General features: G+C 42.6%; 1 protein-coding gene across 2 annotated transcripts; it reads right to left on the minus strand.

The window, feature by feature from the left end:
- Window positions 1–19,746: 19,746 nt before the first annotated feature.
- Window positions 19,747–106,477, minus strand: zeb2b (zinc finger E-box binding homeobox 2b). Of its 2 annotated transcripts, none has more exons than XM_026362622.1 (10): window positions 103,714–106,477; window positions 102,300–102,438; window positions 41,064–41,315; window positions 35,284–35,352; window positions 32,694–32,882; window positions 31,452–31,666; window positions 28,334–28,442; window positions 25,793–27,804; window positions 23,754–23,856; window positions 19,747–21,843 (listed from the first exon to the last, which is right to left on the minus strand). In XM_026362622.1, the coding sequence occupies exons 2-10, from the start codon at window positions 102,370–102,372 to the stop codon at window positions 21,272–21,274; spliced, it is 3,594 nt and encodes a 1,197-aa protein (XP_026218407.1). In that variant the 5' UTR covers window positions 102,373–102,438; window positions 103,714–106,477; the 3' UTR covers window positions 19,747–21,271. The 2 variants fall into 2 exon arrangements, with proteins under 2 accessions (XP_026218407.1, XP_026218406.1); XM_026362621.1 differs by having other exon boundaries at window positions 23,676–23,856.
- Window positions 106,478–144,179: the final 37,702 nt, after the last annotated feature.

A 144,179-nucleotide genomic window follows, 5' to 3' on the forward strand; every position in this document is an offset into this window, starting at 1 on the left:
GTTCAAATATATATGATTCAGTGTCATTTGCAGAGGAAATCTGGGTTTTGGAGGAAGTTAATTCTGCCTTTTGCAACTGTAGCAGTGACAGATGTAGTCTGTGGTCCAAGTTTTTTTTTAAACTGTACTATAGAAGTTCATATTGAACCTGGAAAATGTCAGTGTGTCAGTTATTTTAGTTATGGTCATATGTGTTTTGGAAGCTGCATCCAAATGCTGACAACATGCCAATAAGGCTTTAGAACATTGTCTTTAAAGCAATGAGAAGCAACTTACTTTGTCTCTTTTATTTGGAGGACTTGTTGACTATTGCAGTGTCATTTTTTTCCACAGTAAAACCACTCTGCAAATTTATGTCCTGTTTTTCTTACAAACAACTGGCAAACATCCATCTGTGACCAAACTTTACTTGCAAAAAAGGCCATAAATTGTATTTCTTGGAAAACCAAAAGGGTGTGTTTCCAATCCATATTTGCAGAGGTGTGTTGCAGAGTGTTCAAATCTGGTGCTTAAGTAAAAATAGAACGATAGAAGAATGATAATATTGTCAATTTTATGGACCTTTTGGTGCATTATTTTGGTTTTATAGCCTGTAACTTTCACCCACGTTGTTTCCAGCAGCTGCCAGCTGTTTTTAGAAAAAGCCATTATATATTATCACTACATCTATATGTTTTATATGTAAACTACATAACTAAACAGTACAAGTTGCCCTTAAATAGTAGTGCAGTGCAAGTATAATTTAATTATATATTATAATTAAATTATATATTATTATTAAATGGAAAAATGCTCAAGTAAAGCATACTGTAAGTACTTAAGAACTGGTCTTTTCTGTCACTGGCACCTTATCGGACAGACCTAGAAACAGCGTTGAACTACTGTAAACTCCACCCATCTGGCACCTGGAGAAATTTAACACAAATGCTATGAATTATTTGCAGCTCCTATTTGTCCCTTCTCTGGTATACATACCCAATGTGTTTATTTGAAGTGAAAGGGTGTGGCAAAAGCTGGGTAATGAAACCCAGCTGCGGGCCGCAAAGACACTGGATGGCTTCCCTCACAACACAGGCTGGAGAGACTCGGAGACTCGGAGCAAAACACAACAGGAAAATCGAAAAAATACAAACAAAACGAGTGATTTGCTCACAAAAGAAAACTGAATCAAGCGCTGTCCGTACACGAGAGAGAGGTTCTTGTAAACAAGTGGCTGTGCTAAAACAATACAGCTGGATTTCCTCTTGGTGAGCATTGATAATCATCATTCACTGTTTACCACAGTGGAGAGGGGTTCCAGCCCCAAACAGCCTCAGGTTTCCCAATAACACAAACGAAGCTGGATTCACTAACACTATCTCTACGAGTAAGCTTTTCTACATGAATATTTGGCACTGTGTGTCTTGCTACTGTCCAAACAGATCAGGAGAAATGTGAATTGTGTTTGCTTTTTGTGCTCGGAAAGAAAGTTTAGCTTTAGTACGTTGTTATCAAAAAACCTGAGTTTAAACATAATTTTGGCATAACTTAACGCCTAACTATGACAAAATTTCCCTCTTTTTTTAATGTATTCTAAATGTCCTTAATATCCGAGAGCCTGAAACACTTTTTCCCCAGCAACATTTCCTAACCATTCCAAAACTAATCATTTCTCTTTATGGAAAAAGAGCTTATCATATGCAAAGTGCTCAGCATCAATGTCTTCATATTCTCGTTTGAGAAATTCATTGCGCGGTGAATTCCCCCAGGAATGCTGCAGCCAAGTTTCTGCCTTGCAAAAGTTTTTTTTTTTTTTTTATTCTCTCACTTTAATTCAACTTGGCACGTTATTTCTCAGAAATACCATCGGGCTCGGGGGAGAAACATAGACGTGGTCTCACTTGTTAGTGCGGGTTTTAGTGCTGAATAAGGATCAGACAATGGCTGAGGGGAGAGGGGCTGCAGTCTAGCGAGGTATTGACACAGGAGATATTGCCTGAACAAAGTGGATCCGTGAGAAAAGGGAGCGAGCGAGCGTGAAGGAAGAAAAAAAAAAAAGAAAGATTATCTTAATTATCATTCAGGAGCTGCTTAGTGCAGCACCTGTGCATGAATAATGTCATTTATAGGCACATTGAGATGTGCATAATTCCCCCTTAAATCATACACATTAGCGGCATAACAAGGGATGAACAAGTCGGCCTCTCACAGGCTCAACTATGAGCAAGGGGGTTCATTGTCAGCCCCTCACCTCCTCAATAAGAATGTATTTCTTTATTCAAAGACTCCACTCTTCTCTCATTTAACACTTGCTATTCGGACCAGAAGAGTTGTGAGGTTACATATGCTGCTTCATATTACTGCGCTGGGTTTCATTTGTGCACCGCATGACTTCAAAATAGAATAGAATCAGTGCTCCAACAGGCTCGACTGTTGCTCTATATCATATACACTAAACACGTTTCAATCAGAAGCCAAACACTGCTCACAAAAAAGTCACAGTCACAACAGTTTAAATTAAATTAAGTGAATATGCAATGGTCACAGAAAGCAATGGTAGGGCAAGGAGCAGTAGTAAACAAGAGAGGTAGTACAAGTGTTAGTATTACCGACGCGTTAGTACTATTGTAGAGTTTGAAGTGGTGAGACTCATCTTACCTGTTTTAGTCTGACGCTACATGTTGTAGTAAAATACATGTTGATCAACAGCTGGGAGTTTCTCTCTACTGAATAGAAACGAAATTAAATTAGTAAGTGATGTAGTGGTCTACCAGTAGCATTACGTGTATTTACTAATTTGACAACAAAATACAGACAAACAATTATAAATATCCACGGCTGGCTGTTTCTTTGTTTGGTAAAGTTGAATTAGAAATAATACAGTATGTATTGGCCGAAATATTAAATTGGCAACACAAAATTCATTTGCAGAACAAAAGAGACTTAGAGTAAATATATATAAATAAATCAGTAACATTATGACTGGGTTTCTCCTATAAAAGAACATCTTTAGAGAGGAATAAGAATAAGAAACCATATTAGAAATATGCTAAATAAATGCTGAAACCAGCTACTTGACAGGAGCAGCTACTCACAGCTAATATGCAACAGGCTTAAAGATCACCTAACAAAACAAACTTACACATACCATACATTAATATAGATATGCAAAATACCAACATTAAAAAGTACACATAAAAAAATAATAATAAATAATACAACAGTGTTCTCCATGCAACACCTTTTTAATTAACTTTAGAAGATTTCAGCAACTGGTTTCTGTTCTGCTGTATTTTTTAAGATCCAACAGTGTCTACTTTTTCCATAACCAATAAAGGCCAAAATATTATTTTTTTTATGGACAAATAGATTATTATAATTTGTGAAATCATAAAAATAGCTTTGAAGATGGAGTTGCTGCTTCGACAATAAACAGTGGAAGCTACCTGCTGAAGTACTTTAGCTACTTTAGCTAACTGTCAGTCAGGAAAGAGTTCAATTTTAATGCATTTATTTCTACTGTGATTAATTAATCACTATTTTAAACGTTTTACAAACTTATAAAAGACATATTTAGTGGTACTGAAAGCATCATTTGCTGCATCTCATTTCTTTTGCAGATACCACATGGTACAATGAACCAATTCACACTGACCCCATGTTAACCCTGCATCACAGTCTACAACACTGAATGTTCACTGTCGGCTCCAAAATGTCATCCATTAAAATAACCGTCTTCACATTCCTAAGAGAAATTAAAGGGTTTGAAATCACCAAATCTAGAGTGAGGTATTCAGATGATAACTGTGATATGTTTAGTTACATATGTTTATTCCCATTGTTCTGGCACCACAAAAGTGCTTCAGATACTTTATCCTAAGCATGTTTACCATGTCCCTAAAGAATAAATCCACGCCTTGCACGCGTCAGATAGTCCTTAGAAAATAACTTCTGAGGTCTCAGTCTGAGTACAAGCGATGTGGAGTTTCTCAAAACAGTACACACACCAGAGCCGGAAAGTATTTGTCATCCAAATGGGATTGTGTGATACCACGAAAGATGTGGGTCCACACAGAAAGGATGCATACAGTACAAAATCAGAGTAGTAACAAAGCTGTCATCACGGAGAAATGTCAAATATTCCGCCCGCTGCCGACTCCTCAGCGCAGCCTGCCGCTGTTGAGACCCGGCCCACGCAGTCAAAAGTTCATGACAACAACAGAGGGCATTGTGGGTTTTGTCTAATCAGAAGGGCCTTCCCGTTAGAGCCGAGCACTCTTGAATTCTAACTATGCCAAAACAGATATGGAGTAGGATTAAACATGTAGTGAGCGGACCTCCTCTCTGCTGGGGTCAAACTGAAAATTTAAAGCGCTTTGAGTGATCGTTTGTAGTCTGGGTGGGGGGCCTGGTGGGCAGGCTTCGTCATTTTCGGAAAATGTCAGTCGGTCACTGAAAGAGATGCGATTGGATCTCAGACTGGACTCATGGGGAACAATCGCACGTTTTCTCTCATGTTATTCCCCAAGCGATAGCTGCATCACTCCCTTTTTTAAGATGAACTTTCTTTCTCTAAATCCAAAACCACAGAAATCGAAGTTTTAAAAAGGTGCTTTATCTGTCATCCTGACCCCAACAAATCATCACCATATTCATTTTTTAAATCTGTGGCAAAGACGTGCAGCCCACAGCAGCCTGCTCGTCACTTCAGAGAGGAAAGAAGACGGTGTTAAAATCTGGGAAAGTCTAAACAATATCAGTCAAAGCTCCAATGTCAAAAACTGTTTTTTCAGATTTAGGAACATTTTCTATCAAAGACTATATTTTATGCTTTTATTTAGAGCTATTTTCATTTTAGTTTTTACATCTAACCTACAACCTAACCATCAATATATTGTAAGTTTTTGTCCCTACCCTCCGATATGTTTTCTGATGGAGTTGCTCACCTAAAGTGGAAAGCATACTGGACCTTCATCATGGCTATAATAATAAAAACCAGAGCATGGTGATGGTTAAGATAATGATACGTGGAGTGTTCTGGCAGTGGCGTAATGGACCTTTGTGATCATGGTTACAATAGTAAACTTGTAGTTAAGGTTGTGGTACAGCTGTGGTCAGGTTAGGTTTAGAGAAAAGGTCATGGTTTGGGTTAAAATTAGTGTTTTGTTGTCATGGCTACAATAATAAACACACAGTTATGGTAATAATAAGGGTAGTGGTTAAAAACATAATTCAAGATTGGCTGTTGTTTTGTTGATGTACCCATCCACCCTCACCTCCTACCTACGCAGACTCTTAACTGTATCTAACTTCCTGCTCTGCTCTTGTCATATTTACTACAGATGACAGATGCCACCTAACAATACAATGTGAGTAAATGACTTAGAAGGGAGGACAGCAAATGCCTTTCTGAATCATCTTTCTGGCAATATTCTTACTTTATGAAAAGGCCCAGGACATAAACACTGTGAAATAACACATCCCTGGTAAACGAATGTAAATAAACTGTGTCAGACCTCCATTCGGCACCAGAATTATTGTACAGTATACCTGATGACATCAGAGTGTGATTCATTTCTCTGCTGATGCTCTACTCCCCCTTCTAAATAAAAACTGACTTTACCATCCCGAACTGCTCGAGCAACATAATAATTCATATTCAGATCATTATTCTTAATACCTCTGAGTATTCTGGTAATATTTGATAATTGCAGTGAAGTGACCTTAGGACAAATGCCATTATGAGTTTAAAGGATGACGACTAATCTGAAAAATGTAATTCCCTCTGAATATTCGGAAGACCCTGTTGACGCTCGATATCATGTTTGAACTCAAGTTTTATTTATCCACCGCTATTTGATATCTTTAAGATACTGCAATACAAATAAATTATTCATGTCAATTAGCTTTTCATCTTCCAAGATACGAACTTGTGTGATCCCTTTAACAACTATTTATTTCATGCTAAAAAAGAGCTCTCCCTGGAAGCCCACTGCTATTGCCTGAGGACATGTCTTTTAAATAAAAGCATCAGAGCTTTGCATACCTACAATTTGCATATTAAAGGCACTGGGAGACAGATGATAGAAGAATTGGGTGAAGCAATCTAATCATCGCTCAACTCTGACTAGAATCTCAAACTCTTTTGGGTTTGGCCTTCAGAGACGCAGCAGCAGCGAAGAAACGTACACAAATTAGCAAAAATCCTTTTCAAGTTGTTATTGTTGGGTTTTGTCGGAGCTGCTTGGTTGTTCCTGGGAGTGATGGGCCTCAGTTGTCTCGTGTTTCCTTGTGTTTGACAGCATTTCTGACAACTCTGTTCCTTCAGCTGCACATCCTTACAAGTTGAAAGCACACATTGGAGGGTGGATGAAAAGAGATGACATGCCTTGAGTTTCAAATCAAACCCACTTAGAACATCTTAAAAGTTTATTCCACTTTATTACAACTTATTTTCTTAGTTTCTCAGTCAGATATAATGTACAGTGTAGTAGATACTTTCCAAAGTAATTGAGAAACACAGTGATATTGGTACAGAATCACACAAAAGGACTTTCTACCTCACTGGACATCCCCACACTGCATCTGTGCACAGATCATTTCACCCTGTATAGACAATTTTAATATGCATTTGCTTAAAATTATATTAATAATAATAACAGAAAATGTCATTTGATCTGTCGTCTTCTCAGAAAGAACTTGGTTTGTACAATGTATTTACTATTGTTGATGCTCAACAAGACCCACGAGTTATCCTCTAAGGTAACAACTACAAATTTGTCAAAATTGGCATGCTGCGAGGCAAAAAAGTGTTACAAGCTGTTGCTGAGACTGTGCAACACAATTTGCACAACAAATCTATCAGCACAGAGGTGCGAGGATGAATTCTACTACAACACGATGAGGAAACGTGCTAGAGAAGACAGTAGATATTTTGACTTGCAGGACAGGCACAATTAACAACATTAACAATGGCTCCATTCTTTTTAAGTATAGTAAGTTCTGCAAGCAAACATGCATACATGGCACTGGAGTCCTGAAGCTAAACCCAGTTTGAATGCAGCCTTAATTATATTATCCAATATTCAATCAGGGTAAAAGTTGCATTTTGAGTGAAAACTGTTGTTGGAAATGTTGGAAGCTGTAGATGAAGACAGGTTGGTGGAAGGTGCCCTAACTTACAGAGAAAATGATATAATCAGTCCTCATGAAATAAACTCTGCCTAAGTGAATAAATCACACCAGAATGTGAGAAATTAGATCTAAAAATGTCAAACCTGACAGAGGATAAAATTACACCTGATTTGTTTTCTAATGAGCTCAAATATATAAAAGCACCATTTTGTGTAAAATCAGCTCCGTTTCTTTTATTCTCAACATGTGCTGTTCACCGTTTCCTGAGGTTGTAGATTTTTGTAGGAATTCTAACGGGATTCGACTCCAACTCCGTAACAAATACAAAGCGGAGCAGTGTGTGTGTGTGTGTGTGTGTGTGTGTGTGTGTCCTCTCAGTTTGCATCATGCTGATCACCTCTGATATGTTGCTGCCCCGTGGCTACACATGCCCTGTTTAGGCAAAGACAAGAAGACTCCAGTTAATATCATGGTCAAAGACTTCCAGCTCTGCAGTTTTGCAGTAAATCCACAACACTTTCTGGCTGGATGTAGAATAAAATGATCCTGACACTAATGTAAGTTTATGTTTTCTGTGTTCTGTTTTATAAATGTACGGGTAGCTGATGTGAAATTGGATGCAACGAAACTCTACATCCTGGTGCTACAAGGGAAAATACCAAGTATTAGAATATATGATCTAATTTATCTGATTTGATAAAAGGATTAAAAAAAAACAATGAAACAAAACAGGAAGCCAGATAGAAATAGAGTATGAAGTAAAACAAAGATAGTGAAATATGAGTGAAAAGGTAAGTGAACCATAAATTTATATTGTTGTGTCAGATAAGATCTAAATGTTAGAAGATTGGACATCAAGGAAAGGTGGATGGAAGAAAGAACCATCTGGGAAGAGAAGGAATAGAAAAAGAATACTCTCCAGTACGTCACATTTTTAGGAGAAACTACTGCAACTATGTGAAGAACCTAAAGTCGAGCTGCAGCTCCACACTTTCTGAGAGTTGACTTGAAGTGCAGAGCAGAGCAGTAAACTTCTCAGCCAGCGTCACTCTGACTTCCTGTGATTTATTTGCCCCGTGGCGACCAGCGTCCTGCATTGGCTGAGACAGACATGAGAGCTACCCTGAGTCCATCCAGCCCACCGCTAACGGGTCACATCACACGGCCGCGTCACTCGCGTGTCCACTCACTTCGGACCTGACCCACTTCACCCAGTCCAACCACCACTACTACACCACCAACAACACCATCATCATCATCATCATCATCATTATCCTCTCTGCCTCAGCCAATAGACCCTGACACCGAGCAATCTGAGCTATGCAGCTAATTAAAGCCTTCATGCACAATCAGTGGCAGAGGCCATTCCACTGACATCGTCACCGACAGCAGATTGATGCTCGGTGAGATCACACAAATGAGGGCGGCGGGGTGTTTATGACAAACAGATCGCTGTAATAAAGAAAACTTCTCTGACAAACTTCAGGGAGAATGTCAATGTGTTGGGATAAGGATTGAGGATCCAGAATACACGTTTGTTAAAAGAACCATACACTACACATTTGTTGGGTTGGTTCAGTTATGAATAAACACGATTTCTTTGATTCTATGATGAGTTTGTTAAAATAAAAAAGAGCAAAACAATGAGAGGTAAGTAGGTAAAGACGCCATGAAGTTGAAAGAAAGAAAGAAAACTGTACTCGTCAGGCTGCTCCAAATGAAGTGAAGTCATCCTCCATCTCATTGTCATGCCTCGTGTGACACGTTGGCCACACGTCCTGGCTTGAGCGAGGTCCGAGTGGCGTGCACACTTCCTCAGCACACATGGCGACAGGCTGTGCCACCTCTCACCCCTCGCCGGCGCCCTCCGTGGATCCATTTAGAGGCCTTTTTCCTGGAAGGTTCCATCTCACTTCGCTCAGGGGACAAATGTGAAGCGTTACAGTCAGACTGGCTTTGTTGCAAACACTACGCTCTCACTGCTAGCACGCCGGCTGGGCCCTGCTGATAGCTAGTGCCACTGCCAAGGTGGGCCCAAACACACTCACACACACATACTAGCACACACCTACTCAGAGTGCAACAAAATCCTCCACACGAGGACTGAATGGAGATGTGCAGGCGGAAGCCAAGTACACGCCGACCCTAACAAGAACGTCGCTTTTAAAATCTGACGATGATGTCATAGCCAAATGTTGTATTTAAATACAAACCGGAAACTCGTGTTTTGATTATATAGAAGCATGTGGGTAGCAAATTTTTTTTCATGTAGGTTTTTAAGTAATTTTTCTAATAATAAGTCTGAATGATCAGTTCAGGTCTATGTTTTACAGTAATGGCTAACAAGTTGGTGCAGAGGACTCCTACACCTTCAAATGATGACTCCAATATATCAGAAAAAATAACATTTACCTAGAAGACTGTAGGTAAACAGCCACTACTAGTTTTATTCCTGTGTATTTCTATGCTTTGTGACTTCTGTTTTGTAGAAGATGTTCAACTTGTTTACCAATTACCTTTGAGACTTTCTACCAGTGAGGACTTCACTCTGCATTCTTACATTTCCATTTCTTGTACTTGTTACTTTAGCAGATAGTGTTTCTCATTCCTCGAGCCAATCTTCACTTTTTACTCAAAAAAGGACGGAGAGGAAGATGTTTTGAGCTCAAAAGGCTTTAGAAGGTGATTTGGAGCTTGGGCGTTGGAGATCGGTGGTAATCAGAAGTGCGTTTTGTTAGGAAAAAAAACAAGAACAGAAAACACCCACACAAGTTCACATGGCTCTCCCCTTCCCCCTGCCTTCCTGTGCAAATTTGGACATGACTACAAGTGAGAAAAGCCGAGGGGGGTCTGGCTTCACGGCGGAGATAGAAGATACCATGAGTGTGTGTTCTTGTGTGTGCATAGTTTTGCATGCAAGTGTGTGTGTGAGAGGGAAAAAGACCCTAGCACACGCATACACATGCACTTCAGCCACAGAGAACATACAGTCCCACTGACATGGAATTCCAAGTAGATTTAATATGCACAGTTGCACAAATGGCATGACTCGGAAAGCCTCCAAACCTCTCTTTCTGAGGTGAAAAACCTCCTGTAAGTACTTTAACAATGGCATTTTGCTGGTTTAACATACCAGTTATGATTGAATAATACGTTCTCGTGAGTCTTTGATCTCAAAAAAGCAAGGCAAACCTAAATTTTGTACAGATTAAGGGTCGTTCAAAGCCGCAAAATGACGGCAGTTTCTTTTTTCATCCCCCTCTTTCCCTGCACCTTTTAAGTCGCCTGAGTGGAGAATCATTACACTTCAAAAGTACTGGCCCTCGCTGTAAAAGCCAATCATTAAATAAAAACTCAGGGAAGAAATACACCTAATTACGGGCAGACAAATGCACATAATTCTCCCGTTTCTTTCCCTCCTTCCCGTAGAGCTCAGAAATGCTTAAAAAATGCATGTCGTCAACTGTTCGGGGGATTAAAACGTACAACAGCTCAAGCACTTTTCACTTTACGTGTCGAGGTTTCACCGGCTTGAAGAGGAGAGAAAAAAATTGCAAGAACTAATTCCACGGAGGACAGGAGTTGTAGTCAGGCACGTGGAGGCATTTGGAAAAGTAGCACAACCCGAGTTTTTGCAACGTAGACGGTGAAGCTCGCCACAGTGCGGCATGGCCGACTCATCTCCTCATGAATGTATGAAGTAGCATGTCAAATGCTGTCACAGAGAATTACAACAATAGAGTCAACAGACATGAGGTGGTCCCCAGAAATGGGCAGATACTTCCATTAGCAACCTTCTTCCCCAAAAAGTTTACTTATGTCTACTTCTTTGTAAGCATCAAATACCCAAACGGTGAAATTAAAAGCTAACAATTAGCTTAGCATTAATTCAAATTTTCTCTGTTGTGACAGTTTATTTTATTGAAAAGCAGTTAATCGCAGTAAATGTAAACTTATTTGTCTCCTCTCTGTCCACTGGGACACACAAAAACCCAGGAGCTGCAGTATTGTAAGAGTACTCTTTACTCACCTGTGTGACTTTTTAATTAAATGTTGGCTAAACATGTCCTCAATTCTTGAAAAAACACAATTTGCATATCACAATATTGATTTCATCCTTCATGCACCATTAACCTTTGAACTCCTAAAAGTTCACTTAACCCATTACTCCTCCACCACATGTTCATTTTCTTAAGATATTAGGCAATTTAATTACAGTTAAGAGCATTAAGGAGCAATTTTAAGTATAATTTGCAGTTCATGAACTGTTTTTGAAAATTACTCTTAATATAATTAACTTCTGTCATTAGGCCTAATCCCTGCAGGCTACAGAGGGAATGCTTCCTTTAAGAAATTACATACGTGTAACGCTGCATTCATTCCTTTTCAACAGGAAGGTTGGACTGCAAAGGTTCGCCTCCTCAATGGAGTAATTATCTATTTCTAGTGAGAGAGTGCAAAACAGTGCTAAGTCCATTAACGGCTGGGAGTCTCTCTAGCATGAATAATCATAAACCAACCAAAAAAAGTAATTGGCCTGTTGAGAAGACAAAAATACACAGGGAGAAAGGACACATTTGAAGTCCATTTGTTTGAGAATTTAGGGGAAAGAAAATGCCAAAAAAGGAGGGCAAAGGGCAAGAAATCATGGATTTTTTATGACCACATTAACCCTGCATTGAATTGCACTGTCTGTTCATCCTCTGGTGAAGTATACCGCTTAATTAGAGCAGATATTTCCTTGTCGAAAATAGTGGGGGCCTACATCTAATTAAATCAAGAGGACAGTGGCGTATTAGTGATGGGAACGCCCAGGCAGCCATCCACCATCCGCCATGATGCCTTCATAAAAAATGCATGCAGCCCCACTAGAAGAAAGAAAGAAAGAAAGAAAGAAAGAAAGAAAGAAAGAAAGCTCTAATTTTCTTAAAAAAAAAAAAAAAAAGAGGAGAGAAAGAGGTTGAAAATTCATTCAAGGTCTGAGGGTTTCAGTGGGTGAACCTCGTACCTTGACCGGTAAGTGATGGTTTGCTTAACGTCTCCACTGATGAGGTTAAGGATGTGTCACTTTGTCTTTGGTCGAGCTTTAATCAGGCTCCAGCTGACCCTCTGGCACGAGCCGAGGCTTCGCCAGCACGTAACTGACCGGTGATTTAGAATGATATGATTACACCTACACCGGCATGCTGCACAGCGGTGTGAATTAGCCCCCCCTCCCCTCTAGAAAATGTGTAATGAGCGATGTTCCCTGCGCCCAGCTGGGGCCCTGTGGATTCAGCCATGAGCTGGCATCCTAATCAGCCGTCAGCCAAAAAAGCTGCTGTTGCCGGCGCATTAGAATCTGTGTTTGTGCATATCAAAAGATTTCCACAAACGCATTGGCAAAACACATAATCACTTACCCCTCAGAGGGAGAGAAGGGGGAAGCTGGCTGAACGACGGACAAACTGACAGAGATCATTTCCTTTGAGTGTTGAAGGAAATCACTGCTGTCACGTGACAAGCCTGCAAGTAGCATTGGTAGTATACAGTAATTGAAGGATGCAGTGGTGATTCAGTGGAGGGCTGAGAAGGAGGAAAGTCAGAGTCGACACAAAAACGGCACTGAAATGATCAAAATGATACTGAAAGCATGACGTTTTGGCAGTGAAAATGGCAACAAATAATCAGTCATCTGATGAAAGCTATATTATAAGTTTCACTTCACCTGAAGCAAAGTATAAAAGGCTTCATTACCGCAAAGGTGTTGTTTGTATCAGGCCAAATTTCAGACTTCTGTCCTCTGACCAGTTCTCTTTTATGTGTCCACGAATGCATTTACCTTGTGTGTCAGCTAAAGTTCGATCTGGCTGGGACTTGATGTCTCCACATTGCTCCTCTAGTTCCTTCTGAGATCCTCTGACAAATGATGTCTCATCAGTGTTGATGCACTCAAACATCTGGATAAAGAAAGATGACAACGACAAGGAAGAACTGACACAAAAAGAGATTCTCATAAAATGAGAGGTGAAGTAAATTCAGTTTGGTTCAGTTCAAACATTTACTTTTGTACAGGTTAAGGGTCAAATGTTACTCTTACCAAACCTTTCTGGCCTTCAACAGGTGAAACACCTTAAAACACATAAGTTGTAGCCACTGATGTGAATGTGACCAGTGTTCACTGTGAGCTGCACCATGACCACCAATACAGTCTGTGTACACTCTGTTCTGAATGCTAACCGTGTAAAAACTGGTTTTGTGTTCTTTGTACTCACCGTGTTAGCGTTTCCCACTAGATTCAAGAACAAGGCTGTGAGCATGTGTCAGGCCGGACTGGAAAAAACTTTATTTAGACGATCAATTGCTGAGAAGTGTCAGCCAGCAGGGGGCTCATCAACAGGAACAGGAACATCAAATGCATTCTTGACAACATCTTTGTTTTGCTTTGCTTTGTTTGTATCACTATGTGACTTTGACCCGAGTCATTTTAAAAAGAATGAATGAATAAAGTTTTATTTGAGTTGATTTTCACAGCAGCAGAGCAGCACTTCTTCTTTTTATGTCCCTTTCACAGATCTCTGCAGATGCCTGGTTTACCACTGCCATACCATGACTCTGCTGTGCCAAACCTGGTGTTTCGGTGGGAGCAAGGGCACAAAACCATAAATGCAAATTAATAAAATTCCACACGGGGGTCTTTGCAGAGCTGTCCAACATCACCACAGTGCACCGAACCCCCTCCGATGGTGGGAGCATTGTTGTCTTTGTGACGCTCTGCAGCTGCTGTATTCACTGAAAGACGCAGCGATGGCACTCTGTCCCCTCAGACTCACACTGTCCCCTCAGACTCACACTGTCACCTCTAGTTCACATGCCGAGTCTACACAAACTACAGTACATCTTTAACACATCAAAACATTAAGACTCTGCATTTAAAACAAATTAAGATGAAGATTTTTTTCTCATTCTCACCAGATATGGCACATTACATATTTTCATTACTAAATAACTATTTAAGAAAGGAATTGTGTTATAATAATCAGACTTTTATAATTAGCTTTAGTGTAATGACCTTTAATGTCATTTTTCACCTTCTGTGTCAAAGCTCCTTTGCTTTTATCTCTTCTACCTTTTACTAACTTCTTTTTTTTCCTCATGCTCTGCAAAGCATGTCGGGTCTGTCTTGGAAACTGGCATAAAATTAGAGAGTTTCTTTCAGGGGCTGGGTTGCTCATTTTAGAGAAAACATAATAATGCTGTGCAAAGCAATAAGTGTCAGGCACAAAAAGTAACGTCCCCAAATTAGGCAAGGGTGAGTTGTTTTTTATCGTCATCTTCTTCTTCCTCTTCCTTTTTTTCCCTCCTCTGTAGCACCACTGGCACCGATCTGCACCACCTGCTCTGGGGCTCTTTTCGCTCTGGCCAGAATGAACAGCTGGCTGCTCTTCTGACGCTCTGATTGGCTAATCCCTGCTGGTCACTTGCGCTTTTCCTCCCTGCATGTCATTGAACTTTCTCTCGCTGAGTGCCAGGTCCGAGGAGCGCTCTCTCTCCCACTCTCGTCTTTGCCCAGGCCTGTCCTTCATGTGCCCTGCGAATGGTCCGGGTGGCATATGGGGATATGTAAATAATTTAATGAGGTCAAAAGTGTGAGAGTCTCCTCTACATTTTCCTCGTCCAAACCCTGCTTGCATGGTGTCAATAGATAAATGAAGAATGTTCTGACTAAAAATATTCAGGCCCAGTGTTGACCTTTAGGGTCAACATTAGGTAAAACAGAACTGAATTCAAGATGCGGTTCGCCTAGCTTAGCATAACGACCTAAAATTGGCTCCACAAATACACCTCACAACATATCCACAGGTGATTTATTTGCATGCAGCAGCATGTTACCTATAAATAAAGAGAATCGTATTTTGTGTGTTGTGATATCTGATCCTTGCTAAGTCTGGGGCTGACTGACTGCTTCTACAAACTGTGTTAAATCTAATCACTGCACAGAGCTGCTGGGCAGAGAAATATTTATCAAATTATTTGATATTTAAATTAGGAGGAACAAATAAATAAATAAATTTACAGTAGTGAAACATCTGGCTAGAATGTGTCTCAAAATGCCACCTCAGTTAGTGAGCGCCTAATCAGTTCCTAATGGTTCCCAGTGAAACTAAGAAAAAGTTGTTTACAGCAAAGTGCGATGTGTGTATGAGGTTTACAAACACATTGGTATTTAAAATCTGGGGTTATTTACAGCTTCGTTTAATGCTAGCAGTCTTCTTCTTCACTGCCTTTTAGGTTGCATGCCTACACCTGCACAGTTGCATGTGCATGCAACAGAACAGGAGCCCATATGTGAGAGCACCTCTTCACGGTGCTTGTAGTGATTACAAATTCCATGTTCTACCCTGAATATGTTGTGGATCTCATTAAACAAGCAGCTGTGAGTTGGGCAGCTGATGTTTGACCTAAACATTCAGAAATTCAATACAGGCGCATGCAGGACAGAAATATTGGAGTTCTGGCCTAAATTTCAAACCCTGGTTTGGTCAATCATAGAAATATTGTGATGTGCAGAGAACACATAAATGCTTAATGAAACTGGCCAATACCACTGGGCAGCAAAACTTAGCAACCATGAAAATAAACGGAAAATAGGGAATAAAACGATGGAAAAGTGATTGTCCACTTAATGAGTTTTCCCCAACTTTCAGTTGCATGTAATGGTCCTCCTCAGCAGGTCGTGTTACCTCTAGAACTCGGGTGCTGTCACGTGACCTGAACATGGCGCCTAGGTCACATGGTAACAGGTGCTCATACGTTTCCATGACGACAGAGCAAACCCCATCTGTTGAGGAAAACCATAACAAGCATTCTGTGTGCTGGAAAGGTCATATTCTTGTCAAATGAAAAACACATTGGCACTGGAGTCCAGTGACGACATGGAGTCTGGACAGGTCCTGGATCAGCACACTGGCTGGAAATGTTGAAATATTTTTTGGGTTTTCTTTTCCATTTTTTGCTCTTGGCTATCATGGATTATGTCAAAAACGAAGCCTCTGAGATGCACCTGCCAACTTATAGTTTGTGAAGCTGGTAACTGCATGTGGGGATCCAAATTATATAAGCTCCAAATGCAGAGAGAACTAACTTTAACTCCCATCAGTCGATGACCTGATTTGTCCAATTTATTGTTTTGTACTTTTTGGATTTAAATTTTGAACTGCTTGGATTTTAGCATGAGTGGAGAGAATAATAGAAAAAGATCCTAACCTGTAAAGCTGGAGGCTTCACTCAGAGTGCACTGGCTGGATTGTGTTAGAATCACTTGTGAGTAGCTTCTTCCCTTCAACATATGCAAAGCTACCACTGAGTCACTGTTATGTATATATATACATATGTATATATATGTATATATGTGTATTTCAGGCACTGATGTGTTCTCCAGTGCAACTCAGACTGACTTCAACATGGAAAAAATACTCTTCAAATACTCCGTTGCAACCAAACCTCAGACCTATTTTCATTCACTGGCCTCCGATGTGTTCTGTCATGCTCTATCGCTCTTATTTTGTGCATTAAAGCGTGCTCTTTTTTTCCCTTACGTCTTCATTTTAGCTGCTGATGTTCCATGCTCTGCTTCCCTTTTTCCATATTGTAACCCTCCAGTTTGGTACAGCACATTTATGCTGTTTTTAGCTGTATATACATAAAGTTGACTTGACAACCACGAGCCATTGCTGTTTAACCACAAAAACTATGTGACGAATGAAGTTTTTTGCCGCGAGTATGATGATAAATGCAGGTAAAGGAAAAAGACTGAAGAAGATGAATAAAACATGACAGAGGTGTGTTTTCAATGCAAATGAGTCGATTTTACTACTAAGAGTATCTGTGGAGGCAGCAGAGTAGCCTGAGGCAAAATGTACACTTAGCTTTGGTCTATACAAGGCCCAGCAGTGAATCATCAGAGCTCAGCTGTCCAAAATACACCACCAATCTGGCCCAGGCATATGGCTGCATGACACTCGTATGAATTACTATTACACGCTCGTGTTGTTGTTTTTCCTCCCTTTTAAATGTTCTATGAGCCGGGCAAGATTCGCAACACTGTTTTACATCAGAGCAGATCAAAATCACGGCACTGATTCCTCAGAACATAGAGCGAACAGGTGTTTTAACTTTTTAACACAGGAAAAAGGTTTTATCTGATCTGTCAGAAAATGAAATATTAATGCTTCATACGAAGATTGTTTCAACGTCTAAATTACATTTTTGTACAAGGATTCACTAACTCCAAACACGAAATCATATTAATCTAGAGATCAGTTGTTTTTCATCTACAGATGTCTTGAACTTTGAAACCTGAATTTAACTCACATTCACACATATTATTCTATGCTTTTCATTTAAACTGCAGATGTTACCAGATATGTGGAGTGAAGCAGTACTTGTCAAAACCTATTTATGTAAAAATTAAATTAAATACACAAAGAATCAATACAGGGGTGTCATCATGCAGCTTGTTTGGAATTAAAAGCTGCACTCCACCAAACCCAGGCTAATAGAGCTAGACAGTATTGATCAGTCAATGTACGTTTATATTGGATCAACATCAGCATCAGCCAATATTCAAAGTGTGACAACTGGAATTCATACAGACAACAGACAAGTGGCGGTGCAGTCACTCTGTCTCATCCTAAGCTGAAACACTTTGGTGTCGTGTAGGTTTCTGTATGGAAATGACGGTTCATCAGCATAAAAACCAGGTTTGTCATCATACTCTCATAGTTTCATCTAGTTCTCTGCTCTTTACATGAGCTAATGTGTCATTTCCCCCTTTCTCTTTTCTTATCTCTTTCCTAATTCAGCAATTCCCCCTATTACTCAAGGGTTGCAGGAATATTTCATCACATCCATCTTGACCTTTGACCTTCCCATTAGTTGCCTGTGAAGCTGGAAACCGGTGAATTCAAGCTTTTATGCAAGTCTAATAGATGTAAAATGTAAAAGCAGGGGAAGGTGGAAATTTCTCTCCTAATGATAGCCATATACTCCAGAGGATTCCCTCTTTGCCTGTCTTGACAGACATGCTCATTTTTCGCATGTGTATTTGTCCAGGCGGTTCACAGCACATTATCAAATTCATCAGCTAATCATTTAAGACCCCCTCTTTTATCTGCGAGATGGTCTTCGAATGATCCGATGGCACGGCGATCGATAGGAAAATTGGAATATGCAAAGCGCGTTCTGATGTTTGGCATCGCTCAACCTTTGCCGCTTTCATCTCGGCCTTTTGATGTTGCTTTTAATCTGCATAACGCAGGGTGAGTGACTGATGAAGCTGAGCGTCTCCTTCAGCGGAGAACTCCGCTGCTGGAGTCCACCTGTCAGGGCTGAGCAAAGTTTTGAGATGAGATTTGAGAAGGAAAAGTGCTGTTAATGGTCAAAGCAATGAACAGAGGCCTGCGTCGTTCAGTGAGGGAGGTGAATATTTCATGGCCTGAAACTAGCAGTTATTATCACTACTGATTCATCTGTTGTATGATTCTGGTAGATGATTATTTATTTATCCATAAAATGTGAGAACTTTGTGAGAAGTGTCACATTAAATTATGTATTTAAAACTCCCCAAATCCTCAGTTTAACTGTTTTGCAGCTAATCTTCACATTTGTATTGTTGATATTTGGCCTGTTTCTTTTATAAATGACTTATACAATAACTTAAATTGTTGTCAGGCCATTACCTGCCAGCTGATTAAACAATTCCTATTAAATTGCAGCATTAATTCCCACACTGATAAACTCAGTAAAATAATCAAAGCAACATGTCGTCATAATTGAGATCAAATTGTGTTCACTTCAAAATAAAGACAACTCCAAAGCAGCCATGACAAAAATATCTGAAAAAGATATTTTTATATCAAGCAATTAAGTTTTAAACTCCCTTAAATACAGCTTTTCTTATTTTCTGGTGCCTTCTGGTGAATATTTAAAGGTTAATTCTAGTGAGATTCTACTATCCTGAAAAGATAGAAATGTAAATTATATTAAAGAATCTATAGTTTTATGAATGAATTTATTTTAAAGATAAGCTCACTCATTTCTAAGTAAACTGGTTTACACTCATTTAAGAGTTTATATCTATAAACTACTTAAACACAATGATCATATGTTGGGAACTATTTTCAGTGGTGGAGTAATACTCGTTTGTTGATGCTTTTTCAAAATCAATTCACTGGTGGTGTGCTGTTTTGGTCTTTTAATGAATTTCGTTCATCGTAAAACAAATCTAGAAATATCAACAGTTGTGTCCTTTAAATACGTGTGTGTGTGTGTGTGTGGGTGTGTGTCCGTGTGATGAAGATGTTGAATTCACCTAAATCACCTAAATAAGACATAATAAGCAACCGAGATGGGGTCAGTTCTCTTTGATCCATTTGAAAATGTGAATTTGAACTGTATGTAATTAACATAATAATGTGAAGCAGAGACCTCATCCTCTGTGGTTTCTGCAGAAACTGGATATGAGAAGAGAAAAATGTCCAGTTTCTCTTATTTTGGAGAAAATTGAAAGTGACTGGAGCCTGATGCTGCCAAGCAAACCTCACAGTTTGTTCTCTGTGAATAAACATGAAGCGCTGAGAGTTTGGTACTCTGTAATTTGGCTACTTTTATTCGAGCAGGGTCATTTTCAAGAGAAATTACAAATTAAGAATTCAATAATACTTTTACAAAGACATTTCAGGAAAGATTCTTCTTCAGTCATGATATCATACATAGTATTTAACAGTCCCTCTTCATTTTTTTTAGCTTAAAAAAAGAAACAAAGATGAAGAAAGTGGAATTTTTCAGTCGAAAATACAGTGTTTTCACAATTGTATAAAAGTTCCCAAATTTGGAATTTTCCAGTAACTGGAAAATAAAGGAAATAAAATAAAATAAGATTAAACTTCGCATTTCACAATGTTTCAAAACACAATAAATGTTCTCTTTACGTAAAATTTGCCCCTATGATTGACACCATGTTCCTTTTTACTAAAATATATCTATATATTGAAGAACTATAGTACTGTACACAACAGTATGAAATAAATAAAATTAGGAAATATAAAATGGGCCACATAAATAATGTTTTTTCCAACCTACAAATAAAATGAATGCAATTGGTTGTTTTCAAAAAAAATGGTTTGGTGTAATACTGACAAAGTAAAAAGAGAAGAAACTGAGAAAACATTGCACAACATAATGTAAACTAAGGAACTGCTGCCTATAAGTCTTAATACTGACACGGGTGCTTCAAAGAACAACGGTGAACCATTTTATAATACTGAAGCTGGTGAAAAAAGTAACCTTCCTTTTACACAATACGAGGGTGGCACTTGCAGAAAACACACAGGTTAAAAGGTTTGCATATAAGGCTTCTTTTTTCTTATCAAAAACACCTTACAAAGGCTTTGTCCTTCATTTTTTTTCCCCCATACCATTTGTCCATAAACTGTATTTTCCCTTAAAACGGAGGTCTCTTTAAAACCTCTGAGCTCCTTCATACGATCTTCTGTTTAAATTCCTTCATTTGAAGTTGATTCAAGAGGCCTAAAACAGTGTGGCTGGAGATGTTTGTGTCCGGGCAACATGGCAAAACTAAAGACTGTAGGTAGGTAGGTGATAACAAAGGTAATATCGAAGGACTGTAGTGCAGACACAACTGCTCTTTTTCCAACACTGTATAAATATATACATAGGCAATACTTTTTATTATTTTTGTTCATGACTATAGAAGCGGAGTGCAATTTGTACAAGTCACTAGTTGTGCTATAAATACTATGGAACACAGGGGGTTTATTTGAGGAGGTTAGCACCACACATATTTTTAGGCCTTAGTACTGTACATTTTTTGAAATGTATTCATTTATTAATTGTTCGGTTTGCATAATGCAGCTTATTTCACAAACCCATGCCTCCCTTCCCTCAACGCCTCCTCCAGATTGATTTTTGAGTCCATGTCTTGTTCGGCAGACATCGCCCCCCTTACCCCCCCGAGGAGTCTGTCGAAGTAAGCTTCCCGGAAGCTTCAGGCACGTGCACGTATAGCTTAAAACACGGCGTTTTAAACCGAGTAGGTAAGAATACTGAACTGAAAGAGAGAAACTTAAAACGTTTAAGATGGGAAGCTTGTCACCGATTACATGCCATCCTCCATCGTGTCCTCGTGATCCGATTTGGTTTCCGTTTTGCCGTCCAGCGAGCTATCGTCCATCGAGTGCTCTCCATTCTCCTCGTCGTCCCTCAACGTGTCCGGGTCTGTGTCCATGCTCTTGCTTTCCTCCTCCTCCTCCTCAAACTCATCCTCCCTCCGTCCGATCTTCGCATACGTTCCGTCCACTTCCTTCCGTCCCTCTCTGATCCCTCCGTTCACGGCATCATGCCTCAGGATGGCCTCGCGCTCCGCCAGCTCTGGGTAGCCCTGAGGAGTCATGCCCTGCAAGTACGCCCGGCTCATCAGCAGCTCTGTGGGCTCCAGGTGGCCCTTCTCGCGGGCTTCCCTCTCAGCCGCCTCCCGCTCCTCTGCCTCCCGCTTGCAGTAGGAGTAGCGGTGGTTCATATGCTGCGAGTAGGAGCCAGAGTGGGAGAACCTCTTCCCACACTTGTCGCACTGGTAAGGCTTCTCCCCCGAGTGCAGTCTAGAGTGCTCGATGAGATGGTGTTTGTGTTTGAAGGCTTTCTTGCAGATCTGGCACTGGTGCGGCCTCTTGCCTGTGGAGACACAAAACACAGAGCGGGGATGTGAGTCGCCTGCCCCACTTGTCCTGCTGCTACAACAAATCACACAAGTCAGAAGAAAGCAAAACGTTGAGGAAAAACTCTAATGAATTTGATGGCATGGAGTAAAATGACATCACGAGTATTAAGTCCAACTTTGACTTACGACTTAGGGCTATTTGTTTATTCAAATTGTGAGCACGATATGAAAGTGCGCTTGCATTCATGGGCCTACATTATGGAAATTCCCTCCCGTGGTTAAAGCATGGAGAAACTCAACCACAACTCCTTATTTTAGGTCTGCGTGCCACACTGATGAATGCAACATAAATAAACTACTGCAAAGCAAACAAACAGAGAAGGCGCGACAAAGGAGTAAACAAATCTGAAATGGGTTAGAGGGAACGGGGAGGCTCCGAGGGGTTACCCTGCTTATCTCTGAACACAATTCAAGTTCATGGTGACGCCTGGCTTTCCATTATGTTTTGGGCTGGGGCTGCTCCGTCTACCAAATGTGACGGGACGCTTCGGATGCCAAGGCAGAAATGAGAAACCCAAGCTGGCCACAAGGACAGGGTGAGATAGTTTTATGACACGGGGCCATAAACTGTCTGACTAAATAAATGTCCTCCGGCTTGTAATGTGGCCACGCGGCTGCTGTTATACTTACAGTTTATTCCAAAACACTTACTGCTCCACAACCTTAACTCCTTCACTAGAGAGTTGTTCTAAGACCTAAAGTTACCTGCACTTTTTAAAAGCTTCCACTACTAACAAGTCTCCAAACATCTAAATTTGGCTTCTTTTTCTCATTCACTGCTGCTCACCACGTGTGGAAATATGGCCGCCTGCCTCACACAAATCACATGACTCCCCTCTGACACTTGTGTCCACCAGCCAACAGGCTTTTATGCTGCACTTCTGTGAAACATCTGGCAAGTTCAACTGCACTTCACCGCAATTCTAAGCCGCGCAATATTGGTAGAAACAACACACAGCGACACAAACATGAAAGCATCACATCCTGAGCGAGATGCAGAACCGCTCTGGAGATAACACACCCTTTTTTTTTTTTTTTAAAGAGTTCACCACACTGTTCAGACAGTGCGCCCTCCCTCCCTTTTATGTCCGACCAGATAACATGAAGGCTGCATAAAGCGCTGAGCGCTCTGCTACAGATAGCGAATAAAATAAATGATGCAACCTAGTGAAAGAGGATCTCTGTATAATAACTATAATGAAAGACTTGTTATCAGTGCTCTGAAGCTTCTGAGCGCTACTCTGCTGATGTGATCTATCGTCAATAATGGGGCCGATAACGGCATTAGGGGCCTTTAGCTGGCTTTATATATCTAGGTGAATTGATACTGTCTTTTAAGATAACAAAATGGTTAATAAAGCATGATATGATTGAAAAATAAGGAGTATATTCACTTTTAAAGACAGTTGTCTCCCTCTGTTTGCCTACCTGCATTAATTACGGATTACACTTTTCCAAAAGAGCTGCTACAAGTTTTTAAACTATTAAATCTCTTAATATTGTAGAAAAGAACACACAACGCTTTAAACATATCAAAAGACAAAACACAAAGTCAACCTTTAAATCTGAACACTACTCATTCGCTGGCATCTCAACCCTGTCAATGAAGAAGCAAGTTAGGTGTTGGTGCACATATACAACTTAAGGGTTGAACAGAGAAAGAAAGAGAAAAAGGGGTAACATAATATATATATATATATATTCATACTGATAGGATTTGGCAACACAAACATTTAAAACATAAAAAAGCATGGGGTTTAAAATAAGGGTCTAGAACAGTATATACCTGTGTGTTCATATTTGTGTCTTAGAAGGGAACTGCTCTTCTGGAATGTTTTGTCGCACAAGTCACACGCGTACATACCACTTTCGGTCTTCTTAATCTTCTTCCGCGACAGACAGGAGTCGGGGTCTGTCATGTCGTCCAGCCCTGACATGTAATCTGGTGTACCATCGAGCAGGTCCCCCTTAAAATACAGAAGAAACAAATAAGAAAAGAAGAGAACAATGTTAATGAATTTGGTGCAAAATAGAGGGTTAATATTTAAAGTAGTGTGTACTATATATGTGTAAGTATATTTATGTAAATGTGAAGAGCTGCTGCTAGCAGAAGTAACGGTAGCTGGGTTATCACAGATGAGAAACAGATTTGACTTCATATTTTCATAAGCTTATTTAAAATATTTTTCACATTTAGCTTTAAAAAATTAATACATTTTATTTTATAAGATTTAAAAATGCAAAGTCAATTTCACTTTTTTTTTAATCAAGAAAATTACTGCTAATATGACGTCCGTGTTCACATGCTAAAGCTATAAATGTAGCATCCGCTAACATAAATGAACGCGTAATACAATGAACTGAATGACTACAACTCTTTAAAAATAGAATTTCTTTTTTGCGATTATATCATATATGAATGCATATATACTGTATATTGTTTTTATTTAAATAAAAACTACTCAGTGTGAAAAGAAACAACGTTATGTCCCAAACAAACACACTGTTCAACATGTTCTCATGGAGTTTTGATTACCAGCACATATCAGCATTGATTTCTTCTAAAACTTTAAGCTCTGGAGTAATATCACCCATCTATAACTGACATGCTCGCCATTATAGAGCTCAGCCATAATGGTGTATTCAGTGTGGTCTAATTTTGTACAGGAGCGTTAATTCTGCACATTCCTTTAAAATTCTCTTTTATGATGAAGATTAGTCTTAAACATGAATTGATGGAGAACAATATTACAACATTAGAGGAGGCACAGTGAGCCATTCTTGAAATTGCGAACTCATATAATGATTAAAATCAGAAGGTGCATCTTAATGGCCAATATTCAGCCACCAAAGCTTTCTTTAATGAATATGTGTGTGATAATGTGAGGACAGCTTTGCACTGTGTTTTAAGAAGGGACCACTATCACTCTGCAATCAATTTGAACTAAACGCCTGTAGCTGTATTTTTAAAATCTAATTTAATAACTTAGAATAGGAAACATTATTAATACTTTTTTTTCATCAAAATGGTTCCCTCTATGTTAAACAGCCTTCAGCACTCACTGGTAATGAACATGGAGACTGTGCATTATTAATCCACATGTAGAAGCTCATTTTGGATTTGGCTGTCTTTAAAATGCTGCAAAGTTGCAATGGGAAATTTCAGAGAAGTGCACAGCTCCGGGGCTCACCTTTGTCATTTTTACAAAGGCCTTTCACCCATCTTTAATAACAAAATATCTGAGTTCAGGCCAACACTGGAAGAGGACAGGAGCGTTAATATATTCCACACATAACAGCGGGCGAAATTTACAGTGGAGAGTGGTAACAATTAGATCTGTTTTGAAAGGAGATTTCAGTGCCAATATCGTCCTTGTTCTTTATTTGAACCTGATGCTGTGTGATTGTTTGTGCCAGTGCTTTTTTGTGCTTAAATTGGACCGACAATTGACAAATAAATCTCTGTAAGAAGGGCATGAGATAATAAATAAAATAAGTTGAACAACTGATTAAATCCTTGCACCAGCAAATATTTGGCATTCTTTCTTGCGAAATGACGCACATTTATCAGAACGTTTGATTCTTTTTGATGCTATTGAGTACAACCAGCTCACTTCTCCATCATTTATTGATATCAGTGTAGATATAATTACTAATCATTATAACACTGTAAAATGTCCTACATCCGTCCTGACACCACTAATGACGCCTCCCTTTTAATGCCTTCAGGCCGTGTCACAGCTGTTTATCGGCATTGTCTTTGCTAGTTCAGTCTACCTCAGGTGAGCATGTCTCTCTCCTGACTCTGATGTCGTTTTTAATTAGTACAGAAATGAGTTCAGATCATTTTAGGGAATCTGAATGAGCCTGGGGCTTTCACAAAACCGCAGGTGGCTTATTTACCTGGAAACCTGGTTTCCGCTGGTACTTTCTTCTCTGCTGCATTTCGGCAAAGGTAGCTGCCCCTGCTGCGTAAGTGTAGGCCATGTGCGGTAGGAAGCCCATTTGATCCATGCCCGGATAGGGCCTAAGACCTGGTATGCTGGCCTGCATCGGGGGCATGAATGTGGCAGGTGGAAAAGCGCTTTGAGGTGGAAGTGATGTGTATAGGGGTTTGGCAGCAAATGGGTTAATGCCAAAGATGGGGCTAGTGCTTTTTTCAAGGTTTCCATTGTTGGTAGAGCCTGAGAAATCTTTCTTGAGATATGCCAAGTTCAAAGGCTCTTCGAAGTGCTCTCGTGGAGAGGGGATGCTGTTATGGTCAATGGTAATGCTGTTGACTTTAGGTCTACTTTTGACAGTCAGTGCATGCTTGGGTTCCTTCATGAGTCTCGGCAGAGAAAGGTCCAGCGGCTCAGCCTGCAGGTCTTCCGAAGTCAAGCTGTTTGGAGTGTAGGAGCTGCTGTGAGAGTTTTTGGAAGATGTGGAGGACAAATTTAGTGGGGAAGGAGTGTTGCTGCGAGAGTGGTCCAACTTTTCACCTGTGGGTTTGGCATTGCCGCCGAACTGGTGGTTTTTCAAATGTCGAAGAGAGTTGTCACAGTTGTTAACATTGTTATGGAGCTCTGCTATGGAGGGGGATGTGATACGGTCAGTAGGTTTCATTAGAGAGACAGGTGACCTAGCTGCCATAGAGTCTTTTGGTGGCATGTGGTGATTATTTGTTCCGACAACCATATCCGTGTTGTTCCTGTGCTCTAGTGGTGGGGTTCTGGTAGTGCCATACTGGTACATCTTTCGCTGCTCAAACCACTCCTTGACAAATTCCTGAGGAAGGCCGACTGCTATGGAAATCTTGAGTAGCTCCTCTGAGTTGGGCTCCATGTTCATGGCGAAATACGCCTTCAGCACAGACATGTGGTCCCTGTAAGGGTTAAGAGGCCCAGTAAGTGCTTTCTCAGACAACATGGAGGAGGACAAGTGGGTGTTCTTCTCCATGAATATCGCTGGTTTATTGGGCATCAAATTCTCACTGGGCTGCAGCACGGCTTTGATCTCCTCATTCATTTTACACAGGTAGCGTTCATGCTGATGCAAAGGTATTGGCCCGGGGAAGGTTTCTTTGCAATATTGGCAAGCATAAGGTGTAAACATGTTTTCCTGCACCTTCTCATCCACACCTCCTTCAAGCATGTGGTTGGATTTCTCTCGTTTGATATTGCTAATCTGTCTCTTTGAGTCTGTTGTCAAGCTCTGGAGGCAGGCTTTGGCTTCGTTTACTTTTTCTAATGTGTAGTCAATGATGCTTTTGGTGGCGCCATTGTGATTGACAAGTGGAAGACCAATCTGAGTCCCCCCTGGCGATGTCAGCGCCTGTTTCTGCTCTTCAACTTGGGACCCCAGCTCCTTCATGTAGGTCTTAAGCTTCGAGAGTTCCTCTGGTTTACAGTCCATTTTCTGCCTGCACACAGTGTTGTCCACAATCTGAAGAACCTTCTGTACCTCGCTCAGGTTGTTCGCCAGTGGCCCTGGGTAGCCTAGAAGCTGTGACTCAAGCCCAGCCATCCCAAGGTGCTGCAAGGGGCTCTGGGCCATCGAGTTGTGGTGGACCCCCAGTGGACTGTTCCCTCCCATGCCTCCGTTCAAGAACGGTCCAGGTCCACCAAATCCATGGGATGCCATCATCAGCTTATAGTCGTTGAAGTCCAGTGGCTCCGTCTTGATGTTCAGGTGGTTGTTGTGTTCAGGTAGGCCCAGTGGTTTGCCGTTCTCAAGCTTCTGCCGCAGCTGGGTGATGGCAGTGTTGGTGGGTGAGGAGGAGGCTGAGGTGGGGGAGGAACCATTTTTCATGTTGCTGCGCATCCTGCCATTGACGGCGATCAGGCCGATGCACTTCTTGCTGCTTATGTGGGAGCTGTATGAGCCAGAGTGAGAGAAACGCTTCTTGCAGTTGGGGCACTCATATGGTTTTTCACCTGAGAAAATAATAAAAATAAAAAATAAAAATGTATATATAATATACAAATATATATATTTATATATATATATATATATATGTAGCATAAAATTGTAGGAAATGACTGTATTTGTCTGTTTTTGTATAGCACATTTTGTATTGAAAATGAAAATATAAGGATTGTTTGTATAATGTACTTCTACAGTATTTATAGTTTTATGGAAAGTTGTATTCCTTCATACATGTAAACTTTATGCCAAAACATCTTTTTGTGTAGCAATACCTCATTTAGTTTTTCTGTTGATCAGTAGAAATTGTGACAAACTAATAAATGAAATGTAATTTCTAATATGCTTCACACATTTCTACAGAAATATTTTACTTGGCAACAAGATTGATTCTTAACATAGCAGAGTTCAGTGTCCATTAACAAGGATCAACAGGGAGGGTCCAAAATAAACTGAAAGGAATTTCTTCAGATTCACAGTGATCTTAAATCATAGTGATGAATATTCCAAGAGCGGCGCAGCATTCCTCTTGCTACTCACCACTATGAATCCGGAGGTGTTCCTTCAGATGGTGCTTGTATTTGAAGGCCTTGCCACACTCGGTGCATTTGAACTTGCGGTTCCCGGCCGCTTGGTTGAGCAGTTGGTGCTGCGAAAGAGAGAGGGAAAAAGAGATTCACGGTGAAAAAAATGCACAAACATCGTGGGGTGAGAGTTCAGTAAATAATCACAATCGGTCGGCATGACAACAAGCAACAAGCCCAACGGCTCCTGTCGCCAACGAAGCATCTTGTCTTTCTACTCCCACCTCCGTTGAGCGACTACAGGCAGCGGAGGTGATAACAGAGAGAATCACATACCTTTTAATTTCCTGGCTCCTCGGCCAAAGGAGGCATGCCTTTAGAATTTGGCAGCCCAGAAAATCGAATAAATGAAAGTCTTTTCCCCTTCATTAGAATCAACAATCTGATCTACTTTTCATTAATTTGAGCCTAATCAGTCTAAAAAGTATTCATAATCATCTGTGAGCTCTTTCAGCCTGCATACCTGTATTCACACCATTTGAAATACACTTTGTACTTTTCTTTTCCATAACAGTTTCAAATGTCGTACAGTAATTGGGACCTTTGTGAAACCTCAAATGTCTCTTTAATAATCTTAGGATACAGAACAGAGCACATAAGACCGTCCTTGATTTGCTGTTCAAAGGTAAACATCAGTTGCAATCCATGAAATTTGCAATTCAAACAAGGACTGTTCTCTAAAACAAAACAAAAAAATTATCAAAAAATATTACGCAGCAACATCATCATCATTGGGTGTGTAAACCTGGCTCGTCACTTATGAAAGATTTAATTCCAAGTGGGAGGTGAGGATGTTAAACGGTTAGTAAATAATAATAATAAAAAAAAAAGACATTTTCTCTGAGCTCACTAGGGGGAAAAACACAACTACTCCCTCCTCCTGGTTCAGCCTTGACAAATGCTGGGGTGTGTGCTGACTCTACCCACATTCCTGGGGAGACAGATGGTGGCGCGCAGGACACTGGGAGGACTGGGAGGAATTGTTCAAACAGCCCCAACCTTCAAAGATCAAGCAGGGACAGTCAGGGGCCCCGCCAAGCGCCAGAGAGGGACCCCACCGCTCGTATGTTGCTGAGTTGCATAAACAAACAGCAACAGCTGCTTCGGTGCCTCCGCCCCCACCTTCACCACCATCCTCTTACTTCCCCCCTGAGAACCCCTGCCCAGTAAAGTTTAGTCTCGCCACCACTGCTAATAAGACACAATCGCTCTGTGCTCTTAATTGTGAATGGCACTAGCAAAATGCTCCATCTCTCCTTCATGGCTCATTGTCGGTGTGAACGCCACCACCGCTGATTGTGGGCGGGGACCCGTCTACATGTTTGCATATGTATAACCTCTAATTAGTCATATTTGTCTAATTGGTTAAGAGGAGGAGGAGAATTAAAGCCTGTAAACATACAAGACAGTACAGCACTACACATGTTTACCTATCAGCACATTATTCTTCATGTTAATCTGATTACTCCAGAGTCTTCTTGAGTTAGTTGTTAATAGCCAAATGTATATTTGCACATGACTACACAGACAGTGATATATTTTATGTTTGTGCTTTGTCTTGAATAAACAGAAAAAGAGGAGCTGGTAGCTCTTGACTAGAAAGTCAAAGAAAATAATGCCACCCAGGGAAAGTCCACTCGCATCCATTTAAAAAAAAGGAGTGAGACATCAACTCGATCTCATCTTGGGGATTACCACTTACACAATCCAGCTAATTTACAAATCAACATAACCAGCTTTGTGGAAGGACCTGCAGCACTTGAATAGGAGTCTTTGGCCATTGGCTCGACTCTGGAGGGGAGCAGCAACAGCATTGTAATATGAGGATTGGGACAGCGGCTCACTCGGCCGGCCCATCTGCTCACGTTTACACCCAGCTGGTAGATCAGGTGAAAGTGCTGGCTGCTGTCATCTGATCAAATCAGCCACAGTCTGAGCCTGTCATCCCTGCTTCAGAGAGCACAACACAACACCCACGACCTGGGACTGAACACCGCAGAAGCATCAGAGTAGGTGATATCATCTGTGATTGGCTCAGTTCAGTAACACATATAAATCTATGAGAAAAATTGATATCAAAGAAGTGATGCTTCTTCATAATTTTTCTACTGTACTGAATAGCATATAAGCAAAATTTTAATATGTAGTTTTTGATCTTAGTCCTAGACACTTTTCAATTAATTGAAAAGTAGCCTTTTCCAAACAAGAGCACATCAGCATTAAGAGGGCAGTAACTCACCATCATATTTCAGTGTATGTCCTAATCATAAAAGTAGGTTAACTTAAGGCCTTTGATAAAACTGTTGCATTTTTTCAAACAAATTTCTTACTTATAATCATCCTTCGAAGCCAAAATACACACTCCATCTACTTTAAAATTTACTGCTCCAATTTTAGTTCACTGAGAAGTTATAATTATCCCCCAATGTGCAAAAACTCTGAAAGCGTGCAATTTTTTTTTGCCACAATCTATCTCACCCCACATCTTCAACTTAAAGCTGACAAGCGGGTTAAACACCCGTGACTGCTGGATGTGTTTTCACCTCACAGGACTTTAAGGTGATTCATGCTAAGTGCCAGCAGATTCACATTATATTTCAGACATATAGGATATAAATCGCTCGAGAAAATTCAAGTATACACAGATGTTTATGCAGTGCATGAAATTAGAAGTGGGTGGGGAGGTGTCGGGTTTGATGGAGTACTACGACTGCAGGCTGCACCAGAAGAACATTAAAGGCCAGGAGTGAAGTGAAGTTAAGGAGCTGATAAAAATTTCCAAATTGGAAATTAACACAATCATTCGATCGTGAACACGAGACTGGAAAATCATATCAGGGAGGGCCATCAAAAAACCATTTAGGGCCTCAATTAAAGTTATTACCATTAAAGGATCTGCATCTTCAAAATGCCATGAAAAATTAATAATGATTGCCAATCAGAAAAAATGATCTCTCTTCTCTGAGGGATCAGAGCACATTAGAAATTAAATAGGGGACAGAAATATGAAGAGAAGAAAAAACTGTAAGAGGAAGAAGAAGACGAAGAAGAAAATACATTAAAGTGCCCCTCACCTGATCCCTCGCAGGCTTGTGTGTGGCCATATGCCTCTCAAGCTGAGTGCGGTAAGCAAACGTGTAGTTGCACAGGGGGCAGGCGAAGTTCTCCTCGTTCTTCTCATGGCGGTACTTGATGTGCTCCTTCAGCGATGTCAAACGCTTGTAGCCACGGTCACAGTAGGGGCAGGTCAACAGTTGGGCGAAGGCATCTGGCGTTCCAGGTGGCAGGTCTGCACAGGAGACAGCAGGAGGAGTGGGGGGGAGAGGAGGAAAGAGGAGGAAGGGGAAGGGAAAGCGGGCCAAAAGGTCAGCAAATCAATGGCAGCTAACGGGCGGGCTGCCCAAAGTGGTATGGGAGTTATCTCTGCAATCTGCTCCACATGAGAGCCGCAGTGTCAGGCTGGCATCCGCTGCACTGCGACCTCCTCCAGACTCCTCACACACACACACACACTCACACTCACACACAGTTGTCCAGCTTTGCATACAGCATTTTCCCTCTGCTCTGTCTCAGTTTCCTTAACATGGTAACAAACAGGCACATGATACCGCACGTACACAAATACAAACACAAAAATCGCAAGCTGACAAACCCGTTGACACACACGAAACTCCCTTACTAATTGCTTTAAAGTGCCCTCACTTTTTTATTCCTGCTGACACATCCGTCATGTCTGAAGCATGAATCATGAGCCAGTTCCAATTCAACCCCACCCCCTGGGTTCATTCCCTCTGGGAAGCTTCAGAGGTGCACTATCTAATTTCAAGCCCCTGCCCAGCTGTTGCTTAAGACTGTAGGTAAACACCAAGGCATCCGGTGAATCTGTGAGACCAACAGCTGCCCGGTCGTGTCAGTGGGAAGAGCTGCTGCTCTGTCCAGACTCCTTTTTTCTTTTCTTTTTTTTATCCTTTCTGGTACAAGAGAAGTTAGCTGAGCAAGCATGCTCTGCTGCAACAGTCATGTGACAAGAACAGGCTCTCACTGCTAGCACAGTTTTGGTGATGCCCAGACTCACTCATACATGTGCTTGAAAGTATTATGATCTAATATCTTAACTATATTTACACTTCATATTAGAAAATAATCCAGGAAGTAGCTTCAGTTTTCACATGTGGTTATTAACTTGCTTTTGTCTGGGACACCTCTGCTCCTACTTGTTTCCTTCCCTAGTTTATCTTTGGTCACTCTGACCAGCTGAACTAGCATCTCCCAGCTTCCTCTCGACCCCTCCCACTGATTTCTGGCAGGGTTCGTACCATTTTCCTCTGGACCGGTGGCCTCTGGTGTGCCCAGACGAGACAGCTCCTCGGGGGCTTCGGGGTAGATGATGGCGGTGTCAGCCCGCTGCAGGTACTCGGCGATGCTCACCACGTGGCTGTCGCTGTCATCCAACTTCCGTTTGCCGAAAAAGTCTTCGAACTCTGAAGTGCAATCAACGTTCTTGACTGAAGAAGAAGAAGAAGGGGGGCAGAGAAAGGAAGAGAGATGGTGAAGGAGGAGACCAATAGAGAGAGAGGGGGAGGAATAAATTGGATTCATTTCTTCCCCAGAGAAATGTCTTACAGGAGGATATTGGGAACATCTTGGTGGAAATGCGATGAGGACAGCCACCCTAAAACATTACAGCCATGCTTTGGGGAGAATACATCTAAATTATTGGGTTTGCTTGTCACGCCATGCCAGCTAAAATAAGAACTGTAACTCAATCCGACCAAAAGTCAGATATGAACGTGCTACCACGAGCTGCTGAACAGCAATGTGTAAAAAACATCACTGACCTAATTCACTCCCTATAATAAAAAAGAAAAAAACACTCATACACAAATACATGCATACATACGCAAGCCCGAGTTAATCAGCAGCAGAGCCACGTTGCTTTGTATCGACTTTCACATGTAAGGTCAATCAAGAGACTGTGGCTTTTGTTGATTCTGTGTTGAACAGATTACTGGGGCCAAACCACAAACTGGTGCAAAAGAAATAAATAAAATAAAGAGGCGTGCTTTGCCATAGCTGAGCAGAACGTATCTTAAGCCAGCCAAAGTGCTGAGGCCACACAATACGTTTTCTCAAATTATTTCCCAGTCCCTTCTCTTCAGGGAAACTCTTCAGCTGCAGTGTTGAGATAGCTGCCTCCAAAAAACAAACCAGAGCTAAAAGAAATCAGCAGCCTTCATTAGTCAAGGGGATGGCTGACTTTCACTGCGCATTTACACACACACACGCACACACACTGTTTACAACCTGAAGAGATTCTAGAGGCTGTTTGGCTATGTCAAACCAAAAAACCAAGTGACGTCTTATCAGACTTCACCCCCTGTTAATTAGGCTTTTAGACTGTGAGCCAAGGTGAGGGTTACAGAGCGATTTGTTAGGCTGTGATGACTTTGCGGTCCAATTTGCGAAAGGTCAAGGTAGTAGATATTTGGTTGTCAAAAATGGCACCGAAATGTCATCGGTGCCAATGGACCGCTTTTGATACCGTGATTGCATAATTTACAGCATTCTCATTAGATGATTCTTTGTGGCTTTTGAAGACTGTTAAGCTATTTGTGAGAAACTCTGTGTTGAGATTGAAGTGGTTTAAGTGGTTATTTAAAATAGGCCGGTGATTAACCAGGATGAGGCTTGGTGCAATCAGTTTCTGGACCTAAATCTAAAAACCTTCAGACTAACGACACGTTGTTTATGTTATATTTTAGCTGCACTCAATGCAACCTACCAAGCTTTATGATCATTCAGCTGAATAACATGAGGAGTTAGGACTTTTTGAGTCTGTTTCTTTAAGGAGCAACAAGCAGCTTTTCTGCCAGTGATGGAGGAAATCACCTGGATCAAAGTGTGCTTTGGCACCAGGGACGCGATCAAACTGCTCACGTCTTTAAATGAAATCACATGTGATTTAGTGGCAGGAGCTTCCAGAGCGGTGCCACAGTATTGTTTCCAAAAGTCCTTTAAGCAGTCAAGATGGAAAACATTTGCTGTGCTTGAATTTTTAGAACAGCAAGAGCAAGAGAGAGAAAAAATGAAGAAGAAAACACCACAACGAGCTGAAAGTAATAATAATTAAAGCTGAAGGGAGGCTTTTTGAGGCAGGGCTGCGTGGCGTTCTGTGGGGTGAGTTTGGTTTACCATAACAGCGTCCAGGGCCAATTGTCAGGGTGGCCAGGATGATATCATGCAAGGGAGGGGTGCAGATCAGCTCGGGTGGCTTAATGAGAAATGGCAGGTATGGCTCGGTTCTACCAGGAGCAGGCGACGGGACACATACACAACACGCTAAGATTCACTTAGCTAACTACGAAAGCTGAAAACATCATGTGTAATCAGAGGTTATAGAAATCAGAATCACCGCCAATAAACATACAGGGATTTTTCCCAGTAGTCACTGTGTCAGCAGGACAAGATTTCCTTTTAATTACAGCTTACAGTGAGCCAATGTCATCGTTTTCTTTTATGTAGGTTTTTGCCAACTTGGGGTCACAACCCCCAAAGGAGCCACAAGATAAATCTAAGACCTCGTCAAAGCAGCCACACATTTCTTCTTTCTTATGAATTGCTGTAAATTTTTAAAAACTAAAATCAAAGTCCTGCACACCACTTCCACAAATTAACACTTTGTCATCATTAGACTGAATGTAAGATGTTGAATACGGATACTCTGGTCTGTACCGTACCTAGGTTGTTTTATCATGTAACCTTCCACTGTACTAGCAAGTTCTGGAACATCATTGTTTGATTGAACTGGACATAAATTACACACTAAACCACCTGTGATGAGAGGTTGCAAGTAGGAGTGTTGAGACAAATAGGTTGGGTGCTTTAAAGCATGTTCAGTCCACTTACCTGTACCGTTTCCAACTGCCTGCAAAGCGGCATCAGGCCCCAGGGTGTCGAAATCATCTTTTATTTCATCTGCACAGAAACAGAGAAAAAGAAAAAGAGGGTGCGGGGCAGAGAGAGGGGAGAGTTAGTACCTCGACGTACCATGCAAACCAACAAACGCGGACAATGAGGCCTTTAAGATGATGGTATGGAGAAAGCAATAAAAGCACCGCTGTGCATCGCAGCGCTCCGTGGCTTTGTTCAGCATGCTTAATGAATGCTATCATCAGGGCCAGACAGTGACTTATTTACCTTTAACATGACAACAAGCGCCGGGGGAGGTGAAGAAAGCTTCAATTGCCAAACACAGCGATTAAATACAACACGGAGCACATCCACCTGAGCAATCATAGAGCTCCAGCCAACACGCAGGCTGAGCTTATTACTCCCTGGCTGTGACGCCGCTGCTATTCCTCTGCATGCAGGATCACGCTTGTTTTATCATGTCATTTGGTGGATGCTTTTATCCAGAGCTGCTTTGAGTATTGTGAGCACCCCCCACACCCCCCTTACCCCCCCACAGCCCCTGGCAGAGAGTTAGTGCCTTTGCTCCTAACTAAAAAGAATACAAGCCTTAACCACAAATTAAGAGTTTTAGTTGCACAAACATTTCTCAGGGGCCGAGCTGCTCTGGAGGCCGAAATAACTTCATTGGTTGGGGTAAACCTCAGGTAGGTGGCGCCTAAGAATTAATGTTTTCTGGTGGAGTATGCAGAGAGTGAAGCCCGTTAAAAAAGACAACAGTTAAAACAGCAGGAAGCTATTATCTCCGAGCCTTACACACATGACACTGAAGGGGGAAGTGCCTTTTGAGCGTAAGACAAAAGTGCTAGTGTGAAATATGAAAAATGCCTTTTGATTGTTGCAGAGAACGCCCTCTTGTTAAAATAATCCATGTTCGGTGCATGGCAGAATACACAGCTGCAGCGTGCAGCAAAAATGGTAGAATGGGGCTAAATTTGGTTACAGGTTTTAGAAGTCTTGGTTTCACAAAACTGTTATTTTGACTTCAATATGAAGCAAGTCTAGACTGCAATCATAGTAATGCTGTAGAAACAATGATTATATACAACTCTGAGGTAAAGAAAACATCTTTTCAACCATATTTAGCACATTATTCATCCAGTCCAGTGGTTTTCTACATATTTATCGGCTGCACACATGACAAATTCAAGTTTCCCAGAGAGACTGTGTCTCAGAGAAATGTTTGAACTAAACCTCCAGGAGAATTGGTTTAAACAGAACAGGTTCTTACTGCCAATCAGGATAATGGCACTCAGTCTGTGCAGACGGGCAGATATTGTCCTGGCACAGGTGAGGCAGCAGTAAATAAACGGTGGATTGACAGGCTTATAAACAAACCCTCTTCTGACAATAGGACATCCCTCCACGGTCAGCAGGAGGACACTGACTGGACAATCAGCTTAAGGAGTCCCTGGTCCCTCCTTCCTGCCTTGTCTGTAAAAATTAAATCAAGGTGCTTCCGAGAACATGGGGGCTTTGTGTAAAAAAAAAAAAAAAAGAAAGAAACAAAAAACCTGCATTGTGTGCCTTACACGCATCTGTTCCTGCTCTGCTGCTCCTGCAAGGACGTTACAAGTGTTGCATTGTGAAGCGTTTTTTTTCCTTTTCTCAACAGGCCACAGCAGGATCTGATGTATCTGACTATCCCTTGGCTATTAAACCAGGATGAGCGCCTACATTGAGAAAGCTGGCTGAGATCTTACAGGAAAGGTGGTGGGTGTATTGTTGATAATAATGTTATCCTGCTTACATTACTCTACACAAAAGCCAGAAACAAAATGAATTTTTTATTTTTAGTTGAAAACAATGGGCTTAATAGTTGTGGAATGCTTTCGAAGGCTTGCAATTCAGGGTTTTCTTGAAATCAAAGATTTGTCTTCTGTGGTGAAATGATAAATACCCCTGTCAATGACTTCAGAGAATAATGACAGACTCTTCTGGAGGGATATGTCCTAGTTTAACTTTCCCCATGCTAGGATTTTTTTCTCTCTACTCTTTTTTCTGTACATTTGATTGCACGTCTGCCAAACAGCATCAAAACCACAGGCACAGAATGAGAAAATAAATGGGTTTTAAACAACATAAATTAAACTATGACAAAACAAAACACATAAAAAACGCCACCACAGATTAAAATATACCCACAAGTATCAGATATCAGCATGTATGAAAACCTCCCCCTTTTTGCAGTGAACACGGTTGAAACTCCCTCACATTTCTGTGTCCTCGTAGGCACCGTGTTTGCTTTGGGTAATCAAATTTGGCTGCATAGTTTTGGTCTGACGCAAGGGGATGACCAGTGGGATTTACTGGCCCTCCACTCTCCCCTATTTACCTTGGAAAACTTTTGTTATCTGTGGTCTGAAGGGAGGGACGGCTGCTTCCAGCAGGAGGTAGGCTAATACCACATACACCTCTCTGCGACGGCCTCTGGCACACATAGATGCATCCATCCATGCCAGGCCTGAACTACATTCAAATGGGACAAAGTGTCATTGTGGTGAGTTGGGTGCCTCCTCTTTGTGTACCAAGAAAAGGAACCAATGTTGCTCCAGCAGAGCAGCGCTTCACAGCCATTTTACAGGAAATCAGCAATTTAACGGGCTTATCGCTTTGAAAAAAATGTATAAAAAATTTTCACAGTGTAAAAAAACTTTACAAAAAAAACAGAGAAAAAAGAGGGATTTGATTTCCTCTGGAGTCATTTATGCCACAAATATGTGCCTATTCTTGGTCGTGGAAAGCATTTTGGATGAAACTGTCCGCTAAACACTGGAAAAGTGTGTTTTGTCAGCAGTAAATCAGAGAAGACCTGAGGCGGTAAGGTACACACCTCCTTGAAGAGCGATGTTGAGGTCTGAAAGCCGACTCTGGACTCAGGAGGAGTCCAGAATACCTTGGCCAGACTGTAATTCCACCTATTTTCATAGCAGCTCTGATGCTGTTTATTTTGAAAACATTCCTATTTTTATGGTCGGTCACCGCAGTCGTAGCCGCTTTAAAGTTCTGCCTTTGTGCAGTCAGTCTCATTTATCCTGAGTCCGTCATGTTTGAGTGCAGCATTTAACAGTTTTAGAGTCTCTGAAACAAAACACCTTTTCATTATAACTGCTTTTAGAAATTTGATGCCAATTGTGGTATTTTTAGAGTGAAATTGTCAATAGCAGATATTTTGTGTCGGTGTTTCATCCCTTTGAATTTGAGCATTTTGCAGCCAAAGAACACAGTGTTTTCATCTAAAATTTGATTCTTGGCAAGATAAGCAGCATCTCAAATGTTGCACTTGTTGAAAAAATACAGGAAACTCCTGGATGCAGTAGGTGTTTAAATGATAAATTAATAACTGCAAAAGTTGAGAGATGTGCAAAGTAAACAAGAGCCACTGTTTGATCAAAAACAGAAGGCCACGTTTGGCAAAAATGTCAAAAAGAGAAAGATTGAGGAGCCATAATCCAGGGAACATGATGGAAGACATGGGATTTCTAAAACCTGCGATTGCTGCAATATAAAGTCCGAAAAGCTCCTGATGCCCTAGAGGACACTTTAAAACGGGCAAAGGGAGAACGCAGGTGATTTATTTGAAAATGTCTGTCAGTGATAATGATGTCATGCTTTCCAGCACATCGCGTCCAGCCTCACTGTGGGATGAAGGAATGTCAAGGACAAGGCCAAACACAAGACTTGGTGATAAACGGTTTTCGCTTTCTTTTTTACATGCATTAGTTACGTCCAAAAAAAAAAAAATAAATAAAATTACGTAGGCCCTGTTACTGTGTAGCTAAAGACATTTTAAAGCATCACAACACGTGACGTTACTGCAGCTCCCTGACTTCTGACGACCCACATTCACTCACACTACCAAGACCTGTGTCAAAACTCTAGATAGGGGAGTGACGACCAAATCAGTCCGTGTAGGAAGGAGGGAGGGTGCTAACTTATCTCAGACCTAAGTTATGTGCTGAGGTATCACTGTAGACACTTAGGCACCGAGGAAGAAAAAAAAAAAAAAAACAGGCTGGGAAACACAGCACCCGCAAGATTGGGAAAGAGACTCCCAAACGCTCTAATGAACTTGACTTGCTCTCCGAAATATGTCAGACACTTTATCACACAAGAAGCATATTATCTGGGAATTGCAACATAGTTGAATTACAGACATTATGGCACCACGGGTCTTTATCAAATAAACAATTACCGTATGCAACGACAGCTTGTTTATCCTTTATCTTGATTTATTTACCAAACTGTCTTCTCCCCCCTCTTAAGGAGACAACATGAACTGTTATTCAGGAGAAGAAAATGTTGATACCCACTAGGTTTTTTTTCATCCCTAATAAATGTGCAATTTTCCCCCATATTAAAATTTAAGACTGGCGAATGTTCCCCCGTTTTTCGGCACTGTGCACAGCTAGTTCATTAGCAGAAATGAATAGCGAAGCCCAGCTCATTTAAATAGGCTGTCTTACATGACTTCTCGCCATACTCTGTTCCTGTCACATGCTTCCAAGAATCATTGACTCTTATTATACATGTAAATGGCTATCATAAAAATAAAAATTTCATTTAAGATTGTTAATGACTTTTTGCAGCAGTCTGCCTTCCTTTAATGATTATACCCTGCCCTCTAATTAAAAGTATTTATCTTTCAAGCATCCATGACTGGCGCCCCTGCAAGCGGAGTTGCTCAACAAAAGACCATCAGTAAGTCAGGTTTGGGAAGGTGTCACCTGCCTGGGATTAAGCAGCGTGTTAAGCAGGAGGTATTACAGGCCTCAGTCACTGTTGGAGGTTGTTGGAATCAAGACTGATACAGAGTAAAAGCAGCCTCTTGTGTCTCGTATCTTCTGCAAACCACATTCTCACCTCCTAGTGCTTTAGTGCTTTTCATTCTCTGCAGCTCACAGCCTTTTTTTTGTGAGGTTATACATTACTGTAAATATTTTTTGTTGTTTGGCTCAGAGTGGGACTTTTCTCTAAGCATGAACCAAATGGTCTCCGTCGCTCACAGAGAAACTGTTTATCATGTCTGTCTGCTGAGGGAGCATCATTGGGGCTTCACCGTCAGACCTGGCTCAAGCTTTGTTTGCAAAACGCTTCACGGGGTTTGTTTAAGTCTACTCGGGCACCAGATGGGTGGGGTTTATGGCATAAGATGATACCACGAGTGGCAGGATGTGCACACATTCGCTATAAAGGATCTGAAAGTCAGCTTAGTTTTTGTGATTGACAGCTCACCTGAACCCCACACATCTGGTAAAGCGGATACAACAAAAGCTTTTGAGCCACATCTGAGCCAAATATTGAATTTTTTTAATTGAATTATTTGAGACAAACTGTCATTAGAAAAAATAAATATTTTATTCAATTTAATTATATGGTCTTTGGTCACCCTTTAATTTTGTGCTTTTCACTTTCTAAGAGTGCAGATCGTGCTTCTCCGACATCTGATACCTCATTTTGTGACAGATCCCTCCATATGTTCCCTTTGCAATTTAAGATGACAGACTGCATTTTTGGTTTCACAGACATTTCTTGGAGGCAGTAATATTCTGAAAACCTCAGTTGGAAGAGCTACAACTCTTCTGGTTAACAGAACCTTCGCTGAAGCCCAGTACTAAAGCCACATTAAATCAAGAAATCATCAAACTACCTTTTACCCAACTTTTAAATCTGGTCTCAGGTTTCACTAAGCTGTGTATCTAGTCTGAGATACTCACCAGTACCATCGACAGAAGCACTCAGCATGTCGTTGTCGGGCCAGATGTGCTCCACGCCGCTGTCCCGCATCTCATCGTCTTCCTCTTCCTTGGTCAGCAGGCCGTGGCTCTCCGCACGTGGCGAGGCCTCCGGGTTGGTGAGGCTGGCCGGGCTGCCCGTGCCATTGATCAGAGGGTCTTCCTCGGACACCGGCATCTTGTCCTCCTCCTCTGTCTCTGAGCCGGTCTCGACCACATTCTCGTAGTTGAGAGCTGTGCCACAAAAAGAGACAATGGAAGGACAAGTCTGATTAGTACAGGAGAGTTTTTGATAAAGACAGCACATAGTAAATGTTGTGGACATTTGCTGAACAGACAGGGTGTGTAGTGGAGTCAGTTCATCCTTCTGAGCTTAGATTTCCTCAAACACTTCTTATTGTTGTTTTATAGGAACATTTGTTAAAGTTTTGTTTGTGCCACTAAGACTAATCACATGTTGCTACACAAAAAGAGGCTCCTTCATTCAATTTATTGGGCAAGAACAGGCCCTTTAAACCTTGTGTTGCTGGGTTTTGTAGCCTGTGACGTTGCTGAATAATGTGGGCGTATCCTATTTTGAAACTTTCATGTGACCGTCATATAAGTGACATAAAGGACACAGGAATCTGAAAAGGGATTTTGACTTGTTTTGGAAAATGTGTTTTATTCCCACATTAAAAAGGTCACCCCACATCACTGCTTGGTCCAGGGCGTAGGCATTTTTTTTATAGGTTACACCCCAATTACAGCATCCACGACTGGAATCTGTGACTGAACCGCAGCGGTGGGCAGACAGCTGTCGAGGAGATACGAGCCAAAATAGCCACTAATTTTCAGTCCTGCTCACATGCCTCAGATGCCAATGAGCTGCACCTTTCAGGACGGCTCTGCTCCACAGCATGCCCATCACATCTGAGATGCTCCGCATAGCACATGCAATATTACAAATGTCACTGCTATGCATACAAAAGGCTTAACGTATAGTAATTTAGATTATTCATCTTGTGTACCCCTTGGATGTCTTCACATTTGCATTGCCAGTGAGGCATGAACATAAATATAAATGCTTTCTAACATATGAAAATATAAAGCAATGACAGGGCCTTGAGGCTTATGAGCAACACAGTGAGGTAGATATACACACACACACACACACACACACATACACAAAACTCCAGAGCAACATCAGCAAGTCCCGCCCAATTCCACAACACTCAAGTCCCAGACATATGCCTGCTTTTCTTAAAATAGACGGCCTGTAAATAAGGGCTGTGAACTCAATCAAAGGTGGCTCGCGTGCAAATTAGTCACCACCATCGGCAGGTTCTGTGCGCATTCTCGCCACAGCATAAATCGTGGCAAAATGGACGTCGAAAGCATTCGAAAGCGCAGTGGTAGGCGAGCCAGCCCCATGGCATCACACAGGGACACACCTCACTGGCAGTTTGTACAAGAATGTTCTGTGGCGAGAGCCAATCACAGGAGGGCCCAGAGTTTTAGTTACCAAAGTGAAGAGGTGGAGGCTTTTTATATGCTTTAGCTGAATTTATGTTTCTGAGCAATGAAAAAAGCTGCAGCAAGCTCATATGTCAGAAGAGTCTGTGGTAAAAATCTACAGATTTATATCCAGTAGCTTCAAGATGCCACGTCATGTTTTAATTTAGTTTAATTAAGGTGGTTTTTGTGTCTAAACTTCAGCTACTCAGGCCTCAAAGTGCCTCTGAAACTTTCCCAGAATCAAGAGCGCCAACCAGATGAAGTTCATGCATGACATTTCTGAAGACATTATACATATCAAAAGATAAGCCTCCCAACACCTCCTCCTAACACGTCTCCCTATGATTGACTGGTCTGCACTTGCCTTCAACGAACAACTGCACAACAGGTGCAAATTAAAATGAAAACAGGGCTTTCAAACGTGGGAGCGGAGGCAGGGGGGAAGGAGGGTGGCAGGCAGGCGGGCAGGCAGGCAAGAGGGTGGAGGAGGAGGGTGGGAGCACAGTGACCTGCCTCGAATACCAATCGACGGAGGAAACAAAACCTTTTCAAGAGGTGTGATCACAAGGGTTTAGGCAAGTTCAGACTCAGTAATGTTCCTTGGAGATGACAAAAAAGGCAACCGAGTTTGGAGACCCAGGAGTGGAGAGAGACGTTAGGAGTTCCTGGGTGGTCTGCATGTACCTTGGTACAATTGATATTGTGCCTTTTATAGAAAAGTTATGTGTGTATATTGAAAGAGAAAAGTCTACCTGGTTGCCCTCAAACATCTAGACGATTCAATCACTCAAAAGTTCATCAAAGCTGGAAATCTCTAAAACCAAACTCCCTTAAAAACAACAGAATCATCATTTTAAATTCACCTCTTTGTGCCCCATCACCCCTGAGCTTTTGAACTCTTCTTAGCAATGTCCCATCAGCTCTATGTCCCCCAACTTCCAGAGGAGGGGTGCCGCAGCACAGGGCTGGTAGAACAAAAGGCCAAGAGGCTTGGGAAGCTATCAACCCGTCGCTGTGAACCTGATCTCTGGATGCAGATTCAATGACGGCGGAGCAGGGGCCAGCTGAATGAAATTATCTAAGGCTGGAAAGGTTTTAAAGGGCCTATTCTTCTCCAATAAAAGGAGTGAGGGAGCTTCTTTTTGTTTAGCAACACATCCACTACAGCAATGCACACCGTTCTGACTTCAATACTCCCACACAGGGAAATGAGAATTTGCAGCACTGTGGACCTTCTGCAACAAACTTTTCAGAGCCTGACGGAGAACACAGGAGTTCAAAATGAAGCCTTAAGAAGCAAAGTGGAGCTTAGATTTTTATTTTGTCACAAGTTTGAACCATTTTCTGTCTCCTGCTGTTTGTTCTCATCTCTTGTGATGTCTTGTCCCCAAGTTTCTGAACAAATTTAGGCACGGGGGCGTTGAACTGTCTCCGAAAGCTACAGTAAGACGCAATCTTCTCTGAACGTCAACTGTCTCCTCCGCATTCAACATATACCTCCAAGAAGGCAAAATGACAGTGGGGTGCTCATCAAGTCAAACGCGTAGTATTAACGTCAAGAAAGCCGCCATTGTTTAGGTGCCACCGCTGACAAGAGCCTCTCCCTCTCTGAGCACGAAGCATCTATTGGTATTGTGTCACGCAACAAAGTAATTCTAACCTACTAATATTTCGCAGGCAGTTATTTAGTCCCCCCCCTCCGAACCTCGCTCTTAATCAGCCTTTTGTGTTGCTGAGGAGAGAGAAAGACAAAGAAAAGATAATGTTTACTTCTCAAATGCCTCTCCTCTTCTCTCCTTTTCTTACCTTAAGTGTCATCCTCGACAAAAGCAATTACAGCTGACATCTTCCAAACTACCTGCTTGCTACCTGTTTCATAATGCTCTATTCTCCCGTCTTCTTTTATTTTGTCCCCCCATTTAAGGTAAATAAAGGGAGTCTTTATGACTTGAGTTTTGCAGATAATTAAAATGACACATGTAACAGCACAATTCTTGTTTAATATCAGGTTTTAAACTATCTGACATAACCCTTTCAAAGACCTGGAATTATTCTGTCATTCACAAAACAGTACAGAGAGGAGAGGAATATTGTATATTGATTAATATGGCTAGAAGCATCAGCAGTGACAGCCTGATAGAGAAAGTCTTATTAAAATCTAATCATTTATTTGATGAAGATAAATAAAAGAAGAATAAAAACAAAATAACAACAACAACAGCACAGGCAATACTTCAGCTGTGACAGTTGTATTCTGCTCATACCGAAAAGCCAGTGGAATTAATTTAGTGCCGCGAAACAAACTCCAAATCTAAAACGACTGTATTTACAAAGTGTCAGGTTTGACAGGGAACGAATGTCTCCTGTGATCAAAAACGCCTTTAATGTTGGAGCCATAATCGACTCCTGCAAACCCCTTTTGACAACTGTTGTCGGACCACATGCCGCATTCAAAGACGCCCAAAGTCACTCTGAGGAATACGGGCCCACCAACTTGTGCCTTTGATGCTGACCCCACGCATCTGTTTGTCAAAACACTTTTATATGTACCGTAAGTATGCATGGATTTTCTTTCAAGCCGAGAGAACGTGACACTAAATAAAATGTCAGCAAGCAGCGAGGCTTTGATAGCAGAATTTACTTTTAGGTCTGACAGCTTTATTTGTTCAAACTTCTGACATGTAAAGTGTCCAGTTAAAAGTCTTTAACACCCAGGACTGATTCCAGTAGAAGAAATCTGGATGTACGTGTTGCAACCTGCGCTATAGGTTCAGTTCTTCCAGTGGTGGTGTCGGTAAGACGATTACGACAGTACCGTGATCTAAATCTGACACAAAAGGAGGAACTTCAGTCAAACTTGCTATGTATTTTACTTTAACTTAAAATATTCCCCCTTCCAGCTGTGAAAGCAAAGTTCAGAGGTGCGACACCTGCACTCTTCTATAAGGTATAATCACATTTATTTAACGGCCCCTCAGTAGCTGTCCAGCGCACAGGCTGCGCTAAAAGCCCTTCCTGCTCCAGTCTCAGAGCCAGAGAGCATAAGAGCTCTTTCTGTTCAGCAGGCCAACGGTAGAGGTGATCGCTGCGGGGTGAATGACTAACACCCACGTTCGCGCTCTCACGCTAACCCCGGCTGACTTTTTAGTCGAGTGTCGAGGCTTAGCTCCAGGTGACACGCTCGGCCTCCTACGCCGATAATGAGCCAAGACATTCTCCCTATTGGACGATAACTGCTCGCGCTCGCTCCCTGTCTCATGAATGTGAGCCAAGCAGATCACCTGGATGGCTGCGAGGGAGATGGGGAAGCAGGAGCGCTCTGTTAGTCGGTGTGTGTGTGTTTGTGTGTGTGTGGGAGGGCATTAAGGTGGAAGCGAGGTCGCTGCCTTGTGGCTACGGCCAGCGGTAGCGGATTCTCAGGATGACCTTTTGTCTGCCATTGTTCCTGTCTGCAACAGTTTAAGCACTTCCCCGGGTAAGTGAGTCTTACTCCTGTCTGATGGAAACCTTGCACCTCCAGCAAGAAAGCTTTACAGTGCAGTTACCTCATTTTTACATTAACAACTCATTATTTTACAGAATGGTACAATTTTGAAATGTCATTTTTATATTTTGTAAATCCAAAATAAAAGATTAAACAAGCATTTAAAAAACACCACTAATCATTAAATTGAAACTGATTTTCACTGTTGTAATACCATGAAGGTGGCTTTAGTAGCAGTTTAAATAACCTTTATATATTTATGTTATATTTAAAATAACGTATTCACATGAAATGATTTTCCTTCACGCAGGGCAGTACGAGCACCGTTAAGGAGTGAACTCAAGTCCCAAGTCATGGCAGACAAAAGAATAGCATCCGTGTTTGGATATTTTGTGCTATCTTGTCTCAGTATAATGGTGCGATCGAGCACAAGGGGCAAATCAGGGCCAAGTCGGTGAAAGGACGGTGGCAGAGGGCAAACAAAAGCTCTGAAAAGAGACAGAGAGAGTGAGGGGTGAGGGCCAGAGAGAGGAGGGGGCGACTTGGGAGAGACGATGAATGGTGAAAACTCAGTGAAGTGTAAACGCAACCTGGGAGTGTGTGTGTGTGTGTGTGTGTGTATCTGTCTGGGCAGTGTGATTGTGTGTCCATGTGTATGTCTATAGAGAGGGGGAAGGGTGTCGCTGAAAAGTGAAGTGAGAGTGTGATTGATATGAGTCGTTGAGGGCAGCAGTGTTTTACCACTCAGGTGTTTAAGAAATGCTTCTAATCAAATCACAGAAAGTTTATCAGTAGAATATGTTCATCTGCAAACATGAACGCCACAAGAGGACTGATCATGACAGAGTGAAGCCGCCCTAATGTTGAAATTCTAATTTCAAGACAAATCAACCTTCCCCAGATTTTTTCTTCATGGATCACGGTGTGAAAACCTCTAAAGCAGCACAGGAGTAGTTTGAACCTGAACATTTCTAGTCACTCAGCTACAGGATATTTTACAATGAGACAGATCTAACGAGCACGTGACACTATAACCTCAAACGAAACCATTAGAAACGCACCTCAGGTTTTAGTGGCACAACTGGGATTTCTCTCAAACTCATGATATAATATTTCCATCTGTCCGTTGCATAATTTTCTGTCACACTTGCGATAGTGTGAGTTGATGGGGAAACAACAATCCAGCAAGTTGCCACACAGCCGTCAAATCGCTGCTGGGTTTTGTCCGAGAGGAGACCCTCGCAGCAGCACTGACTCTAATTCAATTAAAGTCCCATTTATTTGCCGAGGAGGCCTGAGCAACAGACTGGGGAGGGAGAGGGAGGCAGAGAAAGCTTCAAGGTTTGCTCAACAGCTCAGAGGTCCCACCTTTGCTGGGTCCTGCATGGATTCACCATCTGTGCCCCCCCTTCCCCTCCTTCCCCTCCACCTCCTCCCCCAGTTCACACATGTTCCTGCCTCCAACAAATGTTCGAAGTAAACCTCCCTCCCTTCCCCCTTTCCTCCCCTTCTCCCCTCTTCCACCTCCTCCTCGTCACACAAGCCAAAGAAGAAGAATAAAAAAGACACACAAAAGCTTCCCCTGGCTGCCCTCAGGACTCCCAGGCCAGGAGAGTGGGAGAGAGAATTCAGGGAAGAAGAACAGAGGAGGGAAAGGTTGGTAGGGAAGGGGAGGAGAAGGGGGAGGGTTAAACAACATATATATATATTATATTTTTCAATTCTAACTCAGGTGAGCTTCCCTTCACCTCCCGATGTTACCCTGACACACGTCAAGCAACAGGAAGAAGGGGGAAAAACGGTTAAAATTAGAAAATTTAATTTATTTGATAATTTCCCAGAATAATTAGAGTTAATATGGGTTAATTAATATGCAAATCTCTCAGCAGATGTTCGGCAGCGAGGCTGCGCACGGCTGAGGAAAAACAGCCCCCTTCTACTTTCTCTTGCCTGGTTTTGGCTGTCAGTTATTGGGCCGTAATTACTGTAACTAACCAAACACACACACACACACACACACACACACACACACTGAGGAAAAAAAGAAAACGTTTGCTGGGTGAACTGCTTCCAGTTTTGGAGTCATTGCAGGCAAAGCGGTGCTTCTCACACACATAAAGGGAGACCATCGCTAATTTCCCCTGCACTATAAAGGCCCTTTTTATGCTCCGAGCTGAATGACTGCAACGAGTACTTTAAACTATTTGAAATTTGCGGGGCTTTGTGTGTGCACCGATGTATAAATGTAAATTGTAAAGAAGAAGGAGAAGAAGAAGCAGCAGCAGCAGTGAAGGCAGCGACTCCTCTGACAAGAGCACCTGCACATTAATATTGAGTGGAAAACACAGCTAATGAAGCAGATGTGTGGAATCGGTCTTGCTATAGTAAAGGCACAGGCACGTGTTTACGTGTGTGTTTACAGCTGAATATCAATGCCATAAACAGGCATATAGAAATACAAGAAGAAATCAATGTTCACATCTAAAAGGAGACGTTCTAATAGTAAAAAGTTCACGTTTATGATCACCTCAGCTCAGACATTTTGAAACATTCACCAAATGAGATCATTTGCTAGTCTTGTGTGTTGTATCACTGTAAGTTAAATATCTTTAAATACTGCGCTGGTTTCAAATGATCTGGGGATTTTTCACAGTTCACTGACATTTCTTAGGAGAAATATTTGATCTACTAATATAAAAATGTATCCAAAAAAATTCACCAGTGAAACAAAAACACTAGTTGCAGCCATAGACTGAAATATTACTCTCTCCTTGTTTGTATTCTTGTCGGAGGAGGGAAAAGTTACCTTTAACAGAAAGATTTAATTCATGAATTCTTCCCTGGGGAGGCAGAAAAATATAAGAGCCTATCTCAAGGTGCTTGCCAGGGTTCTCCTGTGGTCAGCTCTCTTCTATAATAATGTGTTTCCGATAGCAGTGAGTGTGAGTGTGTGCGTATGTGTGTGTGCCAAAAGCTGAGACTGTTATCTAAATCGTTCCTCTTTCTCTACGACCGCGTCGTAGTCTGTCTCTCTCTCCCTGTTTCTCTCTCTTCGTTTCCACGCCTCCTCCACCTCCTCCTCCTGCTGCTGCTGCCCAGTCTCAAAGGGACACCGTGGCTCAATGCCACCAGTCCACGCCCCAGCCTACACACACACACACACACACACATACACACACCTACATGTAGGACATGGCAGCAACATGCATTCATGAAAATAGACGCATGAGCACTCATGACAAGACGCTGGTGAAACATTTTTATACAGAGAGAAACATACATAAAAACATAGAGAGACACACAAATGAACACACAACATGTTCACACACACACACTCAGGTGATGGAATCTGCTGACATGGCTTCATATCAGGTTGGATTTTGAGGTGGAGAGAGGAGGGGCGCCAAATTGATAGTCACGGCCTTCTGTTATCAGGTCTGAGTGTTTAATATGGAACCTGGCTGTGTGTGTGTGTGTGCACGTGAAGGTCCAATGAGAGCCGCTGTGGCCTTGCAGTACTTTGTGCACAGCGCCACCGTGATAACACATCTGCTTTGGGTTCATCTGTTTATGAATCACTCTTATCTGCCCTGGAAGTGCTACACCGCTCCTGTGTGTGTGTGTGTGTGTGTTTAAGTGTGAGCGCGTGGGAGTGTACATCTGTGTTCCTGTGCACCTCACTGTGTGTTTCTCTGTGGGTTTGTGTCATTGTGAGTATTTACAAGAGGAAAACAGGGAGGCAAGGAGGAAAGTGACAAAGGGGAGGATCTACTTTGATCAGGGATGAACAGACATTAACAAACAAAAGATGAAACAGCCGTGAACTTATATCTCTCAAACTCCTCCTGCGTCCTTGCTGCGTTCACGCAAGATAAAAAAAAAAAAAAGCCAAGAACCAACCTCAGAAGGATCAAATGATTGATTACAGCTAAAGCTGACAACAGGTGACAAGTCACATGCTAGCAGAACAGGTGGTGTGTCACCTTTCCTTGCAACTCTGAGGAAAGTCTTTTGCTTGCAGCACAGAGAAGCAAAATCCAGCAATTCTTCATCCCTGACGGCTCCCGCGTGCCTCGTTTTAATAAAAAAGAATCTATAAAAATAAATTACTTGCACTAAGTATATGCAAATTCAAATGTAAGCAATCATTGCAAAATTAATTTTGCCAGAACTGATTAAAAGCTTTAATAAATCTATATACAGTATTGCGCCAATCTGATATTGTAAATTTATTACGCTCCCTGTAAGATTAATTAGAAAGCTACGGTAACATATTGCACTGCCAGGCCAGATTACTGTACTTTTTTGTTAATAACAGTTAAGCAGAACCTGAGCTGTAATTACCAGCTAACAGAAGCTTTTTGATGCTGATTTCCTTCACCAGGAGGAGAGAGAATGAGATCCAGCTGGTAGAAAGAAACAAATGAAGGCTTCTTTGCTCAAATGCTATGCATCCATTTTGGAAAAAAAAGAATTAATCACTGCTTGAAGTTCATCTTTTAATAAAAATTCAGGGAATCCAGGCTGGATTTCAATTTGGGACATGAGTTAAAAAGCATCCTCGTTTCGTCTGTGGGTTGACCAAGGCACCCACACAACCAGAAAAAACTAGTAATGTCTCAAAATAAAGCAGCACATAGCTATTACTGAGACATCAGTGAGGTTACTCTTTCACTCTTTTACCTTTCTCCTAAACTGTCGAGCAGGCCGAACAGATAACAGTGAAAACAACTGGTTTGATCTGGCCAAGGCTGTTTCGCATTCTTGTCCACAGCGACGGGGCCATGGCCACGTTTATCTCAGCAAAACAGTACCTGAGAGCTAAAACAAGCATTTCTCACTGCCGCCTCTCCGGCCTCAATACTCCTCAAAAGCAACAAGGGAGAGTTTGTGTGACTCCCTAGAAATATTCCTAGGGAATGTCTGGTTATTGTGTTCTTCTGCGATAAGGAGATGATCGCTTGTGGCGTTTTTCACATAGGAGTAATAAAACTTCTGCAACTGAGACTGAAGATGACAAGAAAGAACAGGGCAGAGTGAGACCTCTCGCCTTCATAAAACTCTGCAAGCCACCAGCTGTTAAAAGGTCGATTAGTGTGTGTGAGTGTGTGTGCGTGTACAGGGGGGAGACGGGGGGGAAGTCAAGAAGGGACCTCAGATGAACTGGAGATCAGACAGGATGGACCAAGGGCACGGGGGCTCCAGGTGAGGGGCCACAAGAGGGTGAGAGGGGGAGATGAGGAGGGTTGAGTCCTTTCTCCTCTCTGGTACAAGCCAATCTGGGGGCCCGGGGCCTCATTCACATGGTAATGAGAGTGTAAAATCACATCTGTTACCCCCACTAACACACACACACACACACACACACACACACACAGAGCAGATCTTTGTCACCTGAATGGCAACCCCACCAGGTATCAAACAAGCACCAGGAAATGGGGACTGTGTGTGTGTGTGTAGGCTTTTCCCCAGCAGGCAACCGGCAAACTGGGCTCTCCAATCAGTAAATGACACACACACACACACACACACACACACACACACACACACACACACTGGAGAGGTGGCCTGGGCCCTCACAGAGAGGGAGTGCCCTCTGGAGAATGGCGACTCTCTCTGACACTGTTACCAACTTCCCAATTAGCTACCAGCCAGCCAGTGGGGGTGTGTGTGGGGGGGTGGGAGCTGGAGGAGGTGAAGGGATAAGGAGGGGGAATAGTTTATTGTCTCTGCAACAACCTCAGTGTCCTGAACCATCTCCTGGAAGCTCTTTTTTGCACATCGGATGTGATTTTTTTTCAGTACGATCTCGGCAGCTTCTAGAGCCTGAACGGGTGTCACTGTCTTGCTCAAGGGCACGTTGGTAATCACAGTGTCAATGTCCACTGCAGCCAACATATCCACTACCAACAATATAAGCTGCCATTGTGCCCCAGCTTAATTGCTGTTGCTTTGGTTTTATAATGTAAACTGACTGTTACATTTGTCATAGTAAATTCACAGTGTATAAAAAATCCCCCTTTAGTATTAGAACAGTCAGTGTTTATACAAATGGTCTTCTGAATTCATTTTTGTTCATATTTTTATTGTGATCACCAAATGGATGTGAGATGTTGCTCACCTTCTTATTTAACACTACATCTGCGTGTGTGTGTGTTAAGACAGTGCTAGCGGCAAGGTACGCCAGGTGTAACAGAGCAGCGAGATGACACAACTTAACCTCTCTCTCGATCTTGGTAAACGGCACAAACAGGCAGCGCCGCAGTCAGAGGCCCCAGAGCCCCATGACTTATACATGACGTGGGTGGGAGTAAACAGGAGCAGACCGAGGCATTTTGTTTCCTTTCTTCCCTCTTGCCAGTTGATTTTTTTTTTCTTTTTTATGCTGTACCTGTCTTTCTTATCTAGCCGCAGGAGGGCGAAAACTACACTTTTAATTACATGGTGGGAGTTGAGGGTGGAAGCAGGAGGGGGATAGTGATGGGGGATGTGGATACCTAGGGCTCTCTCACATACTGTGCTACACCTTAATAAGATAGCTGTGACCTTAACTGGAAAGTTCAAAACACTGACAACCTCAGTGTATAAAGGTTTGACCTTTAATATATTCATTTATTTGGCTGGTTTTGTCTTAAACTGCTAAAATAACTACAATTCTGACACCTCGTATTACCTCTGAACATTATATTTCATGTTGTCGACACATAACTGAGAGCATTTAGGATAATTGGCGTACAGACATCCTAATGACAAGGGTCAAGGTTGGAGCATTTGCATTTCATCGGGTGTAAAAATACACTGTAAGAGATAAAATACAGGTATAGTAGTTTATTACTACTCCTATTTAACCAATGGATGCCTTGTTGTGTGTAATGTACTTTGGAGTAATCTGTACCATTAGTATTGCATTACTAGAAGTACCTAATTTGCACAGGGTAGTTAGTCTGAGTCTAAGCAGCGAATACAAAAATGAAAGGTTACTTCTAGACAAAAAGTTCCAACTGCTTTCAGCCAAGATGATCTGCAGCATACTCATACACAGTGTGTGTATATAAATACAGCTTACATAATTGAGCAATTCCACTGGCATAATGTGAATGGCTGCAACACATGCACACACATTCCCAACTCTGTAGTCTCCATATACTTTAAGTAAAAAGGAAATTTTGATCTAAGGCTTATTCCCCCCCACCTACCCTTGGGTTCTGCCTCCCCGTGTTTCTGTCAATCCTCTCCTTTTTTTGATCAGTGGCTTGAAAGAGTCGAGCATGTGTGAGTGCTCAGGTACCTGGGGTATGCCGAGGTGCTAATTAGCTCGGCAGGATAATTGATGTGTAGATTACACCGTTGAACAAATGCTCCGACTTGTTTGTTCTTCGCACTTCTCAGCCGCCGTGCAAAGGGAAAAAAAATCCCTCTCTGCAGCACCTCCCACCCCCCTTTTACCTCAGCCCTAATGAACAATTTACCTGGCTTGTAAAGGAGGTGGTTAAGTCTGCCAAGGCAGAGGGAAAACAAAGAGGGGGTTGCGCTGGAGTTCATTTCCCACAGGTGGAACTACTGTCTCCTGTGCTTCAAGACCTGCCTCTATTCCCTGGTGCTAGCAAAGCTGGCTGTGGAAGAAAAGTATGTGTATATACGCTTTGCCAAACCCTGAAGGAGAGGATGGCGAGCATACATAATTCCAAAAGGGAAACAATTTTCAAAATGAAAGAGCATGCCATTAAGAGTGCCGGTAGGCTTCCATTGTTCTGCCCCCCTTGCTATAATGCTATTTCCTCCATCTTTTGTCTTTGGGACGCTATTATTAGCCGAGTGCGCACGCGAATAACCTCCCCCTCCCACCCGTGTCCGTTCAATAGGGTTTGAATTTGCTCATTAACGGCTAAGAATCCGCAAACACATTCGCCGGAGCTTTTGCTACTGCTAATAAACTAATCATGCCCTCTCGTCTAATTGGGAAATAGAATGAGGGGAGGAATGAGAGAGCTTTGCCTGAGGATTTTAGGAGCTGGGTTTCTATCGTGTTGGCACAGAAGTGGAAGTGAAGCCCATTAGCAGGACAGATGTAGAGGCAAAAGGTGAACGGCTGAGACGTCGGCTCCTTGCCACACTGCTGGACCGCCTGTAATCCGTCACCCACACTAGTTTACAAGTTAAACACATTATTGTGCTTATTGAGTCTCATTTCTAGGATGCATAGCACTGGCTGTTTTTTTTTCCCTCTCTCTTTCATGGAGTGCTTACTAACCTGCCAGGGCACTGTCACTGCATGCAAGCTATTACCATTTTTCTTAGCAGTCCTGATTAGTCAGGCAGGCAGGGCAGAGAAACCAGAAAGAGAAAGAGAGATAGGGGAACTAAGCCAAGACATAAAAGCTTACACTCATTGTTTCTTGATACTTCCTTCACATCCCTCAGAAACCTTGTCTCAGAGGCTCAAGAAGCCCTCAAATGGCTTCACAGGTCTTCAATTTTCACATCTCCCGGAAGTCATATAATTGCTGTTTTCCCGTGTCAGGGGCAAATGATTTGCGCAGTGTAAATGAAAGGAAATGTATTCTGCAAGATGTCCAATACTTTTGTTAACTCTGTGTTTACCAGTGAATTAAATCCCAGCAGGACATAGTTCAGCCATGAAAAATGCACTCAATACAACCTCCCTCAAGAAGATCATTTTATTCTCTTGTTATTGTGTTAGTGGCCTTAGGCACCTTCAGTTTGCTATGTTGGTGTGATAAGGGAGAAAAAAGATGAGTTTTCACTTTTAGATCAACCCTCAACTCCCCAGTACAGATTAATGTGTCATCGAAAAACTGGGCCAGCATGTTTGGACTACACCGGACTGAGAGTCTTGCTGACTAACTGGCAGTTTCCGTCGCCAACCTGATAACTCCCCTCCAACATCCCTCACCCCAGCTCAGCAAGCCAGCCAGCCAGCCAACTAGGCACGTTTTCTTTTTTTTTTTGCTTTTGCTTTTCCTCCCTGCCTTTTTCCTGTCGCCATCTCGGTATTTAATCTAACACCGGCAGGCGGCAAGAAGGGTTTACTTTTCCCCCCTCAAAGACAGCTTTGCGAGGCCGAGAAGGCAAAAGTGGGAGGAAGAGAGCCGAGTACTCAGGCGGGGAGGGACAGGGGAGTCTAGGCAAGGCACAGGAAACCTGGGCCAAGCGTCACTTTTAACAAAAGCCTTTCATCTTTCTCTCCACTCTCCCCCAAGACAGTACGCTTCCAGCAGTGGGATTCTTTTAAGTACATACCTGATAAGGAAACTTTTTTCTTCCCTTTCGAGAGTGCATAAAGGAAAACTATCCCCCTCCCATACACATACACACACACCCCAGTGTGGCTAAAACCCTCTCATCGCTTTGAACGCCAGATACTGTCCCTTTTATCCCCGGCAAACGGGCTTCCTATGGCTATTAACTCATTCAAAACAGGTAATTACGACGGGCAAACAGAGACGTCATGGATCAGAGCAAGCCGCTCAGGCCCACTCCACCTTTGCAATCAAGCCAAGCAACATCTTAGCTAGCGAGTTAACAGGATGGAGGTATTCGAGGATCCATTTGCGGATAACTGCGCCTAATCCATTTTAGTCAGGAGTCATTGTGGCAGGGCTGTGCGAGCACCAGGGGAGGGCCCGTGGGATGTATCTGATGGAAAGGTCATAAATCACAGAAAAGGAGTTGGAAAAGTCGAGATGGTTGGCGGGGGGGTGAGACGCCCCTCAGAGGAAAACAACTGAGGCTATCATCACCTTAAGTTAAAATATCAGCAACCTCAGGCCAGCGAGGGCGGTACCTCCAAACAATGCCTTTTTCCCTGTGGCTGGAGAAGAGAGGGATTCATGCAAAACCTCTGATGGATGGTTGTTATTCATGGGACAATTCCCTCAAGTGTAGTTAACATAGTATGAGCCAGTTGGTGGACATTTTTATCCAAAGCGCCTTTGCTGCATACATTTTTAGCACTGGCAATCCCACTGGGAGTTAGACTAGTACCCTGGCAGTGTTAGCGAGTTGCTCATGGGGAATTGAACCTTTAACCCTGGCAGAGTGCCCATTCAACACCTAGCCCTAGCTGTTTGTGCATTCACAGTCATCGCCATTGAGGTGAAGGAACTAAAAATGGTTTATCAGTGACAGAAAATATGATGAGGGAAAGAGGAACAGATAAAGGACAGAGAAAGGAGAAAATATTAACCCAATCTCCAGGGCCAAGTAGTCCTTTTTCACCTATCTTCTCATCTGCACAGGAAGTAAATGGCGCCCCGGGGGAGCACTCACTCTTTCCTTCCGCGTCTCCTTTTTTCCTCAACTGTTTGTTGTTTCAGGTAATGAAAACAGAGCGGCTGACAGAGACGTTTTCATGTTGTTTTTGTGACCCGGACGACATGCCTGAGTCTCCTGCAACGCTTGTTCAAGCCAGAGGTGAAGTTTGACAAGATCCTTAAACATTCTCCCCCTCTCTTCTCCCTCCCTCCACTCAAATTTTGAGGCAAGCTGTTGCATAAGAAACTCTCTGTATCTATGGTAATGGGCAGCTAATTGATCCCATGGGGTTTTGCTGGCATGGGGAGAACTTATTTACTCTTGCGACAGAGGGATATTTCAGTTCAGACATTTTTCCTCTCTCCTCTCAAGCTTTCCTCTAATGTGGCTATAACTCTCAAACTCTCTTATCTGTACAGGGCACGGTACGGCTCAAAGGGGGCAAATGTCTCCACATTTGAGAAGCATGTGTTCGTGGGGTGACAACCAGTCGCCCGTTGCACAGCAGAGAGGAACCAATCAGGCTTTAACACCTTGACTCTTCTCTCCGAATGTGGCCGCCGCTGAGCTGCTTCACCCTCCTCGATGTCAGTAGTACAAATTGGCTTCCAACAGGAATCCGAGGTGCCAAAGAGCCATTAGACGGACAAAGGCTTGAGGTCTACCCAGGGATTAATGTGTCAAAATCCTCAGCCTGTGTGATACACAGAAATCAACCCTCTTCATTATGGCCTGCTATAAAAGAAAAACTCACATTTCCTCTCTGCCAACATCAGTTCACCTCAGTGTGCACTCTGCTCGTCAAGACAAACCCAACTTTTTTTTTTTCAGTGGGTTCAAAGCTTGAGGGACTCATTAGGACCTAAGGTTTTTGACATCCCAGGCTTTTACCTGATCCTTTTATTAAGGGTGATGTGCCACAGCAGACTCACCATGAATATGTGGCTCAACAGCTCTATAGCATTTAGTGCAAACCTTGGGTTTTGTACAAATTATACTTTTTTTAAAGTCAAGTTTTTTAAGGCTTGGACCATTGCATAGTGTGATATTGTGGTGGATGCATCATCATAATGAAAAGCAGGAACAAAACATCTGCACCACTGGGCAACAGCATGTTCGATTGTTAGGGAAGCGTATCTCCAATTAAACAAAGTCGTAATCTACCCCTGACAGAGCAGATTAGATTTTGTCCTGGTGGGGTCCTAAGGTGGAGGGAGGAGGGGGTGAATATTTCATGTGAACATGCCCTTATATCCTACCATGGAGGTACCTGACTCAGCACAGTTGGCTGGCCGGGTAGCTGACTGGCCGGTTGATCGGCTGACTTGTCGTATGTTTGTAGGAATCAAATCCAGTCTGAGATAACAGCTAATCATTTGTCACCCTGAGAAGCAATTCCCTCCAATCACCCGGGAAGAGAGCGCCACTTTATTCTGCGGCGCTGTCAGGATTGCAAGAAATTACATTCAGCCATGCTCCCCCCCCTTAACTCCCTACCCCCAAATCTCTCCTGAGCCACGTTTGGAACGACACAACAACAGCTGACAAGACTGGAAATGACTTTCCAACCCCAGACACAGACATACACATGCAACTACTCATGTTTTATAATATACCAGTCACAGTTTTCCTTAAAAAATGTATTTTCTCAACTCAGACCTAAAACAAACCCCAGTGCCAGTTTAAACCTAAATCTGAGCCTTAAATACAAACGTACAGAAGTCGAATCTTTGACTTTTTTAAACCTTGTGAAACACATGTGGTCTATTAGTGCATTCACACAGGAGTTTTGAGAAACTCTGGGAAAACACATGCTGGCAAATACATGCATGCAGGCCTGCGTGAAACACACACTAATGCTCTAGTCTGTCCATGCAGCTGTTTCCTTTTGGGATTCTTTGAGTTGTTACACTGTGACACTCTCTGCTTTCTCCGTTAGACAATCACTTGGAGGCAACAGCCGAGCCCCGAAGCTGAAAAGTGAGAGTTTCAACATGTTCACAAACTAAAACTGCTTTATGATAGGAATTATTTGAAAATATGACATCCAGGACATTAAGCTATTGTCCAGCTCAGTTTATATAACTGGAGTATATCACTCAACTTTGAGGACAACATTGAACAGGAAACCAGATAAGGCTGTGGGCACATGGACTAGTTTTAGAACATATCTACAAGTTGAACTTGTCTCAGCTTCCGTTTTCCCTAGACAGGAGTAAACACCCTGTTTCCAAGTGAACTTTAGCTTTATGCTCTGTTTTGAAATTTGCACCCATGCTCTTCTTCTTGAGCAACGATAACAATTTCATCAAAATGTTGAGCTGTGTGTTCTGAGTGTTAGCTAACTCATGCTAACTAGGCATCCTGCCAGTTTGGGTTGAACTTTGTGTTGCCTTTCAGTAAAAATATGACTATTCTCTTTGTACTCTTTGAAATCTTGCCACCTGAGATTTGTTTTTGTGAACCAAAAACCGAAAAAATTAGGTCAAACAGTACTTTTTGAATGCACTCAAAAATACCCCTTTCTGGCAGATGCTGTTGGCCGACCACAGGCAATCCACACAAAAGGGACGCTCAAAGTCCCAGTCCATAAAACTAAGGTCTTATAAGTGATATAAGACAAAGAATATGGAATGCAGCTCAACTCTTTCTCTTTAGAAAAATGTATGTTTCATCACCGTCACAGGAGCTGAATCAAGGAAAAACAAAGGAGTGGCCGTTCATAAGGTTTCATATTCTGAGGTAGCAAACTGGCTCTGGGACGGCTGCCCACACTGCATCGGCCATACTTAATTACATTATGCACGGTGTGGGATATTCATAGCATACATGAGCAGCGAATTAAAAGCAAAAAGAGACAATATTGCCAGTGTGGAAAAGGACCTCTGACATTAAATGAATTTGGTGATTTATTTAAAAAAGGCACCATCCTATTAGATTAGCAATGCTAAATTAACAACAATTTAGAAAGAGGAGAAGAAGTCCAACCTGAGAGGAGATCAGTGCAACGGTGGCGTCTGGGAAACACTAGCTTGTTGGTGGCATAATGCTAAGTCTGTGTGTTGAAGATAAGAGTACCATACAGTAGGCCCTAGGCCCAATGCTGTGTGTGCGGATGTGTCTTATGTGTCGGAGAGTGGGGGGAGGATGTGTGTTTGTACACAGATATATATGAGTGTATGTGTGTTAGCGAGCAAGACAAATGAAAAAGGTGCTTGACAATGTGAAATGACAAACTCTTATTATAGGGAACTGTGGATGAATAAGACAGTCAATAAATGAGAGAAGCAATTAGAGAAAAACATCCAGGGATGAGTATAGATTATTGAGGTGCAGTTTTAGGTGTGTGTGTGTGTGTGTGTGTGTGTGCATGTGTGATAGGTATGGAGAGGTGAAAACACCCATAAAACCAGGTTACAGGTTTTATCAAAGAGATGAGCAGCCAATGATTGCAAAAGCTTTGACTTTTAAGAGGAAATGTGGAAAATCAATGGTTTCAAGCCTACACATTTTCTTTTTTCCAACTGTAAGGTAGTATTTGGAAAACGCTCTATCAATAAATGGATGTAGCAATCATGAGAGGAAAAGAGGAGGAGGGCGGTGGGAGAAAATGTCCACCACTCAGAATTTCTACTGCACTTTTATTTTTTTGGTTCTGCACAAATACCAAGGGAGATGTCAGATCTTTCTCAGGTTCTACTGAATAATGTATGCATACTTTCACTTGGGCATGATGAAGCAATTTTGGCCTTTATAACCTGCAAGATCAACGGTGGGCTTCACTTCCTGCACATTTGAATAATTCAGACGACCAGGTGGAGAGTCTCAGAATACTTACTGCTATCTTTTTTTTTCCTGGAAAGTAAAAGAGCTTGGTTCTTATTCAAAATGAAAGACTAAAATAGGTGTAATGATAAGTGGCAGCAGTGTGTTATGTTGCGTAAACAAAGCGTGGGTTGTCTGGAATGATGCATCCTTTCTGACACCCATATGAAATTGAATTTGAAGCAGATTTTTTTTTAAAGATTTCAGGGATCAAAAGGTCACAAAACCCACTGCCTAAACGATGATAAATACAGGAAAACATGACCTTTTTTCTTCAGCTTGCATGTTTTCAACTACATCTGAACATTCAGGTTCAGTCCGCCGTTGCACTCTTTGCAAGTCACTCTGGATAAGAGCGTCAGCTAAACGGCTACAATGTAAATGCAAAATGACAGGCCCTGGAGATCTCCGCGCCCTGGATGTGTGCTCACGTTTTCCATGGAGTTCAGGTTTGTCCTTCATAAAAGAGGAAGAAAAAAGGAAAATATATTTGTGCCGAAGAGGAGAAACATGAATAGAGGGATTTGGCCTTACAAAAGTGTGTCTGACAGGTTGAAGGGCTGGAACCGTGAGCGAACGGACACCTTGGTGGCTCACAAACAGATATGAAAGGAGAATATATGATATTGGGAACATTGCAGGGTTCAACACAGGATGTGCAGAATTTGCAGAATATTCCCACTACATAACAAACCCTAACTGAAGGTTTTTGTACTGCAATGTGACTCTTTAACAGCCCTCCTTTGTATTTCAGAGATATAACATGTATTTATTGTGTCCCACCTTCTTGCTGCTTCTTGCTGACACTTAAATTTCCCTCTGGGATAAATAGACCCTGTATCTAGCAGAGGCCCTGCTGTTTTAACACACAAGCACACACTGAGCTAGCTGAGAAAAACCCAGGTACTAGTCCCTGCAGAACCTGCAAATTACTTCAAATCGATGCAGTAAAATAAAGCAAAATGCATAATAATGTGTTAGCTCTCCGGTGGGAGCGCAGAAAACTAAGAGAGGAGGATAAACAGGCAAAGGTTTCCCAGGCCAAGCAACGCTGACGGTTTCTCGTATTTCTCTCAAAACTCCAAACACCCCACGCTGCTCGCTCCTCTCGCTGCCCTTAGTGGCTAAACAAAGAGGAGGATGTTTGTCAGAAAAGTACCGAAAATCAATAAAAGCGAGACACCACCACCAACCACCTGGCCAAAGGCTCACGGTGTTCATACGAGTGCAGGTCCCTTCCCTCCTAGGTTTTTCCTTCCTACGCGAGTCAGAGCAGAGAGGATCAGGGAGGAGGAGGCCTTAGGAGCAGCTGGGCCCCTCCCACAGTAGAGCCCGTGGGCTGGCTGCATTGCTCCAGTGTTGAGGCAGGAGGGCAAAGAGGCTACAGAGCAGTTAGACTCTATTACCACCACCACTACCACCTGCAGTTAGATTGAAGGTATTTAAAGTGGTGATTGTAAAGTCAAAATCCGTCTTTTTACACTTTGCTTCCATCTTTGGTGCGAAGCGGTCACTGCTGAGGTATTTTCAGCACTTCCACATTTCCCTGAGATCACTTGGCAATCTAATAGTGTGGGTGGTACTGTGTGAACTTCATTCTGCAAATGAAAGGTGGGTGAAGTGACTGAGAGTTAAGGAAGGTTTACTTGAATATCCAAACCAAAAAATCCAGCTTTAAACTTTTACAACAAACTTTAGTAGGACCCTGTAGAAACCTGGGATAATCTCAGTAAAACACAACACAAACCTAGAAAAATAGGAACTTCTAAGAACTAAAACATATGTGAAGATGCTTTCGTTGGTTCTTCTGTGGTTTGTTACAACATTTAAGGCCACACTGTGTTTTGTTGGGGCCTCATTTTATGCTAGTTTCCAGAAATCTTATCAGGTCTTCTTTGCTTATCCCACTGGCAGATTGCTGTACGTTACACAATATTTAGCTCATTTGTAGACGGGGTTCTTGCAGTGCAGATGGTTTTTAACACCACTTGCACCACTTTCACCCAAGAGTCTACATGTTTTTAGTCCAACCAAACATTACAACAGCTGATTTCAGTTAGTCAACACATATTCAAGCTTCTATTTCAACATTTCCAACAGTATTTTCTTTTCCCTTTTTCATTGTTCTTTTCTATCTCTTATTTGGCTTCATCCACCAGCATGCTCACACATGAACTTTAGCTTGAAATCCTGCCCCACAAGTCATTTCAGCATATTCCTCTCTGACATCATTCATGAGCTTCTCTGGGTAACAACATCAGTTGAATGGCTAAAATGAAAATATGACTCAATGCTCCCTCCCTCCCTCCTTCCTCGCTCTCTCCCACTCTGACACACTGTTCTGGCAACATATGGCAAAACAGCATAAAACCCCTAATACACTCCAACTGTGGCTCACCCTAAAATGCTGCTGCACCCTGTAAAGAGAGCACTTGTTTCCTCCCATGCAACATGAGGGTGACTTAATCTCAATTACCCCCAGAGGTGAACACAGTTTCCCTTCCCCACCTGAGTGATTGGCGAACAACAGTGAGCTGAAGTCTAAAGAGTGGTGCTTTTCTGCACTCCTCAACGGCACTTAGCCAGAGAAGGGAAAGAGTATTGCGGTTGAGGTCAGCAGAAATGGTGACTGAAGTCTCACAGTTCATCTCTACCTCGCAATCTGTATTAGACTCTCTTAGGGCTTTAGTATTTTCCTTCCTCTGCTGCTTGCTCTGGATAATCTATACCAGCAATGAGAGAATCTCTCAGATACTGGGATGGTGCAGTGGCTGCTACACAGGTCAAAGCTGCTGCCCTCGATCTTTCTGCAGCCACTAGTTGCAAGAGTGGTTTCCAGCTCTTGTGTAAGTACAGTGTCCATCATTTGTGTGCATTTCACAACAAAGGTAAATCTGAATCTGGAGGCTTCATTTTTTAAATGAAGTATAGCCCAGGAGAAACTGTCTCTCAGCTTCCCAAGATTACTGTGATAATGTATCATGAGGTCACTTGGAATATAATCACTATTAGTCAAGTCCAACTTGTCCCATTTCTGAAATCTGTCCTCATTATAGCCCCTGCACCTCCCACCAGCTCCCACTGAAGAGAAAAAAAAGTTGAGCATGATGCCTAATTGCAGCCTCTCTCTGCCCATACCTGCCTCCCCCGGACACTCAGGAGGGGGGAGCTGTGAGGACAAGGACAGGCGTGTGTTTTTGTATTTTAAATAAACATGACCCTTGTGGTTTCTCTCAAGGCGAGACATGAAAAACGGGGATGGATTGGGTGAGAGAGAGGGAAGGACTCTCAACAACAACGATACCTTCACCTGAACAAAAAGAGACAAGAGGAGTTATCGCAGAAGAGGTCGCAGGAGTAGCAGCGGGGCTCTCAGGGAGGCAGAAGTGCCATTCACCGCCACTTAGACCTGCACTCTTTGTGCACACTAAAAATAGCTGGAAGTTTGTCTCATGGCACTTAGAAGTAGGAGAGAAATTAAGCCTCACGCTTCATATCCAAACAGAATATTGTTCTGTTTTGTTTCTCATAGTGTTCAAGAGAAAGAACTACATGCTCTCTGAAGCCAAGAGCACAGTGTGCCTGTAGATAAAGTGTATCAGACACAATAACAATCAAAGTTCAACAGGTAAAAGTTCAGGCTCCAGAAAACCAAAGCTTTCTGTCTTCATGCTATTAGTTTAACATCCTAATCTTGTTTTCAGGGACATTTGTGGCATCTGTCTCCACAGGTTAAATGACGATTTAGGTCACTCGAAAAGTTGCTATGGACAAAAGCATCTGTTTATTACATCCTGTAATGCACAGGCAGAGGTGGGGGGTGAGGACAGGGGAGAGCGGGGGTCTGCTTTGTAAAACCTCACTGAAATCTTCCAATAGAGGGATTATGACACAGATCATAAATATACTCAACCTTATAAATATTTGAGCTTGGCTACTCCCCTTGCTTAATGTGCTGTACAGGCTCTAATTAAGCCAGTATCTGATAGATGCCACAGCATAATGATGTGCGGGTGTCTGGGGGTGGGGATGGGAGGCTGGAGAAGCGGCGGCGACGGCGGCTAGGGACACAAGTATCATCTGAACCATTCGCTTTGTAATAATGATAGCAATGTTAATGATGGCACTGCTACTTCAATTAAAACTACTTAGCTACTACAGCTGCTGCTGCTGCACTGACCCCAGCTGATCCTGTTAGAGCAGAGAGGTAAACTGGCTGCTATAAATCCCATTTTCTTAGAACAAGTGGGACAATCCGTAGAATTCAAGTGTCATTTATCATGATTCTAGTATTGTTATGTTTGCTTTTTGTGTAACTACAAGTCAGGGTTAAAGTCACTTTGTCTGTAATACACCAACATCACTTGATGAGACAGACACCGTTTGCAGTTCTCAATCACTCTGTGTCTCCTTCTGCCTCTCTGTTTCAAACACATCCTCTATCTGGATGAGATGGACCAGCCATTGATTCTGTTTCACTCCCTCCCTTCGATTACAGCAAGCTACGTTTTCCTGCCGTTAACGCCTGTGAAGGGGCAGCGTTACTCCACAGCACCTATTTGTATATTTCCTGCTAAATTTTGCAGCAGTGAACGCAGCTCGAGTTATTCTGCTGATGAGGTCTATTTGCCACGCAGGACTTGCTTTGCCAAGCATTATTTGAGCTGTGATTCACACACTAACATGCTATCCAGGTCTCGGTTTCAACCCGGGTGACACAAAGAGGAAATTTCTCACTCTTGACCTAATGTCCCACCAGTAAATTAGTCTAATAAAAGGGTGATAAAAAGCTATGATTCAATGTATGTTACCATTTTTAAACTGAGGTGCACGGCCGTTACTGCACGTGGTGAAAGCTCCCAACAATCAAAATAAAGAGAGGAAACCTGGCCTCCATTTCACACATAGTCTTGAGACAATTTATAAGTAGAAAATAGATGCAGAAAAGTTAAATCTTTATAGTGCTCCTGGGAGCAATCTAATCTGAACCAAACTAATTCTTCTGAGCTTCCCTTAATTTAAAGAGTCAACTTGTAACCTTATTAAGACCCGAGACTGACTTCTCACCTCGAGTTCAAAATGTTAAGCCATTGTCTCGTGAACTTCTGCTGCCCACAGCTCTGCATTTAAGCATCAGGAGAGGCACATCGAGCGAGCTGGGACCTCAAAACTTCATGACTCAATTATTCTGCCATTTGATTCATGTGCTAACCAGATGATCAATGCAGATTAATTATGTAATAGTCGTTTTGGCGGTGAGCCACTTGCAGGGGACGTAAAAAAAAGAAAAGAAGCTATAGACTCTTGGCTTGAAGACGAGGGTAGAAGCCACAGGGGCCGTGGACTTGCTCAGGTACTTGGGACTTATTCAATTACTGAGCCGCAGAGCTGCACTGGAAGCATAATTTCTGGGTTTTAGCCTCCTCAATTTACACACACACACTCCCCCACTCCTACTGACCTGGCCTGCTTCTGACAAGCTCTTATTACTGAGCAAACATGCCAGCCAAGTAGCCATGAAGCAGAGCCTAATGAGCACATTATTGTATTTACCTTAGATAAGGTGAGCCGCACGAGGCGATAAGAGCCAGATAAAACCATGTTTGAACAGTGGATGTATACATGCACAGGGTCTTTTGGTATTTGTTGTATCAAAATATGGCAGCTGGTTGAACAGGGAAAGTGATACGAGAGGATCAGACGGGAATGCTACAGTTTTACACACAAACCAGACTGTGAAAGGAGTCTGGAAAGAACGTAATCAGAGGAAGGGTCAGTGGATTGCCTCCTGAGAGATGCAGCAAGCAGGCTGGGAAGGGGGGCAGGCTGGCGATCAGGCCCTTTTTGCATGAAGTGGTCTCATGATCTGAGGCTTGGGGTAAAAGGTCATCACAGACTTCTTTTACTTCAGCTCGCCTGCTGTAACCATCCCTGGAGATGTCACATTTAAAGTCCTGCCCTATTGCAAAGTAGGTCTCTCGAATTTATCACCTATTGACCATAGTTCATGGCAAGCTCATAAATTCATGCTCTAGCGTCTGCAGATGGCCACCTCAAAGCTGCGTTAGCTCAACAGTACGAACAGGATACAGGCAGAGGGGAAGAACAAAGCCCCAAACTCTTTCTCGTGTGAAAAAGGTATCCACTGCTGTCAATCCTGCACATTTGCAGCGCCCTGCTTCTGAGTTTTTTGCCCTCCGGTGGCACCTATAGTGTGCCAGATGTGTGTTCCCCCCAACTCCCATCCTCCTGCATGTGACCTGAGACAGGCCCGCGGCAGAATTCTGGGTAATTTCTCGCTCACATCCTACACCGTCGATTGCGGCGCCTTTTTGAGGTGAGAGAAAGTGACAGCGCCGACTCTCCAGGGCAGAGCTTCCCAGTCGAGTGGATCAGCGGACTGAAAATCACTTATGAATAGTCATTAGGCCTTCATTACAAAGCCCCTCACTACCCACTTCTTCCTGTGCAACCAAATGCCTCTTGTCATCTTCACAAGGTGTATCATTTAATTGCCAATTGATTTTTCTCCCCCCTGTATATGACAACATGTCACATAGCAAAATGCAGTCTCGACCAGCCCAAGGCGGCCACATATTCTTGGCATCCTGAACCGCCTCTGAATATTCTTCAAAAAGAGACAGGATGCTTCAACCCAAAGAGAGCTTAAGCGCCTCACACAATAATTAAACTCAATACATGTGAAGACAGAAAAAAGAGGAGGAAGAAACATTCTTTGTGTGACGACTAGCAATTGTTTCTTTGTGACCCATTTTCTTTTTCAGAGGCCACAGAGTTGCAAGAGCGTATGTTCTGTTTAACGTACAAGGCGACTGGTCATGGTGGCTTTTTCACAATCTGTATATTTTCTTCTGCTCACAGTTACAGTTACTGTCAGTGCCATTAGCTTATGTGACACACCTATTTTGTCTCAGTAAATGTAGGACAATCATCCCTGATCGCAAAAGAGAGAATCTCTTGTGAGAAAAAAATAAAAAATAAAAAAAAAGAAATGTGCTGGAAACATTTCAATGACAGCTCGACACACATCCACTCAAATCTCCTCTGTATACGTTTGGCGGTTTCTGTCAGCCTGACTCTTTACCCCTCAGGTTTGAGCCCGGAAACTATGGAGCATTTGGTGTCAGAGAAAGGACACAAATGGCGAGGCTGTGTCACTTTCCCCCATTTTTGCTCATCAGATTTTCTGTTGCATTCCACAGCAGCATGTTGTGTGCTTTTCTTCTCGCTACTGACGGATTGTGCCGTGTGTTCCCGGCCTGTTGTAATGACATCCCAATCGCCAGGGTTATCTGTCAGGTGCACTTCGCCTTGGGTTTGACTCCCAGGAGGAGCGTGCATTGTGTCAGCCAGGGCGAAAAGCATTACACGTCGCCTGTATTTACAGAGCAATTTCATCCCGCCTGTATGCGTGGAGGATTGAGCTAGGAGCCTTGTCTAGCCTTCAAATGTGGCAAATCAGCACAGTCGCCCCCTTTGACACGAAATGCGGCACGATTATCGAGTTGGTGCAGCCTTAATAAGCTGAATAATGAGGGAATTTCAGAAATGCCCGAGCGCCATTATACCCCAACAATAAGAGCTAGGAGTGAGTAAACCAGTGCGGGGCAGAAGGTAGGCGTCGGGGATATAATGAGGCTACTGTGTAAGTAATGTAGTCTCTATTGTATACCCATGTAAATGCCCATTTCTTCACATGCACAGCAACGACGGCATTAAGCCAGTCAGAGATTTCTGGAAGAATGGCACACACAGTGGAGCTCTCTCTTCTACTTCACCCCTCTCTCTTTATTTTCTCTCTTTCTCTCCCTTTTCTTCGTCACGGTGACAGCCAGTGACAGTGGCTGGCAGCCGCATGGCTTCTTGAAGGCAAACATTACAGCGAAAGATGAGCTGCAGGTGTGCCAGACTTGTAAACACGCGCTAATTACACATTTTTCCAGCGGATGACAATGAGGTCACTGAAATAATTGCTGTTTTTTTTGACTCCACACCGTAATCTAAGTGGGAACGACAGGCTTATGGATGCAGCTCTGCTGCTGCGTCCCTCTGAACATGCAGTTTATCAAGAATAATTTAACATCTACAAATTAACAAGATTCCCTGTTCAAACAACAACATGTTTCACCTTCTATGGCCTTCACATTCTTGACTGTTTCAGCTTGATATGTCTTGATTCTTCGAGTTTCTACTCCTTTGGTCTTTTTTTTACACTGCAAATAATTTTGACATGCCTCCTCAGCAAGTCGTTGCAGTTTGAAATTTACTCCTGAAAGACTTATTTAAGTTGATTTCTAGTTGAAATGGCATATTCTTACTGTACTTTTGAGGAAAGAACAACATCAGTGACTCAATCAGACAAGAAAGCCAGATCTCTATTTTGCATCTGTTCAAATGTATAAATGGGGTAAGGGGGTAAACAATTTCTGCATGATCATGATTGCAATTAATTACATTGGCGGTTCATTCAATACTGTTTGATGTCATCTTTTGAAATATGAGTCGCCCGGACAGTAAATTATGTCAGGTACCTCGCAAATCACGCCTTGGGCCAGCTGAGTTGCTTCAGCTGGGAGATGGTGGGGGAGGTCCGTTTCAGGAAAACAATCTCTCTCCTGCTTTGTCAGACACAGGGGGTAACCCAGTGAATAGGCACATACATCAAAACAACTGCCAAACAATTGTCTGTTTTTTATTAATAAGCTCAGAATATTGCTGCTGGACAAGGCCAAGAGAAGTGCCTGGCTTGCACTTTTTCTGCAACACAATACAGGTGCAGAATTTAACAGCTCTGTAGTTGGTGGGGTGTATTTTCTTGTAGCATAAAGAGGCTTGTAAAACGTCCTAATCTGTCAGGCTGCACTAAGGCGCCGATCTATTGAGGCAGGAGATAGGACTTTGCCAGGATGGCTGCTCCTTTTCAAGCGGAGGTCACAAAAATCCAGGTGGATCGTGTTCATGAGCCAAGTCCCCACTTCTATTTCTTTAATGCAGTTAAAGGTATGAATACAGATCTCCCTGAGCCTGCAAGGCCTGGCAAACCTCCACAGTGAAGCTGGTGTGAACAATGTCCATGTTAGACAAGTCAGCTCTGTTAAAAATGAACTCCTAAAGGAGCCTTTTTCTTACAAATGCTGAAAACAGGATTCCAAAGCACTAGCTAAGATAGATTTGTGTAATGTATACAGACAAATGTACTAAAATTGAAAGTCATCTGACACTTATCATAAAGAAATACCAGCCTCGATGCAAACAGATCAGTTTCAGCAGTCCTCCCTGAAACCCACAAACCACCAGGACAACTTTCACAGGACACAAACATTGCGGAATAGAATTGTTAGTTTCTATGCGAGTGCTTGATGCGCTGCACTTTGTTTAAGTATCTCTTTCCATTTGTCGAGGAGGCTAATCTTTAGCCGCACTTTTTACAAGCTGTTAATATTGATTGCCGCCGTGGATGAGACAGGGGCGGCTCAATCTCAATAACAGCATTCCATTATATGGCAGACGACAGCCGTGCAGAGTGTGCATCTTCCATGCAGCCACACATTTAGGGTATTATCAAATTGATAGTGACTCAAATTGATTTGGATAATGAAGGTCGCTGCACCTTGAAATATAATGGCCACTTATTATAATTACCATCACAATTACCAAGGTCACCGCATCAAAAACAAAGGGGCTGACATTGTGACCACAGCAATGGAACCTTAGGAGCTTTTATTATTTAGCCTGATCATAGAGTGGTGATACTGTTAAATATTATAGTGGTAAAAGGTCGAGTTAGACATAATTTAGGAGCATTTGGTGCAATTTGTGTGGAACTGGAAGTGTGTTTTACTTGTCTCAAATTGAATTTATGATGCTTTTAAAAGACAACTCTGCAGAGAAGATGTCAGTAATGTGCCATATTTGATCTTGTCCAGAGTTATTTGTCATGAGTCATTCTGTAGACGTGCAAAGTATCAGTCAATTAACCAGAGGACACTTAACTGATTTGATGGAGGTCACTGATTTTCATGTCAGACATCAACTACTACAAAACAAATCGACAACAGAGCCCAAATCCCGGTTTGATTTGTGTAAAAAAGTACAAAAAAAGCCCACATGACACCTACTCGCGTATGATTTTGCCCTTCACCCACCCCGCTGTTGTTGCTGGCTGTCTCTGATGCCTGTCAACATGTCAGGGAGAACGGGGATGACATAAAAACACGAGAAAACTGTCACGCTCCACACCTCAACTGGGGTACTTGCGGGCATGAAATGGTTTGAAGGAAATTCAAGCAAAATATGTGACCACATCCCAAAAACAAACCTCTATCTTTCGACTCAGATGCAAACAAACCTGCTCGATGGCAATAATATGGTAGGAAACAGCAGGGATGCCTGCCTACTATCTCTGAGAATCAAACAATGTTGGAGTGCGTTTCCTTTCACACAGTTGAGCCTGCAATAAACCCTTGGCCTTTGTTTGACTACGCTGAGCAGAAGGATGACCTCAGTGCAGAAACAATAAAGGGCCTGTAATGGTCTCTCCAGAGGCCTGCTGCCTCAACTTTGTTTCTCCTGAATGTGTGAGAAGAAGGGGAAGAAGGCAGAATAAAGGCCGGGTTATAAACTTTTTCTGGTCTTTAACCAACTGTGCAAATTGATGGCAATAAGAGTGCCACCTACAAAGGAAAAAGTAACGTTTATGAGATAAATGACAGTAAAGAAAAGTACTTATCTTGATGTTAAAGTGGAGTGAGAGTTTAGATTTTACCTTTAGACTATCACAGAAAAGTACTTAAATGTCATTACTGCCGTGATGTGGGAAACCCCACCCGTCTGTCAGCTAACAAAGCTTAAATCAAACACGCTGGATTATTTGCTAAGAGACAAACAGGTGACAAGAGAAAGGGAAAGTGAAAAAATGCCAAACAAAAGAGATTATGGTGGAGGGACAGAGGTGGACAAACAGCAAATCAAAGAGGGCGAGAGTGTGTGTATGTGAGTGTGTGTTAATAGTAGTGGTAATAGTGGTGGAGGGTACAAAGGGGGCGTAGGCATGGCAAACTGCTAAGAGGATCAAATATTGAAGCACAACAAAAGCTGTGTCACAGGCGCGTTTGAGTCACAAGTCTCCCTTCGACAACCCCTCCTCCGTTACCCACCTCTCCCCCCGCCAGCCCGTACCTCTAACCTCCTGTTACCACGACAGTGCTCCGATACAAAGACAGCCCCTGATATGACAAAGAACAAAACAGCAGACAGATGTAGGTATTGTCATGCAGAGTGTTCCCTCCCTCCTCCTCCTCCTTCTTCCTCCATCCTCCTCCCTCTGCCAGAGAAGAGAAAAAACAACCTGCCCCTGTGCTTCAGTCTCAAACACCTCGAATAAAAAAAAAAAGAGCATCTACGTCTCTGTCCTCAGGTCGCTGCCACTGCAGCTGAAACTCGGAGACGGCTGTGATGGTCAGAGATCAGGTCGACTCCCTGGTCACGTCTTTGTGGCTCAGCGGTGGTGGGCAGGGTTGATTGAGAGACACAGAGGTGAAGCCAGTTTCAAAACAACACTAGGTTTTGGCTCTACAAAGTCGACAGAGATATTTTCGAAAGCTGCCAAGGTAGTAGTTTGCGCTTATATTTTTGTACATATCATCTGGACTGCCAAAAAATCTGAAAGTTGTGTTGCTGTTGTGGGTTGTTTTATTCTCGTCAGGATGAAAAGCCACAGAAACAGCCCTTACATTCATGGCAAACTAAAACTCTCCACTGACTGCTCGACTAAAGAGAAGGTAGCAGCTCCTTAAAGCCTGCTGAGGCCAGCTGATGCATTGATCTAGTTTCAACATCAAACAAGTTATATTTTTAGCATGTTGGTAAACTGGGTGAGACTGGATGCTCTCATTTCATGTCACGATCTGCTGTTTTGACTGATTTGGAAGTCAGGAGTACAGTTTTCATCAGTAAGTGTAGTTTAGCTGTTGTGGTCTTTATTTGAACACAATAACAACAGACTAGTTCAGGTCCTTCTCTTCAGGTGCTGGGTCATCTGTGCAGGACTGACCCTTGTCCGAGGTGGGCTCTTGATGAAGCCGGACGTATTATTACAGCTGGGGACCCAGGGAGATGCTGGTGTGGGGACAAGCTCGGATTGATTCAGACCAGATGGGCGTCCCAACACGTTGCAACGCTGTGACCGAAATAGCTCCACGCTGTCTTGCTGCATTCCTGGAGAACACATTGTGCATTTTATGGCAGAGAGTGAAGATCTACGAGTTCCTTATGAGGGGAACTTCAAATCCATTACCAGAGTTGGACGAAAATCAGATGCTTAGATCAACAGATATTAAAGGAGGAGGTTTCTCTCTAGATACGCTGTAAAAATCAAACATCTTTGATTCTGCACCCACCAGATGTACAGTAATTTATCACCTGCCCAAACCCACGCCAGCTATGTCTGTGAATGCACAAACAATGCTGCAGTCAACACTCGATGAAGGAAGGACCTCTCCTACAGTCACAAAAAAGACTTGCTGCATGTCCATCTAACTATTGTTCCAAAGCAGGTTCGACTGAGCATGTGCAACAAAATAAATTACTTCACACTGTTGGAGTTGAGTTGATGGCCAGAGAGGTACCTTAAATTAGCCGGGGATTTAGTCTAATTGGTGAAAGTCATCTGCTCCAACCTTCACAGCGCTAAATCCCTTTGCTCTCCAGTCTAGACTGAATTCTTGACGGTCCTGCACTAACGTCCCAAACCGGCAGCAGCAGCAGCAGCAGCAGCAGCAGCAGCGGGACAAATGCAGAGCGGCAGGCCAATCTGACATGAGGCCCGTCTCTCGGGCTTTAATGCAGGGTGGCAGCACAGGCCTCTTTTAAAGGGAATCAATTAAGGTTTAAAAAGGTGATTCCTGGATACAGTGTCTGGCTTTATTCCTGGGAGAGAGGAGGGGAAGGGGGGAAGCTTGAGGTGGAAGGATGGAAGAAGGGAGGTAGGGAAGGAGGGGAGATCCCAAGGGGGTTAAATAAAAACCACACACATAATCACACACTTCAATGGTGCTATTGTCGTAAGCGAACCACATTACTGCGAATTTGGTGGTGACAAGTTGCCTGATTTGAAAGTTTACATGGTTGTTTTAGTGTCGACCGACTCTTGGAATCTTCAAACCTGTTGAAAGTATAATTTTCCTCCCTCCGTCCTCCCTTTTCTCCTTCATCTCATCTTTCTGTTCTTTGTTTCCTCGCCTACATCCTTCAGCATAGTTGTCTTGATGAAGCCTTCTCTCTGGAGTAGATTTGAGGTTTTTGTGTAGAGGGCCAAACGTGAACAAACCATGGTGCCTAACAATATGACGACTGCTTTTGAACTTCTGACACTGGTTCTTTGAACAGAAAGTGGCTCTAGGAGACGACCCATTTCTAAAAGCTGAGTTAATTCAAATCTAAAATTCAAAACAGTTGAATTGATTTGGCTCGGCCTCTTCTGGTGCTAAAACGACTATTTTCTACTCAGTTCTTCCACTCTGATTCCCGATGAACTCCAGTTCACCCTGTCACCCTCCATTTAAAACCACTAGCCGCGTTCCAAATTGCCCTCTGGTCTTGATTCTCTGGTTCTGACTGTGCTGTGTTCATTAAAACTCGCATCTGATAGCACTCTATCACTCGCCACCAAAAACTTTCAAACCTGTGGGAAACGACGGGAAGGGTTTTAGCCTCGTTCTGCACCGTTTAGCGGTGAGCTTGTTGGATTTCACTCGGTTACACCATGTATCAAAGGGAAAGAGTCTTTATCAACACAAAGGTGCCTCTACACCTTAGCATTGACTTTAATCTCTGCCCCGAGGCACCAGACAAACTATTCTTTCCTCAGCGAGGCACCTTGCATAAGATGTTGAAATCAGCTTACAACATGATCTTTTAAGAAAGCTTGCTCTTGTGTGCAGGTTCCAGACAAGGTGTGTGCACTGTAAGATGTGCAGCAATAGAATAAATGCCATTGTGATTTATGAAAGATCCTCCTCACCTCCCGATCCCGAGCCTTCAGCGCTCAGATACACATAAACAGATCCGGGGAGTGAGGCTTAATGCATAACTCTTATTTATGTCATTCAATTTAGCCTCGGCCGCCTGGCAATTCATTTTCATGATCAATTACAAAACCTTAAGGCATCTGTAATGCATTTGGCTTGACAGGGCGCGTTCGCAGACGCTCGCTCAAACACACTGCTGTAAAATATTCAACCCCAGCGCCTTTGAGAATATGTTGAATTGGCTAATTTTCCTCCTTTTCAGTGTGTGTTTGTTTGTATTTATCCCCTGGGAGTCAACAGTTACCTACACCTTTGATGCTAATAGCAGGCTTTGTGTTGAACTCGACAGTTGTGTGTGAGAGGTGTGTCTGCAGCTGACTGTGCACCGGTACTGATGCAGATCTTATTCTAAGTATTTAAGTAAAGCTGTCAAAATAATTTACAGATAACATCGAACTGACACTAGAATTTACTAAGGAGAATAAACTGCAGGTAAAAAACTGATCTGGCAATAGAAAAACCCAATAATCAATGAGCATGAACAATTTTCTCGGGTTGGTGTCACATTTAACAGCTTTTCCAAATCTTGACCTTTCATCTTTTGACCTCACTTTGACCTTTTTTTTGTTTGATCTGCTACTGCAGCTGATATATTAACCCGACACTGACGTCTTACTACATGTAGTAAATATCAGACATCAGGTAATCAGTGTCATTCGCTTGTGCTCTGCTGAGGTTCCAGGTTCAAACTTTCTTTTTGATTATTCAAATCTGTTCACATATAATTAATTAATCTACTTCCACTGCCTTAAAGAGCTTCTAACACAAACAGAGCAACAGAGCATCGGTTGTCTTGGATTTAGTGATGTTCAGTGCCAAAATCCGGAGGAAGCATTTGCAATTTAAGGCAGATAAATACCAGGAGTTGAATTCACTGAAGCTTACAGTTAGTGCAACAAAAAAGCTTAAGTTCCTAGTATGAAAGGGCAAAAGCCACAACAGCTCAACAGCAGATGTAAAAAATAAACAAAACATTTGAAAACCACAAGTTTGTCCTCCATTATGCTGCTGCTTCTCTATTCTCTCCTCACTCCGAGTTCCTCCTTCAAACAGGTTCGATTTTATGAATCACTGCTTGCTCCTCAAGGGAACACATTGTGCATTCCAAGAGCCACGGCCTCGACTGTCTCGGCTCATATACAGGGAAAATTCATTTCAATGTTTATCTGCATGAATATTTTTCTTTCTTTCAATTTTTTGTGGGGAGAAAAATAACGTGGAAATCACAAAACGGGTTTGGGGGATGCGCGCCCGGCTGCGGCGTGGAGGTGGGAAGCTTGGAGGAGATCATCAGAAAGGGAAATTGTGCACAGCGGGAAGAAAAATCATTGTGTTACCCCAGGTGAAAAATATTGTTGCTTTTCTTAAAAGTGCATGCAAGGCGAGCTACATTATTAGAATGTTTAAATATTAATTCTTCTGCTGGGTAGTAAAGATGATGGAGTCACGGAGTCAACTACTTTGTTTTTCCTCCCCCTGCTTGTAGGCCACAGCTGCATTATTCTTCCCATCTAATCTCGCTTTGTTCCCTACTCCTGCACAACAATACATGTTCGTCTCTGCACTTAGGGTCACTCTTTAGATTCCGGTTACAGTTTAACATGTTAATTTTTTATGTTTAAACAAAATGCTGCACCACATGTGATATTACAGGAAGGATCCAAAGGGTATAGAGTGTCATCTGAGCGGCTTTGATCCGAGAATCAATATTTCTCGTCTTTGTCTTGACTGAAGGTGAGGTCAGATTTCAAGTGCTCTGAACAGTTGACAGTTGAAGGTATAACAACATACGCTTGATGTAAAAGTCTCCTTTTGAGATACAGCAAAGAAAAACTAACAAACAATAAAACGAAACTAAAGCTTAGTGTGGATGAAAAGAGCTTTCCGTCAAGGTGACTGTCATTTCAGAGAGCGGACATGAAGAGGTTTCACTCCGAAACACTATGAATAAATTGCACAAGTAATTATCACCTGATACTTAGATCTCAGATCGTGAGATTCTGTAAAATGTTAACGTGTCATGTGTAAATGGTTCCCGGTTGCTGATAACTTCTACTTCCATGCAGCGATTTGCAATTAAAGAGAGCTCATTTTAAAATGAACCTCCTTATACATCAAGAAGCGCTCACAGGGTGTTACTGAAGAGAAAGGGAGAGGGAGTGTTTGCCCAACAAAGCCAGGTGTGATTTAGAAGGATCTTTACTGGCACTCAGGTAAAGTGGGAGAAAGCTAAGTTCCCTTGTTATGTCAAAAAGAGATTTCAAAGCCAATGGCTTAAAGGTGGATATTAGGCTGCTCAGATCCGAAATACTTTGGGATCCTTCAGACTGAAATAGATAAAGATACAAAGAGCCAAGGGCACAGAGAGGAGAGGAGGGGGGGAGAGGGGAAGGAAAAGGGATAGAGAGGGAGGTGAAGACAGAGATAGAGAGGCTGCATTCACACTGCAGCTGAAATTCAAATTGTTCTAACCATTTTTAACGCCACTTATTTATGAGTGCATGCTGAGGAAATGTCAGACAAATGTGAGTTGATTCATTTAGAGCAACATAAATGAAAACTTAAACTAACCTTCATTTATGTTACTGTAGAGATTCAACCTACGAGCCAGTGCCATTTAAGTTATGGATTTATTAAGCTTTGTTTTTCCTGATTGTTGTGAAGTAACCTGTTTTATTAGCTCGTTTCATTAGAAGATCTTTATCGTGCTACGATGGAAGTTTTTAGCTACAAGCAGCGACCACGGGAGCAGTGACACAGGCAAAAGCAGAGGGCGGGATTGAAGAGGACTCAGAGACAAAGGAGACAGCAGATAGAGACTTGAAGGCCCCCAGTGCATGAAAGTGAGAGTGCTGTCACTCTTGGCTGCCCCTGCCATCCCGGCCCCCACCCTCTCAGCCACCCCACCACCACCACCACCACCTGAGAGCGATTGCGATGCATGTTCTAGTCACTCATGCAGGAGAAGCAATACACAAGTTCGGTGTACAGCCACTTTAAAAGCTCATCAGGCGCATACTCTGCTTGTAGGAAATACCTTATTCATGACTGAGCCGGCTGAGGCCTAGGTAATTACTTGAATCAAGGTGGCCTCGGAAATGTTTAAATCTACAAGGACTGGGAGAATGCATGAATAATGCAAAATAATTTGCATCTACATTTTTTAAGTGTGCTTTATTCAAAAAAACCAAAACGCGGGCTTCGATTAAACTTTGATGAGTGAAAGCTGAGCGCCGTGTACATGCATACGTGCGTGCACGCTCGTTGCAGAGAAAACCTCCTCATTTGTAGAAATTATTTAGAAAGGCGATAAAGGGGACAGAGGAGGCGAGAGGACAGGCGAGGGGAGCCAGAGGTAGTGCCAATAAATAATAATTAAGAGAGAGAGGTATTACATTGGCCGGGTGTCTGGAGGACGGTGTGAACCGAATCCACTGCTGCGCTGTCAAACAGGTTGCAACTGTGCTCTTACATTTACGCCACCGCTGAGCATCTTGTTTGGAGAGTTTTTTCCCCCTCATACACACGTTTTTACAGCTCCACTCGTATTCAGCTCTTTGAATATTTATGAGAACGTGTTGTTCACGAAGCAACATTTCCCTCTTCGTTATAGCTTAGGAATTCATCGGTGCTCAGACTAGATGGCCAGGTTGGAATGTACGCCGGGCACGTGTGTGTGTGTGTGTGTGTGTGTGTGTGTGTGTGGGTGTGTATTATGTGAGATGATGGGTTGTGTGATGATTGGTGTATGTAAGGAGGTAATACAGATTCAGTTTACACAGCGTAGCATTCATAAAGAGCTGGAGTTCAAGTGCTTACCTGTTTGGATGTGAAGAGAGACAGGTGGAGATGGACCAGCACCGAAAAGAAAAAGAGAAAAGAGAATGTATTAGTACAGGAACCACTGGAATTCTTTTGACCTTTGACTTGTTATAGACGAGAAATACTTAATCATCACCACTCCTCAGTCCTAGTTTCATTTTAATTGCTTCAATAGGCAAAATCTTCAGCACACATGTAAAAATGTGTTTCTTCTTCCTCCCTGACTCATCCGTGATCACTGAACAGCTAAGATTAGACGAGATGTTCAGTGGACAGTGCTGATGATGATTTTCCAACCTGACAACACAAAACTCCCAATAAAACACGGGATATGTGTCATTTTTTCACCACAGTGAAACACAACCTGCAGATCAGGGCGAGTGTGAAGATCTGTCTTGATGCTTCTATATGTCACAACCCAATAAACATGGAGTCAATCCAACTGACACGGGCACACACTCACACACCTCTCTCTTTGTTAAACAAACCATATATCACTGCTTTTCTCTCCTCTTGGCCTGGACTGGGAGGTGATAGAGAAGTGGGGGATGAGGAGAAGAAGGAAAAGGAGGAGGAGGTGGTGCACGCTGGGTATGAGACTGGAAACAAAGGCCCCTCCTGAGGCCGGCCCCCTGCCTGGAGGATCACCTAGTCCCAGGCTACACTGCTCCACTTTTCCCACGCTAACCTCCGGCCTCATTTGCATCCCCTGCTGCCCCTCGGAGCGATTATTTTCAGGTGAGCTGCTCTGTATAGAGGTCCTGGCTTAAGTATGTGTGTGAACGTCCCCGTACATGTCTACGTGCATGTGTGTATTTATGTGATTTTATGTCCTTAGGTCTAGCGGTGTGCATGCGTAACGGTGTGTATGTGTGTGTCCACCCCCTGATCCTGCTCTTAATTACGACTGACTGGCACCAGACACAATCGCCCCCTTGATTCGTCAGTTTGCACCCCCCACCCAGAAGCCCGCAGTGACCCGAATCATCTCCCAGCAGCTGGAGGAGGAAAACATCGCCTGCACACGATGACAACCACAGACACTGAGATAGCTGAGACAGATCTGTGCTGTCTTCCTCCCTCAGTAACGTGGCTCTGACACTGCTTGAACTGTTGCTACTATTATACACATTTTCAATAGATTACAACAGTTCTCTGTGTGCTACTAAATCGTCTCAGTACAGCAGGAGTGAACAGTACTGTCCTGTTCATTCATTACCGCTGCTGTCATTCATGTTAAGCAGAATCACCAGTTACATATTAACACGACAGACCTCGACACAGTAATACTGCACTGTGCTTCCTTCACAATGTCCTCTAATCTTACAACAGATACTTTTTACACTTCAAGTTACTATATAAAACTTACTATACTACTGTATTTAAAACTAATACAGTAAGCCACTGTGAGTTGAGTGTACTGCACTGTATAACTTTATACTGTACTACTATTAATATACTATTTATTATACTGTACTATAATATAGCACACTATTCAGGACGTGCAGTATTAGTATAATAAGCTATACTGTATTATACTATGTACTACCATACTATATATACTCATTACTACATTAGAATCAAGTAAATTATAAAAGTTAAGCTAAATATCGACCTTGAACTTCCTAGTTTAACAAACTATCTAATCTCTCTTAAAGCTTCATTTACAGTCGACTGAGTGAAGTCAAACTGCATCTGCTAATAAAGACCTTGAGGTGTGTTTGAAAGCTCTGGCGAAAGCGAGTAAGTGACCTATTATTTTGTCAAACTTGACCAGAGACATCCTCATTTTCTGCAATGAATTCATGTAAAAATGTTCACATCTTTAGCATTCGCTCTCACCCCGACTGTTTTAGTGCCTTGTTCTTCCCACTGAGCAACACATCCTGTACAGTAAACCCACTGATCTCTGCCACAGCAGTTCTTTACACAGATAGCAAACAAAAAAAAAAATTTTTTGTCCTGCTACAGCCGAGAGCCGCACACATAACTGCACCTTATTATTTCATATCATGAGCTCCGGACTAACTCTTTCAGCTGTGGCAAGGGGAAAGGTAGCTACAAGGCAGCGTACAGGGATTTACACATACACACACACAGCAAAACAAACACACACATCCCTAATATAATTGTCAGCGTCTGTCCCTCCCCGTCTCAGAGTGAAGCCCCAGCGTTCACAGAGAAGGGTAATTATTGTGTATCCGAAAGGGAGGATGCAACCATCTCTGGCTCTGATTAGAGGGGACAGGAGAAGAGTGTCGCCTCCCTTTTGCAAGCCAGCGTTTACAGGGAGGCGCACCTTTCACTGTCCAAACAACGTCTGTCGGCCGCTATCAATAGCTGCCGTGGGAGGAAACAGTAGCCAAGGTGCCTGAGCTGACATACAGGCTGAGAAATGGATATAAATTGGGTGAAAAGTGCATTACAAGGCTCTGGTAACTCCACAAATCCCCGTGTGGAGGTGGAGCGTAGCAGCCATCGTCCCAGAACATGTCTTACAACGTCCCTTTGCACTTTCACCGGGTTTCTATCATGAATCAACGTGTCAGACTGTACAGAGCGAGATTATTTGTACCTGCCAACCTCAGCTGATTACAGATGGATGTAGCTGAAGAATAATCATATTCCTCTCACACGAGGAAGAGAGGAGAGCTCTGTCAAAATGGGTCTCGTCAGAGGTTTTTAGTTGGCCTCTGTGTGTCACGCTACCTTCCTCCTTCCTCCTCCAGCTTCACTCCCTTCACCTCATTTCTCCTCCCCAGAGGTTACCATCTGCACCACCTCCTCCTCCTCAGCACATTTCAGCCTTATCTCGTAGTTTGCACTCTACTGTTTTCAGTCTCCCTTTACTTGATTGATTGTATAAACCACTTTCTGACGAATTTCACCTCCTTTCTTCACATTTGAAAATATCAATGATGAAAAAAATCTTCTGCATCACACACAAAACCACCGAAACTGCAAACTTAAAGTGCCGCCTGCCTTTGAAGTCCAAAGGAAGGAAGTTAGCTGCCACTTGAGATGTCATAGCTAATTGTCCATTGCGAATGCATGTATGATCATACAGCAAAGTGAGAGCAGTTAATGACAAAACAGGCAGAGTGAAAGAGTGAGGGGACAAACGCAGAGGCCTCATTTAGTAAATAAATGAGCTAAAAAGGAAGAAAGAAAGTAAAAGAAAGAATTGTTCTTCCCTGTTCCTGTCTCTCTCTCTCTCACTCACACACACACACACACACAGCTGAGTTAACGCATCGGAGAAGATGATCGTCTCGACTCAATTTCTGAAAATTGCCAGTGCTGCTGCAACCCCACCCACCCCCCCTGAGAAAGAGAGACAGAGCAGGAGAGGGAAAGAAAAGAAGAAAAAAACTTATCAGCGGTTACTCCTCCTTCATTTTATTTCATTTATGAATTACAAGGAAAGATGCCATTATATATTATTAATTCTCTGCTGTTGCTTTGGCTCTGGCTGCTGCAGCGGTGAGCTGCGGATGTCGGCGGCAGTGTAATTACGTTCTAGCCGGGCAGCCATCCGTTTCCTTTCAAAAATTTACAGGATTCTTAATCACGTTGCTCATTTGGGTGCACGGTGGCGGGGATGGCGAAACACAAACAGGGGCACGTCTGTTTGCACGGGAACACCTGCTTAGCATTGATAGCAGATGTCAGTCAGTGAACTGAACAAAAAAAAAGTACAGGGAGGGGAGGGGGTGGAATTAAAAATGCAAGCATCACCAACTTCTTATTATTTACTTACTCCAAAAATGAACTACTGGAATGGGAGAGGGAAAATCCTGGCAAACACCGGAGAAGCTGGGCCTTGTAATTGTGCTGCTGCCTCCCTCCCTCCCTAACTCCTCTACTTCCTCCTCCTCTTCTACTTCTTTTCTCCTCCTTTTTGTCCATTTCTTTCTCTCTTTCACAAATCCAACTAAGGAATAAGCATCAAGAGGGATTTTCTAACCTTTTCCCTTTCCTTTCCCCCCACGTATTTCTGTCTCATTCCCCTCGACGTATTGAGCTGGAGTCTTATATTTCTATCCGTTTGCATCAGTCTTTGCTGCATTATTCATTTGCATTATAGCGCTGGATGGTAATTAAATCTTGCCTGGGATGCCGTTGTATTTAAATGAAACGTGAATATTTTAGTGAGGGAAATGCAGAATGCTTAATCTGCCCCCCTCCCTGTTTTTGCCTTTTCAAAGCTCCACTATTGGCCGAGCTTTGAAACTGTTTATTGTGCTCGGCGCTCGTTCTAAATGGCTTCTTCTTAAGAATAATAGTGTTGAGTCAACAGCTGCATTGACAAACATATTTCAGCTGATGCATTTGCTTGGACGGGGATATTTAATACCTGTGACACCCACACACACACACACACACACACACACACTGCTTCCTCTGCTACCAACACATACATACAGAGACATATATGGAGGCAAACATACAGAATCTCACTGACAAAATGGCCACTAAGGACCTTTGACTCACAAACAGAGAGATAAACCTTGATAAACATAGTTGTAAAAGACTGTGGGACAGAGTGAGGAAGGAGAGGAGACAAGGAATTAGGGAGGAAGAGACTGAAAGATAACAAGAGAGAAAGACTGATAGAGGGAAAGAGGCAAGAAGACAGTGAGTCAGAGTGGAAGACCTTTGTCACACATGCCTCTGTAGATAGAGAGAAGGGGAAAAGGAGAGCAAAGAGGAAGAAGAGGAGAAAAGTAACACACCAGGACCCAGCTTCTAAATCTGAACTTCGTGTATCTGGACAATAATGTCGTGAGCACAGGATGCCACCAACTTTCTCAGGAATTACAGAGTGCTTCGGTGATAGTGCAGGTTTAACAACTATACAACATAGAAATAAGAAAATCACGACTTCAGGTGATTAAAACACCAGAAACATTAGTGTCACAGTTAGTTTAGATACTGTGATACTAGTTTAACACCGCTGACCACACGCTGGATGTGAAGCACTTTTTTTGCCTTGAAACCAATGAGAACATATTTACATACAGTTATTTTTTTCCTGTTGTTCGGGCATTTAAGTGATAGATCTTCACAAGAAAGACTAGAAAACACCGGGGTGGATCCATTTCATCTGTCATTTGTCAGTATTTTCAACGCTGCTTGGCTCAGTGTGGACGACAGCAGAGGAGAGACTCGCAGATGAAGAAAGAGACAATAAAAAACACACGGAGCAACAGCAACAGACTTTTATCATACATCATTTGCACATAGTGGGAAAGAGGAAGGAGAACAATGGGGAGAATCACAGAGAAATGATGATAGAAAAAATGAGAAAGAGAGGAAAAAAGAAGAAGAATGGGAGTGACAGAGAGACCCTGCGAACGAGATGACAGAGCAGAGAGAGAGAGGTTGAGAAGCAGAGGGATGAGCTGTGCCTTTAATGCCCATCTGGCCCGGAGATGTAATAAAATTGACATATTGATTCTTTTGAATTTACGAATGCCTGTTTCATAAACTCCATTTCCAAAGCCGAGGCCTCTTTAGAGCCCTGTCATTTTTCCCCCAAATGGATCAATTATGTGCCCACGTAATCCTGTTACCTGAGAAACCCACGCATACTTCTCCCATTTGCGGCGCTTCACCGGGCGCACAGACTCGCATTATGTGCACATAAACAAACTCCAGATTTTTTTGTTCTTTGTGTGTGAATGTGTGTGTGTGCCTTCTGTCCCCCTCCTCTCATCCTAATATTAGCGATTGTTTTCTTCCCCCCGGTGTCGTACGAGTCTCTCCCGGAGGGTTTTAGGGAGGCTTTTCCTCTATCTCTCTCTGGCTTGTTTTTGAAGTTGTAGAAATCCCTTTTACCTCCATAAACTGCAATTCTACCTCCACTACATCAACACAACACATCCCATCATATCCTCCCTAAAAGCCTCACGAACACAAATTCCAGCAGAAAAAAAATGACAGTATGTTGAACCCACTTTAACCTTTAAATTCAAGGATGATTTTCTTCGATAAATTCGCCCTCTTGTCTGAGCTACACCTTAAGTAATAAACCCTGGAGAGTTTCCAGCACGACACGTAGGATGTTCCCCATTTAATAAAAGATAAATACTTGAATAGGTAGGAAGAGCAAGGCACTGACTCCACAATGTGTTGGGGTTCATTTTTCAAAGTGATCCCAAAAGCACAGGGAGCTCTAGCACCACAAGGCAGTCAAAAAATTCATAAGTCAGCAATCCTAACCAAACCAAGTCTTAAAATCCTTATTTTGTTATATGAGAATAAGAAATCTGCAAGAATCAGCCCAAAACATCCAACAGTTTCCAGAAGAAATCCAAATTTTCCCAGATTTTCAACATTTCCACAGTTAACCAGTGGGTGTATGTCAAGGAAAGTGTAATTGTTCTTTTGTACTATTACTTGGTGAGTCAAGGTGTTTGTCTCTAATGGGAGTCCCCTTGTTGCTCATAGTAGGGTGAAGTCTGTTAAAATGTCCAGAAGCATGACTGGATTCATAGAATAACCAAATACAAATTTGTCCTGGTGCCACTGGTGCAGAAACATGTCGACAACTTTAAGAGTCTCTGACCCATGCTGGCAGCGCACGGGATGCCTCACATTCATAAACTGGGTGAAAACAGAGGAGTCAGTGTGGCTAGTGCCTGGGCGGTAATAGCATAATAGGCGGCTACAAGTGGTCACGGGTCAAACCAGTGCAAGTGTAAATGTTGGAGCCGTACAACGAGCTGTCAGGTGGAACAGAAATGTATGAAGAGCGACAGCGACGACGGAGCGCAGGAGCTCTCACTGAGCCACTAGATATCTATTTTACTATCTCACATTGTTGTAAAACCAGAAGAGAGACAGAGAGGGAGGGAGAAAGGAGGGTGGGAGAGAAAAAAAAATCAGTCCTCGATCTTATTTTCCACACTCCGGCGAGCTACAAGCAGCTCAGTTACACTACACTTGCACTGAACAATCAGTCTGGCAAAGGTTCACAAAACGACGAAATACCTTGTCACTTACTGCCTGACCTGTTCAGTGGAGTGACTCGGAGGGGGAAGAGGAAGAGCGAGCAGGAGGGAAAGGATGTAGAGCAGAGGGGGAAAATCATAAAATAAAATAATCATGAAGGAGCTCTGCTGAGGGTGCATGAAAGACTCGAGATGAATTCCTTTATATCCTTATTCTTGTTTGGTGCAGTAAACAAGTGACTCATTTACAAGACACATAGTCCACTTTGTTCTTTTTTATTTTCTCAAGTAGCTGTAAAAGTTGGAAAAAATCATATATATTCAGCACCATCTTGTTCAAACACTTTAAAATGCTATGTGAAGTTGATGCTTAATGAAATATTGAAACCCAAGTCTTCACTTTTTTATGTTTGCACCTGTCTATCAAGTGGAAATGTTTCGGTGTCTTGTGCGTCGTTTTCCACACATTTCCTTAAAATGCGATATGACGTTTGATTCTTTTGGACCCTTAGAATAAAGAAAATTCTGTGGGTTTGAGGAAACATTTGGCAGATTCTTTGGCAGGTCCTTGGGTTTATTAGTCTAGTATACTTATCATTACATGCAACCGGATTTCTTTGGTCAGTTACAAATCCAAAATCCACTGAGGAAGTGGAGAAGTGGGTTAATGTGCCCCTCAAACCTTGAACCAACCAAACAACCTCCACAAAGAGGTTTTTTGAAGATAGACTGGTGCATGTAAACTCCAGTGACTGGAGCAACGCAACAAGCCGTTTGAGTGTCAAATACAAGTGTAAAGTACATTATTTGTCACACAGTGGCTGTAGAAAGTTGGGGCAGTTTTGAGGCTGAGTGAGAGAGGCAATTGTTAAAAAGTGAAGAGGAAGAGTAAGAGGGGGGCTTAACGGGCTGACAGGCGGCCGGGTTCTGCTCACTGGACTTAATCTAAAAGAAAAAAGCCCCAGTTATGATGAAAGGTCGACAGAGTATGTCTCAGCAAATTGGCTTTCCCTTTTTTTTTTTTTTTTAAACCTTGTGCTGGCTGATGCTTCAAATCCACTGCTGTGGAAGCCTAATGACCTACGGCCTGCTAGCTCACCACTTCCTCCCCACCTGCTCTACCTCTGCTTGGTTCAAGAATACCAATTTCTGAGAAAACTTGGGCTGCCGATGTCAGCGGCAACTCCACTGAAGTTTCTCTTTTTGCAAAATGAATGCTGGTGACAAATCAGTAAAGGTCAAACCATCAAACCACCTTTATGATCTTTTGCCTTTTTTCTCACATTTTATCCAAACAGATCACTTCACCTTCACTAGAAGTCTCCGATCACAGAGGATCCACAACCACAAGTGTCTAAACTTAAGCAAATGGTGACAGATGAACAAAATAGATTAGACTCATAGGTCACTGGGGGAATTCAGAGAGAGAGTTGTGACTCAGTTGCGGTCAAGTTCAGAATGTGATGGAACAGTTTGGCTCAGTCTTGTTCCAGGCCTGACATTTCTCCAAGGCTGACTATAATGATGGACAATGACAGGTAATTACTAGGGGGAACGTACGGAACGAGAGCTCGAGATCAGCAGTATCTATGAAGTTTCTGGAAACTCTGAGCAGGACGGCGGCCAACATCCTGAGCGACGGGTTCCACTGCAATCGGAGTCCAATAGGAAAAAAAACCCACTATACCACAATTTGTGTTTTCCCTAACTTGAACTGAAATGTCTAAACCCGTCGTTTGTGTGCTGAATGAGCGGCTTGACCCCGAAGATGGCTACGTCCAAAAACAAAAGGTGTCAACGAGGAAACACAGTGAGTGCTTCACTATTTAGTTTTCTTATTCTTCTGGTTTGTTCACAGACGTGTGGCTTCTCTCCAAAAACAGCAGATAATGCATCAGACAGGGGCAGAGTCATGCGTATGTTTTTACACCTGGATAAAACTCCGCTTCCTAATGACTCACGTGTATTTCCTTATTCGTCATCTTGCCATTTGCTGCTTTTCTTGGTTGTTTTTATCTTGGTGACGGGAAACGTTTGTGCAGTGCCCTTATATGTCATTATTTAGTCTCGGTGTTTATTGTAGCTGCTGTGGGGGCACAGATGAACTAACGAAGATAGAATACCAAATAGCTTCAATATTTTGCAAACAGCTTCACCTGCATGCTGGGAAAGCAAGGATGTGGAGGGGGGAGATAGAAAAGGGGGAGTCTGTGTTGCAATCTCTCGTGTTGCACAGACTCCTCGGCGCTCCCCTTTTATAAATTACCTCATCAGTGACTGAAATTAACACCGATTCTTGCAGGCAATTTCTCAATTTCCAATGCTAATTAGCTTTTTCTCTTTACTTTTAAATTCTGTAGCACCTGTTTAGGGGGAAGACATCTTAGGCAGTGCAGGCGCATTTAATCACAATTTTAATTAACCATCCCCGTAGATGTGAAAGCGAAGCAATTATAATGCAGATGAATGATGATTTTTCCACATTAAATTGTTTTGTTTCTTCGTTATGTTGATTGCATAAATACTGGCGCCGTTCAATTTTTATCTACTGTAATTTTGTAATTGTTTTGTGAAAAAAAAAGAGAAAAACAGCAGCAGAAAGCGTTTGGATAGACTCAGTTTGTCTGTTAACAAATTGTTTCATTTAGTTAACCTGTTAAGTGCCAGAGGAACACAGAGGTGATTCGGCAGGAAGCGTCTCATTTCTTTTCTTTCCCCCAAAACAACTGTGGTCAGCATCCTCGCTTGTCAATCACCTGGTTGTTTTAGGGCTTATTGTTGGCTGGGATTAAACTCTTCTTATCTCTTTTGACCTTAACAAACTATTTACCCAAATGAAAGTCATCGCCTGTTTTTCCACAGCCTCCCCTTTAACTACTGAACATATAGCTGCAAATGAAAGCACAGATGGGTGCTACTGGAATGGACTCATAATCTTTATGCGCTCGTGAAAATATCATTGGGTTCGATGACGGCGCTTTCGACTGTGTTTATTGCCCCTTGTTCTCTAAAACTTCGCTTTTATGTTAATGTCAGAGTGACTGCGGCAGTAAAAACAAAAACACACCGCGGTAGCTAGTTCTTCAGCTGTTAATGGACGGTGTTCGTTCAGCAAAAAGCCCGAGGTGCAACTTTTACGTGTAAGTACGAGCCTGTTAATCTGGAGATTGGGCCTGATTAAAGTGAACATCGATCAGTCAGATGTCCTGGTCAAAGAATTGAAAATACCAAAAACACCAAAAAAGCTGGACATGCTAAAAATCTGGCCGACGAATTCCAGTTCAAGATAAAATGTTTCTAAATTAAGTTTAGAAATGATTTGTAGACGTTTTAAAACGTAACGGAAATTAAAGTCAGTAGTTGTTCTGACCTATCGCAATCATTGCAAATGACCTGCTGCAGGACAGAAAAAATCTCCCAGAATCCTCCGGTGCTCTGTCCTCTGCCCTCAGCCACCCCCAACACTCATTCTCTAATCCCACTGAGCACTGCTTTCAGTTTGCCCAAAGACCATGCAGGGGAACTCCAACGGACCAGACACACACTCACACACAAACACACACTCTTTTCTGCTCTCTCTCTCTCTGTGTGTTGCACACACCCACACTATCTCTCTCCCAGTCACAGTGACAGACACTTACTGCAGGGAGGTTGCCGTCTAAAATTAGTGCACTCATCTTTACATTTACATTTACATTTACATCTTTAAAAATGTGGGGCAGATAGATTTTATGAATCCAAAGGTTTGATCAGGAGATTTTAAACATTTGAGATAATGTAACTTATATTTATAAATTATTATCTGCCCCTGTGTTTCAGGATCCACAGGAAGTTTGGGATCCATAGAAAAGTTGTTGGTTTAGTTTGAATGTCTAAGATTTAAAATAAATAAAATAAGTCACACCTCCCCCAACAAAATCTGTCAACTATCAACTTAGATTCGTGTTGTTTTTCTTCTCTTTTCTCATCATGGACGCACTGAATGACACAGAAAGAAAAGTACAGCCTCGCCACTCTCACTCCTCTGAATCACTCGTCTGCAGGCAGAGCTGAAGAAGGTTTGTATGGATATATCTTAAATCATTCTGAGGTGCGCTTAAAGGGAAGAAGCTCCTCTTTGAATATTAGTGGTGATTGGTTGAAGGTAAACTGAGCATTAAATCCTGCAAAACTGTGGCAAGGCCAGTACGGGCACGGGACAATGGCTTGGCCCGGCATCTCCAAGCCTTTGTTCTCGGCTTAACAAAACTCTGCCGTCACACCGTTTTGCCTCAATGCTGCCCTGTCGAAACGGCCATCAGCCCATCAGAGCACATGCAAAGCTGAGCATTGGGAGGGAGGGAGAAGACAAGGAATAAAACAGGAGAAAATATGAAGGGTAGGGGTAGAAGGGAAGAAAAAGGAGGACAGAAGGAGAGAGGCAGGAAAAGAAGAAGGGGACAAAAGGTCTTTGGAGAAGAAAAGCAAAAAGAGGAGCAATAAAAGATAAAGAAAAGAAAAGGTGTGACCAGGAGAACTAAAGAGATATGAAAGAAGAAAAAGAGACTTAAGTGTCAGATGAAAGAGGCAAAACAGCTGAAATATGAGCTTGTGGACAGTCAGAGGGGAGAAAGAAGAGAATAAAAACACAATAATACTCACCTCTCCAACTCAACCTTAATAAGAATATATAGCAGCTGTGAGGAAGGGTGGGGAGGTGGGGTGGGGGGACGCAGCGTTTTGAGCTTTGTGACGTGGCGGCGACAGAACTGGAGCAGCGAGATTCACTAAAAGTTTCATCACAAAGTCCTTATCTGCTTCCCTCTGAGGGCCACGGCGAAGTTCAGGAGGAAGAAAAAAGAAAGAAACGGCACATCTGCGTCTGCTGTGACCTGTCTGTCTGCCAATTAGCATGTGTGTGAAGTGTGTGTGGTGCATGTGTACATCTGTGTGAGGCATATATATATATATATATTTATAGAGAGAGAGAGAGAGAGGGCCACAGTGTGTTTGTGTACATGTGGGTTTGTGTAGAAATGTGTGCTGCATGTGTGCAAATGTGTGTATTTGTACATTTGCATGTGTGTTTAAAGGCACGTTTGTGCACGATACAGTAGGTGTCTATGTTCATGTGTGTGCCTGAGTGTCAGCCATTTTCAGCCAATGAATGGCACATACACGCTTGTAACCGAGCTCCCTCCACTGTCCAGTGACCGGTTAAGAAAGAATCACAAATAATCAAAGACTAAAAATGACATATGTTGCCAAGTTTAGGTTTCCGAACTTCCTATTCCCCAGCTGGTCATTCATATTCATGGCAAGGTTTTAATCTTCGTATAGTTTTTTGTAAAATATTTTTTCTGCTAAGCAGAAGCTTGTACATCATCACGGCTCCTCGGTAATGCTGCATGGACTTTTTTCAAGCCCACACTGGAAAAAAACAAAAAACAAAAAAAGTGCTTGTCAGCCTCATAGTGATTATGATGATGAGCATCAAAGAAAATGTGGGAATCTTTGGCAGTTTATGATTTGGCCTCTGAATTGCAAACATGGTCAAGAAATCCACAGATGTTGGCAGGCAGTACAAATCTTAACTATCAGTTATATTTCCCACTAATATGATTCAATCTACCTGGAAAAAAGCAGCAGTGTCTTCTCCAGTTCAATTAGGGCTGATTTTAAACTGACTTAACTCCACTTAACCCTAAAACTTGACCCTAACGTCATCATCTTGGATATAGTTCAGCCTTCCACTACTTTTATTTGCTTGCTTTCTGGCTGGCTTTCTCCCTCCCTCTTTCTCTCCTCCACTGTCAGGTTCTGGCCTGCCAATTTCCACTTGAAGCTTGACTGGTCCTGATTTGATGCAAACTACCTCGGGGTGAGGTGGGGAGTCAGGGAGGGAGGGAGGGCGTGTAGAGAGGGGGTGGAAGGGGGACTGAAACTGATGAACAGTTATGTCAAGTCGATTTCGCACCGTTGGGAAAAGGTAACCTCTCCGTCGGGGAGGAGACGACGGGGGAGGAGGAGATAAAGGTAACAAAAGAAAGGGCAAAAAGAAAAAAAAAGACAAGGTTAGTGGAGTGGAGGGTGCTGGGGGAGAAAGGTGGGGTCTGGGGTGGTGGCAGAGGGGGCGTGTAATCGCACCAGGGTGCTCCCACCCTCCACTGCTTCATTTCACCTCCCTCTGCTTACCGCCCCGTGCAAAACGCTAACTGTCAGTGCGAGTACTAATTGCAGATGTGCCAGTCTGCCATCATAATAAAATCAGAGGCAGGGCGGACATTAAGCATGGCTGGCTCATTTGTGAGACTGCTGAAAAGGTAGCATAAATGAATATTTCATTACCTTAATTACTAAGGAATACTCCTTTCCGCCAGTAGTGGAATGAGTGTTGCTGTAACTAATTATGAAAAGTAATAACATTAGGGATACTGTGATTGCCAGTTTATAAGGCGGCGTCTGCTTGCTGTTGAAATATAAACCGTGTTGGAAAACATACGATGAGCAGCGGAAGGAAGGAAGTAAGCGAGGGTTCGGTCTCGATCAGACCCACACATCTGCAAAAAAGTCAGGTTTGCAGGGATGAATGAAGCTCTGATTATCTACCCAGGGATGCTTGTGTGTGTTTGAAATTGCCAAGTGGAGATTTTAACAGGTACGATGGGGCTAAAAGGTTGTGAAACTCCCTTTAAAATGACAGCTTTTTGGCAACACGGGGAGCCCTTTAATACACTGTTTTCGATTAATACCAGCACAGAATATGAAAGGACATGTGCTGTAGTACCTGGACTGCATAGTGCAATTTGACGAATCAGTTATCATGGAGCCCTGAAGTACCTGCGAGTCCAAAAAAGACTCGGCTACACTAAAGTGCCGTGAGCTGCACATTTGCATCACTTCTTCATCCTTCACAGTCTTTGATCTCAGACACATGGCTCGATACCTTTGTCCGTTATTCACCTCTGCACCCTGTGGGCACGTCCCATGCACAGCTGTAATGTATGACCACTGATAAGGTCGTAAGGAGGGGGTGTGAGAAAAAAAGACAGAGTACAAGGTCTGCTTTGATGGCCATGCTAATTCCAATACCCCTAAGTAGTAAGAATAACAAAGTGGTGGGGAATTTATCTCAGGAATGCCGGAGCAAGACGGCCGGGCGATAAGGAAGTAGCTTCCCTTGGGTGGGGGAGAAGTAATTAGAGTGGGCTGACTGGTTAGATGACTGACTGGCTGGCTGGTGGAATAGATGGAAGTAGAGGTGGGGGAAATGGACTAGAGACCCACACAAAAGGCAAAGTTTGAGGAAGAAAGGTCCAAAATGGAACTTGACTGTTATGTTAAATCTGGCTTAGAGAACCTAAACTTGTCAATTTTTTTTTTTTTTAAATCTGTGAGTAGCGGCTTCGGGTAGACCCCCCTCTGTCTATTCACATTCAGATTTTAGGCTTCTAACTATAAGCTTAACCTCACAACAGAACATAGTCTGTAAGTTTTTCAAAAGACAGAAAAAAGCTGAGGCACACCCTTGATCCTACAACCACTCGTTGGACTGTACAAAACATTTAAACCTGTCATGATGTAAAAAATAACCTCAAACCTTCTAGTCACTAAGCCTTGACCTAACCAAAGACTGGGCTGCCTCAGGATGAGTCACAAGGCAAAGTCTAAGCAGAGCCATATCTGAGCCAGTCTTGGTTGTTTCAGGTCAGGAAATACCCGTCCCACTCTCTGCAGCCAGGCTTTGACTCCAGTAATCCAGCTTGAAACCAAACCAGACTCTGCCACAAGGTTGGGTTACATCAGTAATCTTTAGGGATGAAAATGAGGCGTCAATAGCAAACTACAGCCACAACCACACAAACCTCAGCTTTATCACTTCTTAGGACTTTAAAAAGTAGATAATGATAATAATCACAAACCATCGATCTTCAGCTTTCTGCCTCTGTCTTGTGAAACCAAAACCAATCCTTGATTCCTGTTTTGTCACCCAAACCAAAACTACAACCACAACCACAGAAAGCTCCATTCTGTCAAACTCCAGCCTCCAACAATCACAGTGTTTAATTTACTGCCATGTGCTAAACACATTTCCCCAAAATTGCTGACCTCCTGCTTGACCACCTCACCCTAAAACCCTTAAACCAATACCCAAACTGCAGCCTGAAACCACAAAAAGCTCCTCGACACTGCAGCCTCGGCCCCCGTTTGTCCTGCATGTCAGAAAGGCTGAGGACAGGCCTGTCGGTGTGATTATCCCCCCGCTACCTGAGGAAGTGTTTGTTTGACATTCGCGTTTGACAGCGATGGGACATGAGGCGTTCAGGGGAGGGGGCTCCCTCTCCAGTCAGAACCCATTAACACGTGAATTCACCTCTCAGAGTTTTTTAACAGGGTCGACTTTGCTACACATGTCCACTGACTGCACCGCAGATGACATTTAAAGGGAAAGATGTACCCACCCCCCACTCCCCACTTCATGTTTTAGCTCTCCTTGACTCACTCTTGCCAAAGGTTAAATGTATGTTCGAATAACAAGAAGGCCAGAGTGTAATTTCTGACCATTTCCTCTTTTCACTGCAACCTCTGGTTAAGAAGGTGCTTGATCAACGCTGAGATGAAAGCATGGAAGTGAGTGAAATTTGTGCAACCGCAAAATGACCTAATTTCATCCTAATCTCGCTTGGCAATCAGGTGCAATTAAATTGAGATAACACATCTGAATTTACTTCCACGCAAGACTGGGAAAACTGGAGCACAAATGAAAGCAGACAAGTCTTCGTTAAAAAAAAGGTAGGAGACGGGGTGCACTTAGGTGGCAGAGAAGCGGGACACCTTCTGAATAATGAACTACACTAAGAAAGTGAGCCCTGATCAAATAGCATGTTCTATTATCCTATACAAGGTAAGGAAGTGTGCTCCCAAATGTGTGGAGTCGTTTGTGGAAAAGGCCTAGATTTTCAGATGTCACCATGCCTTAATCTGGTGATCTGTTATTGATTGTTCCACGCGGCCATGACCTTGCCAGAAGAGCTCTTCCACCCGACAATCAAACATACATCAAAGAGTGTGTGTGCGTTTCCCTAAATGTGCGTGTGTGTACATGTGGCAGCGAGCGGCGCTTGCAGATCAGCGGTACCGACATCAGAGCGGAGAACTGCAGGCTGCTTTCAACACTTGTTTGCACAAAGGTGTCATCTCTGAAGCAGCTGCCGCAAAAAGAAAAGAAAAAACGGGGGGAAAATCATTTTAATGGGCAATTGAGGTGATTACTTTTTTTCTAGTTTTCCTTGGAAACATCATAAAGCTGCGCCCTGCTTTATGGTTGACAGCAGTGATAACTCCCCCCACACACACAAACACACACACACACACACGTGCACGGGAAACAGGAAAGAATTCACACACAAGCTCAAACCAGCTGGGGTGTGTTTATTCTTTTGATTTAATCTATATTTGTTTCTTTGTTGTTCTATTAGGAGACAATCCTGTTTGTTAAGAACACTTAGATAAATAAATCTGATTTGACAGGTCGCGCCCTGTTATGATCAAAAGTACTGCACAAAACATGACAAACCACGTGTGATTTATGCAGAGAAAAAATTTTAAATCATGTAAATATTCTCACTAGAAGAGGAAACACACTGCACACTGCAAGAGGCAAATCTGCAAGGTATGCTCCAATTGAAAGTGCATTACAAACTACATTTAATGTAGTGAAACATCCAGACGAGAATGCACATGCACGCATACACTATACCATTGTTAGGAAGAAGAAGGTGTTTTTAAAGTTGTTTATTGCCCCCCTGCCATTTAATTATGGAATCTGAATGTTAGTTTACACCTGCTCAGCAACCTGTCGTCTGTCGCGCCCAGACTCCCTCGCAAATGGGAAAAGTCGACGCGTGGAAAATGTCGAAAATCACAGGCGAGACGCGGCGCAACAACTGAATAAGTGCAAACAGCAGGACGAGACGGAACGGGTGGGCCAAATAAAGACTTTGCATTTTCACTTGAGAAAGACTCAAATGAGGCATGATATTTCAAAATGCATTTTCCTCCTACGCGATGCATAAAACATGCCGGCTTAGGGTAAAGAGTGTACACACATAAATGAAAAGTCCAAATGCATGCAATTATTTGCCAGACCGCTGAAGTTTCAATTTCTGTTTGCTTTTTGTCAAAAGGAGGAAAAAAGAGAAAACAAGGGGATGAGAGGAAGAAAAAGAGGAAACAGGCATAAAGGCATGAAATCAAGTCAGGGAAGCAGGAGAAAGACATCTGACTGCACGGCAACTTTACTCAGAGCAGCGTGTTGCAGAACATGTGTACAGCAACAGAAAGGGGGGGGGGGACTGATTCGACCTGTCAAATCCTGAGAATGAGGAAAGAAGATGGGGGGAGGTGGGTCAGGGCTCGACAGGCAGAACGCCACCGCTGGAAGAACCTTTGAGTCTGTCACCTCTGCTCCATCACTCTCCATCTCTCGGTGTCCAGCGTCCACTGATCTGGACTCAGGCAGCCGTCTGCCTATTTTCAACATGCTTCCGTGATGCAGCACCAAACACAGACTGCACACTTCTTTGACCGTCCCACAGCAGAGCCAAACTAGTTAAATTTAACTTTCAACTTCACTGTCTCAAGTACATAGAGAAGTGCACTCGCTATAGATTGAAGAGGCTAAAAGACCAGTAAAACAAGATTGTTCTGAGGCAATGCCTTCTGGAGAAGAGAAGAAGGTCAGCAACAGTTCAGCTGCCACGCAGTGAAACTGGGACTTTAACACTGGCAAAGCTGGTGAACGGTCTCCTTTTTATGATGCATAAATAAAATGCAAAGGATTAGGACTAAAAACACGCAGGGAATACCGTGTTGTCTGTGTCACCGCATTGTTTTGGACGATACATCATTATAGCAGTTTAAACATAAAGGGAAGTCACAGGGGCAGAGTTGGCTCACTATTGGCTGATTCATGCCTCCGTGTTAGTCAGGCAACAGATCCAGCCACCGCACTCGCTTTCATCGTTCTTGGCAGTGGCAGTTGCTCGGTGCGTGTGTGTTTTTTGTGTGTGCGAGCACGCATCACCCTAAATGCACTGTAACTTCTGCACCTCTGCTTTTCCAAACCGACGTGTCCCATGACAATGATCAGAGGAAGTCAAAAGCCGAGCACGCTAAATGCAGCATCGTGTCATTTTTATAAAGAAGAGAGAAGGCCGGAGGGTCACAGACGGTGCTGAGGGGATGTGTGAACAGCAAAGAGCTGTCGTACAAAGAGTTAACCCCCTCAACACCACCACCACCACCACCCCGTTTCTCTAAAGCACGGGTTAATATCATGGCTGCCTGGTAAGGCATTATCCAGAACCTACTGGAACAAAAGGCCCCTTTTGCAAACAGACTCCTACTTTCCCCCAGTGTCCAAAGGTGTTTGCTGAAGTAAATCTGCCTAAATCCTGCGCAGCTTGGCCAGGAGGAGGAGGGAGGGAAGGTGTACCGATAATCCTTCTTCTTAACCAAAAAGAAAAAAAAAGTTCTGGGTGAGGAAAAGAAAGAGAACGGGAAGAAAGAAAACTGGAATCCATATCACATGATGCCATTTTAAGAGCCGAGGTCCCCGCTCCCTCCCTCCCTCCCATCTCCCCATCTTTACTTAAGATTTGCATACATCCAGCCTGGGAATCAGACGATAAAGACATCTTGCTAATCATTTTGATTAAGCAACAGATAAACTGCATTGTGCATGTTTACACAGAGGGACACGGTGGATGGAAGTCTCTCTCTCTCTCTCTCTCTTTTTTTTTTTATTCCCCCGTTTCGTTTTGAAAATGACGTCGCAAATGTATTTTGTGACACTGACACTTTGCTGTCGAAATAGAAAAGAGAAGAAAAATAAAAGCGCATCGCGAAGACACTGCTCCTGACTCTTACCGCTTTCTTTAAGCACAATCCAATCGGTCGCAGCCAGGATTTCTTACATCTTCTTCTTCTTAAGTGTGAGTGGCCACGAATAGTGTGGGCATGGCATCTCGTAACACTATCTGTCTGTCAGGAGGGGCCCGGGTCCCTGCTAGAGTAAGGAGGCTATAAAAGGCTTGTAACCAGGGGACGACCAACAAACAACCACAAACACCCTAGTTATTTCTCTCCAGCACCCACCCACCCCTTCCTGCCTCTCTCCCTATTTTTTCTTTTCCTCTTCTTCTTTTTTCCTCCTCTCCTCTCCCACTCTCCTTTTTTTTTCACCCCCCTTTTCATCTCAGGCCCTTTTCTGATGCTGAATGCAAATGTGTAGCCCTGCTGCTGGCAGCGAAAGGGGCTGAATTGTGATTAAGAGGGAGAAGAAGAAGAAGAGGAGCTCCTTTCTTTGTTCTCCCCCCGGGGGATGTTTACCAGGAGAGACACGGCGGATCAGATATGAAAGGCATTCAGGTCAGCATTGATGTGAGCGAAAGTGAAATCGTACCTAAGGCATTCCAAAGACCTGCGGTGTCAGGGGTCCGGGCTCGCGGTGCCTCTGCAAGTGTGTGTTCTCTGGCCGCCAGGCGAAAAATATCTTCACACAAGCAGGGCGGTCGAGGAAGGAAGAATAAAAAAAATGGAATAATAAAAAAAAAAAAAAGGAGAAAATGTGTCAATTTTTTTTTTTTTTTTTATCGGAGGAGGAGGAGGGATGAAAGTTTTCTGTCCAGTGTCCAGGATGGAGTTGAGATGATCATTAGCTCTCCTTTTTTTTCCATGTGCGTGTTGGGGGGTGTACAGCCACAAGCCATGCTATTTGCTTTTATCTGCCTTATCAAAGTGTGAAAAAAACTGTGCATGTGTGTTGCTGTTGCTGCATTCCTGATTTAATTCCTCGTGGAAAGCACATATTAGAGGATTTGTTGAATAACATATCAGCTTGAAAGCCGAAGATATCACACTGCGATGACTGTATCTCTGTCTCCCTGTGACACACAATAAAATAAAATAAAATCATGTGAATTGTAATAACTGTAAATACTCGGGGCCCTTTGGCAAACGGATCCTGTGAAAAAAAAGGCTTCCTTTTCCTTTCAAAACTGACACTGTTACCCAAAGGGAACATCCTTTTGCTCCTATATACCAACGCTACACTTGAAATCACAATGATCTCGTAAGGGAAGTCCATTCATTTTTATGTGCTTGGCTATATACACTTGACTCACACACTTTGAGCAGATGGATATATTTAGCTCACAGCCGAGGGAGAGGGAGGGAAAAAAAAATCAAGTGATGCAAAAAGCTATCGTACACTCCGGAAAATAATAAGGCCTCACGCAGCACGCCAAAGTGCAATGTGTAGTTGTGACAGGACAAATATGCCTCCTTATTAGCCTGCATTCAGGGAACCTGCTAGCCGGTTTACATGGGGTAATTGGAATGTGTCTAGTTTGATTCAAGCACGAGACCAATGTTATAAAAATACTCCAGTAAGATTCATCCCTGGCTATCTGCGGGTCTGTACGCCACGACACTGTGAGCACAACAGGCCCCCCCTGCAGACAGATTCCTGCCAGTAATTATTTCACTTGCTTAAACAAAATAATCCCTTATTTCCATCACCGTGAATGCACCGCGGAACATTTTTCTCTGTCTCTTCCTACAGAAAAAAGCCATCAGGAGTGTAAGGTGTCTGCTTTGGCTGCTCCACACAATTGCCAACCCGTATGGGAATGGCAGCAGTGAATGGCGCCGTGGACAACCCCCCGCCACTATTGACGGTATAAACATGTAAATGAAACACATTACCACTGACAATCAATTGTCCGCGAGCACCCTGCGAAACCTGCCCTCCTCCTCCCCTCTTTTTTCCCCTTAACCCCCCCTCGCTCTGTGACGACGGCAAAAAAAAAAAAAAAACAACAACTGCCCCTACCTTGTGGAGGGAAAATCTGGGAGAAGAAGGAGAAGGGAGGGAGGGAGGTTAGTGGATGGGACGTGGGAGAAAAGAGGAGGAGGGCGAGAGAGGTAGGCGAAAAAGAAGAGGAAGAAAAGGAGCACCTTGTCTTCCCCCCTCCTCCCGATTCTGCACTGGGAGGGCGCAACTTTAAAAAGGCAGAGGGATAACAGAGATGGACAAATTGTTTAGACTGGCAGAAATCTGTCATTGTCTGGGTCTGAAAGCAAGGCTACCCCCTCCCACACACACACACACACACACACACACACACACACACACCCTTTTCCCTATTTCTTTCCACTTTAAGCGTGAATGTGTGATAGTCTTAATAACCACATTCAGACTATTATATCAAACTCCAGCAGCCAGAGAGAGAAGACGCAGAGAGCGAGAGAGAGAGAGACTGGCCTCGTCTTTCCTGCTCCGTCTTCTTGTTCTGCTGCTGCTGCTTCAGATTATGTAATCAGTGCATTTCCGTGGGTATATCCCGCCATCGAAATGCCATCTGGGGTATGAAGAAAAATCAAAAATGGCTTAAAAACGGAGTGACGCGCGATTCCAAAGTGTGCAGGAAGCACTGAGAAAACAGTTCAACATCTGTATTTCCTCTTTCATCTACCCCTCAGACAAAAGCTGCCACGGTTTGATGCAAAGAAGCCGCGAAACGTCCAAATGCAAAACAACACGATTCCAAAGCCCAAAGTATTTTTCTGAAGGGAGACGTGTTTTTGATGCTCGTGCTGGTTGAGTAGTAAGAAAATAGGGACAGGTGTGTGAGTGCTTTTCTGTTGGGCGCTCACAGCTGGATGTGACAAGCAACACCTGGCGAGGGCCAAACTCTCAAACACTTCACGCTGCCGAGATCAAGTTTCACACCAGGAGAGGACAAGTTTTTTTTAAAGCAGTTTAACAGCGGGGAGCAGGATGTTAAAAAATGTCATTTCTCGGGTTTTGTTGCTTTTAAACGTTTCTGCCATTTGAGTCGATCAGCTGTAAGACAGAGGCTTCACAGCAGCGTGCACGAGGTTTGGATGAAGAGGGGATAAGTCATGAACTGTGGTTAAATACCACATGACAGACTGGGCAGTGAGTGAGTAAAGCTACTGTAGCACCTCCAACCCTGAAGGCCAACAGTCATCTGGATGAGAATGTCATTGGTTAGACAACTTAGTGAGCAAATGCCTCATTAATAATAATTGGCACAAATGCTGAAATGCCCCTTCCATTTTGAAGAAGCAGCAAAATAATCCTAATAATTCAGTTTTTCTATCAGCGAGGAAACATTGGAAGAAAATAACATCTGCCTGAGTTGCTTAATGAAAACTGAAAAAAAAAAAAAACAGATGTAAACATAGAGAAATTTTTAAACAAAAATAAAGACAGGTGGCACAGAAATTCTAATTTACATCCAAACATGTTCGCTCACACATCACCACCTCCAAAGGCCACTCAGTGAAATGAGCTCTAATTGTATATATTTCACATTTGTGTAAATTCATCTGATTTGTTTGTTAAGGGGAGAACGACAGAGTCTGGTTGCATTCGCTCTCCATCTGCTGAAAAATTTACAAAAATCCCTGAGTGTGTGTGTGTGTGTGTGTGTGTGTGCGTCTCTGCGCTGCTGCATTTTTTTTGTTGCATTCGAGGCGTTTTGTTAGTTGCTGCTGGAATCGTCTGCCGGCCGTCACACGCTCCGTGCTGCCCTGCCATCCCCTCCACAGAGCCAGGCAGGAAGAGGACAGAGAGACAGGCAGAGAGACAGAGAGAGGCAGAGTGGCCAAGCCTCAATAAGCCTCTGCATTCCCAGGGGGGAGGATTCGGGGGTGAGGAGGTGAGGGGAGGAGGGTGGGGGGGCATCAAAAGACAGAGCTAGTTGTTATGGTTGAAAAAAGAAAAAGGGGGAGTCACAGTGACATTTTAAAACTAGAATGAAATCAGTGGTTTTTATTTTTTAAATTCAGAGTGACCACATTTTTTCTAAGAGGTATAAATATTCTTTACACACTCTGCCAAAGCTTTTCATCTCCTGTCAGGTTTAAGGGTGTGAAAATTATATTTGCTTTGCTAATATTATTTTATCAAATGCTGCATTTGGTACAAAAGCCAAGACTGGTTTTCTCCCTCTCACTCCCCCCTTTACAAAACAGGTGGCCACAGCTAAACAGGCTGTCATCTCCCCAAATGTGCCTCATTATTCTGCTTTTTTCTTTTAACTATATGAACACTGTAAATGTACATTTATATATATGTGTGTGTGTGTGTGTGAGTATTAGAAATGTGCAGCTCCACTGTGGTGCTCCTGTGCTATTTAGTGTGAAACAAAATGCTTGTCTGCTATCGACTGTATGAAATCAATAAATGAAATCTGATCTAGATAAATAACCTGTGGGGGCAGAGATTAAAAAACTGTTGTGGAGAAAGCAAATAAAATCGTCGTGTGAGCAGCTGAATCACAGCCTCGGTATTTTCTACAAACACTGCTCCAGCTCGCCAGTTTGTTTGGAGCCTATATGGAATAATCAGGAATAACGGGGCCAGGAAATGTCACTGCAGATTTGCCTCTTGTGGGAAAGTGTGCAGTCGAATGGAGAAAGAAAAGCAACAAATCTCCAGTCCAGACCCAATTAATGTCCAGCATTTATCGGACATGTCTTCTTATTTATACATGATTCCTCCACTGCAGTCAACTTAACGGTGAACTAAACGCACAGGGTTCAAACCTGAACCAACAAACAGATGCCATCTCCTGTGAATTATTTCACCACTCAGCTTGTCCCGGAAAACAGCGACAGTGTGGAGATAAATCAGTTAGAAATGTGCTTTCAGGGCAGATCTACAGGCCTTAATAGAGAGAAAACATCACGGCGAACGCATGCCAGAGAGTGGATTAAAGCACAGCGAAACTCGAGTCACAAGATTGTACTTTTACACCAAGCAGCATGAGTCTGCCCCTGCCACCGCCGCTCTGAGTGACCGCTGCACAGTCCATGGCGGATTTTGTCCCGGCGAGAAACCAGCCGGCTCCGCTACGCTGCAACTTTCCAACATCCACAAGTTTCCAACTAACCTCCTCTTCACCTTCCCAAAAATATTCTCACCAAAATACACATTTTAGAACAGCTGTTTTTTAACATTCCAAGGGCTCGACTGGGGCTTCAACACGGACGCAATTACGCGCAGCTTCTCCCCCGGATAGCGGTCCCTTTATCCCTGCGTAAAAGGGGAAGGCAGATAAGCGCACCAGCCGCGGACACACACGTCCCCGGACCGCAGTGGAAACCTTCAACCCAGGCTTACATCCACAGATATCCCCCCCGACTGCTTGGATTGTCTCCCCCGTGATTTTCTTACCGTTTTTCCGTCTCGGGTTGGCTTGTTTTCGCCTCTTACACCTGGGGCCATCCGCCATGATCTCTTGCTTCATTGATAAGTGTGTGTGGGATCAGATGGCAGCTCGCATGGACTCGATTCCTTGATTTCAGCTTGATATCTGACGGGAAACACACACGCACACACACACAGAGAGAGCAGCACCAACAGCGTGGTTATTAGCGTGGAGATCCACTTGCGCCGGACGCAGACAAGAAACTGCAATTGTAACTTGGATGAAGGGACAGATTGTAAAAAAGAAAAAGAGCCGTGGGTGAAAGTATGAGAAGGGGCGGTGAGGGGATCCGTGTCCATCTAATTTTGATTTTCAGCTGATCGGCTCTCAGTTCAGTGGCATTAACAGCAAAGTAAACAGCAGGAGGAAGAAGGGAATTGTCATTTCTCCCATTTTGAAAAAAACACTATTCATGTCGCCACTGAGAGCTGCAGCTAAAACATTCCACCCTCCAGTTAATTCATTCAGAAAAGTTTCACAATCCGTTTTGGATTTTTCTGCACTTTTAGCAAAATAAATCTTTTGACTTATTTTTATAGAAACTGACAGAATCCGTTCACGTTTTACGCCTTCAGCTCGACTTTGGCACTAGAGGCGAAACAGGTTAATAAATCACATTTATGTCAAATTTTAGGGTCAGATCCAGATCTTACACGTTCTAGACGACACCAGCGAGAACGAGCCTCAGCCTGGAATAAGTCTTCACTGTGTGGTCTGATTAAAAGTCAGAGAACTTCAATAAACACTTGGGTTCGCCTGAGAAAATTGCACTTCTAGGTTTAACAAAGTAAACCCAAAGCCTCCTGCCAACAGTTAATAAATAACAGATGGGAAATAATTGTTCAAATGTGCCAAGTGACTCCGCGCTATAAGACAAATCTTTAAGGCACAAATGGCGCATAAACAAAAGCGATAAGACTCAAACCGCCTGTGTGGGATGTTCGGTTCGCCAGCTAATTTATCAGCGCGAGAGCCGTTATTAGGTGAAGAGAATATCGACAAGAGCTTTTCTTATTTGTGGGCACTTGGATGCTCAGCTGAACGCTACAAACGGACACTAATATAACACAAGCTGAGGACGAACGGGATGCATTGTCGCCTTTTTTCCTCCGAAGAATAGCGGTGTTGTGCAGCGCCAGACGCCCCGCAAAAAGCACAATTTCCCAGGCTGTCAGGAACCAACGGGACGCCTCTACATCACGGAGGTAAAAAAAAGTAAAAGGGAAAAAAAGAAAAAGGTCTAAACAAACGCACCTACTTCCACCTGTGCAGGTAAGACGAAGTTGGGCTCCAACTCCGACGCGGGCGCACGGAAGTTTATTATCCAAGCATTCTGCGAAAAAGAGGCTATAAATAAAATAAAAGAGAGGAGGCACATACCTGCTTTTAGAAGTGTAAAGAGGTGTCTTGTGGAGAGGACTTGCGAGGAGGGATGATACCGGAGCGCGTCGGTGAGCGGATCCTTTTCCACCGGTGATAATAAAGCCTTAGAAATAAAGCCTTAGAAATAGTTGGGAGGAGGGAGGGACCGTTATTCCTGCTAGGGCAGGTTTACAACTGATGTCTTACACCCACTCCAGGAAACAAACCTGGGTAGGGACTGACGTGTTACGCCTCTTCTAATGACATTTTTTTTCTTTCCACCTCTTTTTCTTTGCCGTGTAACACAGAGGAGAAGCCCCCTGAAACGCACGCCACCTATCTTCACGGGAGGGGATAATTGAGGAGAGCCAAACGTGAGCATCTTCTGGGTTGAACGTGAAGTTTTTTTTCCCCTCCCTTCCTTTCTCTCATTTCTCTCCCCTCTCTTCCTCCGCGTTTCTTTCCCTCAGTCCCCTCTCTCTTTCTCCATCTCTTCTCTTTTTCAGTGAAAGTGTTGGGCTTCGACGCGGAGCAAAGAACAGGCGACAGTGTTTCTCTTTCTTTTTTTTCGTTCTTCGTGTGAACGCGTGTGTGTGTGTGTGTGTGTGTGTGTGTGTGTTTGTGGAAGGGGGAGAAACTTGGAGCGCGTCCACGCCGGCCGCAATCATGTAAGGATTGTTTTTTTTATATTTCTATTTCCACTCTGTTTAATTTGCAGAAATGTCAGGGTTGATGCAGCAGCATGCAGGAGTTTGGGTGATCAGCCAATTCTACATATTCTTCATTAATGTAATTGGCTCCAACTGCAAAAGGTTTGGAGATGTTCGGCTTTAATCTACGCTGCAAAAAATGTCCGTCTGCACGTTGTCACTTAGTGGAAAATGATGGTTTTTACTGAAAACGCTGCTAAACGGCGACAACTCCACTTCTCATTACAAATAAATTACAATTAAACGTTTCTGGATTTTAATAATGAATTGGATGAATCTGAAAAGTTTCTCTGCACAACTCTTGATTTTTGAAAAGAAATAAAAATAGAAAGGTTGAAAAATGCGGAAAAAATAATTAAAGGTGGAATTTAATCAGCTTAACAGTAAATAATTGTTTTATCACCTGTGCGCGCTGCATGTGCAACACTGTCTGTATGTAAAGTCAGCACAGAGTCAGACTGTGGGAGAACAGCTTCTGTAATTTCGGCTGCTGCATGTTTGCATTTTCCAGTTGCACCCTCTGACAAAAACCAACGGGAGGGGGGAAGATATATCTGTGATTTCATACAACTGTGATATTCCAGCACAGACTGGAAGCCAGCAGTGACAGAGGTGACTGCAGCCTCTGCAGGGATATTCTGATGATGCCAAAGAAACTGAAAAAACTAATGTGGAAAAGTAACTTAAAGTGTGTGTAAAGTCTCTGCAGAGACGCGGACTCAGGCCGAGTCCCCGCAGGAAGATCACAGGAAGATTCCAGAGTTATTAAAGTGATTTTTTTCCTTCTGGACGCCACTTAACAGGATGAATCCGGCATTTATTAAAGAAGCAACCATCTCAGCCATGTCTGACTTACAACAGAGAGAGAGAGAGAGAGAGAGAGGGAGAGAGGGAGAGAGGGGAAGCTCCACCTTTGCAGCGCCCTGATTGGTTATGTAAATAAAGTATTATTTTGTGCCCTGTCGTCCTGCAGCTCGCCACTGTATGGCTAATTAAATCATCAATCAAGGGGCTGAACTGCTAGATGCCCCCTTCATACCTTAATTCCACCCTCAACCCCCCAGCTAAAAATAATAAAAATAAAAAAAGATCCAGAGTTTCAGAAAGTGCTTTAACTTCTTGTAGGAATTCGGATCATAAATTGTTCCCCCCTGCTGTTTTCTGTGGAACCACTTCTTTAATTAATTATTATTTGATTAATAATTATTTGTTAGTTAGATTTTCTTCTTGTTAGTTTCTCTCCAACTCCGCCGTGGACCAAAATGCCGAACTGAGCTGTTTGTGAATTATTTTTACCATGAAATGTTGTCATTTCTTCTTCTTTTTCTCCAACTAAGAGGTGGAGGCCAGAAGTGGCCGAGGCCGATCGGGGTGAAGCTGCTCTGGTCGAAAGTGGATCCAGTCCTGGGTGAATTATTGTCATGCGTAATTTACTGCCACGGCGCTCGCATGTAAACGAAGCAGTCTAGCTCCCCCCGTCCCTAACTCACACACACACTCACACACACACACACTCTTCCTCTCTCTCTCTCTCTCTCTCTCTCTCACTCACACACACACGCACACACACACACACACGAACCGTAGCTCCAGCTCGGCGTCCCATTCATGCGAGCGAGCCTGGAGTGGCACCTCTTGCCTTTTTTACGCACACGGTCTCTCCTACGTGGGGCCGCATATTCACCGTGAAAACGGATTACAGTCGGTGTGTGACCTTTACAGGGACCTTGTGCTTAATGAATATATTGATTAAAATGAGGGGAGTGGGCACTAAAATCAACTTATGGTGGATTTATATTTTTTCACTCATATATTTATTTTTCCAAATTTAAAGTGCAAACTCCTGTTGAGCAGCTGCCACTGTGATTCAATTAGTCATGAGATGAACTGATTGTTTACTATGTAATTGGAGCATTGTTATTTATGAGGTGAACTGTCAAATTAAATAGGCTGACAGGTTTGTTATTATTTACAAATCTTTTCTCATGCACTGTGCTTCTTTTTAACTGTGTTGCCATCTTCTCCCTTTGTCTTCATTTTTCTCTCAATAAAAAATTGAAGCTTTTGCAGCACATTATCCACTGTGGCTTATTTTCTGCAGTTGAAATGTCACCCCAGAAATCTCAAGAAGTGGCAATTCACTTGGCTCTGATGCCTTTTAATGTCCAACACCTAAATTGGAGCTCCGCAGTTCTGCAGCTGTCTGCCTCAGGCATGACTGCTGATTACCAAGATTATAATCCTAATTTTCTCTCCCTCTCTGTGCCTCCTGTGTGAGTGTGTGTGAGCATGTGTGTGAGGAGAGGCCCAATTTTAGTTTTTTGACAGTGTAAACACAAACACAGTGGCACTTTGAAGAACCTGTCAGTCTAATTACCACTTCTGTTTGTATGTTCTATAGAGTAGTCAAGTTACTGCGCAGCCAAATACTTCTGCTGCTCCGCGACAGCTTCTATTACATGACCGAATGTCTCACCAGGGACAATCTGATCACTGTTATGACACTTGAGTCAAATAGCTGATCATATTCTTATTTGTGTACCTGCTTTATTTAAACATTAACTTCATCATTCACCAAAGATGATGAGGTCAGAGGTCATTTCAGCTTGACAATGTCCACAATGTTTTTTGCAGGTTCATGTCAAATGCTTGGTAAATGTGTCAAATGTGTGTTGCTACTATTTTCAGGAAAAACTATTTTCAAAATAAAATAAATCAATCAATTACTCCAGGTTTCTCTCACAGTCAAAGTGGAAAATCATCCCAAACAGACTTCACAGCATTAAAACCCCTCACTGCACCTAAAACACGGACAAGCTGCAGGTTTCACTGCCGAGCGAAATCCGATCCCCACTTAAATCCTATCAGCAGTCGACATCTCTGACCATCTGATATGTGATATTTATTCAAGAGAACATGGGCACACTGACACATTCATCCAACGCAGAAACACTCTGGCCTTATTTTCTACAATTAATGCTTTCATACAATAATTTATTTCTGCTTCCATTAGTGATGTAAAGTTAAATAAGAGAGAGACACACAGAGAGAGGGATGCCGCAGCAGAACACGCCTCGGGACTCAAACACAGTTGCATGTACATGTTGTGCATTCAACAACTCAGCCGCCAGGCGTCCCTGATTATTGGCCTAATTTAGATCTGTGACAGTCACATGACAGTGTGGTGCGTCCAGTGATGAATCGGTGCCCAGTCCTGCTCTCTCTCTAAAAAAAAAAAAAACACCCGCAGCAAACCTGTTACAAATATAAAGAATATTCATTGTGATCATTTGTGTTGAGTGACACTGAATTCAATACTTTTTAATTACTAGTAAGGCGTTGCGTGGGGAAACTCAAAGAATCAGGCTTATGAATGAGAGTGATCAAAATCTCACATCAGACTCTCTTAATAAAAAATAAGCATTTTACGATTTCATCGTCTGCTGACATGAAACTAAATGTTTTTATTTTTTGTATTTTGAGTGAGTGAGATTTACGTTGGCTGAGTTTATTGAGTTTCACAGTTGATGACAAAAAGAAGAAGGGAAAGCCGGATGATAGCTTTAATTTAGAGATGGAGATGATAAATGCGTCCAAACTGTGGATTAGGCTTAAGCTCCTGTCAACATTACACCTAAGCATCAGTGAGAAGGTCAAAGGTCGGTGTAACACAGAACAAGTTATACGATACTAGCACGGATGTGTTGCTGATATGTTGTGCCAACACTTGGAACTTTGAAAAGAAATCTGACAGATCTGGAGCAGAATTATGTCGAGTTCTGGGAATTTAAACTAAGACAAAAAGCAGCTTCTCAGTGGGTTTTTACTAAAGGTCTGTTTATCACTAGCTTCAGCTCAGTTCTGCACATTAACAACAAATATTCTCTCCAGAAACTGAACCACATCTGACGTGAGCTGCACTGACTGGGCACAACGTGACTTTTAACACGATGCCAAAACGTTTTAGTCCTCAGAGCACTCACGTATGTTGTTGGTGAAGCAGTTTACTGTGAGAAACACGAAGGTGTGGCAGCATCCTTCGACAACACTACCTTTGTCTCATCTCCAGAGCTCAGTACTCGTACACACTGAGCTGGAATCACACAGTTTCATCCCAGAGTGTGACGGCAGTACCTACTCCTCATATGTTGGGTGGTGATACTGTTCTCACCAGTTGCATCATGCGTGCTTGTGACATATGACATCTCTCAGACGTGAAGTAAGAGGGGATTTCGTTATTAATGTGAGGTGAAACACATCATCAGGATGATTCACATTTGCCCACAGCGGTAATTGTGCAGAAATGCATTTATCACCTCCCAGAACATAATCTATCTTATAACGAATGTTCTGTTTCTCTTTAATAATATGTGAGTGTTGAGAAAGACGAAAAGTTGGCTGCAAGTTTTAACAATCAGCTCCGAGTTGAAGGAGTTGGTGTAAATACAATTACAACAACTTCATATGATGGAGAAAATCAAAATAAGCTGGTTTGACCAGAAAGTGGGTCTACAAAAAAAGAGGAGGGACATTTTGAAAATTCACTTGTACAATTCAAAACAGCTGGGAAGTGACTGAAGCTGGGCCTCCTGAGTGTTAAAACCCTCCGCCTGCAGTTTGTGCTTCATTCCTGAAAGCAAGTTCTGCCTCTTTTTAATTAAAATAACGGTGGTTGTTGCCGTTCAGAGGTTTTGAATGCATGACAGAGAAGCCGTAGCATCCTAGATCACATCTCCTCTCTGGCTCCTCTCTGCGCTTGTTTGTGGCTTTTCCAGCTCTGCGACATCAAACTCAACATCTCTCGACGGGGCTTGGCTGTGTGATAGCCACCGCAAGAGCCTCAACACAACTACTCCACAGATTGACGGACAATTAAAGACCGAGAGGCGAAGGCTCGAGCGTGTGATCTGCGAGGGCTCCTCAAACATGCAAAATGAATTTAGTTTACATTTGCCATGAGCGAGAGAGAGAGTGGAAGAAGAAGAAGAAGAAAAAAACATCTTTTCTGAGCATTTCTGATCTCTCTCAGTTGGACAAGAAAGCTCACAGAGAGAACAAGATCGCTGCATAGCAGATTGCTGCAGAAACAAATGCTTACACCAAAAAAGTATTGATTTTTTATGTTGTTCTTGTTAGCTGAAAACTGAGCAGAGGCTTCTACAAATGACCACTTATTCAACTGAGACACTTACAAGAAAAAGACAAACATATCATGTGTTAGGCTTTTTTGTTCCTGCAGAAATAGGTCAGATGTCTCACGGCTTCCACAAACAATAGAAAACTTTAAATTCTACCTTTTATTCTTTTCATTTTTCCTCTTAGAGTTTACATATATCTATTTTTACCTGTGTGAGTGTCCAGTAACACGAGGTGCATCATCATGAATCCATGTTTAAAAGGCAGAAATGGCAACAGTTTAATGAACTTAGCTTAACTAAAACTCAAACGTAATATAAATATATTCGTGAATAGATGCTCTGGAGTAATGAAGCACATGCAGTCATCACTGGACTGGCTGCACGTTCAAAGACTAAGCTCATTAAGAGAAACTGATTGGAGGAGTTTCTCTTTTACTCATATTGATTGTTGGCATGAAAGTGAAGCTTGTTATGTATCAGTATTCACATTTGGAGACATCTTAACATAGCTTCTATTCTACAGGCTGAGTTATTACCTAATGAATCATTTCTCTGTGTACATTAAAGTGCCAGTTTATTAGGTACATCTAAAACAAAACTGATCCCGCTTAACAACAGCCGGCAATAAATCCCACATTCACTGAAGCTCTAATGATGTGTTTTTGTTGAAACGGAGACAGAGAGGAGTTGATCCAACTGTATGATCAGTTTGTGCTGCTGCTGCTGCTGCTGCTGCCGCTGCTGCACTGTATTAACCATTAGTAGAAATGCTCTGAGTATCTTGGAAGCAGACACAAAGAGACAGTGTACATTTATGTAATGTGATATGTACAGTCTAACTGTCTACTGCCTGATCCAGTTACAGTCTCTGTACCAGTGCCACCAAAACAAATCCTGCTCATTTACTGTACTTGACTAACGAAATGGTTTTGATTGGGATTCTGATAGATCCCACAAGAAAACTTTCTGCTCTGAGAGAGAAAGTGGAAAAAAAACCTCACTACTTATCACTTGCTGAAATGAATAATTGACGGAGCCTCCGATGAATAATTAATCAAACATTTGAATAATTGTTGTAGCTCTAATCTCGACAGACATTTGCATATTGGCATGCTCTTAATATCTGCCTCTGTATATAAGTTTGCATCCTCTCAGGACACAAAGATAGAATTAAAAGATCTAACTTACATCTGCAGAAACCTTGACCGGCTCGCAGAGATCTTCCACTCACTCAGATCTCTCGACATCAACCCTGCACAGGCTGTCAAGAGAGGAAATGAGATTATAAAGTCGGTGTATTTTAATAAGAGTCGAAAAACAAGATGTGCAATCACATGTAATACTGCAACACTACAACATACATATGCTCCATAGTGCAAATGCATGCATAACGCTAGCAAACGTACTACTTGTAAAGCAGGACACAATAATTATTTGACAGATTTTTAGCGCCACTGCAGATGTGTTCATGGTAAATGCATCATTTACTGTGCAGTGTGCACTGCATTGCACAAGCTACTTACTAAATATCCTCTGTCTGCTAATGGACATTTGTTTTAACAGGTTTTGTGTCGGATTAAACAGGGTTGATAAGAGGTGCACACTGTGAAGTCCTGGGGCCACAGTGTTTTTTAACCAACACACAGTTTCATACAAATGATCAGCACAAAGTACAGTAACTCAAACTGACTTCCAAGTCTTCGCCTACGATTGTTGTTCAAACTTACTATCACTCAATGAATTGCCTCCAAACATGGCTGAAACAAGTGTGCGAGTGTGTGTGTTTGTGTGTCTGCCCAAAAGATCTCTAACTATAACTAGACGGCAGCAAACTAATGTTTTTTCACCCACTGTGGCAGAACTTTGCAGGGAAGTCAGCTTTGAACCTTTGGCCTCTTCGATAAGACTCCGGAGTTTGCAGTTTGCTCGTTTGCGGTTTCAAATGTTTGCATTATTTTTCAGTGCTGGCTCAGACAAACATATCTGTTTCATCCTCTGCTTAAGTTTATGGTCCTGCAGGACTTGGAGAAAGTCAGTTCACCGTCTGCTGGATGCACTGTATACCCCCCCTGCTCATTTCACACATACCATCCTTTCCTACATCGTCATCTGTGGTGTTTGTTATCTTGACACTCACACAGGATTTTGGGGAATGTTGATATAAGCTGGTGTAGGAAACAAACAGTTATTGTGTTCCCCCCTTCCTGCCATCCCTCTATCCTTACAGAGTGAAGCTATCACTCTCACCTCGTGCTTTTGACCATTTTTCTTTGTAGCCGCCTAAAACACAGACGAGAGTGTATGTGCGTGTGTTGGGAGGGGAGTCGATGATTTGTCTTTTGATCCTGGCGTGCTTGTTGTCAAAAGCTGCCCGGATTGAAGAGACTGTTGGCCACAATTGACTGTGACAATTAGGGCACGATCACAGTCCCCGAGTGGAGCACTTAAAGGCTAATTTACATGTCACTTTGCAGAATTAAAAAAAGAAAAAAAATAGCGAGAAAAAAGATATTCAGCTTCTGTTCACTCTCCCTCCCACCTTCTATTTCTCTATCTTTTTTTTTTTATTCCTCCATGCCTTGTAAACTGTAATTTGTACACTGCTTAGAGGAACCTGGCAGAAGAGAGGCGACCAGCATTTCCATTTGAAAAGAAGCAATCACCAGGCCACTGCTGAGCCTATTGTCCAGTGGTGGAGGTGGGGGGGCGTCGGCAATTTACAGGCAGGGAAGTTAACCTTCTGGCGAGGTACATTACACACGAGGTTTACACCCGTATGTATGCAGATCTCCTTGTGTTTGACGATACGGTGTACTGGCACGATATTGTTCTTATCAAAACCTGGATGTCTGTCATGGAGCCTCGCTGCCCCCCCCTCCATCTGTGAGAGGCCTCATTTCAGCGTGGTGCTGTCTTCATCCAGGAACTACAAGTCAGAGCGGCCGCATTTGTAATTTTGTTATTTTAGCCTGAAAATGAAATATTAGCGTGGCTCTGCTTCTCAGTCTCAGCCCACAGTTCAGATTCGCGTTTGGTGTTTTGCCAACAAAAAAAAATAAAAACAAAACAAAACAAAAAAAGGCCAAATAACGGCTAATTCATCACGTGTTGTAGTGTGCATGGTTGAGAAATTAGAGTATAAATAGCAGCACGGGTGCATCCATAAGTCCATACCTGATACGCTGCACAAGAATGATGCAAGAGGATGGAGCGACGTCACAACTCCAAATACTGATCAGGGGCTTTGTCAAAAAGGAAATTAAGATTTCTGTCTACAACATTAAGTCTAATAGACCCTTGTTGGACTTTGTGGTATTTCCATTCACAGGCCTGAACATTATTGCATTTTTCTCACATGGTGACTACTCAAAGAATCACAACTCTGCAGTGGAAATATCACACACTCGTTGTTATTTGGCCAAATGTAGGCTGTGTCAGAAAGTGCAGCTACCTCATTTATTTGAATGGGGCGAGTCCCATGAAAAAGCAGGGCGTCAAAGCAGAAGGCTCTGGCACAACACTAGCTCAACCGTAGTTGGATGTTTTCTCCAAAAAGCCAGTGAGTCAGTTCGATATCAAAACAGCTCACTAATTGGTCCGGCTTGCAGCTTTCCCCAAACTAAAATCTCCCAGTGTAGGCTGAGCCCGGGTTGTCTGGTTTGTGGACTTTAATTCAATCATATGAACTATTTGAAGTTCGGTGATGTCACATTAGCGGGTTTATTGGCATGTCCTGAAAATTCAGTGTGTCAAATTGGCTACTGCAGCCTTTAAAACAACACGACTCTCACGTTTTATCCGTTCCGTTGAATCGGTTGTTGCCCATATCGGCTCAGACAGACTCCCCGTCCCTCGGCTCTCCCTCATGGCTGAAGTTTCTTTTCTCCTGTTCTGACAGGCTGTTTGTGACAGGTGCAGAGTGTGTGTGTGCATGGAAGTGTGTGTGTGTGCGTTTCTGAGTGTGTGAAAGGACTGCCCCCCACCCCCCACTTCATCCATCTCTCTCTCACACACACACACACACACACACACACACACACACTCCTGCTGTCCTTTCAAAGAGAACATAGAGGGGACAGCGTGTGTACAGAAACAGCAGGTTGATGGGCTAATGCCCATCATCTGTTGCACTGTGTCATTTCTGTGCTGCTTTAACCTGCTTTTGTAAAGGCCCTGTACACACATCAACACACACAAATAATGTAAACACACACACACACACGCGCCTTATGACTTATTTTCTTGCATTTTGTTTACAGCCGTGCTTCTAGTGTGTGTGTGTGTGTGTGTGTGACTATAACAGTAAAAGATAACAGAACTGGACTGAACGGCACTTAATAAATACAACAATGCGTTTGCTGGCGTAGGTGTGCGTGTGTGAGGTGTTCAGGCGTGCGTCAGCCTGGACGGGGATTGTCGTGTGGCTCAGTCTGCTCACAATAATCATTGGGATAAATTCCCTCCTCTGCTGTGAATGACCTAATCCAGATTTGATGGTCATTATATCAGGCCTGGTTCATTATGCTGTAAACATACAGCGGAGATTATCTTAATCTCTGTAATGCCACTGTAAATGAGAATAGCACTGCTGTTGCACTACAACCACCTGGTTGTTGTGTTTTTGTTTCCTGACAACATTTTTTTGAGAGATTTTTTTGCCGTTTGAGGCGTCTGGGCTCAAGTGCGAAACATACCTTTAGTGAATTCTTGAGTTCTGCCGGACGGAGTATCAGGTTCTATGTAGGTTACTAATCCCGGTGATTGAGCCTTTAATTAATTGCACAGTTTTGTAATAAAGCTGGGGGGGATTAGTGTGTGGACAGGTGGGCAGATTTAAACCTCACTGGGCTGGACACATGTTGAGACTGAAGAGAAGCCATCATCCCGAACAAAGAGGGATTTTTTACTTCATGGAAATACTCCAAAAGTCGGTGTAAGTGCTGCAGAAACCATTCTATTGTATGTAAGCTTCAGTGTAAGCCTGCACCAGCCACCATCCACGTGCTGCTGCTGTTGTACACACTGTTGTGTCTAAAGGGTTCCACACAGGACGTTCGTGGGTTCTCCACAAACCAAGGTCACATGTTTTCACGAACATTGTTCTTCTTCTTCTCCACAGTGTCTGAGCTGAACTCAACCCTCTTTTTGTCTGTGTGCTGTGGAACATGTGGGTCTACACATCAGTTTAAAGCAGAACCTGAACAGACAGGTACAGTTCAGTTGCAGCACCAGAACCATTTTCATGTTCACTTAGAAATTATGTTTATATTTTTATAAAATTATTATTAGTCGTAACACTACTGACCGGCCAACACGCGTCTTTTTAGTCTATATGGAGAGATATGCACAAGCTGTTACCATCACACTACATTACACACACACACACACACACACTAAATCCTAACGAGGTACTGTTCCCAGCCCACACACACACACACACACACACACACACACAGACCGACAGGCAAACAGACCGAACACATCCCGGCACAGTTACCTGTGTTTTATCTCCTTTTCCATCCGGAGTTACAGAGATGTGAAGAGACCTGCTGGGCGCCTCCGCAGGAGGTAAGGAAGCAGATATTACTGAGCGAGAAACAGACACGACTGATTTATCCCTCACCTCTCTGTCTCTCACACACACAGAAGTCAGAGAGGTGCGGTGTAGTAGGAGAGTGAGAGGAAGAAATTAATGCAGACATTGCTGCTTTTTCTTACCTATTTTTTTTCTTCCAAATGATACCCCCCTCCAGTTAGAAAAGATGAACAGGAGCAATTGACATGATCAAATATTTGCTGCCATGTTGCAAAAACAAATTTAAGTTCAGCACAATAAATAGTGAATGAATTGGCAAATAAATTGGTGAATGCTGGCAAATAAATAATGATGTTGCCTGGACACGTTTCACCTGATGAATGGTGGAAAACCACACAGCTGAACGGTGACTTTAAATGTCCAATTCAAAGTCCTGCAAATGTACCTGCTGACTTTCTGACAGTCTGCATGTCGCTCTCTGCACTTACTGCTTGATGTAAAAACTATTCCTTCACATCATTAACCGTACTATGCAAGTTAACGTGAGCTGGATTTGTGACTTAACCCCTTAAATTAATGTGGAATTATATGACCAACACTCACCATTCAGTCCTGACAGTCCACCAGGTTAACAGCCTTAAAACTTTCTGTGTCTTTAATGTGAATTTTCTTCGGTGCCAGTCCTCACTTTCTAAGAAGAGGTGTTAATTTTGTTAAATAGTGGATGTCTCATTTTTGGAAAGAAACTCTTCATTTATCTCCAAATGCCAATTAAATTCAAACATAATCAAATATATCTCAATGAATAAAACATTGTGGGTAGCACGTTGGATGAGCGTTCACTGCTCAGAGTGTGCAGTGTTGTGGTTTCTCTCTCTCTCTCTCTCTTTTTCTCTCATTATAAGCAGCCTTGAGCATTATAAGTCTCTCTCTCCTTCCCCACACACACTCATGTTTGCTGAGCTCCGTGCTAGTTGTTAGTGGCCCCAAACCGTTTCACAGCATATTACGGGTTTGATCTTCTGCTAGTGATACGATGGCGCAGCATGGCCGAGCTGCGTGCTGCAGATTGTATAGAAACAGACAGAAGACCACTTAAAGCCGCCCAGAAACTCACCTCGGCACAAACCACAGAGGTTAATTTAGAACTGCTGTTTGATGTCAGCTTTTCATCAAGTGAAGATCAATTTTTTTCTTCAATAACAAACGCTATGAACAACAGATCAACGGGTTCATGTTCACTTTGTGATTATTAGAGCTTTGAGATCATTTGCACATTATGTTTTTACTAATACTCACTGTGTTGAATGTAGGGAGACACAAAATGGGTCTAATCTCAATCTAATCTCACACATTATTCATATCATGGACAGACAAGAGGTCAGGAGCTGCATGAACTCTTTATTTTTACCCTAATATTTGTATAACCAGGATCAGCTCAAGTTTGGTTGGTGGAATAATGGTGAAGATTACATTTCTTCCTGACCAGCTAAAGCATGAACTGGATATACTAATGCCTTAGTTAATAATAAACTACCATTTCCTACGTTATAAACATCCTGTTCTCTTCACTTATCTGAAAGTTGTAGCTTCCTTCCTTTGTAAAGATGTGTAGTGGCATTAAAAGTGCTTCAAATAGATGATTGTTTGGGTTAAAAGTGAGTATTTTATTAAGGCTTTAAAAGATCTTGATGATCCAGCACCTTCTCATGTTAGAGTCAGTGTTAAAGTTCTGTCAATGCCCTTTGACCTGCTCCTTACACTGAGTTTCATTACTCAACGTGAACGCCATCTGACTTCATTCTTGTCAGATCACCACTTTTTGTCACATTTCACAACATGTCCTTTTGTGGCAATTCCTGAAAATAACATGTTTGCAAAAATGACTCCACAGGTTGTTTTTCTTAATCAGACAGTCTTGAAAAAACACATGCAACAACCTAATGTTTAAAAACTGCTAAATGAAAGGGAAGCAGCTTGCAAATCATCTTATATGATGACAACCTTATTAAACAATGCTAAGAAATGTCAAGAGGAATAATATTTAGTATAGTATAGTATAATATACAGTATAGTTATACTGGATTTAGCAGGTAAATTCAGTCAATCCCCCTGAATTCTGTGTGACCTTTTGTTCAGTCCCTACATGTTTGACCTACAGTGTGTACTGTCCCTGAATGCCTCGGAGCAGAGTTACTGGTAAGAGGCTGCTAAAGCATTACTTTTACTCTGCTTTCATGTGAGCCCCATGCAGAAAAGCAAATGATAGGTCCCCTTACGATGAGAAGTATGTAATTTGTGGGTGTCAGGGAGCTGCTATTTATATGCACAAAACTCCCAGAGCCATTTGAGGGGTAAACTGTTTTTCCCCACCAGCAATGATGTGTTGGACCACAAATAAAAGACATCAACTGACAAACACTTTTCTGCTGCAAAACACACCTGGAGAACAGCTAAAAGGCAGGGATGACAAAACAAACCATCACGACAGAGGCTGTGGAATCGATCTGTTTAGTACAGGAACAATCAAGGTTAGTCTGATTAAATCAGCAAGGTTAGTGGTAATGTTAGTATACGATAAATCACAAGAGCTGTGTTTGTCTGTTTGTATGACAAACTGGGTTGATAAAGGAAAAAAGGAACAAAAAATTGTCAATCTATCAATATAGTTTTTATTTGTTCCCACAATTTAATTGAAAAAAGTCCCCAAACACGGCAACATGCTTTGCAGTTATTTAAAATAGCATTTCACTGGCATCCAGGTCATTTTAAGTTTTCATGATATCTGGTCGAGAGATCTTTAGTTTCTAAAGACCTCCGTGTGTGTGTGTTGAGGGGGTGCTTCATAAAAGTACGGTGTTTCTGGCAAATATTGAGACACTGCTACAGAGCGCCCTAAATCCAAAAACTAAACACAAAGCCTCCAGGGGTTTTACTACCATGCTCCAATCAGGTTTTGTTGCCTGTTTTTGGGGGCACAAGGGTAGAAGAGGTGGGAGGAACATTTAGGGGTTTGCTTGGGTTGCTGGGGTCTGTCTTTACAGAATTGTCTATCAATAGGTGCAGCCAGTGTCAGTAGTCCTTCTCATCAAACCGGGGCCTGACAAAGAGGTGGTGGCGCATGGGAAAGGGGCAGCAAGGTGAAACTAATGCCATGGATGTTTGATTCATCAGGGCCTCATTGTTGGCGGCCACGGCTGATTGTGAAGGTTCAGTCAAGCAAAAGGGGTGCGGAGTAATCAGTTGGATTTATGGTGCCGAGGGCCTCGGAGAGGAAAAAAAAAAAGCCAGATAGAGGCTGTTTGCAGTGCAGCCAGAAAATGTCTGAAATACACATAACTGATATATAAAAAGAGCTTTGACATCTTTATGTCAAGGTTTAATACTTCCTGGGAAACCAAGCACACCTGAAAACCACTAAATATCAATACACGAACCCGACTCTGCATGAAGATATGCTGCATCATCCTGTTTGGGCACAGATATACGTACTTTACATTATATATACAACGGTTCCAGTCACATACAGCACGGACACCTGCACTACATGAAGCCTGCCCTGGAATATGAGCAGGAGCGGTGTGAGGATTACTTCATATGTAAACTGTGCGCAGAAAGCTGCTTATACTGTACTGAAGTACAGTATACTGTATGTCTAAAGTCCAGTTAAGCACCTGGAGAGTTTGTTTTACTAGAAGTTACTCTGCTAAACTCATTTATTCTTCAGACTCCCTTTCGTTCTTCTCTCCTCTCAACTCACTCCCACCTTCTCTCACCTTTCTATCCACTCTTTCATTTTTCTTTCCCTCCTGTCTTGTCCCCACCCTCTCACATTCACCATCTCCCACCTTTCCTCCCCGTATCTCCTCTTCCTTTATGAACCACCTTCCTCTGTTTTTTTTTTTTTTTACTCCTCTCTCCCTTCATCCCGTCATTCGCCTTTCTGATTGGTCGTCACAGAGGGAAGACAGATGTAGGGCGAACAGCAGCTAAGCCGTTGTACTCTTAAGCCTAATGTGGAAGTTTTATATGCAAAGAGGTGAAGCAGGGAGGAGGGGAGGGAGGAGGATGGAGTTTGAACTGATTAGGATAATTCCTGCTTTTAATACAGCTGTCCCTCCAGCTTAAGGTAAACCAAATGTTGCCATCTGAGATTAGTGTACCTTGCCTGGTTATTAGCGACCCCCCCTTCTTCCTGCTCACCCACTCACACACACACACACATCAGAAATGTCTCTAAAGCCGCTCTTGCTGGCATTAATTTGAAAAGGAGAGAGGAGGGAAGGAGAAAAGTAGGGGGAAGAAGAAAAGTGTTGCAACTTGATCTTGGTCTGCACCTGTTGGAAAACGATGTGTGTTGGGTGGATTATCGTGTGTGTTCTTGGTTTTGTTCCCTCAGCAGATTTGAGGACAATCGCTGCAAGTCAGGCCATTTTGGCTCATTCTCACTTCAGGACACGACTTTAGGGATGAGTTACAGAATATTTGTTGTCAGTTTAGTCTTCACCACTATTTCAAGTGCATTCAGTCAAACTCACATCATGATTCAACCTGATGTGAACAAGAAGAAGTAACATGTGTCAAAGAGGGAACAGCCGAGCTAGTCTGTAATCTTTACTAACTCCACTGATGCCGATCTGAAATTATAATAAAACCAAAAGGACAAACTGCTGAAGGCCCCAACGCAGCTGGACACTGCTGCGAGTGTAAGCGTTCGTGTGTGTGTGTGAGTGTGTGTGTGTGTATACCTGTGCATCTGTTCTGACCCGTCAGTCGACATGATCTCAACCAATCCTGCCAGTTGGTTTAATACCTTCGCACCCTGAGGAGAACAAAACACACGCACACAGAGTTTCTCACACTTGGCATCTCATGTCAAATATTATGTCACTCGCTCCGAGCCACAGCGGTTTAAACATACATTAGTAACTGAATACGGCAGACTTGGCTCAGGACTTTTATTTGAAATCCGTTTCAATATTTAAGCTGCCTGGCTGAGTTCAGCTGTACAGAATTAAACAGTTTCCAGCAGCACAAACATCCACCGCCGCCTTAACCTGGGAGTCCTGGATGGAGGAATTTCCCACCAGCACATGAATTCAGTACGATTTGACAGAACGCAAAAATTGTACATTGGCAGATGAGCAAAACTGACTGAACAGAAAATCTGTCCTTACGAGGCTTCTTAGCAACAATTAGAGTTAATTACTTCATCTTTTAATTAATTAATACTTAATTCTTAGACTTTTTCCACACCTTATTGTGCTGTAAATGTAATTTGAAGTACAAAGAAACTGCCATGTTTGCCCATCAGCACACACATAATAACACATAATGACTAGTTAAAAATATATTTCCATTTCTTTTTTACTAATTTAGTGAAACTTGAGCACTGATAACAACCTAAACCATCAGATGGACAGTTCCCTGAGCTATAAAAACCTCCAACTTGACCACAGGAAACACTGTTAGACACCTGGAATTCAGCTGCTTTAATGTAATTTTACCCAAATACTTAAATAAGCTGCTTCTCAGACACCTCTACTATAATAATAAAGTATGTTTAATGAGAATTCAACTAAACAGCATTTGTTTTACTGTCACTTTAGCAGCGTGGGCTTGCATTTTATATCTGATTTGGAATAAACATTGAATAACTTAGATGCTTTTAAAAAGACTCTCCTAAGGTGGGCATGAGTAACCTCTTTAAGCACTGGTAAGTATTCTAAATACTATGTGACCTAGTTCTCGCACGTGTAATTTAGCTGTCACAGAATCAACCCTAATTTCTAAAGCAAGCTACTTTTGACAAACAGGGAGGAGAAATCCTTTGCCTGGAGCATTTGAAGTGAACGTGTGAAGATTTCCTCCCAGACGAGATATCTGCTGACAACTGAAGCAACATCAAAAAGTACTAAATTAAAACAAATGATGGCAATTTTCCATGGACAGTAGGTGTGTCTTAAGTCTTTGGCTGACAAAATGTTTTATTCGCTTCGAGCTTTAGAGACAACACCTGATGGTTTTATTATTCGTGCTGGTATGAAAGGCTTCAGTTTCTGGTAGCAGCCTGTAACACAACAGTTATGGTAGATAAGAGTGTAAGAGTATTTCTTCACTGGGGACCAGCTCTACCAAAACCAGTCAGAACTTGATATTTTGAACTAGATCCAAAACACAGCTTCAGGTTTAGTTCGGTTCTTACACTTTGCGGTTTCTAAGCCTGGTTTTGGAAGTCAACAATGTGACAGAAGTCTTGACTAGATAAGTAAAGGTGAACAAAAGAGCGCTCATATGCAGAAGCAGCGACGCCTCACTGACAAATTATATCGTGAAGAAGTGAACACAGAGGAAACCAACAGAGGTGATAACACCATTCATTGCTGACTCCCTGACATGTGAAGAGATGGTTCATTGGCTAATGCTTAACAGAAACAACTACCACTACACACACACAGTGAAAACATAAAGGTCGGAGGGCAGAAGTAGAGAGAAATCATTACAGACATTGACCCACACAAACGGATGATTATCACCACGGCGTTGCGTGGATCGATGCGGAACAATTCACTCCATTATCAAGGTTGGCTAGTTAGACAACATACAGTACTATGTGTTAAGTAACAAGATATAGCAGTTCTTATTAAAGCTGCCATGTGTGGAATCGTGACAAATAAGAAACAGAAACATTCATAAAATCAATACAAACGTGTTCATGTTAAGGAGTCAGGAGTGTGTGACCGTTCAGCTAGTGCTGCTGGAGTGAATTCACGGCCTGTGTTCAGAGAGATGAAAACAAACACAGAGTTAACATCAAGTGCTTGTAATAAGTCCCAGTTCCACAAAACTACATTTACTGTAGGAACAGCTGTAGCATCTTCTGTGGATGTGGCTCTGAGATCTAAGTACGATCGTAAGTATGATACTATTGTGTGGCAGGTCAAAGTTAAACCAGGAAGGGTTTAAACTTCAATACCTGCGTAATAAGTTCACATGAGAAGTTAGTTTACAAGCTGTCTGACCACCTCACTGTTCATGTTTCTTGCCACTGCTGACTAATATTGCATTAAATATATTTTGCAATGTTATAAACAAATTAAATAAGAGTTCACTTGCAGCAAAGTAGAATCATCTATTCAACAAATGCTGCAGCGGACTGGTCAAAGCTCAAGAAGGGCACCAATTAAACACATGCATAACTACTCATACACACACTATAACACAGTGATGCACACAAGCTATGGCCCTGATCTACTTTTCCTTTGTGTTGTTCTCGTTATTCTTTGTTTCCTTTGCATCCTAATAAGTAAATCTGACTTGACTTGCACACAGTTCCAGTTGAGCTGAGAGGGAGCAGAGGTGCGATGGCTGCAGACGGGTCAGCGGGTTAATCACACTTGACTCAGAGCTCATTGCGATTGTCTGGACCACTTTAGACGTCGAGCGCAGACCTTTCAGCGGAAATCCCATTAACCTGGCGAAAAGACCATTTAAACACGCTGGCTGGAGAACCGATTAGGTTCAATTTGAGATTCCAGCTAAGCAGTGCATGGCGCTCAGCCAGGGAAGACGCGAGATCTAGAGAAATTCAGTGTGTGTGAACTTCACCCAGGCCTGAGAGATAACTCATCAGGAAGACTGAGCAGAGCCGCACATTGCAAAGGTAACGTTCTATCTTAAATAAAAAAAAAAAAGGTTTCTGCAAGTTGATATCTGCAATATTTTTATACCACTGTGCAGTATCTTAGTTTTTTATCCTGAAAACAAACTGTAATGCATCCTTTTATTTGAAAATCATCTTCTTTTGACAAATCATCTTCATCGTGACAAATTAAAGATACATTTCATCACATGAAGACTTTATTATAATGTGAGCAAAAACTACAGTTGTGTTTTATCACTTTTTGATGGACCTTCGATCTTAATTTGGGTTAAACAAAATAAGAAGAAGGAAAAAAAAGAAAACACAGAAAAAAGAAATAAGGAAGAACTAACAAGTGGAAGAAGACAACATCTCGGGCTCCTCGTTATTCCTTCTATTCCTCTGAAGGATTTGTTGACGGGTTCAAACATATCTAAAGCTCAAAGTTTGCACCATTGCACTGCTGCTCATTGCATTAAGGACACAGAGACGAAGGTAAGCGAGGGAGACCGCAGGCATTCTCTTACACTACAATAATCACACGTCGCATAGCATTGATGTGACAATAAAAAATGCAAGAGTGCAAACAAAGGTAGGCTCGTATGGTAATACACCAGAATCCTTTTCACCCTTACTGTAACAAAACAAGCTGCACTCTGACTCACGAGCTTGGAAGGTGACACACAGTCCTGAGTCACCCAGAGAGCTGAATTTGAGCTGAGTGGAGATTTCAGAAAAGGAAAGAAGCTGAACTACACTCACTGTTTGTTGTCAAATGCTTGAAAACTGTCAAATCTCACTTTGAACTGACCAAACTGTTCGTAATTTATGAGCAGGTGAATAAAGGTGATCAAAACGGTGAGGAGGAAAAAAGAGGCGACGCGCTGTCTGAACCATCAAAAAGACAAGAAATCCCTGAGTGGTGATGTACTTCTCTGTGTTCTGCACCAGAGCGAAGTGCAATAAGTACAAAGTGCAGGGAAACTTTTTGATATCACATCTTTACAAGTCAGTTGCTGCTTCAGAGTGTGCAGGGTCCCTCGTTCATTTTGCATTGATGCTGAATGTCTAATGCAGATACTGGCTCTGGCCTACTTCATCAAAAGACTTCGGGTTATGGGGTTATGAGGGTTATAAAAGATGAAATGGTCACATATCCACGGTTTGAAATGAGTGACATGTGCAGTGCTCTCATAAAATCACCAATGATGTTTTGTGTCTCAGACAATGAAATTCCTTAATTTCAAAAGGCATTTGCTGCTTTTCATCTGGGCTTGGAAATACTTTATGACCTCTTCTGCAAAATGCATCTGTATAAAAAGGATTTAGAAACTTCCCCTTGTTCAGGGCTTTTTTTTTTCTTTCCCTGACTGAACAACATTAAGATCACCACAGGAAACTTAAACTATCCAGTGCAACTTGGATAAAAGTCTTTTTAAGGCTCAGTAACTTTTAAAGGAGTGATCTGGTTCAATTCAGAGATTCTTACTAAAGATGAAGATTTGCTGAAATATGTATTTTTGAAACAGGTCAAACTGTAGGTCAAGAACCTAAAACACTGAATTAAAGTCCTAAAAATGAAACATGGTCACATGACAGCCACAGGAAGGAAAGAAAACCTCCTTAAGATAAATAAACTCATAATACTGGAGCTAATTTAGCCTCATTGGTCACTGGAGAACTGCAGCTCTGGCACTTTGCACCATGTGAATGAAGTAAATTACACAAAAAAAATTTCACTCTTGTCCCATTTTCTACAGTAGATGTCTGTGATGGTTTGTGCTGCTGTTTGCTTGTAACTGACTGCGACTTGTCTGCAGAGACAGGTGGAGCCGTGCTTTTAAACAAAGAGGGAAACTTTTAAAAGAGAAGCCTTGAAGGACAGATAGCAAGAAAAAATATTATCAATCTGGTTTCAAACTTTATCTCAGGGACTCTTTCGCTGCAGTCATGCATTAATTCTCCTCACAGTAAATTGGACACTGTAATACTGTAATACTGTATACTGTTATAACAAGTAACTGCAGTGGGTGTAAAGCTGAGAGTCTCTGCTGCGGCTCCTTCAGGTATTACAGATAAGAAGAGGCATTATTCCACTGAAAACATGGCTGAGGTGCTAATTGTTCCAACTTTACCTGAATATGTACAATTAAATGAACAATGAGAGCGTCCTGTGTGGCTTCCTGTGCATAATCAAACTGAGGTGGGGGAGGAGAGAGGGGTGGTGTGTGCGCGAGGCTCTGACAGCCTCGACAGTTGGGATGGGCGACTGCCAAGCTGCTGCTAAATATACACAGGGGTCAGTCTCTGGCAGTTCCTCAGCTTTGTCAGAGCCGCGCTTCAGGTTTTCTGATAAAAGGGGGTTCTGCTCGCTGAAGTCAAGTGACAGTTGTGACAGGGGAGAGGTCGCGGGTTGGGGACCGAGTGTATGTGTGTGAGGACCTGACCTGTCGGAGGTTGATAGGCACTAGGCAATGGAGGGGGGGGGGGGGTCCCCAGATATCAAGCCAAAAGGACTGAGGTTGTCTGCTTCTTTCCTGCCTGAGAGTTGTGATGTTTCTGTGTATAGCACACTATAAAAAGTACGCACTTCAATCAGCAGTCATTTATCTGAATCGAACCTAATTTCAAATAAGTCCTGAAATTATTTTTATGATAATTTCATTTTTCCTTTTAATTAGTACTTGTTACTTGTGATCTTAGCGAGATTCCACCAGCATAAAATCCACAATTCAGCCCCTGTGTTTGATTGACAGGTGATGTGATGCAGGCTGCACAGAAAAACAAGTTATTAACTGAATGGATTTATAAAAACAGATGATTATTTTATGGAGGGTGTTTTTTGCAGCGTGCCTGTGTGTGCATGCAGTTCCCTGTCTGTGTGGTGTGTGTGTGTGTGTCAGCAGAGTATTGATGAACTCAGCACAATGTTGAATGGGACTGTTTTGGCAGCTGAGACAGCGGGGCCCAACCTGCGGGTCAGAGATAAACGCCCCTCACAGCTCTGAGCCGGCGAGAGGACGTCCCATCAGAGACGGACAGAAAGCACAGGAAAACAGCTCGCTGAGGGGACAGCGATGGACGAGAGGTTAGGCTCATGGGCTTGTGAACGGAAGGTTGCTGGTTGAAAGCCCAGAGCTAAACATCTGATGGACCAATATAACAAACTGAATCCCCAAAAAAGACTCAAACGAATATAGCTCCATTTATAATGGAGGCTTACCACAGACCAGACCAGTGCAAAGACTTTATTAGACTTAATTTTAATAAGTGTAGAAATGCTCTGACCGTCAGACCAGGTCAGAGAGGCTGTAAAATAATGTGAAAATCGAAACGTAACATTTATTCACAGATATCTGTGATCACATTTTGAACTTAGTCATAGAACAAAACTTGTTCATGCTTCAAGGGAACTTAAGCAAAAAGACAAAAAATAAATACAAAGCAGTGAGAAAAAAGCTGTAAAAATAATCAAATTACACATGAACATATGGAGCTGAAAATGTCCAAGTCATTGGTCCACTTAGCTTATGGCTTTACAGACAGATGTAACAGATTACAAGACGTTAGAAGGAAAGAGCCAATTATAGCCTTGTTTACTTTTAAAGGTCGTCATTTTGATCTTTCTCTTCAAACTGGGCATCACTTTATGACTCAACAAAGGCTGAGAAACGCCGCTCAAGACCAGAGTGAACATAAATGAACTTGAACCTGTGATTGAGTCACCAGGAAGCAGCCTAATCACCGCGAGGAAACGATAAGGTCGGTGCTTGATGTTTGCAGCAGGAAGCCAGGCGGAGGTGACCGCTCCGTTTAAACATGCAAACCTGCCAAGATTCTATCTACTCTTGTTTTTTCTCGTGAGTGGTCTTCTCAAGATGAGGAGAAAAAGGCCTTGAGGAATCACTGACTGGAAGCTTGATGCTGCATTTAGGAAGGAAGAGAGTAAATGGTGTAATGGGCAGACAAAGCTCTTTACGTCGATGTAAAACTGATGGCTGTTTGATTGCGGAAGGCTTTGCTCAAACCGACTGAGCTCAGCAAACCTCTGAGGGTAAACTGAGGTAAAGCAACATCTACAGCTTCAAGTGGCACCTCACAACCTTTTTTCTTTTTGGCTAAGGTGTCCTTGACCACAGCAGCTGTGAGGTTGGTGTTCTGCAGACGTGCAGGATCTCTGCCCCTGCTCAAAGTGGGACATGAGAACAGAGATTCTTTCTGCAGATGAGTCATTCAGATTATAACTACATCTATTGTCATAGTGCACTTTTGCCATGTTTGTTGAAGACTGATGCTCTGAAAAGCTGTAGAGGACACAGCAGTAGAATCAGCCTTTCAGTCACCTTGTGTTTGACAGGCAAAGATGCTGTATGTGAAATGAGGAAGCGCAGGAACCAGAAAGACGACAAAGGTGAACAGTTCAAAAGCTGCTCCCCTGTGAAGCGTGCTTGTTGTGCACATGTTTCCCTGTTTCCAGTGACTCGTGGATGTTATTCTTCACAGTGAGAACGCAGACTGAGACACTGCAGCACACCGTGTGACAGATCGCTGATAGTGAACCTGAGAGGAAAAACACGTTTGGAAAAACAATACAGAGAGGCAGCAGAGCCGTAGCAGGACTTCGGAGCTCTGGATTACCACTCACATCTCAGTTTGAATTTACTGACAAATGCACAGGATGCTAAACCTCAACTTCTACAGCTAACTCATATGTTATTTATGTCACGTTATCTCAGTCACCACAACCTGACTAAAAACAATGTTGACCGGTTGGTTAGAACAGAAACCAGCTAACGAAGAGACTGAACCTCTAAGTAAAAAGGTACAGTACGTAAATGCTAATTCAGTATGATGATCATTTGGCAGAACTGAAAAATCTGGTATAAAAAAAACAGCAGCACCTTTAGAGTTGTGGAGGACAAGGAGATCAGCTCCTTGGTACAAATAAGTGCAAGCGTGAGGCAGGGAGCTGCTGAAAAACTGCATACCTCCACAACAAATCTGTCTCCTGTAAATAAGAGTTTAAAAAAAGCCAAACTCAGTGTGCAGCAAATAAAGAGCCACAAACATGTTTGGAGGAATAATCTGACTGCCACGGAGGCTGCATTACACCTTTCATCTCCACGTAAGAGAGTGGATTCGGCTTTCCATCACAAGGACAACACAAACTAACGCACTGAGAATTGAGCAAAGGTTTGATCTTCCCCACGGAGAGAGGCCGCATCCAAGCAGTTAGCAAAATGAATTGAATCAGCGGGATTAACGGCACCTGTAAAGACCTGTCAGGTAGATTTACAGGCCCCGCTGATAAGCCGGCAGCGAGGGATAAATACGCCCAGTGCCCTGTCGGCTGCCAGACAGTTAAAGGAATCCATACACCCCTCCCTCCTCCTCTCTCCTGGTCTCTTTTTCGTTTTCCCCCCAGAGCTGCAGACACCTCCACCTTTGATAAGGTAATAACATCAGTCTTGACTCTGGTTGAAGAGGTGAAAGCTGACTGCAGGATGGTGGAGACACGCTTTCAGGGTCATGAATGCAGTCAAAGACAGGCGGACGGTGTTTGTTGTTGTCTGTTTGGATATCAAAGATGAACACACCCTCACTGTCAGGTGGAAGGTCTCTCATGAAAATATCACCGGTTCAGAAGTTTTAAAACTTAAAAATAAAAAATATGATTCAGTTTTTACCAAGAAGCATGTAAACATTATCAATTTGTTAACACATGATGGGGTTTATATTCAACCTGACGAGTTCCTCAAAAACACATGAATTACAAATTGTGTTGTTTTCAGGACACATACAGTTTCGCAAGAATCCAGGCTAGTTGTTAGCCCAGGTTATAAGCTGTCACATAACATAGAACGTCTAACATGCAGTATGTGTCCATAAATATTCAGTGTATGTCCACAACTGTGTTCATGTTGCCTGTATCTGTGTCAGCTCACACCTGTCCAGAAGCATAGTCCAAGAGAGGATACTTAAAGTTGGCCAAACTTGATTCCATTAGATTCCAGATGAAGACAAGGACACATACAGCATGTGTGTCAGAGACAGAGCAGGTGGAGACAGAGAGACAGAGAGACAGAGAGAGAGAGACAGAGAGAGAGAGACAGAGAGAGAGACAGAGAGAGACAGACAGAGAGAGAGAGGCCAGACGTTCAGAATAACTAATGAGGAGTGAATTTGGCTGAAACGGCCCAAATCTTAAACTTCACTAAACTTCACCTTTCAGAGAAAACTAATCCAACAACATACAGTAATTCTGAATATACTGGATCTAAATGCTACGAACCTCCTGATAAATTGGAACACGGAGCGGCTTGTTTCTGACGTGCATGGCATTTGGAGACTTGGACGACATCACTTTTCACAGACGAACACAAGCTCTGTCAAAAGACAACTCCCACTCCAGCAGTCACTCTGAGGTCATGTGAATCAGTGACAAGCTGCAGAGAAAACTCAGCACCGCGGAGCTCAGGGGTGTTCCTCTTCCCAACTTTCTATTCCCTCTTTATTGTACGTTGATATGAGAACTGACATAGAAAGTAGACACTGTACAGGAGACTGGAGAAGTGAACAGAAACGTTACACTATAGAAGAATCCGAAGTGCAAAGTGTGAACATGAGACGAACAAACAAAAGCAGATCAGTCTCTACACTGATTAGCAGAGAGACTTGGACGACAGCAGCCTGTTTGTGAGTTCATTTCACATGTGCAGGAGTATATCCTCCCCAAGCTAACATCAAACCTTCACCTCCTCTCACAGCTGGTCCTGTTCTTGTGTGGCCGATCCAAGTGCCTTCGCCTCACAGAGCATATTTCTTCACAGCAACTCGAGAGATACGACTCGATGAAAACTTATTAAGGTTGGTTTATGCATCAAGGGTAGGAACTCACCTCTGAGTCGACTTTAATTGAAAACATCAGTTCACTCCATTTACAAGGAGGCTGTAAAAAGCCCTCCTGGCTGTGACTTAACACAGCACAGGAGGATAGCATATCCTGCCTGTTTGTGTAAGTCTGTGAAAGCAGATGATGACGGTCAGATACCGACTCCACTTACTCCATCTGATTTATGTCCACCGTGCTGTAAAGCTTCCTGCAGGAGGGATTGAGATGCGACAAGCTGCATCCATCCAGGACGACATCAGGACAGAGTCCAGTGTCGGCATGTAGGCCACGTCCCTGGTGGACATGTTCTCATGGTGAGCTAATCCATGATGTCACCGCTGTGAGCTGCAGGTGGAGAACGGACAGGGGACCAAAATGAGCATGAGCATGTTTTTTTTTTATTTGTCATGTTTGCTCTCAAACTGAAGCTCAGAGCGCTGGCTCACAACAGTAAGTGTTTTACACGGTTGTTGGGCGTCTTTTCTAGTTGGACAAATCCCAAGTCATCGCTGCTGGCCAAAAATGTGATGATTTGTTTTTCCTTGGAGTTTTAAAGTGAAGGTGATGTCTCATAAGTTTCTGATTTATTTCCATTTTATTGATGGAGACAGGCAATTTGGTTCATTGAAACTTTTAGTGTTAGAATAAGATGCACTATAGGAAAAAGTAGTTGGACAAGATAATGAGGCAAAAACTCAACACTTGTTTGTGGCAGCAGTTTGTGTTCCCCACTAATGACAAGAGAAAATGTTCTTTGTTGCACTTTCCCTCCCCAAAATCACAAAATGAAAAAGTAGTAAATAAACAAAAACTTGAATTTTCATGACGTTCGCTGCACATCATGTAAAGTAAACCACCATACTAACAACCCAGTGGCTTGGATTTCACCTAAGAGCTGCATGACGACGACCTGTGTGCATCTGAAACGGCAAGAAAAACATAATATCCCAAAGCCTCAAAGGACCAATGCGTGGATACAGGGATAAATCCACCAGAGCATCGCTGGCACCACTGCACTCTTCTCAGAGCTATACAGTTTAATGTTTACCCGTATTCCCCACTGCACTGGAATACTATATATCTGTGAGAGGTAATGTTATTCAAAGCCATGAGCAAATGTGTTTGGATTGGCTGTAGAAAGCTCCTTTAGATTTAACACAGGCTATGCAGACTGATCGCTTGTCCAAAAAACATATATTCCATGAGCAACACGACTCTCAATAAAGAGAAAAATAAAAATGAATATTTACATAAGGCTGGATACACGTCAAACCTGAGGAGCAGGACAGAGATCACTCACCACAGCTCTGTAGAGGTAATGTATTGTTTCATGGAGCCACAACTAAGCCTGTGCAGAAACAAAACCGCCATTTTACCTATTTAGGGGGTATTCCCATCAAGCTTATCAGCACCGGGGCGGGTTAACAAATATAGTATCAACAGCGATACATGATTAAAGGAGAATTTTACAGTTTCATTATACAAATTGGACAAAACATGGCAGAATGATCACCAACAACAACAATATGAACTGTGTCTCAAGAAATCAGTGGTGAAATCAAGATTTCTGGACAGAAAAAACCGAACCAGCTTCACCAGAACCAGTGATCCGCAGAGATGCTGGAAACTGAGCATCCATATTTGTGCCAACGAGGCGGGGAAGCTTTGAAATGCAGATATCGAAGCCTATCAACTGTCACCTGTATGAAGCACTTTAACTCCTGCCGCTGAAATGAGCCTTTCAAGAGGCACATGACGTCGTGTTTCGGTCGCCAAGGCAGATTGGTGATGATTGCTCTATTGTGGCTGTCATCTACTGAGAACAAGGTATTCATCCTTTGTCAGAGCAACGTCTCCTCCCTCTTCTCACCAATGAGATCCCCAGTCTCCCTCCCCCCACCAACGTCTTCTTCCCATCTTAACCCTCTTGTCTTGATTTGGAATTACTGTTCAGAGGAATGGTTTACTGGTCCAGCCTGCTAACATTACTGTCAACAAGGAGACACAGCAGCCGCTGCATTTGCTTCCACTAACAGCTATGAGGCTGCTGCTTTGCGAGCAATCATCACCGTTTGTTGTGATGCTGCAGTTGAAGTCTTGTCCAAGCAGAAACGCCTCAGTTACACACTTAAATGAATATGTATGTATATTTACGACAAGATAAAAAAACAGCTTTTTTTAGGTTAGGCAGCGTGTTTTCCATTTGTGTTGTCCATTTCCATTCATGATGAAATTCAGACAAATCCTGACAAAGAAAGAGGATAAAAATATCTGAGGACGGTTGTTTTCAGTTGGGAGCACTGGCACCTCTTGTTGCCTGTGGACTCAATAAATTAGATGCATGCTGTTTGGCCATACTGCGACTAAACTTAGAGGTGTGACTATGACAAAGTGTAAGATACGCCGCATCTTTAATACCCCGTCCTGAATAAATGTGCACATTTATACTTTCTATAGTACCTCATTTATTTCCTCACACTAATGCTGCTTACTGTGTCCGTGTTGTGCGTCTCTGCTTTTATTTTTCCCTTTTTCTCCCATAATTCGAAGTGAAATACTTCCAGCCATTTGACACAATTAGGCACTCTCATCCCACTGCATCGCATCCCACTGGATGGCCCTCATTATCACGAGCCCTTGCCTTTTAGATAACTTATAATGAGGTCGAAAATGTTTCACATTTTGCTTTTTCTGTTACACCGTCGGTTCAAAGAGACCTACTTCAACCTAATTAGGAGTTCCAACTGCTGCAATCAGATACTTTCTTGTTTCTTATTGGGTTAACGGTGGTGAAATGTGGATTTCTACAAGACAGGTTCTAGACCCACTTTGTGACATCTGTGACAGATGTCGCTGATGTCCACGTCCTACCGTAATGATCTACGTTCACAATCATGCAGTATGAATTTCCCACATTGATAGTGATGCTTGTCAGATAATGTGGGGCTTTTTGCTTTGTATCCCCCAGATCGACTCATTTACATCTGTGGATCTGGGACTCAAATCGAAAATGACAACAATAAAAACACAGGAAAACCTGTTCTACTCCTTTGGTATGCTGCTGGATGAACAGCTGAGCCCCAAATGTTCCTAAATAATCCACCAAGGACCATAGATCTGCGTTTTGTACGTTTAATTGTCTTCCCATTCGTATCAAGCACCTGGTTTGAAATCTTCTGTGTACACTCCCTCTTGGAGCCTCTTGGATGCTGAGCAGAAAATGGGAAGCAGGTGGTAATTCCCAGTTTGAGAAGTTTGAAAGTGCATCTGACTGAATGGAAAAATAAGTAGAATCAACATACAAAAGAAATCATGCTTGGTTTGATTAGAAAATACTTGTCAGCAATTTTACTACACTGATTTTGTGAAAGTATGAGAAGTATGCTATCTGTAAGAATTTTAATGACTGTGTCCTGGTCCTGTGTCAGATTTAAGATTCTGGTGACAGCAGAAGTCAAATCTTACTTTATTTATTTTGGACTTGAGATCAGGTGGCCCATGTGTCTCAGTGATATTTCTTGTTTGCAACTCACTGTTAAAAGAGATGTAATTGATCCCAAACAAGAAAAAAACGCCAGTAAGACACAAAGTGAGCATTTGATTACTAGACACAGATCACAAAATGACTCATTTGTCATTATCAAGGTGTGGAAAGTCCTGCACATAGCAGGGGAGGTGTTTTTTCCTGTTTGTGCTCTAAATCCCATTTTATCATCAAGAGTTTGGAAAAGCTTGTTTGGCAGTTTTATTTGGGACCTGGAGAGATTCTGATAGATGTGGATCAGTGTACAAGTATAATTCATACATAAGTCAAGGTGCCAGCGAATTAGTTTACTTCACTTCAGGGAGCAAACAAACTGCAAGGCTCATTTTGTGTTCCAGTCTCTCTCTCACACACACACACAGAAAAAGAAAAGAAAGGAGCTCAGTGTCCCATGTTCAAGTGTCTCGGTGACATTCGGAGGAAACTAGAAGCTAAAACATAAAGTTTCCCAACACATGCCTGTTTTAAAGTCACTCTGAGACAGACCATGAAAAGTCTTTTCCAAGCACGCTCTGTGCAGCTCTCAGGATCCTGTGGATCAGCCGCGTGGCCACTCAGACAATTACAGCGACGGACTCGACCCCCTCAACCTCTGCTGACCTCCAACTATTCCGCTTTCCACTTGAGTAAGTTGTAGGTGTGTTTACTGGGCACCAGCTTGTTCCTGTTAATAATATGAGCAGTGAACCTTGGACCTCACCTGACTATAGTATGTGGGACAATAGCCAGTTCAAGTGTGTCTGTGTGTGTGTGTGTTTCCTTTCCCATAATCTTGTTCCCCTCGCTGAGCCACAGAGCCCATAAAGCTGTCAGTGAACATGTAGGACACGTCACCTTTGCCGGGGTTTCTCACACACACACACACACACACAGACACACACATGCAGAACCGCTGCCTTATCACACACACACTCTGAGCGAGCCACTTTTACACGTGCACCAAGGTATGCACACGAGAACACACAAGACAAACAAAAGGAGCTCACTTAACACCCAGAAAAACATACATACATCCACCGCCGCACACTCACAAGCATACACACACACGTCAGATTCACACACTGCCGAAAGGTCCAGATAAACACACAGTATTAATCTCTGCAGATTACTGAGGTCGCCTGTAATACGTTAAATTGGAAGCTTGACAGTTTAAAGAGTCGTTCAGTGTATTAAGATTCACGAGTGTTTACACACTGCAGCTATCGCCGTTATGTCACGGAGAAAACACCCAGACAGATGAATCGATGATGAACCTGCTTTTTTTTTTCTCCCCTCGTCAAATTTACTGCTGCTACAGCTGGAAATTAAATTCAGTTTTTTTTATTTTTTTGATTTTAGTGAAAGAACAGACACAGACCTCGACTTGGATCGTACCTGCCAACGTTGCTGTTGAACATTTTTGCATATGATAACAAGTGTATATGATTTAAAAACATTAACTGCTGATATTCACTGTATTTATCTGTATTTTATTATTCACTAATCATCTTCTACAAACTGGTGATCACTTCAAGTCTGTACTCTGTTTATTGTCAGTCCTCTGTCTTGCCGGTAAACTGTTTGCACTGTACACACTGTGTAATTGTGAGATAGTTGTTAACAGGTGTTAACAGTTTATTAAATCCCTAATCTCCAAGGCTGGATTGCCAACTGGGAAAAGTGAGCAGCTGCCCCAGGACCCCAGACTTCCAGCTGGCCTAAGAAATCCATGTTCAAATCAATGTTAAAGCTAAGCATGTCCTATATTTTCACTCATAAGCAGAAGGATTTAATCAAACTGAACTGAGTCCAGTCGTATCTCAGCATAAGAGAACTGTCTGGTTTATGATGACACAGAGTTAGCCCCAGGTAGCCATAACTTGTTAATGTACCCATAAGAGGGTATAGCAATATTGTGTTTTGTCAGGTTTGGACTGGTGTATTTATTCGTATTTCCTGAACACATCGCTCTGAGAATGAGAGATGCTCTGAAATCATGAGACTTTCCAGGAAAAAGGGGCAGAATACGATTCAAGCTGCAGGTATTCAGTGTGTGAGTTTGGCTCTGTGTGCACAACACAATGCATATGCATGAATAGCCATGGAAATCCATGTGTGGCTGTGTGTATGTGATATGACTGTGTGTGTGTACGCACTGTCCAGGCCTAGAGTGTATGTGGGGGGCCAGCCAGCTCCTGGTCTGACAGGAGGATTATGGGAAACAGATGACTTACGCTTCTAATTTGCGGCCTTAAATTGCAAACAGAGTTTCAGGAGGCCAGGAGAGTTATAAATGGTGAAATAAAGGTGGGCGTGTGTGTCTCAATGAGTGTGTGTCTGTGTGTGTGTGTGTGTGGACTGAGAGTGGGTGGCTTTTGCCACACACACAGCCTCAACACTACAGTACATGTTGGGTGCAGGTCCACTCAAACACATGAGGACATTTGACATTTGAGGCGCTCAGTTGAAGTTTGTATGCAGAGTGATGAAAGCAGCAGGAGGATGAATATTAACACCTCAGCTATCAACGCAAGATGAAACAGTGAGGAGTGCAGAGGTTGAAAGGTTCAGTAAAGAAGATCCAGGTTTATAGTTACAATAAAGAGAGCTTTAAAGTAACAGAAAGAAAGATTTCTATTTATTTTATGGAATATGTTTTCTGTAAAGTTGTCAAAATAAAGATATATACACTGAAAAAAAAAAAGCCTCCTGTATTTACCAGATTGACCCTGTTCCAGGGTAAATCGTCAGGGTAAGAAGAGAGGAGGTGAAGTGATGCACCCATCATGTCTAGTGCCTACTGTACAAGCCTGTGGGGGCAGTGCTATGATCTGGGGTTGCTGCAGTTGTTCAGGTTTAGGTTCAGCGACGTTATGTGTCCAAAGAATGAGAGAGAGACAGACCATGACTCATCATTTTACACATGGACTGGCCACCACAGAGTCCAGACCTTAACCTCACTGAGGATCTTGAGAAGACTTTGTGCACCGGTTCGACTCTCCCATGATGAAAACGAGATCTTGAAGAAAAATGAATGCAACTCTGGACGAGAATAAATGTTGTGACATTGCAGAAGCTGATTGAAACGATGCTGCAGTGAATGTGCACAGTAATGACACATTTCTCTTAAAAGAGCAGTCTGACAGGGCTGAATAATGTGTGGTCATTTGCTCACATCATGCAGGAAGAATTAAAATCCCACCGTGACAAATCTTAGTTCCTGCAGCACATTTGCCATGAAGGTAAACAGCTGAGCCAGCAGCACATAAACCAGCACCTGTTGGTGATTAACCTTTTCAGCTAAGGTAGGGAAAGGAGCGTGTGGCTCCTGAGGTATGGAGGAATGCAGTTCTGGGACATCGGAGACAGACCACAGATTCCCGACCAATAGGAGCTAAGGGAGAGGAAATACCCACGAGACAGCTGGGGAGGTTTCACCTGGCACCTGTTGAGAAACCTGAGGACATGCCAGAGGAATGCTCCTGCTGCTGGTGAGAGCTGCGAGTGCGACTGTCTCTGATTGTCAGCATGGGGAAATCTGGTGTGAATCATCATCATATGGGTCTCCAGAGATTTCTGTCCCTGTTGTTTTTATTATCAATAATGTTTTACTGCACCTGCTGAACAGGAAAGTAGCATAATGGAGGAGTTTAAATCTATACATACTACATATTGTATGTAGTCTTTGTCTTTTTAATTTAAGCTACGACACTGACGCTCAAAGGAACCTTCACAGCATAAAGCTGAGAGAGATTAAACTGGAAAGACCGTGTGTGCTGTCAGACAGTTTGGAGAAGAATACCGTTCCCTCTGTTTTCCTTTCTAAAAACATTTGGCTTACAACCTGTCTGCTCGTATGACTGCTGTGTTTGTGTTGCAGCAGTTCCAGGTTTCCGTTACCATTATTTCAAATAAGGTGACTTCATTAGAAACGTATACATTTATTGTACTAAACTAGAATTTAGCTCTATTAGCAAAGAAGTTTTAGAAATCAAATCAAACGAAGCAGGTGTCTCTGTTGGAATAGAAATGGAAAATGTGTGTGTGTGTGACAGGAGTCTTCTTGTCATGTGCTTGGAAGGAAGACTCAACTGTGTGTGTGTTGAGCGGATGTGGACGGGGGTGGTCAGGTCATTGTCCCTGTCTGGACAGATTTGACACTCATTTTCATCTCGTATTCCAAACAGCATGCCTTCACACTGACATCACATGTGACAATAGATTTTTTTCCCTCTTATTTCCACATCGTGCTCCTTCACAGGGAACGTATTATCCTGTGCAGTGCACTTTAATGTTCTGTATCTATTATGTATGACGGGTGATATTTTGCACAACAAAGGGACAGCAAGGCTCCCCGTCAAACAGGTGGTATACAGTGCATCTTTTGACTGTGAAAGAATTATTTAAATGTACTTAAGCCAGCTGTGTAAGATGATTTCTGTCGTGTTGTCAAACTGTCATCAGCGGGAAACCTGAGTAGGTAGATTTCTTCCAGAGAACGCTGATTTCTCTGCCATGTTTACGCATAAACAGGTTTCTAATGAGTGTTTAACAAGAGTTGAGGTGCAGAGAAGATCATCAGACAGAGGGATGACTCCACTTTTTCAAATCTCATCCTGAGTCTGACTGAAGCTGTAACAAAACAACCTGTAGGAGCCAAAATGAGTCACTTTGATTTCTTTTATTAATTCAGACAGTGTCTGCAGCAGAGGACACATCTGATCTCTCATTTCCAGTAACCACATTTCTATATGCAGACAAAGTCTTTGAAGGTGCTAAAGCCACTTGCAGACTTTCAGACCAAGTCCAGTCAGCTGATGCATGAAGAGGTGAGTTGTTAGCTAACTGAGCTCTAGAGCAGGACATTCTGTGCTTAAACAAAGAGAGTTTAGTTCAGAGCTTTGTTAAGCAGCAACACATGATAGTGGACAAGATGTTTCCTGGAAGTCCAGGGACTGTGTGTAATGAATGATACTTTCATAAGTGCTATTGGCAAGGAAAAGAAATCTGAGGGGAACTCCACTGATTTTACACATCAAGGTCAGTTAACTGGCCAGAAAGAACAATCCGCCTGTTGTAACAGTTGTATAACATCTTTGGTGACTGTGCATTTTTCTAGTGTGAGTGTGACATCACTATCATGCAGTACGTCATCTTGGATAAACTGAAAATTAGCATTTCAAAACTCGAGGAGTGGAGTTTGTAAGACATGGTACGCAAGGTGGAATGCTGCGTTCAAGTGCATGTCCAAGATGGAATTGTCTGACTTTACAGTGCTTCACAACTCACAACAACCAAGAGTAAAAACATTACGGTAGACCACGGTAACCTCACCACATTATTCTGGCTGTATGACAGGTAGCATGTGAAAACCTACAAACATCAATAAAACAAAAAGGAAACAGGACGAATGAGGAAAAATGTCCTCTGAATATTACAAATAATATCAAAGGTCAAACGTCATTTACTGAGACAGTGAACTTTCTCCATTTTAAGAGTTAGAGGCTATTAACACCACACAAGGGCATCTGCATCTCTGTGAGGTCAGGCTGGGTGATGCAGGCCTGAGTCTCTGAGTCAGAGCTGCCATTCCCAGAGCCACATCTTCATACTGTATATTTTTAAGTAGGCTGTCGGAAAGATTGGACTTCAGAGTAAAAGGCAGCACAACGTGCTTGAATGTCCTTTATTGTGAAGTAAAAGTTTGGATTGTTCTGCCTCTGATAGATCAAGTTTAGTTTCCAGTCTCTGGAATCATTTATGAAGCCATTATGAACATCAAGTATCTGTTTGTCTATTTCATTGTTGATCATTGTTTACATGTGCACAGTAATCCCATTTGTAGAGGAGAGAAGTGCATTTAACCAACTACTGTACTTGGCCCTTGTTTTTAATTGATCACTATAAAAATCCTTTGCCAAAATTTTCACCTTTGAAAGTTTGTTGAAAGAATTTCAACTAGACATCTACGTTCATTCACATTCACTGTTTTCTTTTACTGGAGTACTGAGTGTGTGAACTTCTACCACATCTGCCCATGTGTGCTGATGTTTTTGTATTTAAAGCGACATATTGAGCTGATAAACTGCAGTGTTTTTAGTCAACAATGGCACCAAGATGACGGCAAAATTCCCAATCTACTAAAAATAGAGTTACGATGTGGTTCGTCAGATGTTAAAATGTAATCTACACCAACTACAGGGATTATGGTTGGAAGGAGGCAGAAGCAGCTCCGCCTGCTTAGGGGACCAAGCAGAACAAAGTCTTTATGTGGATTTGATTTGTGCTCCACCTCTGCTGCCAAAATCTTTAGCCTTCATGACTTTTATTTACAACCCTTGGTCACCTTGTTTTTGGGCAGCGTGAAACTAAACTCAAATTAAAATTTCCACTCTGGTTCGGAGCAAAGAAAACAAACTGTAGGTGTGATTGTGGCTTTGCTTAGGATAAGAGCAAAATGGCACTGGAATAATCAAAGATTTTCATGAGCCATTTCCTTAATTGTGTTACTGTTGCTTGTGCACAGTGTGGACGGAGCTGTAAACATGGGAACATTCTTTTGTCTGGAAAGAAAAAACTTGAAGGATCTTAATCAAACCCAGTCTGGTGAGAAACAGGAGAGTTGTATTAGACGAAGCAAAAAAAATGATTGTTATCACAAATAATATATAGAGCTACTGCTTGATATACAACCAGAAAATGAATAAATAAAAAAACAAGTGTGTGATGTGAGAAAAGCACACACACACACACACACACACACACACACACAGACACATGCACACACACACACACACACACACACACACACACACACACACACACACACACACACACACGCACACACACACACACACACACACACACACACACACACACACACACACACACACACACACACTCAGCATAACAGAGAAAATGCAATTTCCCAGAGTGGCATACTTTATAAAGCCGGTGTTAGCGGAGCTCTTTTTACAATGTTTGCAGCAATTCCTGGAAAAAACATCCAAACACTGTGAACGATACCAGACCTTTTTTCCCATGGTGTATACAGTATATCATAGCACAACAACAACAAAAAGGCCATTAATGTCTGGGTAAGTAAAAGAGCACGTCAAAGTTTTTGTTTCTTATTTATGCTGAGTTACTCACTGAAAACAGAGGCGATATATTTTACGCAGCACCATACAATATAAAGCTCAACAAAGGTCACCGTCATCTGTCTTTGGAATGCAGCACATTACGAGGAAAGATCTTTTCATTCAAACGTGGATGGATTACTCGGGCTGCAAAGGTCCCGACTGTAAATAGATTCGGATGTGGCCGACAAAAGGAGCAACACTTAACGTCCAGGCTCATTTAAAGACGGAACGAGAGACGAGACTGTGACAACCAACAAGGTGGGAGAAGGCCAGCTGGCCTCCTCCACAGGTATGGTTATTGGCATTACATGAGCAGATTTAGAGATCTTTATTGTGTTTAGGACTAAAAGTCTTCACCCTCTGGCACTTTTGATTCCTCATGTTTGCACGATTCAGATGTCGCCTCTCCTCCCTATTTCTTGATACTTCAAGTGGGCCAAAGACTGCATTTGACAAATAGCAGATCGTACTGTGACTCATGCACAAATCAAAGGGGATTTTTCATGGAATTAATATTAATTTTAATATTGTTACAACCATAAATCCAATAAGATTAAATTGTATCCTGCTTGTTTTGTTGTAGAAACTCAATCTGGGGGAGCTGCATTAGAGTAAATGTGAGATTCCTTTTCACAACCCAAAACCTCATGGAATATCATACTTTTATTCCTATGAAGGCAGAGAAGTGCATCCAATTCAGAGCTACTGTTTCCCATTATTATGTATATAATTTTCCATCATTATGTGTAATCAGCTCCTGGTTGCATTATCTGCCAGGATGCACTTATCTAACTCTGTTTCTGCTCCAGTGTCACCACAACAAATTCCTGCACAACAAAAACGGCAGCGGCCCACTGTCAACTTGTAACTGGGAGAGGAAGACTGGGGAGGGATGGAAGGAGGGAGGGGGGGCAGTGAAGCCTGGGTTGCTGGCTTGGCTTGGCAGTCCATTTAGCAGCCCATGCAAAGTGTTTACAATAAGTCTGTCTGTGGCCTCATTGTCTCGTAAATGAGGACAGCGAATCACCTGGCGAGGGGGAAAAAGGTCCCGAAGTGGAAAGGCTTTTGTTTGGTGGATGGTGAACCTTTCCCCGTCGCCTTCCCAGGGAAGAGAGGTATTTTTTCCTTCTTTTTTGTTGTTAAACCCACAGTCATTAGTCCGCTACAGTGGGGGGAGACGAAGAAGGGGGAGGAGGAAAAGGGAAAAAAAAAACGTGAGGCCCTTTGCGGGACCTGAACCTTTTCAAATGTGAGCGCGCCTTTTGTTTTTGCAACCCTGTCAAGAACGGTCACCTAATTAGACCTGATATCTCTGGCCAAAGAGAACCCGTTTGTTAATGGCTCTTTACAGAATTTTCTTAATGAGTTTAGATGGCCATTGTGTGGCAGGGAGCTCCTCTAAGACAAGAGCATTTTCAGGCAAGCACACGCACACACACATACACACACAAGTGATCACGGACACACACACACACGTAACAAAAAAGAAGTGAAATGAGGGCGAAGATTGAGCAACGGGGGAAGCAAGCTGACATGACTGTGGGCTAAATAGGCAAGGTGTAGCAAGAGCTGCGAGCGTTATAGATGAAATCAAGGCAGGGTCATTAAGGCGGAACAAAAGCGAGTGAGAGCGTACCCAGGGGCCGGGTTCCTATCTGGCTGCGTATTGTGCTGGGCCTCGACTGTGTTGGACACGTTCTGATGTGAGTTGCACACAACACCTTGATCACATCTAGTCGCTGACACCGTTTTCTTCAGCAAACTCCAGCAGTTTCTTTTGGGAGGGGGAAGCCTTTCTTTTTATTTTATTATTTTATTGTCTTATCCCCTCTACTCCAACACCCGACCTCACCACCAACCCCCTCGTCCTCTTTTTTTTTTTTTTTTTTTTTCTGCTTTTGTTCATGTCTCAAGGCTGCAGCCTCCCTTTCTTCTTGGCTCTATGGAGAGGGAACAAGCTTGTTAGCTGGCATGGATATTTTGACTGGAGATATACTTTGGCCACTTGCCTATGGAAACAGTGTCAAAGCATAACCTGGCTTAATTGTCACATCGGCAGTCCTGGGAGAGGTCTTTGGTGAGGTCCAGGCCTAATAAATATCAAAAGCTCCTCTCATCTCTCTGCTCTTTCTCTACTCACCCCCTCACACACACACACACACACACACACACACACACCCCTTCTCTTTGCCAGTGAGGGAAAACTTGTAAATTAATCTTAGTGTCAAAACAAGACTTTCTCTTCTTGCCTCAGAATCTCTAGTTATTTTTCTGTTTTTGTCCCAGAAGTTTTCATCAAAGGGTAGCACTGTCTGAGACCTAGCGTAAGACCATCCGTGCAATTTATAGATTTGATGTTTATAGAGGCTTGCAGTTCCTCAGTTGATTTAATGAGAGTCTAAAGCTTCAGCAAAATACACAGCAGCAGAAAGAGGAAAAAAAATACATCAACAACAAACAGAAGCTGTTCAGGTCTAGAACATTTACAGCAGTTGAGAAATTGGAAGGCGAATGGCATTCGGGGAACTCCAATTTGATGTAACTTGAGGTTTTCCAAATGGGTCACCAGACTGGCGCATAGCGATATGGTGGCATGAAGTATTAATTCCTGATTATATACAAGATGTGCAGTGTAACATTTCACTGTGCATATTTTTTGATTTGCTGTAGCAAAAACATCTGATGTAACTTTTCCCATTGGCCTTGTTGTTGATAGGTTACGAACAGGTTCGGACTCGCAACTCATTCGTAATTTGTAAAACTGTGAATGATAAATTAATGAGTTTATGTACATATGTTTAAAAAGTTTTAACAATAAATTCCTAAAAAAAGTCACTAAGTGACTTAAACAGCACCAGACCATCAGGCTGATACAAGGGCATGTTTTGAATTGTATTTCACACTGCCTATCAGATGCAGATCTGTTTCAGGAGGGTCAGAGTCAAGCGTGTGACTTTTCTTTTTTGTATTTTTGAGGACACACGTTTATTCATTGCTTGTGATAACTCTTCTTCTTAAAGCTACAGCATGCAACTTAAGCAATTTAGCAAGAACCAGCTCTGCCCAGCTCTCCCTCCCTTTACTCTGCTGTGCTATGTGTCATAGTCATTGTTATGACTCCAAAGAACAAATAAGTGAAATTCTCTGATTTGTTGTAAGGCTAAGATATATGTGCACCACCGACAGTGTCATTCAATGAGTCTGTCAGCATTTTTCCACATTAAGAGAAGTTCTGGTTTAAGTTTCTACTAATGCTTATTTGAAAATAGTCACATATCTTATCATATCAGTTCTTAAGTGTCAAACATGACAACTAAAATAAACTTGAATACATTGTTAGTTATGTGGGACCATTTACAAGCACACAGACAAAATATTATGTGTATTCATGTTATATTTGAAATCTTAAGTCAGACATCTTAGATTTCTGTGGAATCAAAACCATTCATCCACATTCAGCCTTAGGACGGGATGAACATTCAGGCAATATCACTATATAATGTTCATAACGGCTATAAAACGCCTTTACATCTTGATGATGATGGATGATGTCATATACTGTAAGTCTGTGATACATAGAGCATTTATTTCCAATGATTAAAACATGGCTCCATATCTGTACAAAATCACATCACCATCAGAAGCAGGTCAGAGGACTATCATAGCAAGAATTTCCTCAAGGAAATATTTTAAACTTCTTTATTTGCTATGAAAACAATAACATCTTATATCTATTATGGCGCTCAGCACAAAATCAGCTTCTGGCAGCTAAATGTATGTGCATCATGTGCTTCAAGTGTGCTTTGTGTTTCTGTATATGTTGTCAGTATGTCTCTGCGTCTCTGCCTCCAAGACAAATTCCTGTGCATTTATGCTGCATGGTGCATTAAGTGATTTTGGG

This window comes from Anabas testudineus, chromosome 2 (genome assembly GCF_900324465.2).
Source record: "Anabas testudineus chromosome 2, fAnaTes1.2, whole genome shotgun sequence".
NCBI lineage: Eukaryota > Metazoa > Chordata > Actinopteri > Anabantiformes > Anabantidae > Anabas > Anabas testudineus.

What these genes read in the sequence shown, in the direction of transcription:
- zeb2b (XM_026362621.1), bottom strand. Translation starts at nt 102,372, where the DNA reads ATGAAGCAAGAGATCATGGCGGATGGCCCCAGGTGTAAGAGGCGAAAA. An exon ending in TGCTTCTGTCGATGGTACTG is followed by an intron (nt 35,353 to 41,063) that starts GTGAGTATCTCA and finishes GTTTCTGTGCAG; the next exon opens with ATGAAATAAAAGATGATTTC. An exon ending in ACACAAATATGAACACACAG is followed by an intron (nt 21,844 to 23,675) that starts GTATATACTGTT and finishes GTGTCTCCACAG; the next exon opens with GCAAGAGGCCGCACCAGTGC.